The sequence below is a fragment of the Carettochelys insculpta genome, chromosome 7 (genome assembly GCF_033958435.1).
Source record: "Carettochelys insculpta isolate YL-2023 chromosome 7, ASM3395843v1, whole genome shotgun sequence".
Classification (NCBI taxonomy): Eukaryota; Metazoa; Chordata; order Testudines; family Carettochelyidae; genus Carettochelys; species Carettochelys insculpta.
In genome coordinates this window covers 57,811,899-57,935,123 of record NC_134143.1, presented here as the reverse complement: position 1 = coordinate 57,935,123, position 123,225 = coordinate 57,811,899, and the positions used below count along the sequence as shown (strand labels likewise).

Genomic DNA, 123,225 nt, shown 5'->3' with positions numbered 1-123,225 from the left:
CTGCATGAGGGAAGGTGAAGCTTTGAGCATAATATCAAGATGCAAGCCTAAGCTGGGCTGTGCATAGCCATAAGACAGGGTGGCTGGAAGCAAACTACTTAAGTTGACTCTACAGGGTCTATGGCTTGACCGTATTATGTCAAGTGTCTCAACACTTTGAAATGGGCACTGATTCCCCCTCCCCCCAGAAGCACTGGAGTCTATTATTGGTGTTTCTCACCCTTAAAGAACTTAGCATAGAGAGAGGAAAACCAAGAGCTTAGCTTATCTTGCTTCATCATACTTACCTCATGCTGCTTTGTTTTCTCAGTGACTACAGTGCAACACACATGTAAACAATGGAAGAAATAGCTTCAGATTTGGTCTATTCTGTTCAGTTTAAGTACAGCTGAAGGCTGGGTTTTTGTTCAGTCCATGTTAGGCAGCAGAGGGACAACTACTCAGCAACTGTTCTAATGCATGTAGTAGAAGAAAGCATTGCCACCCAGCTGAGACAGAATTAGCATGGGAAATTTTGGAGGGGCCAGTAAACTTTGAGTGCTTGTGTACAAAGAATGTATCTAGTGGGGGGAGGTTGGGAGAAGGAAAGACACAATAGATCTGTTGTCCATCCAGGCTTTCCCCTTGGATATTACTTTCCACTTTTCAAAGTGCTTTATCCTAACAGAAAATGGGAGATAGAAATTTACAGAATTACTGTTGGCTATACAGCAGGAATCCTCTCATGGTCCTGCAAGCCACTTTGAAGTGCAGCACTTCAGGTACAGGGCTCAAACAGCATTACTTAGACAGTACAGTATAGGCACTACACAAACTTGTCAGCACTGTCAACAGTACATTTCATTTTTAACTAAACTGCAAGACAATGTACTCAGGGTAATGTAGTGGGCTATATTTGCGGCCTGTCTTACTATACTCCAGAACCCTCTTATCCCTGTACATGAGGCTGCAATAAAGTCAATCAATCTTAGTCATTTACAAGAAGTACAGTTACTGTAGTATTTACACTTTGGGACAGTAAAACAGCTGAGTTGTATCTTAAATTAAAATTATTCAACTACATGAAATACAACATTTAGACATGGTTGAGTGGTGCTTAGAAGTTGAAGTGAAAAATCAACCCTTTCAATTAATGTTTCACATAAATGCTACAAGGACTTCATTTTGTAATGATCTGGCACATAAGACTTCACACTTGTAAGATTATTAATGGACATGTCCTGTGACATAGTTTTGCCAGGGTTTTAAATACTGGTTTTGGTTTTACTGGAATAAAAACTGCAGCTTACACCATCCTTTGGATGTCTCCCCTATGACATTTTCAATAATTAAAAATTTTACTACTTGACCCCCTGAGACTAAAGGATTATAGATTTTTCCAGCTACACCTGAATGTTACACCCTTTATGTTAAGCAGAAGAGATCAATGAATTATGTAGTCTGCATACTTTTTTTTTTTTAAAACAGCATATGCCTGGGCCTAGTTAGCTGTGTAAAAGCTGAAATACAAATATACTCAGTGTCTTCTGAGAGTTCTCAATCTCTTTTTTGAAGGTGTTTTGCACATATTCATAAGATAAGCATGTTAGTTCAGGAAACAACTGGGGGAGTTGCAATCAGGTTTTTTACCTCAGGGTACAGAAAATACTATCACTGCAAGAGCCAAAGGCTGAGAGTGAAAAAGCTAGCAGTTCGTAAGAATCTTATACATGAAAAGCCACATCCTGTTACCAGTATGGTGAAACAGTCAGTCCTTCTGTACAGTTCATCCACTGGCTCTAGGGAGCTTACACAATTTCAGTATTAAACCTTTAATATCAAACAATTTACTCATTGTTGTTAATTCTCAGTTACAAAACAAGCTCCAAAAAGTTTCATAAAATCAGTAAGGTTCAGCATATAGATTAAACCAGTTCAGGCTTCAAGGGTAAGTGTCCATAATTTTTTGGTATAAATTATCTACAAGAAACTGGTAGAAATAATATTCCATTCTTAGTGCTGGTTCCACATAGGATTAGATAAACTTCATTTTCACATAGTCACAAGCAAAGTACGAGGGAATCAAAGTTCATTTCCATTGACACACTTCTGTTGCTGGAGCCTGGCTTTACGTAGTGCTTCCAGTTGTTTGGCTCTTAGCCAACGCTCTCTTGACAGTGTTGTCTGCCCAGCACTGAGAGACAGAAACCTGGATAGGCAAAAGCAGTAGAATGTAAACAGAATTCATATGGCTACCTTCTTTCTCAGGCCAAAGTTTAAGAGCAAATAGCCCTAGTACAGCAAGAAGTTAGAGAACTTGCAAGCAGCTGCCTGTAGTCATCACTTTATTCCAGTGATGAATTAAAAATAGGAAGCATTTAATAGTTTCTTGCAGGCAACAAAGCCTTCCAAAGACTCACTTGAACCTTCCAGTGATATACTAGTAAGTAGGCAAAAGTCTGATATGAGATTGCAGAAGAATACTCTCTCTCTCACTAGCCCCAGAAGAGTTCTGGTTGTACAAGAAGTGGTTAACTAGCCCACCTGTAGGAACTGATTTATTTGTCCCTGCTCTTTGTACCTGTGCTCTTTTCTTCTACACTCACAGTGAAATAGTTTGAAGAGACATGCTAACAATTAAAGTCATACTGGAAGGAGATCATACTCAGCTATTACTGAAAAAGCAGATTCAGTAGTTTTAACGCTGCTCACCTTGCTACAAGCAGAGTTCTGTGAAGGTCATCAGCTGTTATGCTCTCAGAGTCATTCTTGCGCATTTCTACAAAGTCTTCCTCTACTGCCTGAATGAAGACAATATAGTACTGAGTAGCTTAGATTTAGCTTCTTCAAGTGAACTCAACACAATTCAATAGAGAAGCAATTTCAAAAAAAAAAAAAAAAAAAAAAAAGCCACGGTGTCAGGCCTGCATAAAGAATATTCCCCAGGCCTAAGATTAGAAAATTCCTGAAAGACAACTCCAGGCAAGGAGGCTAGGTTCAGCCTTACTTCCAGGGGAAGAATGAATACTGGTGCCTAAAAGGCAATAAAATAATTGCTCTCTGTATTTCAGAAGATGCCTTAGATTCAAAATGAAATGAAAGATTTGACGTTTACCAATTTTATAAACTGTAGTTGTGTCTCTTGCTGAGGTGCTCTGGGCATCAGCAACCTTTGTTAGGGACAGAAGCCCACTCCAACAAAATGCATCCCCCATCACTTGCAGAGAAGTCCAATACCACATTGAGTCAAGTATGCTTATTGATAGTAAAGCTGTACCAACTTCTACAGAATTACTTCTCCCTAATGGAAGACAAAGTTTAAAGCAGGTGATAGTATCTGAAGTTTTCCATACCTTGGTAACTTCATCAGATATGCTGTAATCCAACAGCCGCAGCAGACTTAAATAAACACGGAATTTGTTGAGCATGGATGGGAGCACTGCTGTGAGAAGGCTGTTCATGTACTCCTCCATGTTTGGTGGAATTATCTGGGGCTGTAAAGGGACCTGGCAGTCTGACTGAAAAAACAAGAGTTGCACACATGACCCCTTTCCCCCTTTTTTACAGCTAGCCCATTCCCATATGACAGTGGAAATCAGCATCATCCCCTGTTATCAAGGAAGACAGTATAAAATCAGTTCAATATCAAACATAAGCACTGAACTTCCACCGTGAAATCTCTTGGCTGTTTCAAGCAGGAATTTTGGAGGAATTTTTAAGAGGAAAGGTTAAGTGCATAAAAGAGGGGAGAAGTAGTTGTTCAAACAGCTGGAGCCATCCAAGTAATCCATCATACAGCTACAAAAGCCATTCATTCAGTCTCTTAAGTATGAGCATGAGATGAATCTCTTTCTTCACTATGAACAGGAAAAGGCTGTTATTGCACTGGAATGAGAGTTTGATATGATAAATCAGTGTCCACAACCTTTTTCCATTACCAGAACTAGCCCCCATCCTCTCACTACCACAGCTACAGCATGTTCCCCTAAGAGAGAAACGTTAGGGGTTTTTTTTGTGGCTTTCATTGAATTTCTTTTCCAGGCCATTGTCACTAAATACAGGTATTTGAGGTCCTGGGCTGGAATCTGTGTCAGCACCTGCCCATGCAGCTCAGCACAACAAGATTATCCTTACATGCTTCATTTCTGGAATAGCACACAGTTTTCATTAAGTAGCTATCAATTGTAATTTTCCCCCCCCACACTCAAGAAGATCTTGCCGTACCGGTAGGAGTGATCTGCCCTCTGACGTGATAAGTACATTAATATTGCATGGGAATTCCATCTGGTGGTAACTGAAGTCATAATCCACCTTCTGCCAAGTTATCAGGTTACCCAGAGCCGTCACATTATGTACACCTGGAAAAGCAAGAAAACCACTGCTGACAGCTGGATGCAAACAAGTGCCAGAGTTGAAACTGACTTTTCAGTCAGGGTTTAATTAGCAGTTGGCAGAAACAGACTTGTTCCCTATGGAAACAGCTTTGTTACTTAAACAACCCTGAGGTGCTACACAAAATCAAGAGCCTTTGAAGGATTTCACGCATAAAAGGTGACCCTGGTCTACTGATAGTGTAGTTTATGGGAAAGGTCAGATTATCAACATGTAGACATGTATATGCAAAGGTTACCAGCAGGATTAAGGCTGCGGTTATTAGCTCTAAGCATGAGACTAATGCACCTAATTCACATCCATCCTGAGTTAACTGAGGCTTTATTTCAAAATCTCACCATCATACATTCTGTCTATTTTAGAAATGTGCTTTAAAAGCTCTGACTTTTCAATATCCTTATGGCTATGAATCATGAATGGCCCAACTATGGGTCAGGAGCCCATAATGCTCTTTTTACAGTTAAAGTGCAGTTTTCAGACACCACATCCCCCAGACTTCGAGGTCTCTGCCCTGTGGTGGGGCTAGAAGCTTCTGCCCCAGGAGGCACTGGTTCTTGGAACAATTTTTTATAGTGGGGTTGAGAGCCATTGAACAAAACTGTAAATGTTGAAAACCGCTTCAAGTTGTCGGGGAGGAGGTAATTCCCCCCCTGGCTAGCTCCAGCCCCTATGCCAGCAGGAAGGGGTCTTGGGGCTTCAGCCCCATAGGAGGCTCCTGAAGACTCAAAACTTTAGGAGAAACAGGGCTGAAGCCCTGAGCCCCAAGCAAACCTCAAGCCCCCATGAACCTGAAGCCATTAGCCCTGCCCTCTATAGGCCAGGCACACCCCAGCTCTTGAACTTCTGAAGATGGTTGGTTGTATGTGCCTTAGCGGGTCAGTAAGTTTGGCACATCTCTGCTATAAAATCTAGATACCACAGTCACCATTGGCTCAGCTCTGCAATGCATTGACTTGAAGGGTGCAGGATCAGGGCACTAGAGTTTACACATACAAAGCTCAGAACATAACTGTTCTGTACCAACTTGCCCCTCCTCCCAAATAAACAAGCCAGAGAGCAAATACTGCAGTCCTATCCCAGGACTATGCAAGACCAGGAGTACTTATCCAGCATGCTGGCAATGACACAAAGCTTCTCTTTCTAGCCCAAGTAGAAGTGAGATACTCAACTTTAAAGCTAGCATTTTAATTACAGAAATAATTCAACTGACTGAGGAAGACACCCATTTTTCCTAGCTTCAATGCTGAGGCTCCCCTCTCTGACAAGTTTAAGTGCAATAAGTTCTTTCCAAAATTCATATTCATCAGCCAGGAGAAGCTTTTAGCATTAAAGGAGATGCAGTGTTTTGCTGGAGTGACATTCTGCAGCATCATAGATAACCAGCACTATTTTGGGATCCTGGTGCACATGCACTGGCCCTGAGCGGGTGAGTGAATTTAGCAGATCTTTTCATGATGATCAAGCCACAATTTGTTTACCACCGCTGGCTGGCTAGCTGCAGTAAGCTGTACTCAAAGTAGGCAGTTCTGATGTATTGCTGCTCCTCAACTAAGTGATCAAGTTACTTTTAAAATGCATTAGGAACAGCAGAACAACAAGGTTTTGCCAAATTAAAGAGAGAGAAACAGGCCACAATGTTACTCTATTACAAACCACTCTCTAAAATGAAAAAGTCAATTACAGAAGCCTAGCATGGTTGTTAGCCTAGCATGATGATGTTGTTATCCCTTGGGAAGTTTTCAAAGACCACATGGTTTAGGGGACTGGTGAGGCATGATACAGCTTTTTTATGGTCACTGGTTAGATGTTCACACCTGAAGGTTCATAGTAAACCATAAAGATCCTCAAATACCACGAGTAGTGCAATGTGAAAACACAACTCCAAGGGCTTATGTGAAAATAACTGGTGGTTTGGACCAGATCGTAGAGAACTGAAACCCCAAACACATTACAGCTCACCAGGAATAAACAGGTATGGAGACAACTATTCTTTCCCCTAAAGCGGAATCCTGTTGCATGTCCAAGCCTATTTGTAGATGGGTAACTTCCATTGGGGCTGACCCTATTTCTCCAATGTGGAAAAAGTACCTCACTATACAAAGCTGTCAAACCAGCTTGGCACATGTAAATTAACCTGAAACCAGCTTTAAGACAGATCCTCTATAACACTGATTTTCACTGTGACACACTGGTGGGTGTGAGAACTGCCCAAGTGTGACAAAATGTCACCACAATTTCCTCTTGCTGCTGCAGGGAAAAACTGATGACCTCATACCAGCTGGAGCTCAAGCAGTAAGGCTGCCTGAGTCCCAGCTAACCTAGGGTTGGTCAAACCCTCCCCTGGTGATTCTTTGCAGCACTGCCACAAAGGAAAATGTCGACTGTGCAGGAACCTGTTTGTGTTGGGAGGCAGTTAAAATCCTGTGTCCAAGCCCAAAAGGGCTGGCAGGGAGCCCACCCCCTCCTCCCTGCAGTGAGAAGAGAAGGCAAGAGCCCGTTGGAGCTGGAACATAGTGTAAATGGCATGTCCCACCTACAGTGGGATGGAGGAGAGAGGGGCCTGCTCTCTGGAGCTGCTTCCCCCCTCAACTTGCCCACCTTTTTGTACACCTGGTAAGCCGCTATTTACTTTGCATTTTGCTCTGAATTTCAATTATTAATCAGTTCATTTATTTAATAAAAATAACTTTAAACGTTAGCATGAAATTTGTAAGGCGAAATTCAGACGCCTGAACTGAATGGTGCATGTGGTACAGATCTAGAGTTGAGAAGTTAGAAATAGTTGAGTTGAGCAGATTTTGAAAACGTGGCTATGCTTGCTATCAAAGATGTATTCTGTGTGGATTTGAAACATTAATGCATTTGATCCTTATTTATCTTGTTGCACTACTATGTTGCAAACCTCCCTTGTAAGATTATAACCAGAGTAAATGTAAGTAAATGTGATATTTATGAGCAATCAATTCAGCTGAAAAAAAGCGTGCGTGCTATGGAACTGTCTCATTAAAGTGTGCCATGTTAGTGAAAAGGTTGGGGACCACTGCTTTACCACACTCCCCTCTATTTCTTTGTATGTTACTCTTAAGACCGCAAATCAGTGCTACTTTACTTTTTGGACAAGACAACAAATTGTCTTTTAAAATCCAAGCAGAGAAGAACGTGTCATTGTATAAGAGGTGCATTAGATTGGCCAACTAAAAGGAGGAAGATTAAATTGGAGACAGGAACTGATTACTATCTCTAGTTATCTCAAACTATTGTTAGTTTTGATTATAATCAAACACATTTATTTTAAATATTCTAGTGAGTTTCTTAAAAACCAATCCACAAAAAAAGGTCAAACTGCAGAATGTTGGAATAATGAAATCCAGCTGATAAAAATAAGAGTTCTCCCTAACAATAAAGCCTACTGTATAAAATGACAAATGCTTTGCATGTTTTAGTCCAGCAGTCATTAGCTACTCTTAAAAGGACGGCAAATTGTGCATAATTTCTTTTTGGGACTCTTTCCCTTCTCAGACCCTTAGATCTTAATTACAACAGCACAATATCCATCTAAAAACTAAACTTTGCTACTTCTGTGCAGTTTTGAAGTTGCCTACATTCTGTCTGGCCTTTGGGTCTCAACTGTTCCAGATACACAGATTAACAGGTACGGTACCCTATTGTTAACACTTGTAAAGAAGATGAAAAGGTCTATGTCAGTTATGGACTCACTACAGCATCTGTTAACAGTGGTAGATAAGACCATGCATCAGGACAGTTTTCGATGTGTCAAGCTCCAAGATGGATAAGGTCTGGCTGATTAGGATACTTCTTTTCAAATAATCACCTTTACTGGCTTCCTATTCACCTGTTTTCCAATTTAAAATTGGTCCCCTGGTTTTGTAGACACATTGTTTTGTGTCTCTCCCCTTATCTGACCTGCTGTCCCTACCTGAAGATGGAGCAGGGAGAAAAGTGAATAAGCACTTCAACTGTATGTTCCAGCTACCTGAATGTCTATCCCCTGCCTCATTCCCAGGTATTAAAATCCTTTTCTTCAAAGCTCACCTTAAGTCTTCTCTCTTACCAGAATTTAGGTTATGATATGTTGCTGCATATGGAGTGTTGTAAGCAAGACAGGAAATAATTCTTCCACTCTACTCCGCACTAATTAAGGTCTCAATTGGAATACTGCACCACACTTCAAAAAACATGTGGACAAACTGGAGAAAGTTCAAAGGAGAGCAACAGAAAGGATTAAAGGCTTAGAAAATATGACCTATGAGGAAAGATTTAAAAATTGGGTTTTAGTCTGGAGAAGAGAAGGCTGAAGAGGGACATGATCTGAGTCTTCAAATACATAAGTCTGTGCTAAAGAGGATCTGTCTACGGAGGACAGAACAAACAGCAATGGGCTTAAATTGTACTAAGGGAGATTTAAATTAGAGATTAGAATAAACTTCCTAACTGTTAGGGTTTTTACCTGAAACCTGGCATATATGAATATTGGTTTCATTTAAAATACTAAACACTGGCTGATAGTAAAACAATAATAGGAGAAATAAAATGCAACTGCCTTGTTGAACAGTGATCAGGCACCCACCTCCATATAACAGCAAGACAGTCTGAGACATAAATCGGTTGTGATATCCACAGACAAGGTGGTTCTTCCCACGTAGTTTAACAGTGGGAAACCTCTATTAAAAGGTTTAACCATTACCACAAAACTATAAAAATGTCTTGAAATGTAAAAGTTCAGTTTACTATAATGTATCATATCAAAGCTTTACAAGCAGGACAGGAGTACAACACATTGTCTACCTGTTGTGTCCAGCTGTCCTTGTTGAAGCAGGGTCTCATCTATCACAAGGGAAGTGTTACTGGCCAATTGCAATACTCCACTGACTAAGCGGTTAGCTGTGTAGTCCTTGTGTGGGATAAATCGTGAGTGATTCATATTTTCTATGGTCATCTGCAGACGATAGGACTGCAAGAGTAAGGAAAATTATTGGCTAAGGAGGCAAATTTCCACTCCTCCAACTGCCTCACAGGTAAAAGTATCCTGCTTTAATAGGATCAGAAAGTTTAGAATTCCATATGATATACAAAACCGTAAGGACAATTAAATGGACTACATGGTAGACGTATGTAATCACAAGTCCCAAAGCCTTAAACAGGAACCAGAATTCCAAGGGCAATTTAAGGTTGTTAAAATATATATAGCTAAGTGAACATTAACAACAATGCTCTGCAAGTTACCATCAATATGGTCCCTGTTCAAATTACTGTCTTTGCAGAATACCTTCCAGGGACTGGTGAGAGGGAGAGGAGAGAAATAAAGGCTTTCTGTAGGACGAAAGTCCTGCCTGCATTTCAGTTGTTGGCCTATCCTTTAACCAGGTAGTAAGAATCTGCCTCAAACTGAACTTTGGAATTGTCTGGGAAAAATACAGTAATGTTGCAGCCCAATTCACTGCATGATCTTAAATCCATTAAAGCACATTAAGGCCATTCTTACTGCTGGAACAAGCTGCTGGATAATGCGGTATAGGTGCTCAGTGAAGACGCTATTTCTTGGACAGCCACTCAAGTTGACTGTGAATTTTCCCAGAGGAAGTACATCTCTTCTCGCATAGCTAGACCAAAAAAAAAAAAAAAAAAAAAAATCAGATAAATATCTGATACAAGGACTGCACTCCCACAGTAGGTCCTAAAAGCTTTATACAGGCAAAACACATCCTTAAAAAGCCACAAGTTTTGTGTGAAAGCCCCACCGCTATCTTTTTTCTTACTAGAACACATGGGATGCTACTGCTAAATAGATGATGGCTTGCACATGTAAAAATTAATCTCACCTCAAGTTATCTAGGATCTTTAACACAATATGAATGACACAACCATAAGAGATTTAGAAGAGATTGGGACTAATGATGACTTATGTACAACCTCTCATTGCCAGGCAGGAAGGGGATAAGGAGCTTACAAAGGAATGCTGCTTAGTGATGGAGCAAATGTAGGATTCTGGCTGTTGAGAGGAATGACTAGTGCCAGGGACTTGGAAAGACTGTTAAAGTTTCCAGAGGAAAGGGAAGGGTTTTTGGTTATGTTGCTTCATACTTGTTAAGGACTGTGCGCGCCCAGGAAGAAGAACTGTATGTGACCTAGGTGGTGGATTGTTTCTGCAATTCAGAAGGCACTGCAGGCTGGAAAACTGAGGTTGAATTTTCCCTTGTCTAAAAAACGCCCCAAAGGGGCGGAATGGTAAAGGCTCAATCTGACAGCGAAAACAGATTTACAGTCAGACCACAAAATGTTCTACTAACATAAGCCTACTCTGTACTACCACGAAGTTTACTGGAGCTACTATATATTCAAGTTTTCCACATGCTGGGTACTAGGGTGAAATGCCCTATCTCCAAATAAGCTATTTGAAAAGCGGCCATATCGCTGGCTAAGTACGATATCCCCAACATTGTGCAATGTTCTGTGTAACATACAATCCCTAGCTAAGGGGATACCCACGCTGAGCAGGGCAAGACTCCCTATTTTTGCAGACAATATTCACAACAGGATGGAAGTGAGGGTAGGAATATGGCATGCCATTCTTCAAGTAAATTAACTGTATTAGTTTATGATTTGACTTATTTTGCTAACTTAAAATGCTCGTAAGTAGAGACTTGCCCATGTTGAGATCAAAGTGCTATATCAATCTGAATTTTACTGCTCTAATATAAAAAATCGTAACCCCCCTTTTTTTGGTCAATGTACAAGTAGTGGCTGGGTGTGGCCCACAAAACACAGAGCTGCACAGGCTGAGAACTATAGCTCTAAACTATTAATGGAAACGTAGCAATAGCATATCCTGCTCACACACAGAGAAGAGATTAGATAGGAAACATGACATCCTCACTGGTTCAATACGTAACACTTGAGAATTTTAGTCTGATCCAGGGAAGAATTTAAAAAAAGGGCAGAAAACAAAAATAGGAGGTATTCTGTCAACTCTTGCTAGCAGGGTATTAAGCTTTGAAGTTAGCTTTGTTTTAAAATCTATTTGAACTGAGGACAATCTCTGCACTTGCGCCTAATACACAACAGGGGTCCACAGTTGGAGCCCTACCTACAGCATCTCTACTGTAAAATTATTCATAGACTGGCAAAAAATAAACTGGTTATATTTTTAAACCAAACATATTAAGTGTTCTCAGCAGGCATCTACGTACTTACACTGTGGAGATGAGATGCAATATAAGGTACTCAGCAGCCAGGTTGTCTCCTAAGAGCGCATGAGTGAGGAATCCAAGCAGCTCTGCTCTAACAGGTGAAAGTTCCATCATAAAACTAGAAACAACTGACAAGAAAGCAGAAGAGGAGAGTCAGAAATGCTTTGCATCTGTTCCCCCTCTTCTCCAACACTGTGTCTAGATTGTTGGGACCTGTTGACAAAAGATACGTAAATTGTGCACCATATTTGCATATCTCTTGCAGACAGTTCTGTCGGGAGAGGCTTTCCCGACATTTAGCCCATTCATGTGGGGCCAAATGTTGGGCAAACTCCTTCTGCTCGGACATCCCTTCTTCCTCATGGAACAAGGAAGACAGGGATGTTGGCAGAATGCTCCCGACATGGCAGACTTCTGCTGAGAGACCGCTGGTCTCCTGTCAGAAGCCTGCGGTTTAGACATAGCCCAAAGGAGGCTTAGCTTTTGTTGCAATATCACACAGACTGAATGGTGCATGAAAAAAAAAACAAAAACAAAACAGCACTCCACTGTGAGAGTGAGGTTTCCTCATTTACCTAGACTGCGCCTACCTTTTTAGATTCAGGACATTGCTCCTTGCTCTGCAGACCTGAAACACAATGCCCTCTATTGAAAGTTACAGTGCATGTAATTGGTGTGACCTCACCCAAATGGGGGGTAAGCAAGAAGACAATAGTAGAGTAATTGAGACTAGCTATAAACAGAATTTACAAGTTTGGCCAAAAAGTTCCAAAACAAGTGGGTCCCGTTTGAGTCTTGGTCTCAATTTTTGTCATATCAATAAAACAACAGATCATTAATGTGTACCTTTCCTTGCCACAGAAATAGACACATCAGATCTATGTTGAACTAGACAGTTGTCTCACTGTACACATTTCCAGGGCACAGCTGAGTTACAAGTACTCTTCCATCACAATGAGGTATAAAGCTCACATACCACAGAAATTAGGCACCTGTTTACTAAAAATCAAGCTTCAAGGGATTATTCCTAATGCACGCACAAAGCCTAGTTTGCAACTCTTTTCCTTGAAGGCTTCTCAAAAGGTGTCTTGAATGATGCAGCAAGACTGTCAGTTTAATGTCCATCAATCATAAATTCTACAGCTAAGGGCCTTCTGTTGAGAATGTCCTCCTCATGTAAGTGTGAATCTGAGCACAAATTAATATTTGTCACAGAAAAGTTACATACAGCCTCCCAAATTAATGATTAGGTTTAAAACAATGTGTGTAGTGAAAAAAAACCACACCGCACCATTGCCTGAAGCACTTACAATCTAAGCAAGACAGACTCAGACAGGATATACTGGAGATCTCAGAAAAAAATGGGAGATAGAGAGGCACATTTCATATGGAGTCACAACACAGCAGAGCTCAATTTCACTCTCAACTCATTATATGTACACTCTGAGTTTCCTGGACTTGCTGCTTTTCAAATGGCTGTTCCCTCTGTCTCTCTGTTTATTCCTCTCATAAATGTTACATTTATTGGTAAATGATGTAGTTTCATTTAGACTGTTTCTGCATTACATTCCCCCAATTTTTGATATTGCTGGAGTATTTGATCACATGCTTTTCTCTAGACAATTTGTACTAAACAGATACTACCCTTTCAACAGTGCGGATTTTTTTAAAGCATTCCTATATGTCAACCAAAAAAAAAAAAAAAATCTAATTTTCCATAATACTACTTTTTTTTTTTTTTTGGGGGGGGGGGGGGGGGAGAGGGGAGAAGAAGAATCTCTCCGCTAAGACAAAAATGACGTGCTTCTGTTTCTACAACTTTGGTAGGCATAAAGTAACTGAGTTTGCAATCGAAACACTGCAACAAAACCTCGTTTGTCTAGAAAAATCAGTTTCCAGTGGAATTTCTAAGAAGCCTAAAATTGGAGCTAAATTTCACTGGACAGTGACAAAACATGAGTATATAATACTGAGGTTGTATAGTACTCCATGTGGATGGTCTCCCTCTGTTTACTGAAATCCCTAATACTTGGCTGGCATGCATCTCGTTTCTTTAAGTTTGTGACATTATTGCAGTGATCTCCAAACATTTCACCTCATCTACACATACCGTGCCCCTCCAACTATGCCCCACCTTCATCCAAGTTGGGATGTGCGGATGCAGACAGGCATAAGGGGGCTGATGCTGGCAATCCTTACATGACCCCATAGGGGTTGGTCCAGGCACCAGGAGTCCCCCCTCCCCCAAAACAGTTCTCCGAGTGGGCCCCAAAGTTTGTGCACCTCTTCACTACTGCTACTCCGTTCCCTTATTAAGTATCTCTAGCACAGTGGTTCCCATCCTTTTCAGACGAAGGAAGTGGGTTTTACCACGAAAGCTCATGACTTATACCGTGGTGTCCAATATGCTCCCCGTTCACCAAATGTGGTGAAATGAGGGTGGCAAACTGCAGCTCAGGAGAGTAGCATACATGGGGTGCAACTCTGACTGCTCTGCATACATGCCCCACCACGCTGACCCTGCTGTAGTTTCTCTAGTGCAGTGCCTTCAGCACCAGCTGTGAGCCACATGACTCCTTCAGCCCTGGTGCGGCTCCTGCTGCCCCAGAGCCTGCAGCCTGGCCCAGCATGGCACCTGTAATGCCCACAGCCCTGGATCTAGTGGAAGCAACTTAAGTGAGTTGAGTGGAATATGGGGGGGGGGAGGGGGAGGAGTGGCGGCATGGTGTGGGCTGAGGTGCCTGGCTCTGGTGGTGGGGGGCCCTGTGGGGAATGTGAAAGGATGATAGCCAAAAGTGTGGCCGTCCTTGATTTACTCCTCTGACCTAATACATTTGTTTGTCTCTCTCAGGTGCCACAAGACTGTTATCTGTGAAGCTACAGAAAAACATGGCTACCGCTTTCAGATGATTTACATTGGTATTGTCCTCGAAGCAAGTGTAACAGTCCCAGGGCTTGCCAAAAGATGTAACTAAAAGGTCCAGTTAACAACTGCGTAATAGGCATTGGAGTGGTATTATGTTCTTTGCTGTCTCAGTCTCCAAAAGTTTGCATCTGGTTCCGCTGGGAATTTTAAACTGCGTTACAAACATTACACCTCACAATCTCATTATTGAAGATAAATTGGTCCCATTTTCTTTTCCAGAGAGGTAAACTGAGGCACTTAAAAGGAACTTCAAGCAAGGAACACTTTTTTAAAAAAAATTCCTAAGCGCATCAAGAGTAGAAAAACAGTAACAATGCATTATTAACTCTCACAATATTTTGTTGTCGTGCACTAGCTCTAATCGTTACATTTCATTTCCAGAGCAGTGCTGACAGTGATGAAACTAAAACAAAAGAATTGAAAAAACAATGGTAACTTCTGTTGCCATTCAAAACACAGGGAAAAATCTATTTTACTCCATTTGCTACAAAGCAGGCAAACATTTTATTTTGAAGATCCCAAAGCAGGGACAGACAATTATTTTTGATGCAGGGCCACTCCAAGATTTTGGAAAGAGGTCAAGGGCTGCATTTTTTTATGGAGGATGTGCAGGCTCCAGGATGGAGGTTGGGAGCAGAAGGGAGCTCGGGGTATGCGACGGGGATGCAAGAGGGGGTGCATGGTGCCTGAGAGCGAGTTTTGGTGAAGGAGGGGGTTGGGCTCGGGGGCAAGGGATTTGGGTGCAAGAGAGGATTCTGGCATGCGGCGGGAGGGCTGTAGGAGAGGGTGCAAGGTCTGGGAGGGAGTTATGAGCTGAGGGCTGTCTGTTTTACATGCCGTTCTGCGCTCTGCGGGCTTCACGTGTTGCCCCCACCCTCAGCACAATCTCTCTGTTCCAGCCAATGCAAGCTGAGAGATTGTGCTGGAGGCAAGAGCAACGCATGAAGCTTCCCCACACAGCACGCAGCACAGAGGCACATGGAGTAGCTCCATGCCTGAGGGTCCCAATGGGGCAGGCTCTGGGCTGGAGTCAAAGGCTTGGATCTTGCTCTTCCCTCCTAAAGTAGGTTACACATATAGATACTGCATGAAGTTCCACCTGACACTGTCACCCTCTGCTATATGTATCCAATTACAACAGACTAATTTTGAATTACAGGGTATTACTGCATAACAATCCATGTTTGGTTGCTATTTTCCATTTGAAGTATTTAACGATACTGCCCTCCTTGATGTCTCACAAGTTTTATGAAAAAAGTAGCAGCATTTGCACGCCTAGGTTTATTACGTTTACCAATATGGAACAAGTTCGTTTCAACAAATGCAGAATCAAATATTGGGGAATACTCCATTGATTATTTCTCTCCCTTTGTTTTTTCAATCCACAATCCTCTCAATGTGGAGGCCACAGCGATGTTTTAAAATGTTAACAAAAACCCCCAATATGCTGATTTCCTTGGAGTCACGATTGCAGGACTCCCTGCGGCTGTGGCTCCAAGGCACTCACAACTATTCTGACTGATCCAGCATAGGGGACTCAAAGGCTTCCAGAATCCCAGGCCAGATGGTTTCCCTGAGCTCCCCAACACAGGGCAGATGGTCCTCCAGACCAACATGGGTGCTCTTAGGGCTTCCAGGCTCCATGCCACAGAGTCAAGACCCTGGGTACCTCAAGACTCTCAGGATCCTGGACCAGCTGGCTCTCCAACTCTCTTGTTTTTGTGTTAATTCATGAGTCTGCTTACATCCATATATTTTTTAAAACTCCATTAGAGCATCTCATAAAACAAAATATATTTGCCACTTGTGGCAAAATGGCAAGCTATTTCTGTAGCTTTCCCTTATGTTAACAGGGCTGGGGGGAAAAAAACAGACAAATCTCAAGCACTTCACAAAATTAGTAAATGAATCTACCAGCAGCATAGAATTGTAGCTCTTACAGGGTCTGCTCCATGTGTGTTCTGTTTATGTTTGGATTCCACTCTGTATGTATTTAATTTATTCTTTGGACCCTGCCATCTGTGAGCTTCCACAGCTCTTCAAATTGCTATCAAGTGGAGTTCTATATTGGTGCGGAACTAGCCACTCCACACTGGACAGGGAAAGACAGAAGGAAACGGTGAGAGAGGCATCATATATCAACAGGCGCTGAGCCCACAGTTGATGATGATGGAATTCTATATGGATGCACATGACATCTTAAAACACACAGGAACCCATACAAAGCTATAAGTTTTGAAGCCACACATCTAATGCGACTTCCAATTAAAAATGAAAGGTGTCCAAGACTATGATTAGCAGATTATACTGTGAGTCAGCAGTTACTCACTGAACAAACTGAGTCATATCTCTATGCTGCCGCTACATTAAGGTATTTAATTTGGTAAATGTGACTTGCAGAATTATGTATTTTTAATTCCAGCTTAGTTCACAAGTTGAGTGCCACTACCCCAATATCGTCAAAGAAAGCCCTCCTCCAATCACTGCCACAGACTCTTGGGAGAGAATATTATGAAAATAAGGTCGGGAGCTATATTCTGTCAAACGAAAACGAAAATGTTTTAAGTCAAAGGATGAGTAAATTTCACTCCACGCTGTTCTTTGCTTTAACCCTCAAACTGTTTCAGATAGAGTAAACCCTAGCTGTAATGGACTAATGTGGGTGAAGGCTGTCCGCTACACGTGAGGGTTTACTGTCTACCCACACCTGTCAGACTCCCTCAGCCCCAGGTTCCCACCCATCCCCAATGAAAGAGTAAAACTCTGCCACTCACCAGAGCCACAGCAGATGGAGGAGCTGCTAAATCCGCTATGCATGGCTGGAGCTGCCTCGCCACGCAGGGCACCACTGCATGGCCTGAAGTAGCTGCCGCCACATATGCACAGTAGCTCTGGTGGAAGAGGAGGTGGCTCCTCCAGACTGCACCAGCTGTAAGTCTTAACTTTCTTGGGGGGTGTGGGAGGGGGGAAGGGGATGATTTTACGGACCTCAGCAGACAACGGGGGGTGGGGAAGAGATGTCCGTTGTCCCTGAAGTCTGCTAAATCAAGGTCCGTAAAATCTAGGGTTTACTGTATAACGTTTGATTTTCAATGATGTTTAATAATGTTAAAAGTCACATTTATATAAATAAGTAACTTATTTTGCATGTTTATTCATGGCAAGTCATGATTTTTAATGATAAAAAGTTGTCTATGTAGAAGAAAAGGTGGTTCATAAAACTAGGCCTAAAAATTAGCTGTGACTACAAATGGCAGGTTACTCTCAAATATTATATTGGGAAATAAATAATTTAACTATGAATGATGTTCAAGAAGCTGCCCTCCATCTCAGATGGATGCAATGCAGCAGCTGCCAAAAAAGGATTTTTTAAAATTAAAGCAGGACCAGGAGCAGGAATTAAAAAATCTGCTCATCAATTTGCTGAATAATTGTTTACTTGCAGATATTATGATTTGCTCAACATCCTCTTGAAAACCCTTTCAAATTTTTAATTGAATGTTGTAGTACACATTTGGTTCCAAAACCCACAGCCTTCCATATGTTTAATATGAATGTCTATATAGGACTCAACTGTATTTTATGAGCTGCGGAAGTTGACAAAAACCAAGGAACCTTTATAAAGGGATAGGAAAAACACTAATGAGAGAAATAAAGCAGCATGTGCCAGTTTGTGGTGCATGTTTAAGAACAATCAAATGGGCAAGTAGCTGCATACATTTATTTTTAAAGTTAGCTGCCTTTAAAAAGCACCCTGATAACCCAGTCATTCATTACATATTTTATATCCACAAGGTAAATCTACATACTCCAGATTTTCTTGCAGGGCCAAACCTTAAGTTTATAAAAATTAAGCGACTGCTCATTTGAAAATGAATAACTGTTGTAATCTGTATAATAGTAAGTTGCATTTTCAAACTTACAGAACGAAGCTTCTGATTGTGACTAGTTCACATGTTAACTCTTCCCAAAATACATACTATCATCACCAAATTCTGTGGTAACTCAGTATAAAGTAATGCAACTGACCCATCTCTTCCAAATCTGCTGTAAACAGACTATACCATTGCTGCATTTTCTTGACAACAGTTACTGTATACAGTACAAGAGTCCAGTGGAGTCCAGAAAGAACTAATCTGTGATAATTCAAGGTTTCATTCAAGTTCAGATACTTACAGCTTTTACTCTCTTCTTCATTAAGGCAAGCAGGCAATAATGGATTTATGTGCTGTAATTTCTGTGCCAAAATCACGTGGATTCTGGGGACTAATGAGGCAGGAGGACTATGAACTCTCTGTTCTTCTACTGTGTCCATACACTCCATAGGATCAAATGGTGATGATGAGTTCTCCCTAGTAAATATCACAATTAAATTGAGCTTAAAGACATTCAGTGCAAATTCCTCTAATGCTGTCAATATGAACTTGGAATCTATGCCAATAATGTTACACAAGCACAAGTGACATTCATTCCATGTTTCAGTCTACTGTGGTATACATTCAAACGACTAAGTTACTGTACATTTTAATTATATAAGCTTAGTTGAAAGTTCTTATTTACTTATAAAAACAGAGAGAAAGCCATGCTAGTCTATGTGTTATCAAAACAAAAAAAGCAGTCGAGTATCACTTTAAAGACTAAAAATAATTTATTAGGTGGTGAGCTTTTGTGGGACAGACCCACTTCTTCAGACCATAGCCATACCAGAACAGACTCAATATTTAAGGCACAGAGAACCAAAAAAAGTAATCAAGATTGACGAATCAGAAAAAAAAATTATCAACCTTGATTCTTTTTTTCTGATTCGTCAACCTTCATTACTTTTTTTGGTTCTCTGTGCCTTAAATATTGAGCCTGTTCTGGTATGGCTATGGTCTGAAGAAGTGGGTCTGTCCCACGAAAGCTCACCATCTAATAAATTATTTTCTTAGTCTTTAAAGTGCTATTTGACGCATTTTTTTTTAGTTATAAAAAACAAAATACCAAATACATGAAAATCTTATATACTGACAACACAAAACTACTAAACTAGATTTATACAACGTGCTGTCTTCTGTATTTCTGAAAATACTTGGAGTATATAGATTTTAATTTTGTAAATGAAGCAAATCCTTAAGTCATTCCACCATTCAAATGAAAGCTGTTAGACTTTACTTGATAAAATTTCTGTATGCTAAACAGAAACCTGTTATAATGAAGAATATCTATCTTGTTCATCAAGGAAAGTTTACAGTGTTCTAAAAGCCTACCAGGTTGTCAATCTTGGACACTTAAATTTTCTACATAGCCACAGAACAGGTAATGCAGATGGAGTCAAAAATTCTCATCAGCATGTCCCAGCCTAACTATGAGAAACCATTCAATGAACTGAGAGAACAATTCAGACCTTGTGACTATATAATTCCGCCTGAGGTGTTCCAAAAGTAGTACCCATTTATTTTAGTCCTTATTTTAATGCAAACACTGGACCGAAGAGACAGACATCAGATAGCAACAAAATTCAGTCACTATTGTCTTGGAATGGATTTGCATCAGAGACAAGTAAAGTGCTCCACTAATCTTTAGTACACTACCAAATTCACAGTCCATTTTGATAAATTTCATGGCCATGAAAACTGGTGGCTTTAAAACTGGTCAATTTCATATTGCTGGTAGTGCCCCAGCTAGGGCCTGCCTGGGGAGGGACTGGACTTCTTCCACCCTGAACTCTTTTCTCTTCCCTCTAAAGGGCTTGAGAAGGACAGGGAGGAAAAAAAATTAGAGCCACCTCCAGGTATATCCCCCAGGTGAAGAAGATCCCTGGCTGTTCTGCCTTCAGCAGGAAAAAATGGGAGAGCCTAGGGATCAGTCAGCATCTACATGGGAGAAGCTCCCCAAGTCCCTAGCAATCCCCTGCACCCCACATAAACAAACAAGAAAACCCCATCTTGTTGCAAAGTGTTCTCACCCACATACAACACTACTCGAGGTTCAGCCCAGCAATTCCTTCCTTCATCTCAACACCTCCCTTACCTCTGACTTCCCTAAGCTTGGGGCTGCTACTGAGAGATGCACAAATGCATTTTTACTCATAATTCTGTATTGAAAAGCCTAGTACAGAACTGATTCATCAAAAAACATTTTCCTGGATCATATTTGCTGTCAATATCAGATACATTTGATAAGTTATTCTGAAATAAACTGCCAGCATAATAGAAAGGGGCATAATTGCTGCTTTGACAGATAAAATATGTAGAATTTTGCAGAATTTAAAATACTATGCACACAATATTAAAGTTCATGGTGCAGAATTCTCCCAAGAGTAATTTCTCTTCAAAAGTGGCTAATATGGTAGAAGTTGGAGAAAGGAGCAAAGACAATGACAATCATCAAACATGCCTTTTGGGGCCGTTTCCTCCCAAATATCACCAATTACATGATGTTACCAGAATTTCTATGCTTCTATTTAAAAAAAATTCACACACACACACACACACACACACACACACACCTTATTTTATATAAGTTTAGACACTGTCTAAATAGCTGTCCTGATCGTTTTTTTAGATTTTAGTAACCTCTTCATTTGTCTACCTAATCTATAGCAGTGAAATGTACAGATTAATGGCACACTGCATTAAAAAAATAATCCTCTATCATTTTAAAATCTGTTGTCCTAATTTAACTGGAGGTTCCCTTGTTCTTGTATTTTCAGAGTAAATAAGAATGTGTGACAACTTCTTCACACCATTCAATATTCTGTATACTTCTATTATGATCCTATTTATGTCCTCTTTAAGGTAAACTGTCTATTTCATATTGTTATCTCTCTATGTAATCCATCGTTTGAATTGCTTGTCTAAAGGACCCATCTCAGTTTTGGCTGTACTTTTATACATATTCTAGAAATTTTAACATTTTTTCAACAAATTTACTTTGTCTTGAAACAAGTTTCTCCAGAATTATTTCTCAAGAATTATCCAGCACTTAAAAAGAAAAAAAGGTTAAATTGCGATCCTTTGTTGGAGAAATTAATTGTAATATTTCACTAACCCTCTGAACACTTTGAAATTCCTTCAAATCTTAGGTGAATACTATCTTGACCTGTCTTCTTTATAACAACATTTTTCTAGCAGTAACACTAACTCAGTTTGACAGAATCTCATCTGCATTACCTGAGAACTACAGATACTTCCCCATTATCTTCTGTGATGAAGACTGATGCAAAGAAATAATTTAGCTTCTCTGAAATATTTGTATCCTCAGTTCTTCCCCTTTTGTACTGCTTCTCTTGAAAGCGTATTGAATATTTAATAAAATATTTAAAAGCAGGAAATTTCTTAATTGTTTTAAATTATTTTAGTCTTCTGACTATCCATCTTAATGTTATCCACCAGGATTATGCTATCACCACAAACATACAAATGTTCCAATATGAAAAAAAAAGAAATCGTTAACCATGACTCCTCTTCCTGGCAGAAGAAAACAGATTAGTTTAAGAAGAGTGTTTCCCAAGTCACGTTCCATGGAACATGGGGGTTCTGTGAGAAAATGATCAGTGGTCAAGAACCTGCAGTTCTGGTGCTGCATGTGGCTGGCTCTAAGGAGTTATTTGCGGCTCTGGACACTGCTGCCACCGACTCCTCTGTGGCTCCCCGCCTGCTGAAACAGCAGAACTAAACTTAATTAGTTTAACGGCCAGCAGGGCAGAGGGAAGGATCCAGTCATTAAACCAACTGAATTTAGTTCCATTATTTCAGCTGCAGCAGGGCTTGGAACCACAGAACGCCCCTCACTAGCAAAGCAGTTGGTGCACGTGCAATGGGGGAGGGGCAAGTGAAGACGATAGCTATCCAAAAGGGTAACCATTTGGGTCCTGTGGTTCCTGCGTCATCCTCGCCTTTCACTGGCTGCAAGACCGGTCTCTCGCATTGCCATAGGGCAGCCAATGAAATTGTGCCCTCGTGACCAGAGTTGGAGGAGCACCGATGGCTAAGGTAGGTTTGTATGCCATGTTGGGGAAGGTAAAGGGACGAGCTAACTCCGGTGGAGTTTGTTCAAGCAGGGTTAGGCTGGAGGCCTCTTTGGGTGAATGGGTTAGTCCTGGGGGCCAGTATGGGGCTGAGCGGGTTAATCCTGGGGATTGGGGAGGGCAGGGGGCATGTTTGGGGCTGAGAAGGGTTAAGCTATATATGAGACTATTATGAAGGGTTCCGCAAAATTCTGTTGAGTGTAGAAGGGTTCCATGGCCAAATAAAATTGGGAAACACTGGTTTAGAGATGAGAGCACTAAATGAACTCTTATGCAATGAGGAGCCTTTCACCATAGATTCAATAGATGTGAAAAATGAACAAACACTCCATGGTTTTGATGCACACTGAAACTGTTCAGGAAACATGTGAAGCCATGGCTTATGTAGTACTTGTATGGTGGACAGGGACTTCAATTTTCAGCACTGTCAATTCACAATCTCACAAGCATTACATTCAGTTTAGGTAAAAATCATGCTTAGAATAATTCTCAGACACATGCTTATACACTTTTATAATTTGTAGGCTGCAACAATTCAAGGGCACTTTGCTTTTTAACTTCATAAATCCCTGAAGATCACAATCAGAGCCTAAGTCTCACCTTTCTTCATTGTTTATTATGCTGAGTGCTGGATCCACAGACAAAATGCCATATACCTCAAGAGTATCGTTGACTTTGAAACTATCCCATCTCTCATAGACCTGCCACAGGGACAGAATGATAAAACAAAGATGCAGACAGAACAGAATGATGTACTGCAAGAACAAAGACAGCATGAACTGTCTGTCATCAGACAAGAGTAGACATCTCAGTAAACAATAGATTAAAGAGATTCTAGGTGGTGAGGCTGTATCTTCTGGTCCATAATTTTAATATTGGATTGGGGAAAAAAAACACTTTTTGTAGGATTTACATCAACCACCTTTTTCTGCCAAACAGTGGTAAACCACTATATTCTATGCTTGTTCAATAAAGGATGAAATGCTAACTGCAGAATAAGATTGTTGAAGAACAGCATGCTAAATATAGAAACAGCATAGATTAGGTTTACTGATGCAGTTTCATGGTCAACATTAGGTATTGATCAAAAAGAAACTATTTCAAATATGAAGTTAAAACAAACACTGCACTTTTGCTCTCTGGCTTTTTCACATCTTTTTCCACTAAAAGAGTGTATCTTCAACTAACTCAAGAGCCCAAGAGTCAATATCATTCTTATATTGGGTGTCCTGAACTGACAGACACATTCAAGGTAACAGACTTCTCACTGTTACTGTTCTGGGTTCTCCCTCCCACCCCCTAATCTATCCCTCTAAGAGGCAGTCATGCTTTGGTTATCCCCCCATGGTCTAGTTACCTTTACAAGACACGCAGGGCCCTTCTCTCCTGGCAGTGGAAAGTTTAGATCAAGTGGAGGGGAGCAGTTAGGGGAGATCAGCTGATGTCCTGCAGAAGCTTCAGTTTCTAATCGCTTTGGCTCTCCACACCCATGGATATCACCTATATTCCCTATAACATGAAGGAATGACAGGCTTGTACAGCTTATTTAAGCATAAAAGTAAATCTAACCAATTCTCCTTCATTCATAAACCAATATAGAAGCATGTTGCATTATAAAGAAATCATGGAAGAACAACAAAGCAGTAGTTTCAACTAGGTAGTATTTTATTCTCCCTCATAAATATAAAAGATTTTTATGGACATCCCCCAAAATTATTATTCTGATGAAAATGTAGGAGTTTAGGCTTGAAAATATGTTTGTTTTGGAGACTGAAATATCGTCAAGAGGTTTATATTACTGTCTACCTGTTACCATTACATTGTCATCTGCAAGGCAATTTATCATTTGTGTAGACCTGTAGAAATGTTGCATTTTGCACCTTGTATTTAAAAACAAGTTTAACTGAAATAACATACTTTGGGCTTGTCTACACTACCACCCTCCTTTGAAGGAAGGATGATAATTAGGGTGTTGGGAGTTTACTAATGAAGGGCTGTGCTGCATACACAGCACTTCATTAAGCAAATTCCTCCCCGCCCCACGATGAAATTTTGAGGAGTAAAGGGACTTCAAAGTTGCTCTGGCACTTCGAAGTACCGGCAGGTGAGCCATGGCTAGACACAAGCCACTACTTCCAAGTTTTCACTGGGGGTGGGGTGGGGGGGATTTGCTTAATGAAGTCCTGCGTATGCAGCACAGCACTTCATTAGTGAACTCCTAGCACCCTAATTACCATCCTTCCTTCTCTCTAGAATCTCTTTAGGTTTAATTTTCTAATACAAAAATAAAATACCATTCTGTAACTGCTTTCTTTACACTACAGGCTATTTTACGTTCATACAAAAAAAGAAAAATGTATAAGAAAAAGATGTACTTTAAACTGTAAACTCTTAAATACTTAAAACCTTAAAAATCTGACCTTTCATGTGATGAACACCAAGGAAAAAAAAGGCTTTAACTAACAGCTTTTGTCCAAGTTTGGATTTTAGGTATGGACAGTGAGTAATGTAATAAGGGTGGTCCTGCCCACACTTTGGCCACCAGTTAAGGCTAGAGCTGTGGCATGGCTGTCCATCTGCTCCAGAGGCCACATGGCTGCCCAGCACTTTGGGAGGATGCTGGGAACACATGCCAGTGGCCACAATGGGGGCTGGGTTTTAATGGGCACAGAAGTGGCAGGGCCTTGGGCCTCCCCAAGCCAGCCGTTCACCTATGCCCCATGATTTTAGGGCTTTTTAGCAGGCCTCAAATGCCTGGTATTCCTCATCTTCCCTTCCAACCTCTGGAGAGAACAAATCAGTTCCAGGTAATACAAATCAATTAGATTCCTTTAAAAAGGAAGGTAGCAGGGACTGTCATTGGACAGATAGAAGTAAAGTGGGGATAGCTCTTGAGACCTAAATCATTCTTCACAGTAAGGCACGCCTAACTGATATTTAGGTCTCATTTTGGTAAGTGTTTTCTATACATGTAATGAGACAATTCCTATCCCGAAGAGCTTACAATTGACAATTCCACCATTTTATTCCTCTTCTTGGGCAGGGAATAGACACACTAAGATAAAGTGATTTTCTGAAGGTCACACAGGAAGTTTGTGACAGAACTGAAAATTAAACTCAGTGCCTGAAGCCTTTCCTTTGTTCATACAGTAGCCACACTACTTCTAGTAGTTTTTGTAAAGCAACAGAAAACAAAGGGATACTCTGTAACATTTGTCCTGGGCTAGTTTACAAGTTCAGCTACTGGTTTTCACATTTGTTTCCATTCATGGTTCAACCATCACAGTGAACAAGACTGGACAGCACTGGTGATTTAACCTGGTACATAGTTCACGATGGTACTGGAACGAGCAATCATTAATATATCAAATGTTACCCATATGCTGCTCTTTCTGTTTAGATGGATGTAGCTCCACATCTTCATCTTCCTCATAACTCCTTTTGTGCCGACTTGGAGTGTAGGATGTTGAAGGGCTAACTCGAGCCTGACTCGCACTAATATATGCGTAAAATTAAGAATTAAGGACACTACCACACTAATTTGAAAAAAAGTCAGCCAGTACAAGCAGTATTATCCCAGTTACCTTCTTGGATAAGGAAATATTACAACAGTTGTGTAAATTGTACTGTGGTGCTGTCCCCCAATGAGGTATATCTACATTAAGTAGCTGTCCTCTCATTCCCTCAAAATATATGGGACTTTACATAAATTTGTCATAATTAAAACACCTCAGGCTTCAACAAAAGGATATTTCTTTCACCCACGCTGACTCCCCAGGCACTGGAACACAGTAGAAGGTCTGCCTTTCCAAAGTGACCATTTGCGAGGAGTTTAAATCAATTTCTTGTTGAGACTAGGATACCAATAATAGATCATGAGGTTTAGGTTTTTAACACTGAGTACATTTGTTTTAAATCATTACCTTAGTCTCAGTAGAATTACGTACTTAGCCATATGTTAAAATAAGTAGCTTCCTCATGATACAATTTGCTACCTAAAGCACAAAAATTCAGACTACAAAAAACTTAAGCAATCCAGTGGCAATTTTAGATTGCATTCCATACTTCTTTTCCATGTTTTGTTTCACCTTCCAGACAATATTTTTGGTACCATAAGAAAACAGACATTCTGCAATTTTTGCATGACTTATTCCATTGTTTCAATAACTTCTGGTACTTTCACCACTTTAACCCATTGGAGAAGCAATCATTATTTAAACGATTCCCCACTATGGGTCAACAATTCAGTAATGGATTTCTTAGTGTCAAATGCAATCTCAATGCAACTGCGTGAACGACAATGAAAAACTCACTTTTTAAACTTATTCAAGAATGTATGTAAAGAAAGCAATTACTGTTAATTACCCTCTGTCACATATTTGTGCCACAATAGTAAGAGCAGCTTAAGTCAGCAGAATGAGCTTATAATCACAAACTCAGATATATTTGTAAAGTAGAATGGAGGCCTCGATTTTTCCCCTCAAAGGTTTGTAATAGTGACTGCAATTCTAGTCCTAATTAAGTTGGTCTACTTTTTTAAAAAGTAAACTAATTTCACTAGTAAACTTCTAAGAGTAAATTCCTTTAAGGAACATACTTCGCCAGTAATCTAACTTCTTGATGCGATTTGGCTACAACTAACAACACCTATATGCAAAACTAATTTTAAGTGACATGGAGCAGGCTCAAGACCAACGAGCAATAAGGAATACTCCCCAAACCTGCAGGTTTGAATCCACAGAACTGTGTATTTCCAGGAACTGAGCTGAAGGATTGAAAAAGCTATTAACATGCACCTTTACAATATTTTTATATGAACTGCATTTTACAATATTTAAAACATTTTGGTTTCCACAATTTTAAGACACAAATCAAAAGAAACAGAGAAGGGAAAGACAAAGAGGTTGGCACAAATCTTGTCCATGTGGCTCTTTAAAAACCAACACTAAAAGTGGCAGAGATGGTATCTGGTAGACAAGGAAAGGGAAATCCACTGCATTTTAATTGATTTGAAGGCTCACTGCATATTTTCTTGGAGATCATATACGGAGAAAGAGGAATCAAGAATGAAAAGCTCAAATAATATACTAAATTAAGGGCTAGTTCTTACATTGTACAGCTCTTGTACAACTTACCCCACATTCTGCTACATCTCTGTATTTACCAAAACGCAAAACCTGCCAAAAAAAAGCAATATGATAAGTCTCTTTCAACATCTTTAATCAGATGATTTATTACTGCTACAGAAACAAAATCGTTAGGATAAAGTCCTTCCAAAATCATACTGTGCAAACTTTTAATGTGTGTAGAATTTAAACAGAGAAGGGATTCATTTCAGTTCATAAACATCCCACAATAAATGCAGCAATTTTATTTATTTCTGGCAGATCACAACCCAAAATGTAGTAAAATGTTATGTCCTGAATGCCACTTAAGTCTGTTGAAACCGAACTAATGTTGTATGGATTTTGAATACTCAAACAATTCAGGTCAGTAGATGCAGAAGGGTAAAGACAATGAAAAAAGTTAGTTCACACCAAACATGTACCTTAGCAGTGCACAAGTATTTTACTTACACGTGTTTTAGTATTTGGGTCAATTGTTTCATAGACTCCCATGTAGAATTCAGGATCAAACATATCTTGAACCATGCAGCGGAATTTCACTAAACTGTTGGGCTTCAGGTAATGTAGCGGAACATCATTCAATGAAGGCACCTTTAAAAAGTATGAACTAACTTAAAATTAATAGTTGACTTTATTTTAAATGAGATACATAAAACAGTCATAAGTACCATGAAGGAAGTTTGGGAATGTAGCAATAGAATCCTATATTTTAGTTACTATCTTCACGTCTTCCAGCTCTCCTTATTATTCACTTATTTTTCTCACTGACTTCACTATTGTGAGCAAGATTTATCACCCTGGTGTGCTTAATTTTGCTTTTCTCATCCAACAATGTAAATCACATTTCCATCTGAAATTGATTAGTACAATTAAAAGAGGAGAGAAAGTATATTCCTGTATCTTGTCTCAGTTTGTTTACTTTGGCCACTTGACAGATTTGTATACCATCTATTTCATAGACTTGGTGAGGGCCAGTTGCACTTATATCCTGCTGCTGTTACATCAAAGCCTGGGAAAGAGCAAAGTTGAAAGTGGTACTGAATAAGGAAGGAAGGAAGGGATGGAGGTGGCCCTATTTTTGGTAGTGCTACTCTTGGACCTTTAACACAAGCATAGGAAAAACACTGCGCAAACCTTTTACAGAATTTCAGAGACAGGCTGTTTAAAGGACGTTTTATCAGAAATCTTTTTTTTTTTTTAATTAAAAATAAATTCAAGTTGACAGTGTTTCTTGAACCAGCTTTCAATTTCTGCATGTCCCTTTTTTATATATTTGACACTAATTCCTTCCCTGCACTATATTAAATCACCTGTCCTTTGTAAAAGCTCCTCTGAAGCATACTTTATTAAAAATTAAAATTGTACAAGTCACCGTCATAGGGAGGCTGGCCCTTTAGAAAGAAATGTGTTTCAGCCCCACCTGTGACACAGCTAAATCTCCTCCCTAGGGTGGACAAATGAAGTTCATGGAACCCAATCAGGACTCTTGGGCAAGGGAGCAGCCTCAGTAATGAGACACCAAGAGGAGACACAAACTTATGCACAGGCTGAGTGACGCAGAGAATAGAAGAATTCTGCACAAGACCCTGAGACACCAAGGGAGAAAAGACTCCAATAAGGTAGGGCTTGGGAATGGCCTGAAAAAGCAGGAAAGGCTCCAGTAGAAAGACATGGGAGTAGACTGATGAATACATAAATGTTAATATATGAACTTTCAGTATATGGACTTAAACTTTTGAACTTTGAGAACTTTAGTTTGAACTTCTTTATGATAAGAAACCATCCTGGTAAGGACTTATTAGCTGCAAAAAAACCTTAGTAAAATTACCAAGAATCCCTGAAAAGAGGTAAGCCAATGAGGAAACAGGTCTGGCTGACTTTTTTCTGGGCAACACAAGAGTAAAGATTCACATGCTGCAGGATGCACCTATCCTGCAGAAGGTTTTTACAAAAATCTTGATTTTTATTAATTTTAACAGGGAAAAGCACAATACTGAATAATGGGAAACACGACAGCTGCATCTACATGTGCCACTTCTTCCGGAAGTGGCATAGTAACGAGAAGTCTGGAAGACACTAATTAGGCAAGGATGTAAACTTCCCATGCTTCATTAGCATATGGCCACGTGATTTGGCATCCGGAAGAAGCTTTACCGGACTCCAAAACACATGTGTGGACATGTGGCCTGTACTGATCTTCTGAAAGGAAACCCTCTTTCCATTCATACATGTATTTTGGAGTCCAGAAGAGCTTCTTCTGGACTCTGAATCACGTGGCCATATGCTAATGAGGTGTGGGAAACTTACATCCGTGCCTTATTAGCATCTTCCAGACTGCTCATTACCACGTTGCTGCTGGAAAAAGTGGCACATATAGACGTAGCTGAAGGGCACACAACCATGTCACTGCAAAAACAAGTAAAATACTGCATACAACTCTTCTGGCTATCAAACATCCACAGTTTCAAATGACCAAGTAAAGACAGCCAAAATGTAAAGTTTCTTTGGCCGTGTCTACACAAGCCCCAAACTTCGAAATGGCCATGCAAATGGCCATTTCGAAGTTTACTAATGAGGAGCTGAAATACATATTCAGTGCTTCATTAGCATGCAGGCGGCCGCAGCACTTCGAAATTGACGTGGCTCACAGCTGCGCAGCTCGTCCTGACGGGGCTCCTTTTCGAAAAGACCCCGCCTACTTCGAAGTCTCCTTATTCCCATCTGCTCATGGGAATAAGGGGACTTCGAAGTAGGCGGGGTCCTTTCGAAAAGGAGCCCCGTCAGGACGAGCTGCGCAGCTGTGAGCCACGTCAATTTCGAAGTGCTGCGGCCGCCTGCATGCTAATGAAGCACTGAATATGTATTTCAGCTCCTCATTAGTAAACTTCGAAATGGCCATCTGCATGGCCATTTCGAAGTTTGGGGCTAGTGTAGACACAGCCTTTAAGATCCAGGAGGCTTTTCCATATGGGACGATATGCCAATGGGAAAGAGAAAAACATGTTTTGTCTAGAAAAACCAAATTCTACATCACTTGAATGGCAGCAGCACAAGCTATACGAGAAGTGTATTTGGTTTTGAAAAAACTAGTCTTGATTGGATTTCAAGATTTTGAGGGGATGGGGGGAGGGGATATTCATCTTAAAATATGATCATCATTAGAAAAGTGACCATGTAAAACTGGAAACTTTTTACTAAACCTCAAACCAAGTGTTTATTTTTAATCAGATCCGCTTGCTTTCAAGTAAACAAATATGTAAGGTTTTACTACTTTTTACTCTATGGGACGAACATAAAGAAAGGGAGAAAATTCTATTCCATCTTGTGTATTATTCACAAAATGGATCAATGGGAGCTACGAGATTGTGCTGGGGGTGATCCTGCCTCTCAGTTTGGTGGGGGAGCACACGAAGCCTCTTCCCACCATGCAGGCTCACAGCAGTGCTCAGAGAGGCACATGGGCCTACAGCAGACTGCTCTGAGTAGTGTGCAGGAGCATGGCAGGAAGCCTTCCTGATTGATCTAGGTAGGTGCCTTCATGCTGGAACCTGGCTCTGCCTCCCCACACATCTCAACACCCTCCAACCCGCCCTAGGTCACAACCTAACTCTTTCAACTCCTGCTCTTGTATCCACACCCTTTCCTAGACCCTACACCCCAATCCCCTGCACCAGTCACAATCCAAACCCCTGCATCCTTTCCCAGGTCATAATGCCCTCCCAGACTCTGCACCCTCTCCTACACCCTTCCTCCAGGTCAGAACCCTCTCCTGTACACATCTCCCCACCACCACCCCAGGACTTTGAACCCCAATCCCCTCCTTCACTCAAACTGCCTCCCAATCCCCTACCCCAAGCTCCCTTCTGCACCCAACATCCATCCCAGACACCACACTCCTCCAATAATATCACGAAAGAGTACAGCCCTTGACCATTTACCAAATTCTTGAAGTACCCTCCCCCTTCACCCATCAAAAATTATTGGCCACACCTGCACTAAAGAATGCAGTTATTGTGGGAGGAGTGAAAAATTTTCCTCCCTTTCAGTTTGGTGGGGGAGTAGTCCTAACAGCTGGCTTTCCAATCAGATGAAGTGTCAAGTATTGCAATAACAGATCATGATGAGATACTATGTCACAGGAAACCACAAACATTTGGAGCAAAAATATGGATCCCCAATTTACAAGTAATCAGGACAGATTTTAAGACCTATACAAAAAACAACAGAAGATAACATTTGTCAGCTACTGCCATCTAATGGAGCACATTTAGGTGGCATTCAGCAGTTCAGAACCTGATGCAACGTGCACTGAAGTCACTCTGAATCAGACCTTTACATAATTTTACTGTGTGGGTTTTTAACATTTAAAAAGCTTTAACATAAAACAAATTTCGGGTCTGAAATCTCAACGGTGTCCCTTTTCAGATAAGTATGAGCAAGTTCCACATATGCATTTTTTAGGACAAACTTGCCAATAAAATAGTAAGTTGCTATAATAGAGAAGCAAGAAAGCAGGAGTTGGAAGGATGGAAAAAAATCAAAACAATTTAGCCAGGTTTACCCAGTTAGCTGCATTATTTTCTTTTAGCTTCTCTCTAAAGTATTCGGTCACTTTCTTCTCCCAGTCAGGACTTGGACCATTTTGAGCTACAAAACAAACTGCATTAGGAATAGCAATAATAGAGTACATTGGATTTTTATTCAGCACTATGAGTAATTCAACACTCACTTTCAATCTGCTGGTGTGAAATGGCTTTTAAGGGACTTTATTCCTATACACAAGTATTACAACAACCTTGATACCATTTGTATCCTCTCATTTGTTAGGACCCTAACAGAGAGATAAGGAAAATACAGCCACTTTGTAACTGGGGGAAAAACTCAAGACACCCTGGATTTCAAATATACTGAAGACCACAGAGAATATGTGGGATTACCTTTTACTCTTCCCACTTACTGTGCATGCATGATGTTAATTTTGGGAAGTGTTAGTTCTGCACAAGCTCCTATTCCAGTAATTAAGAAAATAGGAATTATGTTTTGGTTAAGACCAGAAGTATTTTTCAAAATGTAGTTTCTAATATTGATTAGCTAAAATTGGAGATTAGAAAAACATTTATAATCCTAGAGAAGAACATGTTTTAGAAACATCTAACTTGTTTTGACTGTCCACACTAGCCCTCCAAACTGTTATATACATTAACTTAGCTGGGACAGAATTAAAAGCATAGCTTCTTAAATTGTAACAGCAACGAAGGGTCCTGTGGCACCTTATAGACTAACAGAAAAGTTGTGAGCGTGAGCTTTCGTGAGCACAGACTCACTTCTTCAGATGCTGGTCTTGGAAATCTGCAGGGCCAGGTATAAATAAGCCAGAGCAAGGGTGAGGATAACAAGGTTAGCTCAGTCAGCAAGGGTGAGGCTTACTACCAGCAGTTGATCTGGAGGTGTGAACACCAAGGGAGGGGAAGCTGCTTCTGTATTTAGCCAGCCATTCGCAGTCTTTGTTTAAGCCAGAGCTGAGGGCGTCGAATTTGCAGATGAATTGTAGCTCAGAAATTTCTCTTTGGAGTCTGGTCCTGAAATTTCTTTGCTGTAGGATAGCTACTTTTAAGTCTGCTACTGTGTGGCCTGGGAGATTGAAGTGCTCTCCTACGGGTTTTTGTATCTTGCCATTTCTGATATCTGATTTGTGTGCATTTATTCTTTTACGTAGAGACTGTCCAGTTTGTGCCACAGGACCCTTCGTTGCTGTTACAGATCCAGACTAACACAGCTACCCCTCCGATACGTCTTAAATTGGAGTCCAGTGTTGAAGGGGCCCCAAATTATACATATGTATCCGCATCTTATTAGGAAGTCCTTGAAAATAGGTTCTTTCTAGTCCACCTCAGATGCCTTTTTTCTTTTAAACCTGAAGAAAAAGAGGGCAGCTAGCTACCTTTACTCCTCCACTTGCTTACACACTCAAAGGTCTCCCAATGCCAATGACTTCCTGAATTACTTCCTCAGCCAAGTGTTCTGCATAGTGAGCCCAATATTCCTCCAGGACAGGGTTTCCCAAACTTTATGTAGTTGGGACATGGGGTTTTTAGGTACCTTTTTTTGCAGCCCCAAAATATAAATGTATACTTAAAAAAAGAATGAAAAATTAATACATTTTAAGTTCATCTATTCACAATAATAATAGTACATAGTGATAATTTGCATATTTTCTAAGGACCGGTATTCTTTTTCCAAGGATCGTTACTGGAATGAGGACCACATTTTGGGAAATGCTGCTCTAGGATAAAGGGATCCTTTCTCCTTGCCTTCCATTTCAACCCACAGCAGAATTTGCAAAATATTACAACAGACTCAAATTCAGGAACTTCAGCCACCATCACTTCCTAACATCCCCTGGTCAACGACTGTGTTACTCTTGCAATACTTTTTTCAGCACTGTAAAGGTTTTTTTCCAAGACCTACAAATGGGAAGAAACTGCATTCCAAGTGCATCTTTTCAGAGGAAAACAGACTTTTTTGTGAATGGAAGAATTGTTGCAAAGTGGAATGGACTATTGTGCAAACGATGTGAACACACAGTGGCTTACAAGTGATTGTGCATGTTTTGCCCTGCCAGGCCTCTCATTGGGAAACGCCTGCACTAGCATTTTTAAAGACCTTTTTGCACGTGAATATTATTTGCTGTGTTACCACACTTTCTGGAAGTTTGTCTTATACCAGCTGTCCGGGCTGCCCCACAACCGGGTGAGTTACGGGCAGCAGCACTCTCACATATGTCCCGCACGGCAATTTTAACGCCCCTTTCCCCCGTGCTCTATTTCGGGGTGCTCTGAAAGCACAAAACAGTCCCCAGCCCGATTCCGCGCACCTCGCTGCTGGCATCGCTCCCAGCTCGCTCTTGCCCCAGGCACATCCCGCCCGGCCCGGCCCCTGCCCGTACCTGGACCTCCTGCTCTGCGCCGACCCAGCCGCCACAACCGCTCCTGCCCGTCCCCAGGGCCCAGTGTTCTCCCATTCACTCACCCCCCCTCATCCGCCCTGAGCGCCCTAGTATCCGCCGCCCGCCCCTAATCCGGGCCCGCTGTATCTACCCCCGGGGGCCCTGACCCGCCGCACCCGCGCTCACCGAAGATGCCCTGCACGATGCTGAGGGGGCTGTTCAGCCAGTCGGCCACACACGGCATCTTGCGGGCGAGGCGCACGGGCCGGGCCTGCTGCTCCTGAAGATGGAGCCCTGCGCCCCGCCGTAGCCACGCGCCCGCCGAATCCTGAACTTCCGGCCGAGGCGGCCGCCCTCCCGCGGCGGCAATGGCGGCGGTGGCCGAGCCGGCCCCTCCCCTCTCCCCCTGACGCTACGGGGGAAGGGTCCCGGCGCCGCCATCTTGGAGCCGGGCAGGGCTGAGGGCGGAAAGGGCCGAGCTGGGCGCTCCAGCTGCCTGGCCAGAAGACGTGGAAGAGCCGCAGTAATGGCCGCCACGAAAGCTCCGGGGCCCGGTTCTGCCGGCGGCACCAACCTGCTCTTCTCCTCTTCGGCCACCGAGTTCAGTTTCGCTGTGCCCTTCATCCCGGTCAGCCAGGCGCCCGCCGCGCCCCCGGGACCTGCTCTCCTCGGCGCAGGTACGCGAGCGGGGAGTGAGTTGGGGGCCCTCGTGTGGGGGACTCGGTGTTAGGGGTGTCTGGGGGCAGGGGGAGGAGAGGGGTCCAGGTGTGAGGACTTGGGGCTCATGGTAGCTGGGGAGAGGGGGGCTCGGAGGGGGGCCCTGGTGTGGGGGACTCGGTGTTGGGGGTTTCACGGCGGAGAGGAATGAAATGGGGGCCTTGGTGTGGGGGACTCAGTGTCTGGGGAGGGAGAGGCGATGGGTCCAGGTGGGAGGACTTGGTGCTCAGGGTAGCTGGAGGGAAGGGGGCTGAGGTGGGGGCCCTGGTGTGGGGGACTCGGTCTTGGGGATTTTGGAGGGGGAGGAGTGACCTGGGGGCCCGGTGCAGGGGTCTTGGTGTTGAGGGTGTCTGGGGGGAAAAGGGGAGAAGTGGTTTCTGGGGATTGTGGGGAGAAAGGAGATTGGGGAAGGCATCGCAGCGGGTGGAGTGGTGGGGAGATGAGGGAGGGGCCCTCGTGGCCCAGGTAGCTGGAGTGATACTGGGATGAGATGGGATGAGGCCTGGGAGTAAATGGTGTGGTAGTGGTGAGGAAACAGTGTCCGAGATCAGTGGAGGGGGGTGTAATATGGAGGGTAAGTGTGACACAGTGCAAGGGCAGCAGGGGGAGCAGAACAGAGAAGAGATGGGGATCCTGGCGGGCGAAACAAGGTTGTGGGGGTAGCCAGAAGGAAGAGGGGAAAGAAATGGAGCCCTTGTGTGAGAAATGGGGGAGAAGGAGATGGGACAAAGTGTTGAGTGGTGGTTAGTGGACTGAGTGTGCAGCAGGATGAGGTTTTGTTGCCTGATATTGGCTGCGTCGACACGTGCACGCTACTTCGAAGTAGCGGCGCCAACTTCGAAATCGTGTCCGTCACGGCTACATGTGTTGGGCGCTATTTCGAAGTTGAAATTGACGTTAGGCGGCGAGACGTGGAAGTCGCTAACCCTATGAGGGGATGGGAATAGCACCCTACTTCAAAGTTGAACGTCGAAGTAGGGCACATGTAGACGATCCGCGTCCCGCAACATCGAAATAGTGGGGTCCGCCATGGCGGCCATCAGCTGAGGGGTTGAGAGACGCTCTCTCTCCAGCCCCTGCAGGGCTCTATGGTCATCGTGTGCAGCAGCCCTTAGCCCAGGGCTTCTGGCTGCTGCTGCGGCAGCTGGGGATCCATGCTGCATGCACAGGGTCTGCAACCAGTTGTCGGCTCTGTGGATCTTGTGTTGTTTAGTGCAACTGTGTCTGGGAGGGGCCCTTTAAGGGAGCGGCTTGCTGTTGAGTCCACCCTGTGACCCTGTCTGCAGCTGTTCCTGGCACCCTTATTTCGATGTGTGCTACTTTGGCGTGTAGGCGTTCCCTCGCAGCGCTTATTTCGATGTGGTGCTGCCGAATGTCGACGTTGCCAGCCTTGGAGGACGTGTGTCGCTACATCGAAATAAGCTATTTCAATGTAGCGTGCACGTGTAGATGTAGCCATTGTGTTGGTGCTGTTGCTCTATTTTAACAGTGATGACCTGCCTTGAGCTGCCTCCTAAAAATAAGTTTTTTTTTTCTGTGGATCTTTCATTTTCATGAGCTTTTCTTTCAGTGATAAGTGCCCAGTCTCACTGTGTTTTCTAGGGTTAGCACCAGCATCAGGAATTAAATGGAGAGGCAGAGGGCATGTAGTGTTATGTCAGTTCTAATCTGGAAGTCTTCTTGGATGATCTTGAATTGAGGGTAAAGTGTACTGGTTCATATGTAATCAGAGGGGAGGCATCATTTCTCCTTTTATTTTCCATTTCAAGTCTATCTGTGGTAGTAGTTTTTGGAACTGTCCTGTTTTTTCTTCGGGGCAGCCAGAAGGCAGATTTCGGTCACTGCATTTCATACCTGCTGAAAGAAAACTTAGTGGTGCAAACTGAGTTGTAGTTTGGCTTTAACCTCCTTCTCATAGTGGAGTTTTACTGGCAGAGCTGCACTGCTAATTTTGGTTTCAAGCCCTCTTCTTTCAGTTTCTTAAAAATCTTTAAGGAAAATTTCTCTTTGTGCTGAAATGTCATCTAACTGCTCTCATCCTTAAAGTTTGTGTCATTTTCTTTTACCTATTCCAGAAATAATAGTGCTTGCTTTGACCAGTGTCCTGAGGATGGTGTCCTGAAGAGTCCCTGCTAGCCTTGGGGAGTGTGGTTGGGTCCCTCCCAAGTAGGGTGTCGAGCCGCTTGTACTAGCGACACGTCTTGGAAGATGACCCAGCTCACCCGTTGGCGTCTCATACTTTCTGATAATTCTGCCTGAGCTCCTTTACTTTGACCTGGCATTGCTGAGCATCCTAGGCATACCCTTTGTCAATCACACTCTGTGAAATCTTCTCATAAATGTCCGCATTTCATTTGCTGATTTGCGGTTTGCTCAGCATGGATTCCCTTCGCCCCATGCCGAGCTCTTTTGTGCCCCTGAAAACTTGGATCACAAGAACCCTGAGCAGTCATGATGGCTAGATGCGATGGATGGCTCCTGAGGTTTGTTCTCCACGCTGGTCAGAAGAAACAAATTCAAATTCCTGGGCTTCATGTTACCTACTTACTGTGCACTGGAGAGCAGTGGAGGTGAAAGCAGCCAGAGTGGACACCTGTGGGATACCTCTGGAGGCCAATAAAATTGATTTAAAGTAACACCATTTCCCCACTAGCATTAATTCAAACTTGGTGTTACCCCACAACAGAGGGTTGGCGTGAGGACATTAGTGTTCCTTAAAATAGACCTAATGGTATTTGCAGTGAAGAGAGTCACATTGTAAAATTGAGCTAAGTGCCTTAAAATCAGCTTTATGCTGTAGGGTAGACATAGCTTAAGGCCCTGATCCTCCAATCACATCCATGTGGACAGTCCCTTCCATCTATGCAATACTGACTTGAAACCCCAGAATTGTACGAGCAGTACGATTTACTGAACCGTTTTTTCCAAAAAGGTTAAGATTTTTGAAGTTAGCCGCTCAGGAATCTAACTGTTTATGGGTTTCCGGTCCTATATGCTTGATCAAAGATGTACTTCGTATTTTGCTCTAGAAGTTGGTCAGGCACAGTTGGAAAAATGTTTGAAATGTTCTTTCTCCAATGTCAGTTATTATAGTTCATAATAATCTAGAGTTTACTTGTGATAAACAAGTTAAAATATAACTGGGAGATCAAAAAGGTAGCAGTTATGAGAGTTTTCAAAAACAAAGTTACATGTCTGCAGGAAGCACATAAATAGTCCTTATCTTGGTAATTAATCGTAGCTGAGTTCCTGGTTCCTTTTGGCTGGATTGGAAAGTAATATATTGAAATGTGTCACCTCATTGGCAGAGCTTGTGAAGTGTTAGAGGAAAACAGGTAATCATAAGAAAACTTTTTAATTTTCACTAGTTATTGGAAAACTGATTGTGGGTTGAATTTTTAAGTTCTTTGGTAACAAACATGAGTAAAACTTCAAGGGTTCAGCATAATCATAAAAGAGAGAGAGACACACAAATCCAGGCATAAGAGATGAAAAACAGAGGAAAAAAGCATTAGAATAGAAATACATACCTGAAGGTGCTCTGCCATCACTTTTTCCATTGAAATTTAATAATGCTAATTGTAGCGGTTAGTCTTGGTAAATAATGGCCTGGATCTTTGGATAGATATTGTTTAGCATAAGTGGGTTTTCTCTTATGATTTAAGAGTAGTATATAAGCATAAGTTTGTGTCCTAGGCCTTAATTTAAAATCCAGTATGGCCTTTGCTGTATAGTGGTACAAATATTTAATTGGTTTTTAATTGCATTTTGGAAGTGAATAATATAATGGACAAAGGTGAGAGAATCTCACAAATTCAGAAGAAATAGTTTGGAACCACAATGCATAATGTCATTCTTTCATAAGGGGCAGAAAATTAACTTTAGTATGGCTTACCCTTGTGATGATAATTGTTTGTTGGTATGTTGTATTTTTTAAAAAAAAAATAAAATGAGGACAGCTGCTTTTCAGAACCAGTCGTCTTTCTTCTTGGGGTGTCAGTGGATTCTTCTCCATTCCCTCAGTGCACTAGCATTATGAGACGTGGCTTTCTTGGCTGCATATCTCTGTGTAGTTAAAGGTTGCAAACAGCTGTCAATGGTTGTTTTGTCCATGGTTAAATGAAGGGGGAGAAAAATGGTTTTATGGATTCTCTCTCATAGTCTAGGCGTCATTTTAGTTCCTAGTGTAACTTAGAAGAGTTTAATTGCGTCTCTGAATTATGTTGGCTGTTGACAGCTTTTGGGGAGCTATTCTACAAGTCAGGGATTGCTGAAATGCAGCAATGCTGAGACCAGGATGCTCCCCACAAACATGAGCTAGCTATGCTGGCTCTGAGGTATCTGGTAATTCCTCTGTTTTATGTTGCTGGAGCATTGGAAAGCAGGAGCTCTGGGAGGTTAAGGTGGCTCTTTCTTTAGTGTCTAAGTCAGGGTGGTCCAACTACAGGCCTACGGGCCATATTTGGTCCTTGGGCCAATTTTTTGTGGCCCATGAACACTTACCAAAAAGTCAGCTCTATAACAGAGATATTTTGGGTCAAGTTACAATATGTATGACAGGCTTTCCAGTGTCATGTATAAAAAAGCCCATAACATCAGCATGACCCCTCCATTAGTAAAGCCTACAAACGGTTGCTATGGTGAAAGACTATAATAGGTGGTATTATGAGACAATGCACAGAGCATGGTATGCCCAGTATGTGGGGAAATCACGAGCTGATATTTCGATGGACCTAAAAGGCCAACATCAGAAACAAAAGAATGTGCTATGTAAGTCTGGGAAGCCTCAAATTCAAGCTTTGCTCCCCAGCTTGGGAGCCCAGTGGGCAAACAAGAGGCTGGAGAGGTGGTTTCTCCCAGCTGGCAGAAACCGCGCTGCAAGCAGCTGTGTGCCTACCCGCTGGGAGAAGGTGGGGGCCACATGGCTGCCCCCCCCCAACTTTCCCCAGCCGGCAGAAGTGGGCCGCTGGAATGGCGGCAGGGTGCTGCTGCTCCCCAGCTTCACCCAGCTGAGGGAGTCCGGGGAGCAGCAGAACTCTGCAGAGTCTCCAACTGCCCAATCCTCCAGCCAGGGGAATTCCAGGGATCTCCCCACCCCCTCCAGTCCCCAATTTATGCAAAATTTGATTTATGTGAAGGTTGCGTAAATTTGATTTATGTGATTTACGTGGAGGTTGCCCAGGAAGCAACCACCATGTAAATTGAGGGATTACTTCGTAGGAAGGTTGCCCAGGAAGCAAATCAACACCATCAGTGATACGTTGAAAGCTGGTGGGATGGAGGACAAGCCAATCAGTTGTACAAGCTCTGCAAGGCAGCTTGTCTAATGTAAATGTTTTCACCTGGCTGCAGTAAGCAATTGGATATCTACAGGGCCTTGTGCAGTTAGCTGCAGCTTCCACTCATTGCGTAAAAACAATGTTGTGATGTGGATACTAAATATGATTAGAAACAATTAGTGGCATGTTGGCTCTAAGCTTGTCTCCAAGTTATATTGTTGATTTATGGGAGAGATAGAGGGCACTTTTGCCAAACTGCTCCAGTAATGTCCATGTACTCTGGAACTTGCTTTTCCTTTGAATACAACAGAATTGGAGTATATCATCCTTCAGTGAATGGTTTGTTGACTTTTTCACAGAATGTGTTCAAATGTTCCTCTTTTTGCAGGTGGAGGAAAGTAAAGGGGTGAATATCTTATAATGTCACTTTTTTACTATGTGACTAAAATGTTTGTTTGGTTAGTGTGATAAGCATACTGTAAGAGGAATTCAGATCTAAGGCTGAAAATGGAGGAATTTTAAATAACTCAAATTGTTTTATGTGTCTCTAAAATGAACTGTAAAGTCATTCAAATGTTTTTGGAGCTTACTACCTTCCAGTGCACATAGCATGTTTAATTTTCAAGAACGTGCTGCCTAAATTCTGCTAAAGCACTTGATAAGTAAAACATTGGAAATAGTTCATACTGTTATAGAACAGTTTCTGAGTACAGAGATAATGATAAAATTCCTTTAAACTACTCTGTTAACCGTTGCTGTATGTTTCAATGCAGATGATTCTACAGATGTTGGAGAAGAGGACAGCTTCTTGGGTCAGACTTCTGCTAGTCCTAACCCACCACAAACTTTTAGCTATTTCTCCCAGGTACCTAGTAGCAGTGATCCATTTGGAAGCATTGGGCAGACACCCTTAACAACAGTGACGCCACCTGTTGGGTCATCAGCCTTCTCCAAAACTCCTACTTGTCTCCCGCTCCTGCCTGGATCACAAGAGGGGCAGAATGTTTTTTCACCAAATGTTCCGAAGTCACAATCATCCTATAGTGCACCACCTACTTCCCTGGTGGGAATCAGTGCTTATCAGACTCCTCCAGAGAGTTGTCCTCCACCTGCAAACTTTACTACTCCTCCCCATGGAACAGCTCAACAAGGATATAACCCATATCGCCATACCAGCTTAAGCAGTAGAGCTAATCCTTACATAACTCCACCACAGCTGCAGCAGAGTCAGACGCCGAGCCAGTTTGTCCAACCACCACCCTCTGTGCCACCTATCCACATGTATCAGACACCCCCAGGATCACTGTCACCGGTATGCAAATGATCTTTGATTTCTTGGTGTTAATATAGAGTTCTTTCAGTTTTATTTTAATTACATTTTCCCTTACCATCATCTTAATTTTTTGTTTGTGTATGCTTCATGTTGCCCTTTAAAAGAGTAAGAGAATCTTAAGTCCTTTTCGCCTCTGATATCAACATTCTTCACTGACCTGGGACTTAGAACTGGACTTAGAACTGTAGCGCTTCTCACAATCCAATTTTAACTTTACTGAGTTGCTGGGGCTCTAAACTCAGGGCTGATTTTATTGGAGTTGTAAATCTGTCTCCAACTGCAAAAAGGGAGGTTTTTCCCCCAATAACATCAATGGGGCCAGAGACTTCAACTTCACATTAATGTGAGAAAAGCTAGTGAGATCATGTCATTTGAGGGTAAGGATCCACCTGTCCAGATTCATTTGTAGAATTGGGGCCATAGGTTGTGTGTTCTTAGAACCAAGCAAGTACACACCACTCACTGACATTAGCCGTGAACACTTGCATTGGTGAATCCATGTTTAAATGAGCAGCTAGTACAGCATAGATGAGTGTATGGTGCCTGTAGGAAAGAAAAATAAACATGCTGAGCCTGAATTTTCAAATTTCAAACATTTATTTTAAAACTGTTTTCCAAGCAAAGGAGAGAAATGAGGCCGTAACAAGTTTGAAGGTTCAGCAGTTTTAATGGATTATTTGAAGACTGAAAAATGTCAGCTCTTTACCTGGAAACAGTGTATAGTTATTTTTAAAACATAACCAGGTGAATTTCCTGTTTATAAAAGTTGTGTTCAAAACAAGTAAAATTTTGGAAAGAGAGAAGCGTGAGGTATTGAGTAGTGTTCTCTGAAAGCTGAGCACTTGGGTGGCCACCCAGCAGAGATTCAGGTGCCTCTCAGCTGATTAGCGGAGCACTTACAGTCATCCACTGTGGACAGCATGTGTTTCTGTTGGTAGAGCACATCTGTGCACACTGTGGTGCACATAACGAAATTAATTCTGCCCATAGATGGGAAAAATTAGAGGGAATGCTGGTGATTAGGAATGTGAATAATCTCCAAATGAGACACAAATTATACACGGTAGTCATAGTTTGAGCTATTTGGATCATATGTAATAAGGCTCATGTATTTTCAGTTTCCCCATTCACAGCCAGCAATACCTTCACCATCACAACCACTGCAAGCCTCCAGACCTGCAGGTCCACTGGTGCAGGCGCCACCTGTTTTGCTTCAGAACCAATATGAACCAATTCACCCCCACTGGTTTTACTGCAAGGAGGTAGAACACAAACAGATATGGATGCCATTCAGCATTCTGGATTCTGTAAAATTAGAGGAAGTTTATAATTCAGGTAAGTAATGAAATGGTCTTTACATTTCATTCTTAGACTATGGTTGACTGCCTTTGAATTTGAGGGTACTAGAGTCCTGTTGCTCATTTATGAAGAAATAAAAGAAGAAATTATGTGAGAATGTTGGGTGTTGATTTACTATTGAAATGATAAAATTGAACTAATCTTTTTTGCTAATCCAGAGGTTTACTAAGCTGGATGTCCGCTGCTTGGCATCATTACTATTGAGTTGTACATGTCTAGTAAGTAAATAACAAACCTGCTGTGCTGCATTTCTTTCATTGTATGCCCAATATTTATTCTTAGTTCTGCCTTAAATCTCCATTTTTGTGATTGAGTAAATTGTCAGTTTTTGGGGTTGAAGATGATAGAGCAGAGGTACTGGTCTTTCACAAAAGAAATGGTTGGCCTCACTATTAACTCTGTCTGCCTTGACAAGCATTTCTCTTTGTTTTTGTCGGTAACTGAAGGTAAGAAGTAGTTCAAGTTTGTAAGAACTTAATTTCAGGCATCTGATTAAAAACAAATTTATAATGGGAAATGTGGCAAAACATTCTGTTGGCACTAAGTGCCTTTTAATTATTAAGTAACAGTGCTAGGAAGGGTGTGATTTAAAATGGGTTTACTTATCCTCTAAAAGCTAAGATATCAACATCTTTGCTAATGGAAGAATGGACATTTAGATGTTTCTATGCTATTTATGTGGAGATATAAATTAAGATGGAGTAGCAGCGTTGAAGTCAGAAAGGTCATTTAGTCTGAGAAGTGGATACAGAATTAGTTTTGTTATACAGCAAACAACATATAGAGAAAGTCTTAGCAACTACTTAACTGTTGATTAAAGAACTTTTCTGTTCATCGTTGTTTTGATGTCTTCAACTTTTCATATTATTCCTTCTTCTGTTTTCCCTCCTTCCTTTTGTGGCATGTTTTCATTTTCCTGTTCTGTCCACCTGGTTTTTGTGGTGCTGTCCTTTTTTTACAAACTCTACTCACTTCATGCAGATACTAGCAGGCATCTGAGACTGACTAGGGACCTTGTGTTTGAGGCACTTCACTTCATGGATCAGAATAGCAGCATGTTTTACTCTGCTCTTAGCCTATTGAATTTCATAATGGAACAAAGTAGAGTAGCTGGGAAGAGTGCTATACCACAGTAATGTCCGAACAAGTCTTCCCCCACAAGTGTTTTCATTAACATCCTTTGTTCAACAAAAAAAAAATTAACTATCTCCAAGTTGTCACTCGTAGATGAAGGAGTGAGAACATTTTCAAAAGTGTGGAAAAAGAACATAAATTGTCAGCAGAGAAATAAAGGCAGAGGTTTTAAACAGAGTTTAAAACAGCATAGATTTACTTTTTTTAAACCTTAATGTCTGTCAGGATGCTAATCAGTAGCACAGTTTTAAAAGGAAAGCAGACAATACTGTTGTGACAAAGCATGAATTTTGTATTCTAGTCCAACCAGATCCTGAGAGCGTGGTTTTGAGTACTGATGGAGGGCGCTATGATGTTTACCTGTATGACAGACTACGAAAGGCTGTTTATTGGGAAGAAGAGCCATCTGAAGTCAGACGCTGTACGTGGTTTTATAAGGGAGACAAAGACAGCAGATTTATTCCATACACTGAGGATTTCAGTGAGAAGCTAGAGGTCAGTATTACTTTTGAGCAAACATAGCTAAGAACTTACCTTAACAATTCTGAGCTATTACCTCTCTTCTAGTAGAGCTTTTACATTCCTAGTTGAACTTGTATTTAAGAAAGAGGCTAAATCTGAAGCACAAAGTAAAGTTTTTTAAGATGCTTTTAGATTCACTTTTTCCCCTTGTGCTTTTAGTTTAAAATGTATTTTTGCAGTTTCATGTTATATGTTGAGTCACATTAGAGTGTTGAATATCCCTATGATTTTTGCCTGCTGTAAATAAAATAATGCAAGTTGTGTCCTAACATACTCCGCAAGATTGTGACTCTGGTGCATTGTGTTTCTGAATCTTTCTGATATCGGAGGCAGGCTTTCTGCTGCCTTCAGATGTGTCGGGGGTCTCAGGGACCGGGACCATTCCATAAACCAATAATAGAGAAATTCTGTGTAAGTGGAAATCAGCTGGGTTGTAAATTCTGGTAGTGTTCATGCACTGAATGTTTCATAGTGCACATTGATATAGAGCTGTTCAAATCACAGTTGCATCACCTTGCAATAGAGAGCTTTAAAAATTGCCATTAGGGTTTATGTAGAACTATTCTTGTGTGACACTTGTGCATATGAGAATATACACCCTAGCTGGAGTGCCCTTAATGTGCATCATGTAGACAAGCTCTAACTTTTAATTTGGCATGTTGCATGTAGTGAGTTTAAAAAGACGTACTGGTTTTATGTAACTTGTCTGTTGCAGGCAGAGTATAAAAAAGCTGTAACTACAAATCAGTGGCACCGGCGTCTTGAATTTCCAAATGGAGAAACAATTGTTATGCATAATCCTAAGGTAAGGCCTAACTGTCTGGTTTGTAGTTCTTTTTCAACATAGCATGAAGGTGAGTGTATTTTTTTTCTACAAATCTAAAGCATAACTTGAATGCAAACTTAGCCTTATGTGGGTTTTAAAAATGCAGTCATCCATTGCTTTGGTTACACATGCATTAAAAATGTTGATAAGCTTTTCTTACTCAAACAGCCTGTCAGAAATAAAAATCATCCTCTCTTCTTCAACCTGAGAGATTTTGCAATGTAACCACAAAGCCAATACACTTGGATGTTAGGTCCCTGGGGACGTGGGACAGCTTTTAAAGACAAAGGCCTTTTGCTGTGAATACCTGCCAGCATATCCCTATTGGCTAAATGAGTTGTCAGCTCCTGACGTTGGCTATTGTGGTATCATGCTAAGTAATGTGTAATAGATTTTTAGGGCTAGACCACTATGGTTATTTACTTTGGACTCCTGCATAATATGAGGTAGAATAAAAATCTTGTGTGAACTTGAAAGCTTTTCTCTCACCAGCAAGAGTTGGTCCAGTAAAAGATATTATCTCACCTATCTTGTCTCTCTAATATCCTGGGGCATATCTTTTATAACAATAAGATACATGTTTCACTGGTAAACACTCCTGGTAGGCAGAACTCAAATCATTTATAGGCTGTCTGGTTTAAAACATATACCTTAAATTGCATCAACCCTGCACAGGTTGTGGAGTGCAGATGTAACATGCTTTTTGCTGAAAATTCAGGTGAGCGGGGAGATAGATGGCTGTGGTCTGTACTATCTGAAGTTTCTGAACTGACTGAAGGTTGTTTGCCCCATGTGAAAAAGTGCATCATAATATTACTTTGAGACAGATCTACTGTAATTGTAGTGAGTGATCTGTCTCCTGAAAATAAAATATTTGACCTATGAATAAAGTGTGGGCACGAAGAAGTATGAAAGGCCTCTAGGGAATTGTTGCTAGGTGGGGGAATCAATCAGATTGTGAATCTGAAATGGACAGGCCAACTTCTCCCAGTTAACAATGACAGCTTAGTTATTTTGCCTAGTTACTTTCCTCAGACCAATAACAATAACAATTACATAAGGCTTGTTTTAGCTTAGTTTAGTTTAGTTGGCTAGTTGCTCACCCAGTAAAGCATAGGAATAGCTAAGAGCAGAAAATGTTTTGGAGTCTGTCACAAGAGATACAGCTAGTGAATAAGAAGGTGTATTAAAAAACAGGAGCTTCATAGATTCCAAGGTCAAAATTTTCAGGTAAACAGACTAGATGATGACTTTTCCTTGTCAAAGTTAGACAATATATTTCTTTTCAGGTTATAGTTCAGTTCCAGCCTTCTGCAATACCAGATGAATGGGGCACCACTCAAGATGGTCAGACAAGGCCCAGGGTGGTAAAGCGTGGTGTTGATGATGATCACGATGATATTCCTGATGGTAAGTGACTTAGGGCACTTGCTGATTGCAGTAGGAGAATCCCACTAAGTCCGTCTTTTCTGCCTGTTGTTTGTAAATCAGATGATCAAACCTTTGCACAACAGTTTTTCACTTCCCCCAATGTATTTGTCAAGCAGGCAGTGTCCCCTGGAAAGTGTCATTCCTACAACCAAGAGGAAAGTGTTACCAGTGCAACCATCATTGTATGCTTTTGGAGAACACTGTTTGATTTTGAAAGAGTCAGTTAGTTGCTCCATGCCCACAATTTTTTTTTCCATTTTCACAGTTAAATCAGCTTCCTAAATCTGTCTCAGAGATTTTTAGGTTACTGCATCCTATTTTAAAAAGTTAACAGTACTTACTTGTCTGCTGATATATGTCGACAGTGTGAGGGTATAATAATCTAACTGATGGTAGTGTTGTGCTAATTTTATAAATCTTAGATTGCTTTGGTTGGAACAATGGCTTTTCCTTCACATGTGAACAAAAGACCAAACAGGGTCATCAGTTTGAGGAGCTTGAATCGCTTTCAAGACTGCACTTCTTTGAACTTGCATTACACTTACGTAGATGGGCATGGTCTGAGGAATGCATGTATTTATAATATTATTTGCGATAATGCCTGTGTCATTCCACATGCAAGAGTGTGTGGAATTACAGTGTGTGTATGTGTACACGTACACACACTATAATTCCACACACTCTTGCATGTGGAATGACACAGGCATTATCGCAAATAACAAAGACAGGAAAATTCACTTAAAGGAAAAGTAAAGTAAAATTGTAAGTAAAGTAAAATTGGGTGGCAAGAAAAGGATTTTCTCATTTAAAAAAAAAAACTAGGTGTAATTGTACCCTGAACCACATTATTACTAAACCTCTCTACACGCTTGTTATATATGACCAAACTGAATTACTGTGAGAATAATCAGGTACAAATACTACTTGTCCTTTTGCTTTTTATAGGAGAGATGTCCCAGATAGACCACTTAGTGTTCATGGTTCATGGCATTGGTCCTGTGTGTGACTTACGGTTTAGAAGCATTGTTGAATGTGGTAAGTCTTCAATCATAGCTTTATGTTTAAAACAAAAAAGCAGTAAAGTAGCACTTTAAAGGCGAACAAAATAATTTATTAGGTGAGCTTTCATGGGACAGCCCCACTTCTTCAGACTATAGCCATACCAAAACAGACTCAATATTTAAGTGTTTCAGTTTAAAAAATTAACAACTTGAGGTTTGAGGATGATATAGTTATCATTGAGGAAGATGCGAAGCTAGTGAAAACGGTGCAGGTGTTAAAGAAAGAAGGGAAGCAGTACCGACTGATTATGAACATCGATTAAAAAAAAACAATAGTATTTAGAGATAAGGAAATAGGAAGGAGGATCAGTGTCTGGTATTGAACTAGAATATGTAGAGAAGTTCACGTATCTGGGGAGCAACATAACATGATCTATACTGTAAGAAGGAAATAATGACTAGAATAATGAAAGCAAGAGTGAGTTTGAAGGCGATGGATAAGATCTGGAAAAGCAAAGCAATTAGCTTAAGAACGAAGCTGAGCGTCTTGAAACTGTGTGTATTCAGCAGCATTTTGTATGGATGTGAGACATGGGTGATAACGAAAGATTCGAAGAGAAGAATGTTGGAGTTCAAAAAGAGTTGTTATAGACAGATTCTGAGAATAGGATGGATGCAGAAGGTCACCAATGAGGAATTATAAAGAAAGATGCAGCCAAAAGAGAACCTGCTGCAGAAGGTCATAAAACGGAAACTACAACTATTTGAGCATGTTTGGAGAATGAACAACAAACGAAAAATCAAGACCCTGGTATTTGGCATAATGGACGGTTCAAATAGGAGGGGCAGACCCCACAGACAATGGATAGATGATATAGTAGATTGGTGCAGAGCTAGTCTACAGAAACTAAGCCACTCCGCACTGGACAGGGAAAGATGGAAGGAAATAGTGAGAGGTACATCGGACACCAACGGGCGCTGAGCCCACAGTTGATGATGATGATTTCAGATGGGGTTATCGTTTTCAATAATCGAATCTTTAATGTGGTATAGACAGTGTTTGAAATATCATTTGAGCAATATGCTAATTTAAGAACAACAAATATGTTCTTATTTTGAGAGAGAAACCAAAATGAGAAAAGTCTTGTTTTTCCACTAAAAATGGTAATTGATTATTTTTGTTATTGCCATTAATCCCTCAATACTAAATTCAAATTTGATTTCCTCTGTAATGATTGAAACAACTTAAACATTTAAGGTAAAATTTTTGCCTAATTTGTATTTCATATATATTCTTATCAGATATATTCTTGTGGAGGTTTTTTTGGTTTGATCATGAAACTAAATAAGGCTTTATTTGGGGATACACCAAATAGAACTTTGAAGTAGATATTTAACTGTTTCCTGAGTGTTACTTAAAGTATTTTTTGCAAAATGTTCTAAGGAATATTTTTTAATTGTTTAACTGGGCAAAGATGACTTTAAATATGTTTGGTGTATAGTTCAGTAACACATCTGAAATCATGCTGATAGACAGATGTTCATTGGGTTCACATTAATATCCAATTTCTGTTTCTTTCCCTCTTCCTTTGCCAAGTTGATGATTTTAGGAGTGTGTCTCTGAAACTGTTGCAGACTCATTTTAAGAGGACTTCAGATGAACGTAAAGTGAGCAGAGTCGAATTCCTACCAGTTCACTGGCATAGCTCTCTACATGGAGATGCAACGGGTGTAGACAGGTCTGTATACCTTACATTACCACTGTGAGCAGTTTCTGTCACACAAATTCCATAATACAATACTTCATAAATTTAAGGAAAATGAATGAAAAAGGAAAGGTAGATAAACATGTTCTGATAACAATAGAATGATTCTTCTGTCGTGATTTAGTTAAGTTTTTTAACACTGGGTATTAGAAGCTGGAGGATCACATGGTGCTCATTTCCCTCATATTCACATGCTAAACTTCTTCAAAAGATCATTAAAAATAGATTAAATATTTTCCTGACATTTTCCTTGTTACATCTCTTATGACAACTAACAGATTGCCTATGTGATCATTAATAGGAGGAAAGATAATGCATAAATATGGTAATTTACCTGGTGGGTATGTCACTCATCTTTTGTACAGCTACGTCCAATATATGAGAGGGAGGGAGGGAGAGAGAGAGAGAGTGTGTGTGTGTTATCTATTCACATAATAACCTGCCCTCTTGTCACTGCTTGTATCTCTTTTGTAGCTGCCCTCTTTGTAATCCTATTCTTATCATCTCTTCTCTCCTTGTTTGCTGTATTCACTCTCCTTTCTTTCAGGTGTGGGCTGTCAAAGGGGTATACTGCATTTAATCTTTTTTTGTACACAGGCTATGTCTATACTACCCACTGAATTGACAGACAGCGATTGATCCAATGAGGGGTCGATTTATTGCCTCTACCATAAATACAATAAATCGACCACCAAGTGCTCATCCGTCACTTCTGATTCTCAATGTTCCTTGTTGGCTGAGTGCTTTGGGACCCAGGAGGGATTTAAATGCTGCCCAGCTGATTAGCAGAGCACCCATAGTGCTTACAGTGAACAACCTATGTTTGTACTGGTGATGCATATCTACATGTTTGTTAGTTAACGCAGCAAAATTTCTTCTGCTCATGGATGAAAAAAATTAGGGGAAACATTGCTGATACTCCACCAGAATGAAAAGGTGGAATCGACTAGGCCACAGTCTTTTCTGAGATCCCCATGCCCTTGGCAACAGGGCAAAGCAAATATAAGTTCCCCTAAAACCTTAACAGAACAAAGATTGAGACACTTTTTAGTTCTTAACACAAAAATAAGTACACTGGTAATTAAAGAGACTGTGTTAACACTAATATATGAGACCAGAAAGATTCATATTGGTTTGAGGATTGTAGAGAACGTGACTGCAGTGGTTATGGCACTTGAATTGATTGCCAGATGATTAAAGCTTCACAATTGTGGAAGAATGAAATTGCAAAACTCTTCTAAAATAATTGTTCTCCATCTACCAGGAATATTAAAAAAATCACTTTGCCAAGCATCGGACGTCTGCGCCACTTCACCAATGAGACCTTGCTTGATATACTGTTTTACAACAGCCCAACCTACTGTCAGACCATTGTACATAAAGTAGGCATGGAGATGAACCGCTTACATGCACTTTTCATGAGTCGCAACCCAGACTTCAAAGGAGGAGTCTCTGTTGCTGGGCACAGTTTAGGTAATCTACTAATATCTGTTTACTTTCTGTGACAAAATAGCATTCCTAGATAGAGGAAAATGTAACCTGTAGTTAAGCGAGGGGAAGGCTAACGTGTTAGGATGCAGTGGTTTTCTAGAGTGTTACTGGCTCCTAATGCAATATGTCAGTATAGTCAGTTCATAATACTGCAGTCTTAAGAGGCATAATACTTCGGACCCTACCAAATTCAAATTCTATTTTGGTCAGTTTTGTGGACATAAAATTTTAAAAATCATAGATTTCATGAGTTCAGCTATTTAAATCTGGAGCTGGTCAGTTTCTTGGCTCCACAAGTGGAAGGGAGCCAGCAGCCAGGCTGCTACCTGGTTCCCGGCTGCCTACCACTCCCGAGAGCCAGGAAACTGACCAGTGCTCCCCGCCACTCACAATTTTGAATCAAGTTAATTCAAATAGCACGTAGATCGAAATTGTGTTTGTTTGGCGCGCTACTGTAATTGCTGTTGAAGTGAAGGTGATGTTAGCTATTGTAATTGCTGTTCAAGTAAACCAGCTTTATGCAATTTCTCTACATTAAGAATTCTCACATCCTTGTGAGATCATATTTTTTTAAATTTTTTTGTAAAATTACTTAAGTGAACCTTCTACCATCCTGCTTTCAGCCTCTGCCATCACTAAAAAGTCCTATTTGTTAAGATTCTGGGTCAAGAAAACCAAAATATATTCTCAGAACAATTTACTTTATATCTGCAGGTGCCTTAATTTTATTTGACATATTATCCAACCAGAAAGACTTGACTTCATCAGGGAACTCTGGACATCCCACTGCTGCTAATGGGCTTGTGAATGATGTGGGTGTTCATGACAAGCAGGTATTACTTGTGTATCTGAATTTTGAAATGGATTTGCTCCGGTGATTTTTTTTTTTTTGAGATGTTTCTCAAACTGTCAGAACTGTTATCAGTTTAGTGCAGCACCATAGCTAGAAAAATGAAATGTAAAAATAGTCAGTTTGTGGTTTTGTAGTCTGTACTGTATGCTTGAGGTTTCTTGCACCTATAAACTTAAAGATCTGTGGATACATTTCTGTCTTGTGGATTTGAATATGGGAGGGGACCCAGAAACAAGGCTCATTCTAGACATTGGCTGTGTCCCAAATTCCATAGCATTGAGCAAGTAGGAAAAGTGAGGTAAAGCACAATGCTGCTGATATTTTAAAAATTTGGTGTAGCATATATTTGTTCTTTGGCATTTACTGGTAACTTGTCATTCTGCCTGTCAGTTTCATTGTGCTTCTTCAATCTTCTCTCAAGATAACAGAGGATACTAACTCCTTGGCACCTGTGATTACTCCTTCTGTGGATGTGCCCTCTGGCTCTGATGAAGAGGATGAAGTTCCAACTTTACAGAAGGCTCTGGAAATGCTTAGCGTCTCAGAATATATCGACACGTTTGAAAAGGAGAGAATCGATATGGAATCTCTGGTATAACTAACAATTCAAGCTGCAGTTGGGAACATGACAATCATTTTTTGTTGTAGAGCTTAACCTAAATGGCTTTTTAAAAATGGAAACTTTATACATGATATTAAGATTAAATATTATGTGAGTCCATAACACTTTCACTGGAGGAGTTTGGTCTCCTGGTTATGCACATTTATTGTTACCCTATACTCTTCTTGATCTTCATTTAATTCTATTTAACTCTGAATCTGCACAATTTGAGTTTAACTAATTTTTAAATCATATTTTCTGTACGTCACATAAGTAAGAAATCCTATATTTATATTTTGTTCTGATTTCCTCAGCTGATGTGTACAGTCGATGATTTGAAAGAAATGGGTATACCTCTTGGACCAAGAAAGAAAATTGCCAACTTTGTAAAAGAGAGGGCAGCTAAACAGGTAAATGCTCATTGTTTTATTATGCATTTATATTAGCATTATTTAACATTATTTATTTTCCTACTAATGCATAATATTCTCTACTGTTATATAATGGCCCAAATAATTTCAGTACTTCTGTTCAGAAGCTGTCTGCACTTAGGAGGAGTAGGCAGGATGTCGTTAAAGTGTCCTTCTGGTTCAGCTAGTTTAAAAAAAAGCAAAATGTAGAAAACGTACAAATATTTAAATAGCATTCTAGTAGCTATTGTTTGATGCTGTGGTTAATTGAGATTAATTCTGTTGATTGCTTGACAGCCATGTATTTCATATACTTGTGTGACAATATAAAATATGTTAGTCATTGACTTGACTAAAACTTTGGTACTCCAAAACAAAAAGCAGTCAAGTAGCACTTTAAAGACTAGCAAAATAGTTTACTAGGTGAGCTTTCGTGGGACAGACCCACTTCTAAAATCTTGATAGGGAACAGTTTAGGCAAAATATGGTGTCCCCTCAATGAAGTAGCATCCACCGCTTGTGTCAGCTCTTGAAAGTGTTTTCGTCTCCCTGCTATCATCAATTGTATGGTTTGATCTTAAGCCATCTAGCTTTCATGCAGAATCCTAACTCCTTCAGGAGTGAGAAAAAACAAGGAAATTCAAAACATAAGTTTGCTGTTACTAAGAAATAAAAATGTGAACCACAAGCTTGTTGCTATACTGCTCAAAATGTCTCTATTATGTATGTGTGGGTGCTAAGCAGGAGGCCTGACAGGATAGAACCCTACAGGATTTTCCTTTTGGCAAGATAAATCCTAAATGTAAATGAAACTGACAAATTTAATTTTTAAATACAGTTCTACCTGTTTCAGCAAACCAGACACACTTATGCTTCATTTGTCCAAGTAAAGATCTAATATATAGAACAATGAATTAAAAGCCTTTGGGGGAAAATATGTTTTTGCTTTTTCTTTTTAGTCAGCTTCTGTGAGAATCTTTTGATTTTTTTTTTCCTTTGCTTCCTTCTGTCTCCACAATAACGATGAGTAAAAGAATGGTGCAAGAAATCACTGCAGAATTTCCAGTAAATGACAAATGATCTTTTTTTAATGATAGCAGATTTATAAATCTGTCACATGTTGGGAATGTGCTAATTTTTTAGTAAGGAGAAGAGTTAATGTCATCAGATATTTTTAAAGAAGATTTTTGAATATTAGCCATAAAAATCTAATTGTAAATCCCACAATTTATATCTGGCATGCATCTGTAGACTACATACCAGGATAGTGTGTAAGGCATTTTGAATAAAGAAGCAAAACTGAATTTTATAGAAAAAAGCTTTTGCTAACTTATTGTACTATGGTAAAATGTGGTACTCTGGAAAAAAAGAGAGAATGAAGCACAGTATTTGCAATGCAAAACTTCTTCACAGCATCTCTGCAATGTCTCGCATCAGACTTGGAGAGTGAAAGAGTATTTTAGTTTTCACAGTTTTATCCTTGCTCAAATTGGTGCCAGCTGTGATGATGCACCAATGCTCTTAAACTAGGAGCTGGACTGAACGACAATTAATATATGCCATGGAAACGCAGTCAGCATCTTCTGATCTTTATTGGTTTAGCTAGATTTGTGACTGTTACTATAAGCTGGAATTGTCATAGTTTCAACTTTCTATGCCTTCTGCAAAAGAGAATGTACAAAGCTGCCTCACGTGTTCATATATTGAACTAATTTCACCTTATAAACAAAACCTGTTTTGAATAGTGATTGGGTGGAAGAATTCTTTCATCTGTCTTGTCGCTGTTCTTAACATAAAATAACCATTTGTCAAGTCATTAAAGGTGTTAACTTTTATCAGCTAGAAGAATCAAAGAATATGGTGTTTGCTTCATTGGGTAACATGGTACATATTCTCAGTTTTCATGCTGTGATACTTGGTTTAACTACCTGCAAGTGTTCATGATAGCTGTGCCTGAGAATTCTGTGTGCAGGTTCCCACAGTATTGCTTAAGGAAGGTTGATTAAAAAATATGCCAGAAAAAAAAGGTGGTTGGGGAGGGGGTGCTTCTGGCGGTCATGCAGGTGCTTCTGGCATCTGAATTGTCAATGTATGAGGTGTGTCTGAAAACCCAAGATCAAGACTGAGGGAAGTTGCCATAGCAATAAACTGTTTTTCTGATTCTGGTAACTTTGTTTCAATAGGAAAAGAAAAAAGCATTAGCAGAAAAAAAAGCAATGGTGGCGGCCTTGGCGCAAACCCAGGAAGCTGCACAGAAAGCGAAAGAAGCAGTGACTTCTGGTGCCATTTCAAAATCTGGAAGCTCGCACGAACGATCAAAGAGAAAACTTCCTGTTGGTGCCTTGGTTTCTTCTGTGAACATTGATTATGAGTATTTTGAAGTTGGTACTGGCCAGGTAAGATTGTTAATTTTAAACATCATATTTGAGAATAGTGCTGTGTTTTCATACAAAACAAAATATCCCATTTCATTTTAGCCATGTATTTCTCGTTTTTCCTGAGAGGGAGGGCCTGATGAAGTTAACGTTAGGTTTTGCTTTTAGTGGAGAAGCCACCACAAAAAATTTCACCCTTTTGAGAGTGGCTGGGGAGCTCCATTCCCAAATCAAAGTCTCCAATGTTAAAACCCAGCACATGGACTGCTAGGTAGTTTAATGGTCATTTGGGGTTTTTCCTGTATGGCTACAGGTTATCTTTGTTTTGTCATTGTAGACTCAAAATTTGAATGCTTATGCTAATCTAAAGTTTTGGTTTTTAAAAAAATACACCGAGATATTGCCTGTCATTTTGACTTAGCCTCATATACCCTATTTGTTTTTATGGCGCTTTTGTAAGGATTCTCCAAGTAAACTATATGGGCAGAATAATCCAGCATATACCTTCCACAGTGCAACATAAACAAGCAAATTAGGTCTGTGCTGAGTTAGCCTTTTCTTTTTAGTCAGTCTTAATGTGAATTCTCTGACTCTTGAGGTTGCATTTATTTTGTTTGATTAATCTGTGCTGCTAGGTTTCTGTGGCTTACAGTGTGCTGGACTTTGAACCAGAGAATTTCTTTGCCCTGGGTTCTCCAATTGGTGTGTTCCTCTCGGTACGAGGAGTGGAGAAGATTGATGAAAACTATAGACTTCCTACCTGCAAGGGATTCTTCAATATTTACCATCCAGTGAGTGAGAAGCAACTGTGAAATTGGATTTCAAGTAATTTAGGTGAAAGGAAGGTGGGAAAACCTGAATTTACACTTCTGAACACACCAAAGTAATTTTAAAAGCTATCGTCCCCTGAAGGTTGCAATCACCCTCTGTTATTTCTGAACCTCTACAGAAAATAAGTATCTGGTTGCGGTTCATGTACTTAATACCTATCCCAATTACTGTGCCACCTGCCTTCTTCGCTTTCCAGAGCCAAAATAATAATCCACTCTTGATGTTCACATTGAGATTCGAAATCTCTTCACAGTTACTGTAAAATACAATAGACCTCTTCATCCCCATCTTGTCATGATACAAACCAATACACTAGCTACTGCATATGAATTACTAGAAACAGCATTAAATGAGTTTTATCTTGAGTTAATTGCCTTCAACATGGTTGACGAGTGGATTGCATGAATTTGTGGTGTTTTGAATGTTTACTGATATTTGCTAGCTCTGTGACGAGCGATCCTTTGTGCATTTTGGGTTTGTGATGTAAAAGAGCTGGGGCAAAATAATGCTCACCTCTGCTATCATGTCCTCTCTCTCTTTTGAAAGATCACGTCTACACACAAAAAAGTGGAGCAAAGGAGTGATTTGCTCTTTCGAAAGAGAGCGTCCACACAGCCCCTGCTCTTTCGAAAGAATGGGCCAGGGATGAAAACATCAGGTGCCCTGAGGACTGCTCTTTCGAAAGATGGGCCATGATGAGCTGCCCCCCCCCCGCCCCCCCAAAAGAAGCTGTTGAAAGAAGGCACTCTTCCTAGAACGGGAGTGGAAGAGTGCTTTCGAAAGGAGCTCCACATTCTTTCCGTTTACTTTCGAAAGAATGTTTTTTGTGTATAGATGCTCCATGGGATCTTTTGGAAGAGCCCTCTTCTTTCAAAAAACCTTTTGAAAGGAATTGCTAGTGTAGTAGCAGCCAAAGAGAATGAAAATGCTCATTGTGTTAATGAACCAGCAGTGATTTGAAATTAAACTGAACGTTAGTTCATTTGTTTTAACTGAAAATGACAATCTGCAAGGTATTTTTACTAATTGTCAATAGATTTCTTTAACTGAAATGTCGCTAAGATTTTGGATATTAAATGTCAAATAAATCGAGTTATTCTGGCTTTCTCTTTATTTGCAGCTTGATCCAGTGGCTTATAGGTTAGAACCTATGATTGTTCCAGACTTGGACATAAAACCAGTTCTTATTCCACACCACAAAGGCAGAAAAAGACTGCATCTTGGTAAATGATTTTTGAGGTGTAGATTTTATTATATGTATATTCAGTGATTTTTTTCTAATGCATGATATATTGTAGGTCCAGATGTTCAAAAGCAAATAATGATTTTGGCTGTCTCTTTGGAGGCCCTGCTTTAGAAGCTTTGAGGGGCAGATTCTTAGCACTTTTTCTGAAATCAGGCTGTTTTAAAACATCTAGGCTACGTCTACACTAGCCAAAAACTTCGAAATGGCCATGCAAATAGCCATTTCAAAGTTTACTAATGAAGTGCTGAAATACATATTCAGCGTCTCATTAGCATGCGGGCAGCTGCGGCACTTTGAAATTGATGTGGCCCGCCGCCACGCAGCTCATCCAGATGGGGCTCCTTTTCAAAAGGACCCCGGCTACTTTGAAGTCCCCTTATTCCTGTCAGCCCATAGGAATAAGGGGACTTCAAAGTAGCCGGGGTCCTTTCGAAAAGGAGCCCAGTCTGGATGAGCCACGCCAATTTTGAAGTGCTGCGGCCACCCGCATGCTAATGAGGTGCTGAATATGTATTTCAGCATTTCATTAGTAAACTTCGAAATGGCCATTTCGAAGTTTTTTGCTAGTGTAGACAGGACCCTAAAGTGGAGCACGCACCATCTTTGTTCAGTTTTGAAAATATTTCTTTCTTAATTGAGCCTATCTTTGTGTCAGCAGTTAGTAACGTCACTAATTGGAGTTATATTTTTAATAGTTGCAGGTAATTGTCCTGTTCAGAGGATAAGAAGGATAAGAGGTTATGGCCAAGTTAACTGGATCCCCCAGTACCTGTGACATTGCCACTCCCACATATCGTTGAAAAACTATGTCCATGTTTGAGGAGTATAAGGATCTTTTCCCAAGCTAGGTTTGTCAGGGATCTGGAAGAAGTTGTGACTTCCTTTGGCACTCAAGGAACACATCATCTTGTTAGGATGAAGTGGCCATTTCCAACAGCATAAGCACAAGGGCACTGATCCACAAGGGTTGTCTTCATAATTCTGTGTTTTTTCAGTGTACATCTACACTATGTGGTAGATCAACCTGGTCGTGTTTGATCCTCTGGGGTTTGATTTCACGCACCATCAAATTCAAATTTTTTGGAAGTAAGCACACTTCGAAGTTGCGCGGGTACTTCACGTGCCTGTGGTTACATGGCATGCTGGTGCTACAAAGTTTGCAACTTTGAAGTTGCTGCGGGGAGAATTAGCCTAATAAGGTGCTGCATATTCATCGCAGCACTTCATTAGTATTCTCTGTTCAGGCTGATTACCATGCCCCTGTTAGCCAATGGTCAGGTGAGATGCCACTATGCCCTTGTATTAATATGAGATTTCAACTGCCAGGGCAGAGCTCACTAGTGACCAAGCTGAGAGCCGCTGAAAAGCAGCTAGGTTCTTTGTTTTGTGTTCAGTTTTGCACAGTAACAGGAGGAGTCAGGTTACCACTTAATCAATTACTTTGTTTATTTATCTAACAGGTTAATCTCTTACTGTTACAAAGTTGCTTTGTTTGTTTACCTAGCGAGTTAAGCGCTTGTGGTTACAATTGTTACAAGGTTTATACTTTGATTACAAATAGCTAGCATGCAGTCTTATATACAGGTCTTATTCTTACCCCTGCATTACCAACGTGGCTTGGCCAGTTTTCCTCTCAATCCCTTGGGAAGAAGTCCTTTGTCCTTTTTTTCCAGGAGTTGAGCATCCCTGGGGACCTGGGGAGACCCCCCACCCTCCTGTCCAGCAGAAAAGATGATTGGAGCTCAAATAGGGGGTCTGCCAGACCCCTCTTTTATACCCATTGGGTCACATAGGCTTCTTCCTTGGTTTAATTGAATTAAACTGTCTGATACTGGTTCTCACAGGGAGTTCAAGGGTGTAGTTCACACCTGTGAGGTAGACAATAGAGGGCGTGTGTCTTAATGGGCCGGAGATTTTCCTCCTGTCTGAGACAAGTGTCCTGGCAAATCAACTGATGGTAATTAGCCAAGGGCAGTCTGAGGCCCGGCTGTTAATTAGCCCATTGTCCTTAGCTTTGCTCCAGAGCTTCAAAGACCTGGCTAAGATAAGCCCATCTGCGCTCTCGGGCATTCCAGGGCTGGGCTATCCTTTTAACCCTTTCGTGCTCTGAAGCACGTAGGGAAGGCAAGATGGAGTAGAGCAAAAGGGGGGGTTCTGTCTGGCTACAGCCCCCTTTGAAGAAGAGGGCTACTGTAGACAAAGTCATAGATACCTCAGTTCCAGCTCTCAGTTGTTGTAGCTGAAATTGCTAATCTTTGATCGACTTTAAGATATAGTATAGACCTGGCCTCAGTGTTCAAAAATGGCTTTTACAATCAGCTTAGGCTAAAATTGTGTCCACAGAGGTGCTGCCTTTTGTATTATCAATCTCTCACACACCAGTCACTAGACAGATAGCACACTTAAATTTCACATACTAAAATAAGGGAATCGCAGTCACTGTTCAAATGATAAAACTATTGTTGCAGAAGTTCTCAAAATGCAACTAGACATCTACAAAAGGGAGTTATGCAGAATCAGGAGCTTGGAAGTGAAATGTTACTAACTATAATTTCTTAAGATAAATGAGTTCATAGACAAGTCTGTTACTGGGATTTTTTTTTTTTTTAAACAATGACCAGAGTAAATGGATATTAGAGAAAATATGGTAAAACACTCATTCTTGAAGAAGCTGGTTTGTCTGTCATGCACTTGATGAATAATGGATAAATGTTCCACAGAGTAGTTGTAGATTCCTTGTCAATTTGACTGTTGAGTTTGTTTAGGGTATTGCCTGTGAACACACTGGTTGTTTTTTAAAATAGTTTTGGTTTTCAGATGCAACTTTTTCACATTATGAATCCAAATATTAAAAGCAGACAGGTGATACTCCTGCTTGTGGGGAAGAAGGCTTTCATTTTTTGTTACCCATTATTTATTTTTGAAAATAATAATGGATATCAAAGTACTGGCTTCATTGTGGAGACACTATGTTCTATGTCCTTTTTTAAACAAGGGGAAAAGAGAGGCCTGGGCATGTATGCATCAATAATTGGTATCTTTGGCTAGTACTTACTTTTTATTGTGTTTGTGTTCACTTAACATTTTCACTAATAATCCTTCTCAATCTTTTTAGAATTGAAAGATTCTCTCTCTCGTATGGGATCAGATCTAAAACAGGGTTTTATCAGTTCTTTGAAGAGTGCTTGGCAGACTCTTAACGAATTTGCACGTGCTCATACCTCTTCAACTCAGCTCCAAGCAGAATTGGAGAAGGTAGCTAATCAAATTAAAGAGGAAGAAGAAAAACAAGTGGTAGAAGGTATGTTGATGTTTCATAGATATTTTCTTAGTATGCTAATTACAGATTTGTGGAAACAGCAAAGCTTGAATGATTATTATAAAGGTTAGCATTTAGTTAATTACAGTTTGATCTTGTCTGGGAAAACTTGCTTTTTCGGATTCATAATGTTACTCTTTGTAATTGATATTGTATCAACATCATCTACTTCAAAGGAGGCTTTGATTCGGGTGATCTTACAATTGAGTTTGATGTCAAGAGCAAATGTCTTGCCTTCACTCTTCTGTAAGAAAAATGAGTAAACGATTATGTAACATCTGCAGGATTTCTGCTTTTTAATTAAGCCCCGCTTCCTTAGAAAGGCCAAGCTGAGTAATAAGACAAGAGTCAGAGTGGATGTGGAGAAACTGAAATGAGCACTGGTTTAAGTAATACATCTTGCCTTCTGCAAACGATAATCTCTTGGAGGCTTGATTCCTGTCTTCTATCACTTTTCTGACAGGTATTATTTACCATTGTGTGCTTTATTACTTTTAGATAGAATGAGTAAACACTTCCTTAGTCTCACATGATCCATTATGGATGGTGATCACTGCTGCAGAATCAATGACACAATTCACTTTTATGGTTATTAACCACTCTGCTTCATGATGGTGAAATCCTGAGAATGGCTAGTGAGACATGGTTACTAGTGTTTTTTTTCCCCCAATATCTTGTAGTGACTGCTTCATGGTTGCACTATTATTTAAATTTGTCATACAAATGTGGGTCTCAGTTTCATTTTAAGCCACACAGAGAATAGTGGAGGACTTTTTTTATTTCAGTGTAACACAGCTGAATCGAGGCTACTACTGTCTTCCAAAAACTAATGTAGAAAATGGTGACATCTGTTGAGTCATCAACTAAAGCCGTATGAATTGTAGAGCTTATGACTGAGTTAAATGTTCAAACTATCAATTTTAGCTGAAAAGATTGCTGAAAGTCCAGATCTTTCAAAGGATGAGGATTTCTTAATAAAGGTTGGGATGCTAAATGGAGGACGTCGTATTGACTACGTTCTACAGGAAAAGCCAATAGAAAGTTTCAATGAGTACCTTTTTGCTCTACAGAGTCACTTGTGTTATTGGTAAGAATTCTGCATTTTTTTCCCTGTAATTCCATAAAGATTGCTTTTCCAATGTAGTTGTATATATTTAATTCAGTTCATTTACTTACAAGTCCTCTTATTTTGTACAGTTGCTATGACTAATCTGACAATAATAAGAATGTTGTTGCTTGTTTCTAGCATATGAAAATTAAGAGGATTACTCTGACAAATACAATGCTATAAGGCTTACGTTTTCTAGGTCTCCCCCTCCCCACGCACCTTTTTTTTCACCAAAATAGCTGTATTCTACAGTAGGTTAGAAACCAAATAGGCTGTGCTGGGCTTTTATTAATGAGTACGCACCTTCAATTTTAGCACAGGTTTGCTGATACACAATGGTAAAAGAAAGGTTGCCTTTAATACAAAGAGGAATGGTGTAGGAGTTAAATATGTACTCTGGCACGTGTGAAACCTGGGTTTAGTGATTTTTATACAGGATTCTGTGAGTGGAGCCATTTTCAAAACAAAACTCGGAGGGATTCTTACAAATTGCTTCAGAGCCTAAGTGCTTTTAAAAAATTTTGCCCGTAGTGTCTGCCTCAGTTCCTTGTTTGTCAAATTGGGATAATAGCATTTCCTTGCCTTCTAGAGAGGTGTTAGAGAGAAGATTAAAGATTGTAGAGTGCTCAAGACAGTACAGTAATATCATAGAATCATACAAATGTAGCACTGGAAGGGACATCTAATCGAATCCCCTGCATTCCAAAGCAGAACTAAGTAGTGAAAGTGATGAAGACTCCACAACAGCCCTTGTTAGTTTGTTCCAATGCTTAACTCCCCTGACTGGAAGCTTTTCTTAATGTCCACCTTACATCTTCCTGGCTGCAGATTAAACTCATTTTCCCTTCCCCTTCCTTATTACCTTGTCAGAGAAGGTGATTAGCTTGGTTTGACATGATTTATTCTTGACAAATCCGTGCTGTTACTTACTTATCACTTTACAGTAGAATCTCAGCGTTATGAACACCAGAGGTAGGAACTGACCAAAGATGGAACTTGAAATATGTTACCATGCAACAATAGAGACCAAAATATGTAGAATACAGTACTCTCTAAAAAGTGGAAAGCAGCTTTTTGCTTCTGAATAGTAAAATTCCAAAGCTTTATTTAGTCATTGATCAGTTATAAACTTTTAGGAGAGCATCTGTAACGTTTTGTTCAGAATTACAAACTCACTCCATTCCTGAGGTGTTGATAACTTTGAGGTTCTACTTTATTTTCTTCAAGATGTTTGCTTATTTGCTATGTTATCTGTCCAGGTACTGAAGTTAAACTGTGTGATCTGTGATACTGCTTTGTTATATTGACATTATATTTGCCCATTTCTACTGAGGCCATTTAAGTAGCTAAGGTAACAGCAAGCAGCAGTGATTAATGTAGATCAGCTTGCCTTTTGGGAAGAAATATTCTTCTAATGCTCAAGTAGTAACAGAGAGGGAGCCGTGTTAGTCTATATTCTATCAAAACAAAAAAGCAGTCCAGTAGCACTTTAAAGACTAACAAAATAATTTATTAGGTGGTGAGCTTTCAGGTCTATCCCATGAAAGCTCACCACCTAATAAATGTTTTTGTTTGTCTTTAAAGTGCTACTGGACTGCCTTTTTGTTCTAATGCTCCAAGTTTTTCAGCCTTGTGGAAACACAAACCATTACAGTGAGCCTGATATGTAAACAGGCAGGGTTTAGCATGTATGTGGGCAACTAACATTGAGACATTATGTTCCTGAGGAGCACAGGTTCTCACTGAGTAGGATTCTGAACAACATCCCTGTTAGTCTTTCTCTTGCAAGTGCAGGACCTTCTGCCAGTGTCTCTTCTTATGATTAACAAGATCTTTTGTACCAAACTCAGTATTAAAAGGTCCTCTTTGGCCTTTAGCTAAAGCTGACTAAACTTCAGTTCAGTTTTTTCTTTTGACTCTGGTATGTTAGATCAGACTGCATATGCAGCGCAGCACTTCGTTAATAATCTCCTGACACCTTTCTTACCATTCTCCCTTTGAAGTAGGGAGCTAATGTAGACACAGCCTTAGAGTTCTGTACACATTTTTCATAGATGTTCTGCTGAGGTTATTCAGCCGGATCATCTATCTCAGGGCGTTTCAACGTTTTTCTTTCTAAGTCCTCCCAACATGCTATGAAAAATCCACCACTACCCTGTGCCACAACAGTATTTTTTTTCACCCCAGCAAGTTTAACACTAGTCCCACTTGGTGGATGCCCTGAAAACTGCTCAAAGTGCCCCTAGGAACCAGGGATGCCTAGTTGAGGACTACTGATCTAAGTGATCTCTGAAGGCATTGTTACTTCAATTGACCCTCATTGCATGAATTTAGCTTCAACCTTTTATAACAGCAATCTCATCTCTATGGCTCCCATTCACCTCTACTTCTGCACAAGTTGGTTTTCATTGCTGTTTAAATGGCCACCACTACTTCAATGTTGTGTTTGGCTGAATAGTACTATTTCTAGTAAGACTTATTTTTCAGGAGATGCATTTTGCATTGACTACCCCTATTCTACTGTGATGTTTTAGAAGGTATGTGACATCCTGGGTATTCTGAAATCCTTCAGTTCTTTAAAAGCCAGTCTTTATCTGGGCATACCAGAAAGGAGGGCAGGAGAGACTTGAGATGGGTTTTAATCAGGCACAACTTTATTATATAGATGTCTGCGACTACCTGGCAGATCAAGTATACAGTACAGGCAAAATCTGTGCTTATTCAGATCAGGACCCAGAGCTTCCACCCAGGACCCCCCAGCCAGTTCTTGGGTTGGACCGTACCATTCTCCCTCCTTGTAGGAATGTTAAGGTGGGCTGTGAGCCCAGGGTGGGAGCGGGGCAGGTTCCTCCTTGTCATACCAATCATAGGAGTCCCCAACCCCACTCCCCTGTTCTGTTCCTTTGCCAGGCCATTTATCTGATCACTGGATGGCTTCTCTAGGAGTAACTGCATTGGACATCTGCAGTTCACTTACAAAACAAGTTTTCAACATAGAGCCTACTGCTTTTTCTTATTTCCAGAAAAAAGTCATCCCTGCCAGTTACAGTTACTGTCGGTTAAAGAAAAAAAAAAAGCTCTCTCCACTAAAGCCAATCTGGTGGTACGGGGAAAATTCCATGAAAAGGAGTGACTGGCCCAATGCCCGTGGCAGGTCCTAACCCATTCTGATACCTGCAAAAGGAGGAGGGTGGGTTCTGCCTATGGTCTTCAGCTCTCACATTCCTGGGCTCAGTCAGTGCCAGAAAGCTGACATTTCCCCATTTGCAGCAATCGCTGACCTCATTTTCCTCTCCCTCCCCTCCCCACTCCATTCCTCTACAAGTGCAAGCCAACATTTTCCCTACTTTAAGTGTGGGGCAGTCATTTTCTCTGGAGTTACCTTGAAATGTCACTCTCAAAACTGTAGGTAGCGCACTCATTTTGTTCTCAAACAAAAGCTGCTCTTTTTTCTGCAGAGAAATTTATATTCTTATCTCATGGATGAGGCTTTGCCTTGACTTTATTGCTATTCTGAACTTGGTGTTCAAAACAGATAAACGTAGCAAAGATCATTTTCGAGGCTAGGCAAGGACACCATGTTTGCTTTGACAGCTAGTTTTCAAATGAAGCCATTCGAGAAGGGAGATTAGAGCACAGTACGTAGCAACACTTTATGGCTACTTTGTGTGGGAGTCAAACTGAACAATATTGCTGCCCTGTTGCCAGAGTATTTTTTTTGTTTTTTGTTTTGTTTTGTTTTTTTAAAGCCACAAATGGATTTTTCTCTCAAAACTTTGGTATGTTGTTTTCATCACTGGTGTAAATGATGGTTTCAGTGTTGGGTTTTAGGCCATAAAATGGGAGGTTTTAATTCCATTGTGGAAAACACCATTTTTCAATGTACAGGTTGCACCTCCCTGGTCCAGCACTCTGGGACTTCAGTGGGCCAAAATTAGGGATTTTCCTGGAGCAGTCCCTGGCCCCTCCTGCTGGCTCTCTGGCTGCAGCTCCCCACTCTCTGGCCATGGCTTGCCACTGCAGCCAGACCCGAGCCCCACTGCTTCAGCCCCCTGAGGGGATGCCAGTGCTCTGGCCCTGGCTCTCTGGTCCAGGAATATCACTGGTCCTGCCAGATCAGAGATGTTGCTGGCCCAGAGAGTGCTGGCTTTAGGAGGAGCAATCCTGTACTTGATCTGGATTTTTAATTTAATACAAATGATTAATCAACTGTATCTATTTCTCTTGTTTCAAAGACCAGTTAATATTTGGAAAAACAAAAGGAAATGAAAGTTCTTCCTTCAAAACAATTTTTTCTTTTTTTGTCTGAGTGGACATTACTGTGTGGTTTTATTGCAATTTCCATAGCAATAGATGCACAAGTAGCTTATTGCAGTAGTTATCAAGTGCCACTGAAATGTCCTCTATCTATTGGAAAATAGGTAAATAATATAAATTATATTTAGAAATAGGCAATGTTGTCTTGTGGTTAAATCATCCAACATGAAGTCATGTCTCCAGGATCTTTTTAATGTTGATTAATGATGGTAGATTGTATAGTGGATGTTCTTTTTGAGGCTCCAGTCCTGAAGTATGCCAGTTATATCAACCGTTTGCTCTTGTGATCAGGTCTAATCAGTAGATCCCAGTGGTGGTGATTTCTTCTCCAGAAGCCTTCATTATTTGGATTTTTTTCTTTATGATGATCAGTATTTGTGTAGTTGTGTTCTCCACAAGATGGCAGTGTGTAGTTATTTTCATTCTAGGTAAAGATTTGTTACTTTAATAGACAAAATGATATTAAAGTAGCTTCTGCCTAATCAGAGTAAGAAAGAGCAGCACAACAGGTAATGACCCAAGAATTCAAATTTTCCTTTTAGGGGAAATGAGTGATAATGGTACGTACAAGCTGTTGTCATGGTTCTTATCACCGTTAGTAGTTAATAGTTTAATAGCAACTTTGCCATTCACAGTGTAAGATTGTGTGATGAGCATCAAACATTTAAAAGGTTTCTCAGGAAGAAATAAGTGAAGTGAACCAAGCCTTCAGGAGGAGAAAACACTGGCATAGATTCCTTTGCCTGAAAGTTTGTTGCTTACTTTAACATGTAATGTATGGTCCCAGTATACAGAGGGATATCCAAGTGTCATGTGTTTATTACCTGTCTGCTGAATTTCATTGTAAACATCTGTGCAGTCACATAATTTCTTCTGCATTTTTTAACTGTATATTGGCAATCTATAAACAGCCCTGCTTAGGGGGTAATAGCCTTTACTATAGCTCATAATCATAGTCATAAATCCACCTCTGTCCCACTCAGCTATCTTCTGGTATGTTTGGAAAGATATGAAAGGGGCTTGTGCAGTATTTGAACAACTCTTAGGACTTGCCTTAAGCAATAGAATGTTGGTTATAAAAACACTAACAGCCTTTTTATTCATAGGGAATCTGAAGATACAGCTTTGCTTCTTCTGAAAGAAATATATAGAACTATGAATATCAGTCCAGAACAGCCGCAGCACTGAGGTGTGGATATCTGACTGTAAGTTTTGCCTTTGTATAATCTACGTGCACTTAAATCTCAGCATATTTAGGTGGACGTGATTTTGGTGGCAATATTCTTTTTCTTTTTCCATGATAGCTTGGAGTACAAAACAAGCAGTTAAAGGTATGTAATGTTGTTGTAAAGTATCAAGTTGTTTCTGGCTGTAATGATCCTCCATTGATTAATGAAAGTTGTGCATGTGTGTCGTATGGAGACATTAGTGAGAGTAGAAAAGTTTATCTTCTAAACAAGGCAAATACATAATACAGAAATACAAGTAATATAACTTGAGAACTGCAACATACATAATGCCTCCAAATTCACTAGTTCATTTTAAAAAGGTACCAAAATAATTAATATACTGCATATTGGACATCTCAGAATAAATATATCTTTAGTACATGGCAGAGTTCTAAAGTATAGGTTGAATCTGTCATCTGGCAACATCCCTTGTTCAGCACGACCACAGATGTTGCTGGACCAGAGAACACCTGGACCAGAGAGCTACAGCTGCAACAGCTGCAGCAGAGGCCCTGCTGTTGTCAGGGAGCTTTGCTGGCAGCTGCGCTGGGGAGCTGGGTCTGAGAGCCCATCTGGGACCAGGGAGCCAGGCCATGAAGCCCTGCGGTGGTGGGGAGCCCTGCCAGGCAGCTCTGCTGCAGCAGGGAGCCTGGCGAGGGCAGTGAAACCCTGTTGGGGCACGAAGCCCTGCTGGCATCCCAGTGGCAGGGAGTCCCAGCAGTAATGTAGCCCCACAGGTAGCTTGGGTGACAGGGCTGGTGGCAGCCAGGATGAAAGCCAGGACAACAGGCTGGCAGCCATCTCCAGGGTAGCCAAGAGTCCTGACCTCCCCTTGGTCTGGCACATCCCCTTGTTCGGGACCACTCAGATCCTGAGGCTGCAGATGAGGAAGGTACAATCTGTACTAAGTATCCTGACTAGGGGTCCTCTCTGTGCAAGATTCTTCTACTGAGCACTAGGAGCCAGAGTCTGAATTCAAGGTGATAATGAAAATACCATTTTGGTTCTCATTCTGCTGGTTTTCCTGGGTTTGGGGTTCATTGTTACAGTCAAAGCAACCAAGACAGTAACAAAGCTGTAGAAATCAAACAAATAGTTTCTTTCTCTTTGCCAGTTCCTCAGGCTGTGGCTGTACTAGCATGTTTGTTGATAAACCTTTGGTCAGTTGGGGGGGGGTGTGTGGAAAAACCCACTCCCCTTAGTGACATAAATTTCACCAATTAAGGCAGCAGTGTGAACAGTGCTACGTTGGCACATTTCCTGCTGACATAGCTACTGCTGGTCATTGGGGGCGGTTTAATTATGCTGATGGAAGAAGTCCATCCCATCAGCATGAAGTGGCTACCCAGGAAATTTTACAGCAGTGCATCTGCAGCTGTACAGCTGCTGTGTCGCTGTCAGCTCTGTAGGATAGACCCAACTTAAGTGAATGTAACTGTTGATGTTTGTATCTATGTACATTCTGCATTAATGTTTTGAGAAGTACCCACCTTTGGACACAGCTTTTGATGTTTTCCTCATTCTTGGAAGTACCAGCAATGAAATCAAGAGAAGACGGCACCCTTTCGTATTAAAAGCACAGCAAGGGTTTAAAATTCTGAGTCTGTGAAAGAATGCATGAACTGTCGAGGCCTATACTGCTGCGATGCAATCTGAATAGATTTTTGTGACAGACTGTTCCAGCAGCCGGTGTATTAAATAACCAGTTTAACTGATTGGCAATGGGAATAAAGTACCAGCATCAGGTCAATTCTCCTCTGCTTGAAGTACAGTAAAGTCTCATAGTATGTGAACCCAGAGTACATGAACCCACTTTTACACAGCTGACCCCCGATTCCTACAGCAAGCCATGGAAGTGCGTGATTTCCAGTTGCGCTTAACTCGCTCTCCCTCCCGGCTCTGCACAGCCCCAGTTCAGCCCTTCCCCCACCAGCTCCGCTCACCACTCATGCATAGCTCCTGCTCACCCCCACCACTGGCTCTAGCTCACCAACCCTCAGGCACGACTCTGCCTCAACTTCCCCAGCCCCAATTCAACCCCCCTGCCAGCTTACCACCTGCGTGCAGCTCTGGCTCACACCCTCCCTGCACCTTGCTCCGGTTCCAACTTACCATCCTTTACGCCTGGCTCTGGCTCCAGTTCAGCCCCCCCACAGCCACGCTTCAAACCACCCGAGCAGGGCTGTGGCTCATCTCCACCCCTCACCCACTTACAGCCTTAACCCTCCCCAACTGGCCCCAGCCCAGGACGTACCTTTCTTCTGCTTCCTCAACTACAGAACATGTGTTCTTCCAGGGAAAAAGCCAGATCCCCACTTATGCGAAATCTGGGTTACATGAGGGTGCGCGAAACATAACTTGAGGGTCTACTGTATGTCATGGTTTCTTGACTACAAAAGTAGCAAAGTTGAAAGGAAACACACATTTGAAACTACTGCCTAGCAACACAACTGTTTATATCTGTTGTTAAGAGGACCTCTGCAGTATCTCAGCATCACAATTATAATGTTGCACTCTTGGCTTCTGTCTCTTATATTATGTCCTTCGTAGGTTAAAACCCTGCTGACCTATTCTCACTACGGAATGGTCATTTTTTTAAACCATACATAGTTTTTTTTATTTAGTGGCAAATCATTTTATAACAAACCCATTCCTGGAAGAGCAAATTCGAAAGGAGCACTGCATTCCTTTGATTTAATTTTTAGAGAGAGCTTTTTGTGTGTAGACGCTCTGCTGGATATTTTGAAAACGCCTCTTTCGAAAAATATTTCAAAATAATGTGCTTGTGTAGACGTGGCTGAACTGATGATAGCAACTGAAGAGTTCCGTTTACTTTGCCCCCGTTTAGAAACAGACTGGGTGGAGGAGAGCAGCGTATAGGTTCCTGGACTCATGAACAAGAAAAACAAAGATTATCAGTAACCCTGGGCTCCACTTCTTTCCTTCCACTTTGGGATGGAGGCCCACATATCTGTACTGTTTTGCTATCCTGAGCTGTATCATACCTCAAGCGAGTGGGAAGCAATATACATGGCTCCTTATTCCTCGCCTGGGACGGGGACAGTCATATTGTGGCTCTAGTGGTGGGAGTAGAATAGGACCCCCAGCTTCTCCATGAAAGTTGTGATCATTTCACTACCAGGAGAACAGACATGCTTTCCACCAGGAAAAGACTGGAAGCCCAATTAAGAAATGTGCTGAGGCAGGTGTGAGAAGCCTGGGAGGGGAAAATAGATCTTAGGATGTTTCATTTTTATAAAATAAGTGTGTGGGTTTTTAATGTTTTTTCTCTTTGAAAATGAATATTTAATTTTACTGCAAGATGAGTCAGTTCACTGTTTCACCTTTCCTGGTTTTGTTTTTCTCTGCGCAGCATATCTAATGTTCCAACTGGCTTGCTGGCAAATCATTTTGAGGAACCTCCAGTATTTCTCTCGTCACACAAGACAAGAAGCAGAATTACAACGGCATTCTTTTCTTCAGTCCAGAACTCCTTGTTTTAGATACTGCCTTCTTGTTTCACTCAACAGAACTTTAAAAGTGTGAAACAATCAGCACCTGAATTTGGGAAGCATAATTGGAATGAGACAATTTAAACTTCTTATTGAAATTTAGTTGTACAGTTGCCAAACTTAAATGACCAATGAAGAAATATTTGTGGCATGAAAATTATTTTTCTTCTCTAGCTACCTTGTCTCAGTTAGGTGTCAAATATGTATTTTCTGTGAAGGCAGTATGTTCTTATTAAAGAAAGGACATGTTGAGACACAGCAATAATCTGCTCTTTTTTTTTTAAAAAAAGCGTTTCCACCTTTAACAACAAAAATGTGAATTTTATTTATAAGCTGCTTTACATCAAACTGTTTGTATTTGCTAAAACCAGCCACCAGAATGATTTTCTTACTACTGTGAGCCTACTGCTGAGATTTTATAAAAGCTTTTTAACCCTCTGACTTCTTTGCAATGGAGGTGAAATGATGTTTTATTATAGAAAATGTGGAGAGTTCCTACAGCTAGTTCAGCATTCACATCTCTTGGCAAGTAACTGATATAGATAGAGAACAAAGGAATGAGTCAAATAACGATTTCATTTTGGTAATTAACTGTTTGTGTGGTCTGGTGACTGTTCCACCTGAGAACTAAAATCATTACATTGACCCCAGAAAATTAATTTCTCTCAATAAAGCATATGTCTGTAAGCCTCTTTCAAGCTTATGAGAGCTAAATCTAACAGCCAGGGCCAGGATCTGGTGATTCATATTCTATTTTCCTTTAGTGAAATCAGAGGAGTTGGATGGGGGTAAGGTCTTCTGGATTAGTGTCTCTGTGAACACTAGGTTTCTTTCTGTAGTTTTCTTCTGACTGCATCATTAATGCCAATTAACTAACCTATAGTGCTGACAATACTTGCTTCTGTTACTGCAGTAAGGATATTTTTGCTAATGTTTATGAAAAGAGTTCTTGTGGAACATAGTAGCTTTTTGAGTATATGTAAAATACACATTTTTGTGTGTATATTTTGGTTAGTATAATTAACACACAGAAAAACCAATGAGTCTTTACAACCTTTTGTACTTTTCTCCACAGTGACTGATTTGTTCTTTCACTTCATAAGGACCTTGGATGCTTTTAGTGTCATTTGTCCCATTCTGAATATTCAGTATTACATTTAGTACAGTGGTTTTCCTTCAACTGTTTTTTAAACTACAGTAAATTTTGCCAGAGATATGTAGGATGTACTTGTCTCTTGGCTGTTTGCACCATGAGCGGAAAAGCCCAAGACCTTCAGTAAACCCTTCATTAAAGATAAGTTTTGCAACAAAATTCAGACCAATATAATTGATATTCAAATCATGTGGCCTACAGTACCGGATAAAATACCAAAGAATGAAAGATGTAATGGTTTTCAAGAACCTACAGCAATGTTGAATGTGTACAATGTGCTGAAGTGAATACATAAAGGCAAACCCAATAAATGTGGTGAATTTTTTTTTCCAGAGACTATTTGATACGACATATAATTTTTCATCTAAGGGAGAATGTTTTCGGGAATTCAGCTTGCTTTTTCTTGTATATTATTCATTCATTACTGTGAAAGAACTTACTGTTGCAAATGGCTTAAGCAGTTAGTCACAACATAGATGCATTATTTTTAACTTGAATATTTGAAATCCATTAACAATTTTTAATCCCAAGGAATTTAACCTTTTTAACACTTCTTTTGTCTTTAGATAAGCAGTTATTTCAGGAGGAAAAATTCTGACTGGGATCTTAAATTTATGGGGATTCTCCACCATTTGAGCCATCTAAAATGTGAATTATATTCTGAGAAGTGACTGTTCTAAAAGTTGCACATTAATCATCTCGTATGCTGTCTTTTGTGGTATTCAGTCATTTCTGCTTACTGCAGTGATGGAAGTTTCTGCTTTTAAATCCCTTTGGCTCTGCTGAACTAGCAAGCTGGATTCTGTTTTACCTTATAAACAGTTCTGTTGGTGAAGCACAGCAGTACAGCCCTTTGGAGGGTGTGGACTATAATCAGCTGAAATTTTAATCCAGTAGAAGCGGGGAATCCAGCTTGACTTTTCCAGTCCAATTTTGGGAGTTATCCTCTAGAGACAAAAATATCTTTTCTAATACTCTAAGGACAGACATGATAAACACAGAACAAAGTAGAACAGCCATTTAAATCTAGGAACTGAGCACTGGAAAGTGCACTATGGGAAACAAAGGTCACTGGCAAGAGAGTGCATTATATTGCAGGTTGAACCTCTCTAGTTCGGCACTCTCTGTTGGCAACTTCCATAATCTGGCATGATTTTAGTTATTTGGACAACTGCTTATTACGGGTATGGCCAAGTTTCCCATGGTCCAATTAAGTTTGTTTAGAGCTACCAGACCTGGCTCTCACTGTCCTGTGCCATTATTTAGCTCTAATTTACCCCTAAATGTCTTCTGGGAACTCAGTGAGCAGTAGAAGTGTTGGTAATGTGCTAGACAATATTGACCTCCCGTGGTCGGTCTGTCTTTAGCACCGATCCGGTCCCAACGGTGCTGGACTAGAGAATTTCAACCTGTACCTTATAACTGACTCCTGTGATGCTTTGTTTTTCTGTTCAGAGCTCTGGATTTTTAGCTACTTAGGCTGTAAGATTTTTAGGGGTATTTTTTTGTGGGGACTGTGTTGCATGCGTTTCTACTGACTGGGACTTTTAGGAGTTGCTGAAAGAAAAATTCTCCATCAGAATAATAAAAAAAACACTTGTGAGACAGACCCACTTCTTATCCCATGAAAGCTTACCTGATAAATTATTTTGTTAGTCTTTAAAGTGCTACTTTACTGCTTTTTTGTTTTGATAGTATATAGACTAGCACAGTTTTCTCTCTTATTAAAAAAACACTTGATGTTTTATATAAATATTAGAAAAATGTTATCCACCAAGCAGTATATTTGGTGCATCTTGTGCTATGGGCCTCATCTTGTTCTGATGCACATCAAGAGCAAAACTCCACAGATTTAAATGGAGATAGGGATGGGGTTCCTTATACTTACTTTTTCTAAGTACAAATCTGTTTGCTTTCCCATGATTACTGTTCCACACTATTTTACATAGTGGCATTAAATTGATTTTCATCGCCTAATATTGAATTTTTTCATGCACCCTAGTGCAGTGTTGTTATACCACCTCACTGCTTCTTTATAGCTATGTAGTGGGCTCTCTCGCATCTGGCAACTCATAATCCCTTTTTGGTATTCTCTAGTTCAGCATATTACATTACTTGTCTTGTAAACATGATCTAGATTCCTAGTCTCACTTTCTCACCTCCCATTATCAATTGTGAACTGAACTACCCAGGTAATGTTTCTATGGTTTTCATTGTAATCTGTATTAATTATTTCATCTAATTACCTATTTCAATAATGTTCTTCTGATGAAGACACCATTTGCATCTGATGGACAGAGAAATCACACGTGCTTCTCACTTGGTCATCACCGAAGTATCTGGGCACCATTACTTTAAATCTACTGTATATTTTTGAAAGTGTGTGGCTGGGTGGCTGTTTACTTGTGTGTTTCTGTTTTGTTCAAGAACTCTTTCTAAATGGTAAGAGCTACAACCACCAAATTCAGTGTGCAGCTTCCTCTTACCAGAACCAAAGCAAGGTAATGCTTTGTAGTGTCAGGAAAATGGGATGTGCCCGGAAGGGGGGTTGCTTCTCGTAAAACCACACAGAAAAGAGAGAGACTCACCAGGCAGGTGGAGGGGGCTGGCATGCTCCCTCCAACCCCATCCAGGAGTGCCTAAGTCTCCCACCTCCTGATTTCCTTTTCCCTGGGTGCCATTTAGGGAGGGTGGAAGAAGCTTAAGCTCCCTTCCGCTCCCCCCCACCCTCCCTCGATTTCTATGGGAACATGGCTGGCTGTGCACATTCATTAGGGAGCAGGGGGAAGAGTACAGGGTTTGCTGCATTCCTCACTCTGGAGCTGCAACAGCCATGGTGAGGCACTTTTCACCTGGCTCCAAACTGCTGCAGAGAGTAGGCTGGGGTAGCCCCCCGTTCCCCCAAGCGAAGCCTGCATACTGAACCCTTCATCCCCACCCCCACCCCAGAGAAATGATTTAGATGAAGGATGTACCTTTCCATTTTATTTAAAAAAAAAAAAAAAGACTAAACACTGGGTAAATATTATAGTTTAGAAATAATTTAGCGACTCCAAGGAAGGGCTTAAAAGCATGAAGTACTGAAACTAATATTTGAATACTTGATAGTTATCTTTCAGCCTTTTTAATTTTTTCACTGGTCTTTTGTTTCATAGCATTTAATTCCAAAAAGCCCTTTCATGTGGTGGTACTGTGTCAGAATTTTACTGAGACATTATAACCCTTCTAAATTATGGGGAGGGGGGCTACCCCCTCGCCCTGCCTCTGGGCTTGTTTACTGCATTTGATTATAAGAAACTGAAAGTTGAAGACGTTAACTAGTTTGGCTTCCACTTCTTGACAGTCCTCTGGGGTCACATGAAACCTGGTGGTCTGTGTAAAATTTTCAGCTATCTCATCTGACCTCTGTCAATTTTCCTGTTGCAATTTTCCTTACAAATAATTTTAATGCTGGGTAGAGACTTGTGGTCTGGTTTTGGTGACATGCTGACTTTTGAAGCTTTTCTGACCACGAGATCAGATAGAAATCTTTTTGTTAGTTTCATTTGGAAGCAGGAATTTTAAAGTTTCATTTATTTTCTTTACTCTATATCCCTGCTTTATTTTCTTAAAATTGGCCCTGAAAGCTGAATTGTGTTGGCTAGGGGACACTGAAAATAGAAAGTGTATTTAAAAAATCACTGAGGCACTTGTTTATAAAGACAAAAATATCCATGGATTTTTGCAATGAGATCAGGGAGGAAAAATTACTTAAATTTAAATTATTAAAGCTATCAAGGATATGAGCCCCAATATAGTAAACGCTTTCATATCTGGCATTTTATCATCCAGAACTTTTAAATAAGTGGCATTTTAACCACAAGTAAATTGTAGTTAGTTTTCATAAGTGGATTGTAATGAAAGTAAATACAGCAAATACAGTATATGTTTACAGTGTACAGTATTGCTGTTATTGGTAAATAAAGTACTCTGCATCCATTTTTGTTTGTTTCTTAATATCTAACCTTGTTTTTCTTCCTTACGCATTGCTAAGTATACCTCTTTATTATCCAGAATATTTGAATATCAGGCAACCTCCCAGTCCCGGGGCTTAGAATCGTAGGGGACCTCAGGAGGTCACCTATTCCAGCCCCCTGCTTCAAGCAGGATCAACCCCAACTAAGTCAGCCAGGACCGTGTCAAGCTGGGACTTAAAAACCTCTAGGGATGGAGAATCCACCACCTCTCTAGGCAACTCATTCCAGTGCTTCATCACCCTCCTGGTGAAGTAGTTTTTCCTAATATCCAACCTACTCCTCTCCTTCTGTAACTTCAGACCCTTGCTGCTTGTTCTGCTATCTGTCACCACTGAGAACAATTTTTCTCCATCCTCTTTAAAGCACCCCTTCAGAAAGTTGAAGGCTGCTATTAAATCGCTCCTCAGTCTTCTCTTCCGTAAACTAAATCAGCCCAAATCCCTCAGCCTCTCCTCATAGGTCATGTGCTCCAGCCCTTTTATCATTTTTGTTGCCCTCTGCTGAACCTGCTCCTGCACATCCACGTCCTATTCATACTGGGGGGCCCAAAATTGGACACAGTATTCCAGACGTGGCCACCCCAGAGCTGAATAGAGGGGAATAACCAAGTCTCTCGATTTGCTTGCAGTGCTCCTCCTAATGCACCCTAATATGCCATTAACTGCCTTGGCTACAAGGGTGCACTGTTTACTTCCATCCACCATAACCCCTAGGTCCATTTCCGCTGTCCTGCTGCTTAGCCAGTCAGTCCCCAACCTATAACAGTGCTTGGGATTCTTCTGTCCCAAGTTCAGGACTCTACATTTCTTTTGGCCCAGTCCTCCGATTTATGGAGGTCACTCTGCATCCTGTCTCTACCCTCCATCATATCTATCTTTCCCCCTAGCTTAGTGTCATCTGCAAACTTGCTGAGGGTGCAATCCAGTCCCTCATCCAGGTCATTAATAAAGATGTTGAACAACACTGGCCCCCAGAACCGAGCCTTGCAGCACTCCTCTTGAAACCAACCGCCATCCAGATTTTGACCACTACTACCCATTGGGCCCAACCATCAAGCCAGCGTTCTATCCATTTTATAGTCCATCTATCCAATCCATGCTTCCTCAACTCATGGGCAAGAATGTTATGGGAGACTGTATCAAAAGCTTTGCTGAAGTCAAGGTATCTCACATTCACTGGCTTCCCCATGTCCACAGAGCCTGTTACCTCGTCATAGAAGCTAATCAGATTGGTCAGGCATGACTTGTCCTTGGTGAATTCATATTGGTTACTCTTGATCACTTTCTCCTCTTACGAGTACTCCAAAATGGATTCTTTGAGGATCCCCTCCATTGTTTTCCCAGGGATTGAGGTAAGGCTGACCGGTCTATAGTTACCTGAATTGTCCTTTCCTTTTTTAAGGATGGGCACTACATTTGCCTTTTTCCACTAATCCGAGATCTCTCCTGAACTTCAAGAGTCTTCAAAGATAATGGCCAAAGGCTCAGCAATGATATCTGCCAATTCCCTCAGTTCCTGTGGCTTCTGGGTATGAAGGAGTTTACTGTATTGAAATGATATAATTCTATGCTTTTTATTCTTTGAAGATATTAAAAAAAAATGGAGCAAAAAGGTAAAAAATTACTTAAACCACTTCTGTATTAACCCCTTTCTCATTATACACAGATGTTCAGCTTTCTAGGGATGACATTCTTGTTTACTTGTCTATTACCAGAGAGCTCCACTTCATTTCTCTTCTGTTACAAAGAGCATATGGTGCATTTATACAGTTGTAATACTTTTCCTCCTATCATCTGACCCTTTAATAACTATCAACATAATTGATTAAACATGTTAAGCTCTATAACTGTAAGTTCTAAATCACAGGGGTTTACAGTGCTGAAGTCTTGCCTGCTACAGCAGCTGCCTTGCTTTTTCTAAACTTAGTTGGAAAATCTAGAATAAGAATTGCAACAAATTGGGCTCTCAATTTTGCACGAAAATCTTCCAGGGCTCACATTGGCACTTTTCAGTCATGGTAACTTGTCCATGCAAATATGACAAAATTACACACCTGATTTATTTGACTATCTGGCCCTTACATCCCTGGATTTTTATTTTAAATTGGTCCATTACCAATGTAATGTAAGAAATGTAATATCTAGCATTTATAACATGCTTTTCATCTGAAGATTTCAAATTGCTTTACCAACAAGGTCATTGTCTGTATTCCCATAGTTACAAATGGAGAAACTGAGACAATGTGGTGCTGTGCCTTGCCCAAGATCCCCCAGCAGGCCATTGGCTGAGCTAGGAATAGAGCTAAGCTCTCCTGAGTCAAAATTAATGTTCTATCCAGTACTCAGCACTCTTACAGTTTTTTTTTTATCCTGTCAAAATGCTGGATGAATTGAATTCTGTGGGCTAGTGTCCTCCACAATAAATGGTCACCAACCTTCAGCTTAAGTATTTCATCTGCCCTTCATAATCCTGGCATTACAAAGGCTTGCTGGTCTATAGAGACTTCCTGGCTGATAGACAACAAGTTAAAACCTTTTGCACCTAAAAGTAAACCAATGAACTGCTGTGCTATGCTTCCAGTGACTTATACCACCATACAGCCATTGAGGTAGCAAATTAATAGTAAAGATTGCAACAAGCTTTCTAATAAAAGCCCAAAATGACACACATGCCCCAGCCCGTCTTAATATCATGTGCTGTGCTGCCAGGCTAGATTTTGGGTATGGGGCTGAAATAAGAGAATAAGGCAAGTCAGATTAATTCATTAAAACAAATTTATGAATGTATCCTAAAGTGCTTTGAGGAAGTCCTTTGTTCTGCACCAAACATTTTTACACTATATGCATGTGTCCAAGCCTATTCATTAATTGGGAAGATTGAGAGGGGGAGTGTCACCCAAATTAGGGTGGTGCTGGCTTTGTGGTGAGTACTTACTGTAAAATAACCAGATGTTTTTGTTGTTAAAAATGTTGGGAACAGATAGAAAAAACTAATTGTATGGTACTTTTGAGACAAATATTAATGCTTCTAAAGTCTTAAAAATTAAGGGGAAAAAATAAACTCTGTTAGAACAGGTTTTATTGCCACTCATTACCATGGTAACCAAGAGTGTATCTAAGAATATTGCAGTTGACTTTTAAAATAAACATTTGAATGCTAGGAAATGCATAGGTAAGGTTCCGTAGGCAACTTCAACTTTTGCAATAGTGGATAGTCTCTTTTGCCACCAATTTTACTCTGTCAAACTACATGTGGTTTCCAGTCCAAAATCACAAACTGGATTCACACGTGCCACCCAAATGCACACTTCGTGGATTCAGCCAGCAGCACATTGATTGGTCTGTGCTTCCTCAGAAAAAACACACAGAAATCTGAAGAATTAGAAGACCTTTTAAAATATGTACAAAAGAAAAAGGGCAGATTGTTAAGAGTATTGGCTAAGAAATTTATTGAACTGCTACAGATATTCTCAGGGGGCAAGTCTCTGACCACCGGACAAGAAGCCAGAAGACTGGGTTGAAACAATTGCAATCCTAATTTTCAAAAATGAAAATGGACTGGCTCTGTCAATAACCATGAAAACAGCATTGCTTTTTCTGATTGATTTGTTGGGATGAATGCAGTGGATGTACTATATGCAGGTTTAACTGTGGCTCACTATCCTAACTGAAGAAAATTTAGAATTAATTGAGTAACAGTAGTCTGGGCCAAAATGCATCTTATGACACTAATAAAGGATACTGGTAAATAGCAATGTGTGTGGTGCTTTGTTTTGTTTCCCCCAAGGGGATTGGACAGAAGGATGCTTTGAGAAGTGGGATGAAGCCTTTGTTAACCATTGATCTTGTATTTTTATTCAGGCATTTGAGGAAGGATGAGTGTTTTTAAGGAAAAGTGAATAGTAAGAGATGTCTAGGTTTTAGGGTTATCAGAATTCAGTGCAGTTGCACCTGTTTTTCGCTCTGTGGTCCAGCAAGGGCACCTATTCTTGGGCTTCCAGCTCCCTAGTTATTTGTCAACTGAAGACCTGTGTCTTGCTCCCTTCTGACTGAGGTACTTCCAGACTGTACAGTTCGATGCCTTCACTGTGGTGTTCCCAGCAGAGAGGTTGCCCAATCACACCTGGTTGCTGTCCCTTCTCCTGATTGTCACCAGTTTATAAGTCAGTGCACAGCTCTTTCTAGGCAAGTTGATTTTATTCTTAAGCTAAAAACACTACAAAAAAAAAACACATTAAAAATAAAATAACCTACACGCATGCTGCTTAACCTTGCCTGAGATTACCCCACATCCAACATGAGTTCTGACTGATTAGTCCTTGAACACGCTGCCCATTGTGTTTCCTTTGTAGTTACCAGTTTGTCACCACTTCAGCTCACAACAAGCAAGTAGTATTATGGGCCCTCAGTGTGGATGTTTCCTCACATTATTACCTTGATTTTTTTTTATATATATTCATTTTAATTCATGTCAAATCACCCACTGAAATGGTTATGTACTTTAAAATAAGACCCATATGCTGTTACTTTTTATCAACGTACTATATTTTGAAATGCTCACTTTGAAATGCAGGTGTTATTTCAGTAAATTTGGGAGGTGGGACTCACAACATTGCTCACAAATATTCAGAAAGGGTTGTGTCTTATAGTGAAGGGATACGTCTACACTAGCACACTATGTTGACGTAGCCTATTTCGAAGTAAGAACATAAAAATAAGCTATTTTGACGATTATTGTCTACACATCCTCCAGGGCTAGCAACGTTGATGTTCAGCGTCAAAGTAGCGACAGGGAACGTCGAAAGGAGCTGCCCTGGAAGGAAATGCAGAGCGTCCACACACACAATCACCCTCTTTCCAAATAAGGGGCCAGGAAAGACCGTGGACCAGGTCACAGAGCACACTAGCCCTTCCGGGGCAGCTGCAAAGCAGCTCCTTTAAAGGGCCACTCCCAGACACACCCGCCCGGCACTGCACAAGGTCTGCAGAGCAGTAGCCACTCTCTTGCAGACCAAGTCACAGCAGATATGGATACCCAGCAGCAGCAGGAAGCACAGGCCCTCCAGGTAGTCATCCAGGGGTCAAGCACCCTGCTAGGTGCTGCCCGGGAGGCCGCCCAGTGGCTTCTGCCAGAGGAGCCCACCCCGGAGGCAGATGGGGATGCCCCTGACCCCCGGGCTCCCCTCTTCTTCCCTCACCGGCTGCTCCCCCGCCTCTGGAGCTACCCCACCAGCTCCGAGTGGTGGGAGCAGCTCGTCATGCGGGACTGGGACGACGATATGTGGCTCCGGAACTTCCGCATGCACCGGCAGACCTTTCTCGAGCTCTGCCAGTGGCTCACCCCAGCACTGAGGCACCATGACACCTGGATGCGGCGCGCCCTCCCCGTCAAGATGAGGGTCGCAATAGCCGTCTGGAAGCTGGCCACACCAGACAGCTACCGCTCCGTGGGACACCAGTTTGGAGTGGGAAAGGCCACGGTCAGGGTCGTCGTCGTGGAGGTAAGGAGGCCCAGGCATGTACCCACTGGGGTAGGGGGACCAGGTGTGGGCTTGGGAAGGGAAGGAGGGAGGGGCATGGGCTGGAAAGGGATGGGTACCGGGGATGGACGGGCTGGGCAAGTGGGGTACCCGGGGAGGTGTCTGGGAGGGGGGCCTGGGGGAAGGGCCCTGGGGCACCCTGCACAGCCTCACGGGCACCTGTGTTCCATCCCAACAGGTGGTCCGTGCGCTTAATGCCATGTTGCTCCAGAGGGTCATCCGACTTGGGGACCTGGACACAGCTGTCGCCGGATTCGCCTCCATGGGGTTCCCGAACTGCTTCGGGGCCCTGGATGGGACCCACATCCCCATCAGCACCCTGGACCACAGCGGAGGAAGATACATAAACCACAGGGGCTACTACTCCGTGGTCCTGCAGGCCATGGTGGACAGTCGGGGCTGCTTCCAGGACGTGTACGTGGGCTGGCCTGGCTGCACACATGATGCCCGTGCTTTTAGGAACTCGGGCCTGTGCCGCCAGCTGGAGGTGGGGACCTACATCCCCCAGAGGGAGATCCCTCTGGGGGACACCATCGTGCCCCTCTGCCTCGTGGCGGACGCACCCTACCCCCTCCAGCCCTGGCTTATGCGCCCGTACACCGGCCACCTCAACGCCAGCCAGGAGCAGTTCAATGCCTGCCTGAACCATGCCCGTCAGGTGGTAGAGAGAACATTTGGCTGTCTGAAGGGCCGCTGGAGGTGCATCCTTGCCTGACTGGATGTCAGCCTCCAGAACATCCCCCAGGTTGTGGGTGCGTGCTGCATGCTCCACAACATCGTTGAGAGCAAGAGGGAGGCTTTCGTCTAGGGGTGGGCGGTCGACACCGGCACGGGCTTCCCCCAGCCTTCCGCCGCCCCCAGCTGCCAGGCCCACCATGAGGGGGTACAGGTCTGTGGGGCCGTGCAGGCCCACTTCGATCAGGGAGACACCTGAGCACCTCCCTGGCCTTCCCCAGAAGACCCCCCCCACAGCCCGCAGTGCCCACACACCACCCCCCCAACAAGCACATGCCTCCAGCTTTTTGGAAATAAAACCTTTTTTTTTTTTTTTTTTTTAATTGGATAACTTGTGTGATTCAACAAAGAAAGTGCAACTAATCTACAAAAAGGGGGACAACTATGTACATGGGCCAACAGCCGAGCCGTCTGCCGGGCCCCCATCAGTCCGGGGTGGGGGTAGAGGGGCACGAGCCCCGGTGGGTATGGCTCACAAACCCCCCCGCCCCATGTCTGTGGTCCCCAGTATGGCCGGCTGGGGGCTGGGAGGACCGGCAGGTAGGGCCGGGATGACTCCGCTGGCCGGTCTTCAGCCCCAGTGGGCTCTGTGGAGCTTGGTGGTGGTGAGGCGGGTAGGGCAGCAGACAGGGCAGCAGGCGGCGAGGCAGGTGGAGCGGTAGGTGCACAGCAGGCAGCGAGGTGGGTGGAGTGGCAGGGAGGGCGGCCCGGGGGGCCGCAGGGGGGTGGGAGCTGGGCGACAGCCTCCCGGATCGACCCGGCTATGTCCCTGAAAACCCCCATAAAATCCTCCCATGCCGCCCACTGCTGGGTGAACTCTTCCCGCTCAAAACGGAGCCTTTCCTCTGCCACCTCCATCTGCCGCCGGAGAGCTTCCAGGAGCTGAGGGTCCACCGGGGCCATCCCCAGAGTGCGGCGGTGGCGGGACCATCCCGCTGGCCTTGGGGGTGTCTCCGGGCACTGGCGGTGGCTGGCCTCCAGCGGGCTGTCGGGGACAACAGAGGGTGCTTGGCTGCCTGGGGTGTCGGATGCTGCAGCTGGAGAGAGGGAGAGAAGGAGGGGAAGGCTGTTAGTACAGTGCCCTGGCCCGTGGCTCATTCTCCCCGCCCCCTCTTGGGTGCTGGGTCTCCGTCCCCGTCGGTGGGTTTGATGTCCCTGTTGGCTGTCGCCATGGCATTGTCCCCCCACCCCCGGGGTCAGGACTGAGTTCTGTCAATGGGTACGGGTGCTGACGGGCACTGATGGCCATGCCGCCGTCCTGGGACTGTAGCGTGGCTGGGCATTCGCGGGTTGGGGTCTGCTGGGGTTGTGTGAGGCTCCCGGTCATGGCTGGTGCCCCTGCCCTGTGGCCCATGGGTGTGTTCTCTGTGGGGTACGTACCTGACCGTCCATTGCCGTAGTCGGGGGAAGCCCAGTGGGTGGATGCCCAGCTGGTGCTCCGGCAGGGGAGGTTGATGTGGAGCCTCCCCTCCTCACTGCTGGATCCCTCCTCCGCTGGCCCAAGGGGGGCCTCCTTAGGTGGGCCCCGGGGTGCAGGGCTGGCCTCCGGGCTGGCCTCCGGCTCCGAGGCCTGCTGGGGCTCGTCGGCTGTGGTTTCAAGAGTGGCCGGGGGGGAGGAGGTGTCCTGGGGGCCCAGGATGGTCCTGAGCTCCCTGTAATAGGGGCAAGTGGCAGGGGCAGCCCCAGACCAGCTGGCCAAGTCCCGGGCCTGGGCGTACCCCTGCCGCAGCTCCTTCACTTTACTCCTGACGTGATCCAGAGTGCGGGCAGGGTGACCCCAGGCGGCCAGGCCCTCGGCCTCTCGGTTGAACACTTCTGCGTTCTGCTGCTTGCTCCCCATTACGTGGAGCACCTCCTCCTTGCCCCAGAGCCCCAGCAGGTCTCAGAGCTCAGCCTTCGACCAGGAGGGGCCCCGCGTCCTTTTGGTCCCCTGCTTGGCTGCTGGGGGTGCCTGGGTCCCCTCAGGAGGGGAGCCCTGGGGGCACTCGGGGTGTTGCCTTGAGGCCATAGATGAAGACAGCAGGGATCGGGGCCTTTGAGAAGCGTGCAGGGCTAGCACGTGCCTGTGCTGCTGCCTGCATGCGCTCAGCTTCCTGCCACAGGAAATCCAGGTCAGTGGTGCCTTTAAGGCTGCTGCGCGGCGACTATAGAGCCCCGCAGGAGCTGGAGAGAGCGTCTCTCAACCCCTCAGCTGATGGCCGCCATGGAGGACCCCACAATTTCGAAGTAGTGGGATGCGGATCGTCTACACACACCCTACATCAACGTTGAACGTCGATGTAGGGTGCTAATCCCATCCTCAGATGGGAATAGCGACTTTGACATCTCGCCGCCTAACGTCAATTTCAATGTCGAAATAGCACCCGGCACGTGTAGATGCGACGGGAGCTATTTCGATGTTGTGCCAGCTACTTCGAAGTAGCCGGCTAGTGTAGGCGCACCCAAGGTGTGATGTGATTAATTTGAAAGTGACACTTAATTTCCTTTGCAACTATTTCTGATTTTTTTTTTTTTCCCCAGCAGCTGAAAAATTCTTAGGGTAGCACTTTGTGCATCTTACTGTTTCGAATACTGATTATTTTTATGAGCTCTTGTTTTAAAAAAAATCCGGCTGAATGTTAATGGCTGTGATGGGATAGAGGCTAAATAAATGTGGGAAGTGTGCAGCAACCCCGGGGCTAACTGCATTCATATGTACATCTGCATAGCTCATTTGGCATTAAGAGCAAATTTACAGCAACTGAGGATCTGGCAATTAGTGTTAAAAGGTGCTTTCTGCAGACTGCATATAAAGTTGGGTGAAATAGTCTTCCCTTTATAAGGACAACCTAGGGTTAACAGAGAAAAGAAAAAAGCTAATGAGATGGGAATATATTAGGCAGAGGAAATGGAGAGAAAGTGAAGATGTTTTAATGGCACAAGATCTATCATGCAGAGTTCAAAGTCAGATGGTAAAAATCCAATTAGTGAATTCAATGTAAAAAAAAAATAAAGGGATGATTATCAAAGACAGCTGGCATATGGGTGGTATTGGCATTCATCACTAAAGGAATTTAAATGGGGAAAGTCAGAATATTTTTAAAAAGGAATGAAATACAGAAGGCTAACCAATAAGAATTGTGCTCTACTCTAATGCAGAAATGGCTGGAAATGTTCACTGGAGTTGTGTATAACCAACCTTATTTTCAATTCCAGGAAAGACGTAACTGTGACAACATAACTGGGAAATGATTGTGGTGAGTGGAAGATAAGAAAACAAAAATAAAACATCCCTGGAACAGCTGGCAGCCTGTCGTACCAGTATTGTAGTAGTAGTGAAGCATGTGAGTGATGCTTTACAAAGAAATATGTGCTAAGAATGTCCCTGAACCAAGAAGTTTACTATCTGAACACTTGTAATGACAGTAAAATTCCATCAGTTTTTCTTGGCATGCAAGGTTGGAATTTAACGGTTTTTGCAGTCTAACTTTATCTCTTCCAGTTCTTGGAATGTTTATGAACAGTATTGTGAAATTGTGGATCTAGTCATTAAAATAATTTTCTAACTTTTTGATGATTTTTTCCTCTCCTCTCTACCCCATCCCCAACAAAATATAGTTTGAAAATAGTACATTGTCTGAAGATTTGTGCATTCCTGTAGTTTATTTAATTAGCTTAAAAATAGGTATTCAGAAGCGTGATGCAAAGGAGAGGGGTCTCAAAAATGCAAATGGACACTTCCGTAATTTGCATACTCGCGCAAAATTCCCCTTATGGCAGAAAACAAGCTGCGTAGACGTTCTGCCAGCGAAAACCCCCTTTGTTGGCAGCCCCTTATCCCTGATTTTTTTCCAGGCATAAACGGCTGCTGACAAAGGTTTTTTTTGCCAGTGGAACCACATTTCCATAGTTTATTTTCTACCGGCAGGGTCCTCTGCCGGCAGGGTGATTGTACATGACTATGCAAGTTAGCTGCATGTATATGCAAATGAGTGGTTATTTGCATTTTTGAGACCCCTCTTTTGCATCACACCACTGGCAGTATGGCTCAGTGTAGATGCAACCTTTGTGTGTAGCAACATTATTTTGAAATAAGCTCTTCCGGAATAGCTTATTTCAAATAAAGTTCCTGTGTAGACGTACCCTTAATCTGCACAGTTTACATTTCAAGTATCACAACTGAATACACAGTTCAACTTTTATTTTTATGGGCCCGGACCTAATTCATCCGAAGGTTCTGAGGGAGTTGGCGTATCTCATTGATGAGCCCTTGGCCATTATCTTTGAAAAGTCGTGGAGATCAGGAGAGATCCCGGATGATTGGAAAAAGGCAAATGTAGTGCCCATCTTTAAAAAAGGGAAGAAAGATGATCCAGGGAACTATAGGCCGGTCAGTCTTACATCAGTCCCTGGAAAAATCATGGAGGGGCTCCTCAAAGAAGTCATTTTGAGGCACTTGGAGGAGGGGAAAGTGATCAAGAATAGTCAGCATGGATTCGTGAAGGGCAAGTCATGCCTGACCAATCTGATTAGCGTCTACGATGAGATAACTAGCTCTGTGGCTAGGGGAAAATCAATGGATGTGATTTATCTTGACTTTAGCAAAGCTTTTGATACAGTTTCCATCACTATTCTTGTCAGCAAGTTAAAGGAATGTGGATTGGATAAATGGATGGTAAGATGGATAGAAAGCTGGCTAGAAGGTTGGGCCCAGTGGATAGTGATCACCGGCTCTATGTTGGGATGGCAGTCGGTTTCTAGTGGAGTGCCCCAAGGTTCAGTTCTGGGTCCTGTCCTGTTCAACATATTGATGAATGACCTGGATGAGGGACTGGATTGCACCCTCAGCAAGTTTGTGGATGACACTAAGCTAGGGGGACAAGTAGCTACGCTGGAGGGTAGGGATAGGGTCCAGAGTGACTTAGATAAATTGGAAGACCGGGTTGCAAGAAATCTGATGAGGTTCAATAAGGACAAGTGCAGAGTCCTGCAGTTGGGCTGGAAGAATCCCCAGCATTGTTACAGTGTGGGGTCTGACTGGCTCAGTAGTAGTTCTGCAGAAAAGGACCTGGGAGTTGTAGTGGACGAGAAGCTGGACATGGGTCAACAGTGTGCCATTGTAGCCAAGAAGGCTAATGGCATATTAGGTTGCATCAAGAGGAGCATTGCCAGTAGATCCGGAGAAGTGATTATTCCTCTTTATTCGGCTTTGGTGAGGCCGCATCTGGAGTACTGTGTCCAGTTCTGGGCCCCCATTTATAGGAAGAATGTGGATACACTGGAGAGGGTCCAGCAGAGGGCAACCAAAATAATTAGGGGGCTGGAGCATATGACCTGTGAAGAAAGGTTGAGGGAATTGGGACTGTTTAGTCTGCAGAAGAGAAGACTGAGGGGGGACTTGATAACAGCCTTCAACTTACTGAAGGGAGGTTGCAGAGAGGCTGTTCACAGTGTTCACGGATGGCAGAACACGGAACAATAGTCTCAAGTTGCAGTTTGGGAAGGTCCAGGTTGAACATTAGGAAAAACTTTTTCACTAGGAGGGTGGTGAAGCATTGGAATGGTCTCTCCAGGGAAGTAGTGGAGTCTCCATCCCTGCAGGTGTTTAAGTCTCGCCTTGACAAAGCCCTGGCTGGGCTGATCTGATGGGTTTGGTCCTGCCTAGGGCAAGGGGCTGGACTTGATGTCTTTTTTAGATCTCTTCCAGCTCTATTATTCTATGATTTTGACTATTTGAATCACTAGAATTAAATCTGCATTTCATGACCGTTCATGCTAGTAAAACTTGGCTATTCACTCTAGAAAGGTACTAATAAGTGTTGTGCGCACAGTCAAATTGAAATTGGTTGAAAGTCTTGGAATAGCTTCTCCCCTATGGGATGTGCTGTTGTACTACTTCAGCAACAGCTAGTAATATTGTTTCACTTGAATTAGGAATATGGTTTTAATCCCCTCAATGAGTGGAACATATTAATGGCTGGTATCTTGTCTCTGAACTTACTGATGCCATAGCCTTTTGGAAAACTATCATGAAAATCCAATCTCAGTTTACAGTAGATGCCAAAATACAATCCATCAATTTATAATTTGTCTGTTGCTCTCTCTGATGAGATCTTGGCTACATAATAGAATCGTCAAAATAATCAGACTACGGTAGTTGGTAGAAAGTAACCCATAGACACCCTTTCTTTAGTATTTGTTTCATAGTTCAGAGGTTTAAAATAACAGGATTTCCTATGAGAACTAACTTGTCCAGCCTCTGGTAAATTATTTGTGTTTTGCATAGTTAACAGCTGCAGTTGCAACTGGCCTGTTTGAATATTAAGATGTGTAAGTAACTGAAAAAATGGGAATTGCATTGAAGATGTATGATCCATTCTTATTCAAGATGACTTCAGCCCTACATATTTTTACATCCTAAGGAAGAAGTTTGCTTATTTTGCTTGTTTTATTTAGTAATCAATACGACAAGCCAATGTTATTTAAGTATCCATGAGCATCTGAGTAGGAAACAAAGCTTAGGTTTATGTATGAGCTTGGCTATTTTGTTAGAAACCTCTACAGTGCAAATGAAGCGTGATTTTTGTCCCCTTTAGACCATATTTTTTTCTCCTGAATAACTTTCCTGGAGTTGGAGGCCAACTTTGGAAACTTTATTCAGAGCACCACAAAAGTATCTGATAGACAAGATCCTGTAGATTAAGTCTACTATCACGCACGTTTTGCCAAACAGGGTGTGATGGTGTAAATCTTTGGCATCAAATGTCCTGCTGAAACTCTAGTTTTAATTTTTTTTTCCCACCAAATAAAGCCAGTGCATGTTTGCACGAGTTCTTAAACTGAGATTAACCATTGGAGCTAAAACATGATAATATGCTTACTTCTTGCCATAGTGGCAAATACTGCAGCAAGTTAATTCACAGTATCCTGGTTCATTTATGCTCCATATTTTATGTCCTAGAATGCTTTTTGGGAAGACAGGCTGACCCCCACATGCCAGAGTCAAAACAAACGTTATCAGATGAACCTCCATAAAAGTACAGTGAGATTTTAGAAATGCTTATTGATATATGCAAATAATTAGAGAACCAACTGCAGAAACTTTCAGCCATGTCAATTCTCCAAAGCTGCTTTATCTTCAGCAACATTAATAGCTTCTGTTGCAGAGGAAGGTGCCAGAAATTTTCTATGCTACTAGATAACATTTACAACTCAGTGTAAGAACAAAGGAATCCTTAAACCACTTAATGGCCGTGTCTACACTAGCCCCAAACTTCGAAATGGCCACACAAATGGCCATTTTGAAGTTTACTAATGAAGCTCTGAAATGCATATTCAGCGCTGCATTAGCATGCGGGCGGCTGTGGCACTTCGAAATTGATGTGCCTTGCCGCTGTGCGGCTCGTCCCAACGGGCTCCTTTTCGAAAGGACCCCGCCTACTTCGAAGTTCCCTTATTCCCATCAGCTATCGGGAATAAGGGGACTTTGAAGTAGGCAGGGTCCTTTCGAAAAGGAGCCCCGTCGGGACGAGCCGTGCGGTGGCGAAGCGCATCAATTTCGAAGTGCCACGGCCACCCGTATGCTAATGAAGCGCTGAATATGCATTTCAGCACTTCATTAGTAAACTTCGAAATGGCCATTTGCGTGGCCATTTCGAAGTTTGGGGCTAGTTTAGATGTAGCCAAATGTGGAACAAAGCAAGCAATGCTGTAGAACCTGTAAGCAGTGGTGCACAACCCAGGGGTCACGACCCTCTTGGGGATCATGGATGTCTTCCTGGGGGGTCACACTTCTGGAGCTGCATGTGGCTCTTTAAAGAGTAACTTGTGGCTCTAAGCTTTGCTGCTGCTGACTCCACCTGTGGCTCTGTGCACAGCCTCTGCTTAAACAAAGCCCACAGTTAAAACTGGATTTAGTTTTTTTGTTTAAACAGGGGCAGCAGCTTCCAGAGTCAGGGTCAGCAGGTGCCCCAGAAGAGGAAGCCAGCAGGGCAAGGAGCAGCCCACGTGCTGCATTCAGGGGAGTTCTAAGGCTGCAAGAGAGCTGGGGGGAGGGGCGGCTGAGCCTGCCCTGCTGGAGCCACACTGAGGAGCAGGGAGAGCTCATTGTTTCAGGTAAAACTTGGGGATGGGGAGGTGGGTGTGAAGCTGATAGGGTTTAGTGAGTTTGCGAGATGGGGGCTAAAGCTTGGGGATGGGGGTGTGGGTTTGTGGGCTGAGATGGGTAAAGCCTGGAGATGGGGATAACAACTTTCAAACTGGTACAAATCATTGTGTGCGCGCTGTTCTTGAACGGGGGTGGCAAAGTACGGTTTGATGTTGTTTATTAAGGACTGTCCTGTATTCACATGAATTGTGGGTCTTTAAGTATTGTTATTGTAACTGAATTGGGAAAAATGGCTCTTCTCGCGAGTTCAGGGGTCTCCAAGAAGTGCAATAAAATATGAGGGTCGTGGCTGAAAAAGGTTGTGCACCACTGCCTTAAAGACTAACAATGTTATTTACTAGGTAATGAGCTTTCGTGGGTAAGACCCACTTCAGATTATGAAGCAGAGTTGAGAAATCAGGGGAAATATAAAGCAAGGAATGGGGGTGTGGGGGGGGGGACAGAAAGGAGGAGAGGAGGAAAAAAGTAAAAAAGGAGGGAAAAATGGGTGGGAAGAAGGAATCACTTATTGAGGACCTCTGGGAAGAGAAAGTTGAGTTAAGTGAGAGGTCTGCTATCCTGTGAATGTCAAAGGTGGGGAAATCCAGCTTAATTTCATTTATTCTTCCCAGAGGTCCCCTTATAAGTGACACTCCCCCTTCCTTCTCCTACACACTATTTTGGAATAAGGTTTGCTTTTGAGTCTTCCCAGTAGTGTAGATGCATTATTCTGGAATAGCTGACAAACAGAGGCTGGAGATGCCATTCCTACCCATCCTGGCTAATAAGTATTAATGGACCTAACCTCCATGAATTTTTGTCTGGTTGTTTTTGAACCCTGTTAAAGTCCTGCTTTTCACAATATCCTCTGACAAGGAGTTCCACAGGTTAACTGTGCACTGTGTGGTGAAAAACTTCCTTTTGCTTGTTTTAGACCTGCTACCTATTAATTTTGTTTTTTAATTTAATTTTTTATGGGATCAAGTAACTATTTTTAACTTATTCACTTTCTCTGTACCTGTCATGATTTTGTGGAAATTGAGAATGAACTTCTTGTCTGTTAATGGGAGTTTAATGCTTCCTTGCCCCATTTACCAGGCAAGTATAGTGAAAATGAAGATTGTTTTACACAGCCACACTGTTTTCAATTTACAGATTAGGTATTGGCTCAACTATGAGCCAATTATTCCAAAGCCTCTCCCATTAATAAAAATGCAGAGTCTATGCGACAAACTTTTAATGAAAGCATGTCCCAGAGCTATGGCTTTGTATAAAGAAGAAAACAAATATGAGTTGCCATTGTAGGGATACAGGTACATGCTCTTCAAGAAGAGATTTCCCGCCCATCCCTCTGTGTCCTTTTATTCAGTTCTGAGAAGTCCAAGAAGGTGTGTCCCAGCCTTTTCCATGACCATCCCTATCAAGACAAGCTAAAGCTGTCTTGGTGAGGATGGGAGTAGTACAGCAGGTCAAGAGTGATAAGAAAACAACCTTGCTCAGAGCCAAAGTCATCAGATTGTTACTGCAAAGACTTGCACCTGCAGGTTTCACCTGACATACAAGATAACAAACTTCCTAGAGGAAAGAGTAACAGAGAGATAGCTGTGCTATTCTATATAGGAAAAGAAAGAAATTTGCTTTCCCAGCTGGATTTGCAGACAATGCAACCTTTAGAGATCCACTATTAAATTAGCTCTAATTTACAAAACAAATAAAATTTCTGCCATCAAAACAAAAAAGCAGTAAAGTAGCACTTTAAAGACTAACAAAATAATTTATTAGGTGAGCTTCCATGGGACAGACCCACTGCTTCAGACCATAGCCATACCAGAACAGACTCAATATTTAAGGCATAGAGAACCAAAAATAGTAATCAAGGTTGACAAATCAGAAAAAAAATTATCAAGGTGAGCAAATCAGAGGGTAGAGGGGCTGGGGTGTGTGTGTCAAGAATTAGATTAAGCCAGGTAATTCTTGACTCTCCCCCGTGCTGCCCCTCTACTCTCTGATTTGCTCACCTTGATAGTTCTTTCGAATTTGTCAACCTTGATTACTATTTTTGGTTCTCTGTGCCTTAAATATTGAGTCTGTTCTGGTATGGCAGTGGTCTGAAGAAGTGGGTTTGTCCCATGAAAGCTCACCATTATTTTGTTAGTCTTTAAAGTGCTACTTTACTGCTTTTTTGTTTTGATAGTATATAGACTAGCACGGCTTTCTCTCTGTTACTAATCAAATTTCTACCAGTTGACCTGCCAGTGACAGTCATGCACTCTCCTTACTCTTCCCTCTCCATATCCCCCAGACTGGAAATGTCAGGAGAGTTGGCATTGCTCATGCACTTCGCCACTGCAGTGTTTTTGGTGAGCGAATGATTCCTTCAGCTACTGCAACTCACTCTGCCTCCATTCAGTGTAGATTCCTTATCCTTTGCCTCTCCTCTGAGGAAACAAAATGTAAATTTTAAATATACACAGTCAAGAGAGAGCTGTGCTTGGTAATTTAATACTTTCAACACATGATAAAGTTGTACAGAAAAATGTCATGCTAATAAAAATTATGCTTGTCCTTTAAAATATGCTTTTAATGTACATACCAGGTTTGTTGGCACTACATTTTGCGAGCTGTCTTAATAAAGTTCCGTCTCATCTGCTCTACAGAAGTAAGTTCTCCACTTCATAAAATAGATGAAGGGCCAGCTGTAAGCAATGTCACTGACTTCATCCAATTTTTCATAAAACAAGGATGAATGAACCAGAACACCTGCCCCTTCATTTTGAATTTTCTTTTTTCCCCTTTCCATTGTTTTGCAGATTACACCAACGAAGTAGAATAAACAATTCCGACACAGTAAACTTTCATATCCAGCAGCCCTGGGACCTGGAGGTTGCCAGATATGAAATATTCTGGACAATAGAGAGGTATACCTAGCCATGTGGAACATGAAAGAAAAGCAAGATTAGATGAAGAAACAAACAAATGTATGCAGAGTACTTTATTTAGCAACAACAGTAGTATTGTACACTGTACACTTACACTGTATTGCTGTATTTATTTTGTATTTACTTTCACAATACTGCACTTATGGGAAATGTAAATAAAATGTACTTATGGTTAAAATACCAGTGATTTGAGAGTTCTGGATGATAGAAAGCCAGATAGGAAAAAGTTTCATGTATATTAGAAAGTTCTCAGCATTTTCTTTACAGCAACTCATCAGATTCTTTCCAGATGGATTCACCACTCCCAATGTCTGCTAATATTGCTTCCTGCTCGTATAGTCTTGTCTGGCCAGCACCTCAGTAAGCAGACTGGTGTCCAATTCTGAGGCACAAGCTTTCTGCAGCAGGCTTTTTTCCTTTTATCTGTGTGGATATATACACATTACACTCAATTTATTTCCCATTTTGGAAGTTGCCACTGCACATGCACCCTAAATTGAATGTTGGGGCTATGAGTAGTTTTGCATACAGCATCTCTGAGTTATGTATATGCATATTTATAAGCCAATTTTCATAAAAAGTAGGTGGGACCATGACAAGAGCTACTTTTCCCAGACACCCACAAACCTAACAAGGTTCCTAAAGAGTTTTGAAATTCTGTAAGTGGTGTAATGTGACCATTGTGTTAATGATTTGTACTGCTATTTCCTCTTTGAAAAGAGGAGCTCAAAACCTGCTTAAGTTTGTTTAATATTTGTTTGCATTTTAACAGTACCAAAGGGCATAGCGAAGATCATGACTCTGGGATACTAGGCACTGCACAAACTCAGAGCCAGACAAAGCCCCTGCCCTAAAGAGCTTGGAGTTTGAATAAACAAGACAGAGAAGGGGGGGAGAGGAAATGGGCATAGAGAAGGAAAGTGAATTGCCCAAGGCTAGTGAAAAAGTCAATGGCAGAACTGAGAATAGAAGCTAGTGATCATGGCTCTACGACTCTATTTTTGATCATGCTGCTTCTTGAAACCTTAATTCAGTAAATGCACTGGGGTTGCTGTTCTGCCTATCCCTTTGGTGCTATAAAAGCAAATTAATTCCCTCTCTCCCTCACTGCTTTGTTCGTTAGTTCTGTGTCAAGACGGCATCGTTCTCAACCCACTCTGGCTTTTCTGGAGGTTGTTCTCAGAATCAGCAACACTAACCACTTTTGATTGGCAGATAAATCATAGTGGGGAAATGAGTTGATTAGTGCATTTTATTCCCAATTCTTCCTATGGCTTCTGCACAGCCGCTGTGTAATTGCTTATTTGGGTCAGACAACAGGTGTGTAGCTACTCTCTAGTGATTAGGGAGCCAGTTTTAAACTCTCTAAGTTGTGTGCCTTTTGAAATTGAAAAGGCAGCTGAATGAGAAGTTCTTTAGTTTTTTAATGTACTTTTTTCATTTCTCCTATTTAATTGCAGTAGGGCTAAGCATCCCTCAACTGGACAGTAGCCACAATAGTGCTGTCAGCACTTTGTTTAGGTGAAGAGGGCAAGACAGAGTATACGTGGCTCAGTTTTACTCAGACCTCAATGGTTCAAGAGCCAAATTAGCCATCAACATCACCCCAAAGAGCCACAGTAATGTAAACACTTGAACAATAGGATGGGGGAAATATTTAGTGCGTAGTAGCAAACCACAGCCTGAAAACTGTAAGAGCCTGATAGAAGGTATTTATAGGGGGAGCTGGGTAAATGCCTTTTTATTCCCCAACTAAGCTTGCCAAGAGTGCAGCCCAGCACCTGAGGCCTAGTAGGAGTCAGCCTGCAACAAGGGCTAATAAAGCACTTGTTGCCAGTTAAGGCTTCCTGTTCCCTATAAAAGGCTTCCCCCAGACAAAAGGGGGGAGGGATTTGAGTGGTAGACAAGGAAGAGAGGCTGGATGCATGAGAGCCAGAAAAGCAAGGCAGTGCAGTGAGGTAATATATACATATTTGACATGCACATATCATACATTAGCACAATTGGAGGGGGACTTGGGAAGCTCTAGCCCCAGGCAGCCACTGAGGTGCTGGGGGGAAGAGATCCCCCTGTCGAAGGGGTACAGGCCTGGCATCAGCTAGTTCTTCCTGAGTGCTGCTATGGAGGGGTGGCTCTAGTTACTGCTGCATGCCCCCAGCTCTAGCCCCCATGAACCCAGTTCAGCTCCACCCCCTTGCAGCCCTAACCCACCCCAGGATTCCTTCCCTTGCCTCCCTCATACTGCCCAAGCCCCCCTGAATTATGCAAATTTTGAGGTATGTGAGGGTTGTGTGGATCGCAACCCTCGCATCTCTTAGGGGACTACTGTACTGGGAGAAGTGGCCCATGTAATAGGCTGCTGTGTTTGGGGCAGGGGTAAAGCTCCATAAGCTGCCTCTTGGTTAGGATCCCTGGGCTGGAACCCAGAGCAGTGGGTGGGATTGGGCTCCACCTACCTTCTCCTGCAGCATTGACCTTCTGCAAGGTCAAGGGCATCCAAACCTGCTGAAGAGGGCTTGCTTTCCCCCACTTGGAACTCCTCATTGAGGAGAATGGCTTGGTAAGCGGAGACCTAGATCATTCGAAAGGCCAGAGTGCAGCAAAAGTGCCTCTGTGAGTCTCGGGCACACTAGAATCTGAGGCACACTAGAAGCGCAGGACTCCAAGGAGCGGACTGTTAAGGTGCTTATCAAAATAGATATTATTCTTATTGCAAAATGGCTGCCAAAGCGTTATTTTATCAACTCTTTGATAATTGGTTAATAACATAGTAAATGTTTTCTGATTCATTAATAACTTACATTGATTAATTAAATCTCACAACATTTTAATATTGTGATACAAAGAGCCAGAGGAGCCACATTTAATGATGGGGGAGGCAATGGGGGCTAAATGTAACTATTTTGCTCTCTTCAAATTGCAACTTTCAGGTTAAGGGAACATTGTTCCTTTCACTATAGTCTAAAACTTAAGTTTCTTACAAAACCATAGATCAATGGAGAGGTGTTGTTACATTTAAATTCTGAGCACTTGTGCAGCTACTCAGGTGAGATTAGCAACCAAACTGATTGCCTGCATCTAGGTTTTGGTTTCTACTGGTGATGTACATTCCTCAATGCCTTGGTGCACATAAAAATTTATTCCACACTTGGATGGAAAAGATTAGAGGAAACATTGCGTGGGTGTCATCATTTTTTTTTTTTTTTTTTTTTTTTTTTTTTTTTTAAACCATGCAAAACTAGTTGAGTGTATAGTAAGGAACCCCAACATCCATTAAGGTCAGTGGAAGGACACCCATTGATTTCAACAGGCTAAAAAAAAAAACAAAAAAAAAAACAGGCCCCCAGGTGGCATGTGGGCTAAGGGTTTCAAATGTGTCTATTTGTTACTTTTGTATCAAAAGGATTTTTTTTCACACATCCTAAGGTATCTATGGTAGTCCTCCCAGTTGCATTTAGTTATAGCTACTGAAGAAACCAATTAAATCCAACCCAGGGAGAGTAGCTCAGAGAAAGGTCTGGCCTTTTGTATTTGGAAGGTCACAAAATTGCATGTGAATCTAGTCCACTCAAGTTGGAAAGGTCCCAAGTAACTACCTGACACAATGTTACTGAAATCTGACAAGGGGTATGGAACAATTCCTTGTAGAGACCAGACATATTCATGTTTGATTATTTATGATGAAAACCAAAGCACAATGAGATGAATATGAAGGCAGTGTTTCAAAAAGTGGCAGGGAGATAAGCTTTAATATTGTAAGCTTATTCATGCAATAAATAGTGAAATGGAACCTCTAACCCATAACAGGAGGTCAGCTCAAGGCTAGCACAGCAAGAAGGGAAAATGGGTTGAAGCAAATGCCCAAGGTGGTGATAGTGCCCTTTGAAAGCCTAAGGGGATTCTAAGAGCCTTTTGGAAACCAGATGAATTCAGCAGAACTATCCGTCAGCTCAGATTCGGGATAAGTACCTTTTCCATCTTACACTGTCAGGCAGGCTGTTAGGGCTGCTTATCTCTGTGAAGTGAGTTGTACTCGATTGCTTGGTAAAGCAGGACTGAGAGCTTCCAGGTGAAGAGAAACTAAACATTTCCATGGTCACAGAAGAAACTGTTTATGCAGGTGTCACTTACACATAATTTTGCACTAGCTTCCTCCTGGTACAGACGCGCAAGATGTTATGTGAGGATGAAGCTTTCCTAGAGTTCTGCCTTCTCTACCAGGTTTGCGTGGTTGCTTTCTCAGTGTGGCTCTGCTGTGGGATTAGTGTTGCAAGGTGGATTTCACTGGCAATGAGGACTGATTGCTTTTGTATCAGAAGCCCATAGGGTATTGTGATTTTTGACTTTGTGTTTCTCCTTGGTACTCTTGCATCTTGGAGAAAAAAGGGAATCCTTCAACATAAATCTAGCTCCTAACCTTCTGTGAAGGGGCTGTAGTGTTTAGTGGAGACACTATATATGCTGAAGGGGGAGCTGCATCTATTGTACTCTGAGAGGCAGTAGCTCTTGTAACCATTCACAGGCAGACTTGGACCTAGGACCCCTGGAGCTTAGTGCAGGTGCTTCTACAGTCTGAACTAAAAGCTTACTGGCTGTCAGCTAAGGTTGTAGAGAAGACTCATTCTTTCTCTGTGTAGTAACGGAGAAAGCCATGCTAGTCGAGATACTATCAAAACAAAAAAGCAGTCAAGTAGCACTTTAAAGACTAACAATAATTTATTAGGTGAGCTTTTGTGGGACAGAACCACTTCTTCAGACCATATCCAGACCAAAACAGGCTCAATATTTAAGGCACAGAGAACCAAAAACAGTAATAAAGGTTGACAAATCAGAAAAAAACATTATCAAGGTGAGCAAATTAGAGAGGAGAGGGGTGGGGGGAGGGGAGTCAAGAATTAGCTTAGGCAAAGTATGCAAAGAGCCCCTGTAATGACCCAGAAAATTCGCATCCCGGTTCAAACCACGTGTTAATGTGTCAAATTTGAATATAAAAGAGAGTTCAGCAGCCTCTCTTTCAAGATTGTTGTGAAAATTCCTCTTCAGTAGGACACAGACTTTTAAGTCATTAACAGAATGGCCCACTCTATTAAAATGTTGGCTGGCTGGTTTGTGGATCAGGAGTGTTTTTATGTGTTTTGTGCCCATTAACTCTTTGTCTGAGAGAGTTTGAAGTCTGTCCAATATACAGAGCATCTGGGCATTGTTGGCACATGATGGCATATATGATGTTAGTTGAGGAACATGAGAATGTGCCCATGATTTTGTGGATAATCTGGTTAGGTCCAGTGATGGTATCTCCAGAATAGATATGTGGACAAAGCTGGCAGTGGACTTTGTTGCAAGGAAAAGTTCCAGGACTGGTGTTCCTGTGGTATATAGACTGTGGCTATTGGTGAGAATCCTCATAAGGTTGGGAGGTTGTCTGTAGGAGAGAACAGGCCTGTCACTTAGGGCCTTCTGGAGTATGACATCCTGATTAAGGATAGGTTGTAGGTCTTTACTAATGTGTTGCAGTGGTTTGAGTTGGGGGGCTGTAGGTGATTACCAGTGGTGTTCTGTTGTTGGCTTTTTTGGACTCTTCTTGGAGTAGCTGGTCTCTGGGTATTCACCTGGCCCTGTCAACCTTTTTTTAGTTTCTCCTGGTGGGTAATTCAGGTTTATGAATATTATAGTTTTGGGTCTCTGTCAGTAGGATCAGAGCAAATGCGATTGTACCTAAGGGCTTGACTGTAAACAATGGATCTAGTTATGTGTGCAGGATGGAAGCTAGGAGTGTGTAGGTAAATATAGTGATCAGTGGGTTTCCGGTAGAGTGTGGTACCAATCAAGCCATCCTTGATTTGTACTGCAGCATCCAGGAAATTTCTCTCTCACGTGGCGTAATCGAGGAATAAGTTGATGGTGGGGTGCAGATTGTTAGTCTCTGTGGTCTAAGTGCCATTACGTGCGACAGTGAACCACATCCCTACGCATATGGGTTACACTAAGTCGATCCGAGAACTCCTCCTAAGAGTGCTGTCTATGCTGGGAGTTCATTCAGTATAACTGCATCGCTCAGTGGATGGATTTTCCAGACAACAAAGTTATATGAACGTAAGTTTGTAGAGCAAGGCCAGGACTATGTTGGTGGTGCTTGCAACTCATTCTGCTAATTGCTGTGTCGTGTGACCACTATGTTCACCTCAGGTTTCATGTAAATTGCTGAGTTTCTCCTTCACCTCTTTGATAATGGGTAGTGAAATTATCTATCAGGTGTGTCCAGTGGGGGCGGTGGGCACCATGGATGCTATGCTAAGACAAATAGAGCACCCCTGTTTAGAAGGGGTAGGGAAACAAGAAAGCTATCTCTGTGGAGAAAGGCGATGTTGCTGATATGTATTTGAGGCATGCCACTATGGTTATATAAGGGCAGAAGGAGCAGCTACGGAGGCCGAAGATCACTCTTCATTTTGCAAGCCTGGAGAGAATGGCACTGCCGTCTGTGTAAGACCCTGGTTGCTATTGCGTTAGAATTATGTAAACATTATATAAAAATAGCTTAGTCGCTAAACACCACCTTCCTCTGCTATAATCAGGACAATAACGCACACCCTTCATCTCTTGTTTCTTTTCAGTCAGGCTCCAGGATCTGCAGTAGTTATTTTCCTGTCACCTTTGAGTGGTTTTCTGTTTTCCTGTTCTATGAATGTTTCCTCTCTACTCCCCGTTGGCTCCTCTTCCTCTCCTGACCCAGTAGCCAGGGCAAACTCACATACTAGTTTGTGACAAAGAAAATAATGAAAAAAGCATGCACCATGGTTTCCTCCAGTTGGATGTGGGAGTGAAGCTTTGGTATCCAAGATCCCATCTGACTTTGTTGGTGAGACCTTTGGACTCCATTAGGGTAACTCTAAAACAGAGGGATTTAAAAAGAAAATTGTTACAACAGATATTTTCTTTAAGTTCTTGAGGGGGAAAAAAAAAAGAAGCACAGAATATACCTGATTCTGATCCCACTAATGCTAATGATGTAAATCAGGAATAAGCTCCTCTGATAATGGAGTAAAACTGGTCAGGATCATGCCCTTTCAATGATGCTACAAAACTCTGGCCCTGTGAGATACTGAGCACTTTCAGTGGGGACTGGAGAGTCACAGGAAGTCACTAGCATCTGGAAGAAGACATTCAGTGGTGCTTTACAGGAGCTGCCAAAAGAGCTGCTGGTGAGTAGGCCCACAGGAGAAACAGAGGAGGACTATGTAGTATTTGACACAAAGTTAACAATTTTTTTAATGAGTGAAAAATATGTGGAGACAATCTCCTCCAAAGATCTCCATCAGCTAGATGTGTACAATAAATGTATTTTCAGTCAAAACATTCCAGAGATGAAGGGCCCAGACCACCACCCTACACCTGAAGATCATCAGCACTTGTTCTAGATCTGAGCTTGGCAACTTGGGCCCATCCCTAACAAACAGAGCTAGCAACACAGTGAAAATGACCAACATTTTTATTCACCTTGGATAAAGTAGGGAATGTTAAAATGGTGTCCTATAAAGATTCCTTCTATCCTACAAGCAAAGTTGCCATTGTCAAATAAAACTCAGGTGTGCAATGTTGTCAAAAATGTTGCTAGACCTTTAAAAATATCAAACAAAATGGATTTACTCCGCCAGCCAAAACCAAAATAAAATAAATCAATACAGCAGTTGCCAAAGACCACACTCAAAGGGCTTTTTAAAGTAGATGGAAATTGACTATAGCCAATACTGTCTGCTACACAATGTTCAATTAGTGCTCCATTTGAAGTGCATGAAAGAGCAAACACTTGGAATACTTATAGTTGCTGTCTTTCAGGGCTAATAAATAAAGCCATGCTGGCAGCAATTCCCCCAGCTCTCCTGAGAGCTACCATAGAGGGCACACTGTAGGGCTAGCCCAATGGCACAGAAAAGACACATCCTCTCATATTTGTTTTAAGCTATGGAAATGGAATTCTAGACATTGAAAGAGACCCCACGATACTGGTTTGTTATATGTTTGCATCTTTAAACTAGGAGAGGTGTACATGTATGCCTCTGAATGTGAATAACTTCCATATAAGAACTAGAATTTGCTTAAGAAAGAGACAACTCATTTTTTAAGGGAAAAATAAACATGGGACCTCAGCACAAACTCTGCAAGAATAACAAACCTTTCTTCCAAGGATCAGGCAGTTCACTCCAGCTCCCCTGAAGTCACGGAAAAGCAGTTAATTGAAACAAAAAGCAGTCAAGTAGCACTTTAAAGACTAGCAAAATAGTTTATTAGGTGAGGGTCTGTCCCATGAAATCTCACCTAATAAACTATTCTGCTAGTCTTTAAAGTGCTACTTGACTGCTTTTTGTTTTGATAGTGTATAGACTAGCATGGCTTCCTCTCTGTTACTATTCAACAGTTAATTGAAGTTCATGGCTTTTGGATCAGGCACTCTGAACTTGAAGGCAGGAAGAACCAGATGAGTCCTCCCTGCTGCTTTTAAGAATAAACAACTGCATTTCCCCATTTTCTCCATTAAATCTGTGTAGCTAACTCTGTGGCTATATGTAACAGCTTCCCCTGTGGGCTTATTCCCTGTATTAGTTAATAACTGAGCAGAGACAGTTCTGTCTAGATTTCATTAGTGTTTGTGCTGCCCCAGGTGAAATTTGGCTCCTGGTCTCTTACTAGATGCTAACAAGTGATTTTTGTGGCAACTGTGCTCTCTCTTCTCCTCAACTGTATTTACCTCAGTGAAGCTCGTGCTCCTCCTCAACCAATGCCAGGGAGAAAAGTCTTTGGCAGAGTGAGAGCTGGGTTTTGTGAGATTACAAGCAGCTCGTGACTTCAGGAGCATTTGAGTGCACCTTGTAAGGTGAAACGTCTGGGAATGATGAAGACTCCTTGTAAAATGGCACCAGTCAGTATGCAGACCTGCTTGTATAACAGGGCACATGATGGCCCCTGTTCGTGTATGCCACTAGTTCTGAAACTACAGTCCGTGGACCATTAGTGGTCCACAAGCACCTTGCAGGTGGGCTGGGAGGCTCAGGGGCTGGCTTCCCCACATCAGGAAGCCTGTGCTGGAGCTCCAGCCCCACAGCGCTCTCCCATGGGCAAGGTCATTGTGTGAACAACAGCTTACCACTGAGAGTGGGGAGGGGCGGTCCTGAGCTCTGCAGGGGAAACAAATGTGACTCCACAAGCTGCTGCTCTCTATCTCCCCAGCTGGGGGAATGCAGGTCTGGAACCAACTTACAGGAGGGTTTTGCTGCTGCTCTCATTGGCCAGAATTGCAGCCAATGGGAGCAGTGGAGGATAGTACTTGGGTGTGTTGTGGAGCATGGAGCCAGGCAAGTACCCCTCAGCCACTGCCCTCATGGCCAGCCCATGCAACTCGATCCCACTCACTCACCTCTCCTAGCTCTCCCAACCCTATTCTGCTCCTGCACCCTTCACCTGCTGTGCTCTTGTTCTTATATTACTGCAGTGCATAAGAGCCCCACCTATGGTCTGAGACCCCCTCACTGTGCTAGATGCTGTACAAAGACACAACAAACTTAGTTCCTGCCCCAGTGAGATTCACTCTAAATCTCAGGAGACAACCAATGGATGCAGACAGAATGATGGGTGGCAGGGGACTGAGGAAACATTGAGATGGTATCGGTTAGAATGACAGGCGATAGTTTCAGGGCTCTGGTGACATCATCCTTGTCAAGTGTTTGTAAGAATAAAGGTAAAGGAGTGGTCGTTTTTTTTTTTTTTTAAGGTGGGTTTTGAAGGAGGCTATTGAGGTAGCTCTGCAGAGGTTTAAGGTTTGCTCCTCCAAGTACCAGCAGCACTCATTCCCTTTTCAACTTCATTTCTTTTGGTCTCTTCTGTTCTGCTTGTTCTAGAATCTTGGCACTTCTCTGATCTCAAAATTCTTCAGTGAGATGGAGGCTCCCAGAGCTGAGGGGTGATTGACGCAGTGCAGGGTGGCCGCTAACATCCCAACATAGCAGCAACAACAAACACATTTTTGATACTGATGCCTGAGCACAAGGAGCTCAGGTGCCCTGAATACAGCCAGGACAGATTAGTCTCATTTGAGGTTGGGAGCTTTATGCTTTGTGGCTAGAAAGATTAATAGCTTAGTCCCACATCTGAGGGAAGACAGAGTTTATCTACCTGGAGGCCAGTGCTCTTCCATCCACTGTACTGTCATTTGCCGTCTGGCAATTAGAAACTCACAAAGTCAATTCCTCTTTTTTAGCGTCTGCAGCAGTGGTCACTTAAATGCAAGGTTGCCAGAAGGAGGAACATAATGGAAAGGAAATTGGAAATTAATAAGAAAAATGTGAAAATGCATAGAGGTGTGTGTGTGTATTGAAGGGGAGGGTGAAAGCATATAGCAGTATCTTGCCCTGGGATTTAGGCTACAGAAATGACTTTTTTTTGTTCTCAAATATTGGACACAAGTGCATAATTATTTTTGTAATTGGGTTCAGCTTCAGAAGTAACATTTTTAACTTTTGCTATATTCACTTTAATGATGGGATAAATTACTGATCTTTGGATATAATACGACTAGGTTGCTTGTGAATTTTGGTTCAAGGATCTTGATAAAGTAATTTTGAGGAAGAGTTCTGTAAATTACAAAAATGTAAGTAAGAGCAAGGATCTGATCTCACTTATACGAAAGTAAATTCAGAGTAATTCCAATGACTAAAAAGCAAATGTTCTTCATTTACATCAACATATCCTATCAGGTACTGGCATTGAAGTAACAGCATAGCCTGGAAGGGGCAAAAGCAGGTATAGGTAGTTATTTATACGCAATTTACAAATTTGGGCTTTTCCCAGCTAAAATCCCAGTGATTGGGTAAATACAGCATGCAGCTTATAGTCCATGGGTCTATATGACTATACTAAGGGATATTATTTCTGCTTTATGGAAAAACAGGGTACAAAGGCATTTTGGTACATAGAGAAGCTCATTAAAGACAAAATTCAGGACTGGGCTTCTCAGCTATTTCATTGATGGAGTTAGTGTTAGGTGTAAACATTTTTTTGTTTGTTCCATTTATACTTGACTTTTTTTGGTACTTCTGCAAACCACAAAGATTATAGCTTCACACTAAGCTGTTTCTGCTGCATGTTTCCTATGTACAAAGTCCTTTTTTCATATCCATACTTAATATTTACTTTTGTAGTCCTGAGTCCTTGGTCATGTTGAACCAAATGCCCAATGAGCAGTCTTTTTAGAAACAAATATGTATCTTATTTTTAAAATGAACGACATTCATAGTGGTTGCTATAGATATTATTTATTTACCAACTGTGGCAGGTAAACTTACCAAGAATATATTTGTGGTATTCTAATTATAAAGAATAAAGACTATCACAAATACAGTCAAGTATGGTACATACTGGCATTTTAATGAGGCCCACTGTATTTTCCATCAAGATATCAGAAATCCAGAACTAATTGGACCAACACTGAGGCTATTTACCTGGTCTCAGAACAGGCAGCCACGTTAATCTGTAGCTTCACAAATAACAAGCAATCTTCTAGCACCTTAGAGACTAACCCATTTATTAAGTCATGAGCTTTTGTGGGTAAGACCCACTTCTTCAGGTGTAAAATCTGAAGAAGCTGGTCTTACCTATGAAAGCTCAAACCTAATAAATGTGTTTAGTCTCTAAGGTGCTACAGGACTGCTTGTAATTACTGAGACCATGAGAAATCATCTTGAGTTGTGACCTCTCATCTTTCCAAAGTTCTGGGGATCATGGATTTGATGCTAAACTCCATGCCCTGTAAGTGGGTATGGGCTCTGTTTACCCCAGGAATGGCCTGGGTGCTTCTGTAGCAGTTGAAATCATTCTAAATGGTCTTTATGTAATCCCTTTAACTCTACACCAGTTTAATCATGAGACTGATGGAGTCGTAGAATTTGCTTCTTCCGGAGTCCACATCTGCCTAGGCTGAAAGACTTCTGTTGTCTCCCAGGCTTTTCCTGAGAGTGAAGGAGGATTTGGTGCTGCGTATCTGTGGTTGATTTCAGGAGCTTATTGTTGTGGAGTATGTTTGAGCAGACACTAATGCGGCACTAGGAGGGGAATCTGATCAATAGGTATCATCTCTCATAATGTCCCATTTTTTTTTTTCTGTGTTTGTACAATCTCTAGTATGATAGATCATGGTCCATGGCTGGGCTCCTACACACTACAAAAATACAGATAATGACACTGTTGTTTGTTACCTAGAAGGAAAATCATGTTTTAGAACAAAACAAAAACAATGAAGAAACAGCTGATGAGCCTTGGGTGTCTGCCATTCAAATCCCAAACCACCATTGGTTTTCCTGGATGTACAGATAAGAATCTTTCATTTTTGGAAACTAACAGGGCTCTCTTCAGCTCCAAGTCAAAATGCCAGGACAACCTGAAACAGAGTCAGTAAGGGGTACACTGATTTTATATCTACTAGGAACCATATGGAGGGCCCTGATTCTCATCTCATTTACTTGGTGTCAGTCAGGAGAAACCCAACAGAAATCAGCAAGCTCTTTAGAGTTCTGGGCCCACACATACAATAGATAGTGATGTCAATGATGCAAGCAGCCTGCTAAGCATTCCAGAGATGTTAACACAACAAATTGGGACCCTTGAAAATATCATTTTGGGCCTGTGAAAAGGAATCAGTTGTGTAGAAGTTTCTGTAGGACAAATTTGCTGAGAGAATATATGCTGATCAAACATCATCAAGGACAAGTGACAAGAATACCTGAATGGATCCTAATCTTATGTGTCTGACAACTAAAGAAATACATATACCTAGAAATAAAATAAATTCTTTGGTTTCCATGGCAGGAAATGAAAGTACGGGAATTTAGCATTTGGAAGCCTTTTTATTTGATCAAGGAAAGTTTGAGCAATGATGCTAAGATTTTGTTTTTTTAGTAACACAAGTAAACCGACAATATAAAATTAATTAGCCAGGACTTCACCTATGTGCCACTTGTTTTAAACCATATTATTCACAAAGTAGCTCTTATGTAGGTGTTGAACCCCAGTGCAAGGTAAGAAATGACTGCAGTGAGAACATTCTCCACCTGCCTCCTCACAGCAATAACAAATCCAGGAAGATGTGCTCAGAGGCTTTTGCAAAGCTGTGGGGTGAACATGTGTTGAGTAAACAGTGGTTATTACTTGCAAAGATTTCTTCCCACTAATTTCATTGTGGGAGGGATGCTCGGGGGTAGCACTTACTCTTACATGCTGCATTCAAGGGACTATTGGAATTTGCCTTGGAGTGAAGGGATTGCTCCCTTTATGTGGCCCAGCAGGTGCACCTCTGATCCCAAATGGATGGTGAAAAAGAATGTATCATGCTGTGACAGAGTATGCTACACCTCCTTGAGCAATTTCTGTGGTGGTGCAGCTCTAAGCACACGCCTCCCCTGTTAGCCGATGGCCAAGGATGTTTGGTGAGGTGCCAGCTATGCCCGTTTTATACCATCCGTGACTTTAACTGCTAGGACTCACTGTCCCTTCGCGGTGGGCAGCCCGGTCCAGGCTGACAGATGCCCCAAGGTCCTAAACACCCGTGACTTTAACTGCTAGAGCTCAGAGCCCCTTCGCAGTGGGCAGTCAGGATTGACTGACAGGCGCCCCAAGAGTTTGCCCTGTGGAGGCAGCACAACTCAATGCTAGGCTCTTAGTACTCTCACCTAATGGCTAGGCTTTATAGCCAAAACGGCTGAGGTTCTTTAATTGTGTTGGCTGCTTTACAGTAACCCAGGGAAACAAGTCAGGCTTATGCACAAACGGTTACCAAAACTTATTAAACTAGATTCTAATCATGTGGTTACAAAATTGCTAGTGCCTACTTATTTAAATGTGTAGATGTTACACACACAAACAAGTTACAAAACTGAAGCCACGATCCCAAAGAAAGAAAACAAAGTATAGAGCTCTATTTCAAAATATGTGTACACTAAAGATAGGAGATCAGGTGTGGGTGCTTCTTACCCTCCTTGCATCTCTTGATTCCAGCGGTGCCAAGCCAGGATCGGTCACTCAGTTCTGCGGAAAGACAAATAAGGGACAAGGCTTAGGGACCCTTTTTAGCTGCAGAAGCCTTGGGAGGCTGTCACTTATCTGACCAGCAGATAGATAGTGAAAAGCACTCAAAAATCATGGTGCTGTAGGTCCCATACTTATACCTCTGTACTCCTTTATTCTCTTTCTCCTTTCTTATGCCAAATTGGGGCTGGTCTGTCTGGGTGACGCCATCTCTCGCAAGAGTAGTTTACACTTGCAAGGGAGAGAAACAATAAGTTTAGACTACTGGACATTCCTTTTATTAGGGTAAATATTTTCCCACCTAGGATGTTGGTGTGTGTGCATCACGTTATTTAGTAGGGGCTAAGAGCCATGTCTGTCACAGCTTCTCTGTCTGCTGTGAGCCTAATCGTTGTATATGTTCCTAGAGGCACATTGTAGCAGCACACCTGTGCTTTCTCACAGCTTCAAAGGCTGTGCTGGAATTTATGTTAAGTGCCCTGTTGTTTTGGCTCCCTTGTTTTCCCAGCAATGCTGGTCTGAGAGGGGGCTGGCTGTCTGGCTACATCCCCCGACAAACTTTTGGGTTGGCCCTGGATGGCACTACAGAGACCCTTTTATATATCCTGTGTAAGCAGCGGGTAGCTTGTACCAGACCCTGTATTAGATTCAACAATTCAGGAGTGTTAGATTAGTTTTAGGTGGTTAATTGTTCAAATGAGACCTTATATTTCAGGACTTGGAGGCTCAGAAACCACCTGATCATGGAATTACACACGCATGGGGAGAGCACACAGAATTTTATGTGGAACTTCCAATAAATAAGGTGAATCGACTAACTGGAGATTCTGCATCCAAACCTCAGCTGACATAAATTAGAGTTGCTGCTTTAACTTCACTGGAGTTATGCTGGCTGAGCATCTGGCCCCATCTGTCTTCACCAGGTACTATTTGCCTCCCAGTCAATTTTGTTAAAGGAAGCGACAGAAGAAAAACACAAAATGATTTTGGAACTGAGCCACCACACACTGTTGTCTCTCAGACTCAGTGCCAGTAATCAGATTTCTAGATTCTTCTGCGGTGAAGCAGCTGGCTACTAAATCGGTGTTGTTTCTCTTGGTCAATGTACAGACATTGCAAAGCTGGTACGGAAAACATGTGTCTTTTCCTGGACTTATTAGTATGCTGCTGTGATTAAGATGTCAGCAGCAGAGCATACAGCATATTTTGGAGTTTAGAAGGAATCTTAAAGACTGAACTTAAAGTGAGCCCTCGCTGTGCGTTGCAACGAATATGACAAACATGCATTTTAGCAATTTCCTAGCTTCCAATGTTGTTTTTTTCAGTTTTATTGATGCATCATGCATGCATCAGCATATTTACACAGGCTGCTTTGCTCTGACTCCTGCCTGGTTTTAATCTCTTCTATATTCACCCAGCCACTGGAGTTGCTTCATGTTTTTTTGACACTTTTGTGCTTTTTCTAGTGCTCAACATTTTTCTGACCTGTGGGACTTGTGCCTAAAGTAGCTTCATTCTTTTCATGCAAGAGCAGATGCTGCAGCGTAGTAGAACTCTTGGAAAGGAAATGTGGAAAGAGTTTCTAACACTCGGGCTAGTGCTACCCTCGCCAGAGTTCATGGGAACTTTCAAGCCTTTCTTGGGACAGGAACTACATAGATTGAAGAAAAGGTTGGCGTGCAGTTGCTTATGCATCTTAATGCACAAAGCCCATTACCCGATAGTTCACTGATGGGATATTTTTGGATGCTTCCTTTCCAGGGTGCCAGGCTTATTGAAGGGAAGGGAGCATAGAAAAAAAAACTTCTTTAAAAGACAGACATTTTGTAATAAACTAGAAATGTAAGATTGAGCTGTTCTTTTGATACACATGTAGAGACCACCTGTTGTAAATACGATTACTATACTGTATGATCCTAAATTGACCCCCTTTGGATTCTCAGTTTAATTTCTGGTACTCACTGCCACTAGATAAGACTGATCTTAGAGCTTACTAGGACTCAGAAAAGGGTTAAATATTTACATGGATCATATTACAAATCGTGTGTGTGTGTGTGTGTGTGCTGTTCTTAAAATAAGGGTTGCAAAAAGTAATCTTTCGAGGTTACTTATTAAGGACTGTCTTGTATTTACGTGCATTGCAGCTCTTGAAGCACTGATTTTTGTAACTAAATTTGAAAAAAAGTCTCTTCTCTCTATTTTAGTTGCGGACCACTGCACTAGGCCATACTGCCTCCCTGGGTGGGCTTTGTGTAAATACACTCAAGGGGATCAGTTGTGCTAAAATGTTCAGTCTATGCAGTGAGAATTTTTTGCTTTTCCCCCACATCATCTGAATGAACAGTGCATTCTGGAAGAATAGTGTATTACTGGCTACAAGACCTTAATGTGCACTTTCTAACCTAAATGAAACAGAAACTTGCTGTAAGAATCCAGGTGAGGTAGAAGGTTAGAACCCTCTATCTGGTGTAACTCAGCATAGTTCTGTGAGCTACCATGACTTACACCAGCTGAGGATTTTGTCATTATATTAATTTGCCTCTTCCAGGCAAATGTGGCTATAAATAAAGTAGAACTGTAGTATATTTCAGCCACATTCAAAGGCAGGGGCACAGAGAGGAATGAGTCAGATTCCAATAGGCCTGTACCTGTTTCAGCTCTTTTCTACCTGGGATTTTGTACATTCTGGGGAGGTGATGGTAAGAGATTTTAACTTCTCTTAATTCTAGCAAGGACATGAGCGATCAGAGAAGAGACACAAAGATGACTTTGTTACATTAATTGGGAGCAAAAGGACAAAAACAAATGCATTCCAGCTGTAGCTCTAAACATAGTCGCAGAATACACAATTACTCTGAAAGCACCATATCGGCCCTGCCAACCATTGGCATCACTGCAGAAAGCTAAGGTAGAGGCAGAGTTAAGGTTCTCTTTATTCCAATTCAATGGAGATCTTTTCCTATCTTAAGGTTTTGCAAGACAATTCCTGCCAGTCCTCATAATTTAAGAGCGTAATGAACTTTAGGTCGGGCCTTGATAACGTTCATGATTCTGAAAAAATCAGAGACAAAATAAAAGGAGCAGGTTATTTATATTAAGGGGGATGGTAGTGTTGTTCCCCCTCCCAAAGACCAGCCTGATGGCTGTCTGAAATGTTCAGCTATCTTGCTGGCCGTTTGGCTTTCAAGACAAAGATGCTCCTATCTTAAATACCTGACACTTTTAACCATCTGGCCAGTTCTAGTTAAGACCATAACAATAGCCATACTGCATCAGAGCAAAGATCCATCTAGCTCTGTTGAAAAGAATCTTTACCCACAAAGGGTTATGCTCCAAAATATCCCTTTAGTCTATGAGGTGCCATAGGATTTCTTGTTTTTTTTGCAGATACAGACTAACACAGCTACTCTTGTGATACTTGTAATCTAGCTCAGTATCCTGTCTTCTGACAGTGGTCAAGGATGGGTGCCATACAGGCACTGTCCCCTCTAATTTTTCCATCTCTGGGCAGAATAAATTTTGTTAAGCACACCAAGGCAGGTGCAGCTGTGCACTACCAATAGAAAAACATGAAGTAGGTGTCTGTGGGCAGTCTGCTAATCAGCTGGATGCACCTGAACCTTTCCTGGATGGTCACCTAAGCGCTTAGCTTACAGGGAATCAACAGAACAGGTAATCTTCAAGTGATTCATCCCATCACCTATTCCCAGCTCCTGGCAAACAGAGGCTTGGGACACCATTCACCGGTTAGAAAAGAACATTTACATAGACTTCATCAATTGCTGTCTTTGGCTCTAATCCACATTCATACTATTCTGCTTTCAAAGGAAGATTCTATGGTGGATCAGACCACTGGTCCATCTAGTCCAGCATCCCTCCCATAGCACATCTAGTTAGTTTTTCAGTATGCAACATGACATGGGAAATAATTCCTGCCTGGTCTGTTGCCTAATAGAGGCAATTGATTTAACTGAAGAATGCATTTTGGTGAGCCTTATTATTGGAGCTTGATGTACTCCATCTCTTGCTACTAGTAATAAAATTACCTTGCCGTTTTCTATGTCCAGTTACAGCATTTGGATAGTTTAGACAGTAAATTTTGTCAGTAACTTGGCACAGACAAGTTCATAGGTATGAGCCAACCAGTTATAGAGCAAAAATATACTGACCTGCTTGGTACTAGTAGAATCTATGGATGTCCCACTACAGCAAATGAAGATTGGTGACTAGTTTGGGTGGTTTGAGAGTTTTGCTCAAGCTTTCATAATTAAAATACAACAAATGAGACAAAATACATTCAAAGATCTAATTTTAAGATTAATTCATCTTATCTTAATTAAATTAGCTACATATTTTTTCCATCTAAGTGTCTGGATGGAAACTGGGTTTAGTTGTAGTGTTCCTGCAAGAATACATAGCAAGTACTGTAAGTCTTACAAGATAATAGAAATTTCACATTTTTACATTACACATCAAATATAAATGGAACTGTCATACAATATTCCACATCCAGTAAGAAACCAATAACCCTGGAAGAGGAGGAGGGGGAGATATCGAGAACAAAAAGAAGCAGTGATTGATGGCCACATAACTGCTGGGTGTGTGTTTTTTCTCCCCCCCCCCCCCCCCCCCCCCCTCAGTGAATAACTGCAGTTCCATGAAAGTGAGGTTCTTTTGTCGTGTTATGTAAGAGAAATGTTTTATGGTTAACATATAAATTTTAATCAAGACAAGATGCTATTTTGATTAAGCATTACTAAAGAGGAGTCTAAAGAATGAAATGTGTTAGCATTTCAACCAGGTAGTGTAAGATAAGTTAGTCTTATTTGTAAATTATGTTTTTAATTATCAGGTGAAAAATCTCATTAAAACAAAATCCCTACCTACTAATATCCTGTGTTAAATCTGAAAGCATTTTAAAAAATCTCATTTACTGTTCACCTACCACTTTTATATTACGCTGTCAGTTTACTGTTTGCACATTCTTTGTCTCACACAATAAGAATAACCATAATCCTTTTCAGTTTCTGGTTGTCATGCATTTGCAGAATATTACAATATTTGGGTTGGGTAAGTTGAAGGGTAATGGCATTTAACCTTCAATCAGAAAAGAGTTTTCAGTGAAATAAAATGGAAGATGTAAATCTGTTTGATTTTTGTAAAATGCTATTTTTCACACCATTTAAATGAACTGCTAGAGTTGCAGTAGGGACAACTTACAAGGTCAGTAGAGTCAGCTGGAAAAGTTTGAGAGGCAAACATTTTGGAAAATTCCTCTTTTATAGGAAGTTCTGCAACATTGTGATATTATAAGCATGACATAAAATATTATCACACACTGGTAGAACTTAGATGAGTCTGAAAGAAAATGTTTGTGCCAATGTGTAGGCAAACCCCTGTACACATGCATCTCTGAACCAGTCAGTCAGTTATTTCTTACTTCTTAAAACTTCTCAGATGGGTAGTCGTAACTTTAACATTTAAAAACAACAAGCCGTCCTGTGGGACCTTAGAGACTAACTATTTGCTTTTGCTCTGATTGAGTACTCATCTGCTGAAGTGGGGTTTACCCATGAAAGCTCTTAAAACTTGACACTTATCCAGTGCATCGTTGTAAGAAACTCACCGCAGAGTGATGCCCACAACAAGCACATACTATTGACATCTGCAGCCTTTATTTTATGGTCCAGAGCAATCTAAATGATCTCTAACAAAACTAAAACAATCAAGAAACCGACAGCATAGAGTAAGGGATTGTCAACAAAGAAGCATACTGGAAAAATTATACTACTGTAATTAGATGGGGTATAACACTCCATAATGGCACCCTTATTCTGGAGAAAAAGTATGCAAATGGGGAAGTTTATGGCACTAAATTTCTCTGTGTAGACAACTGTCAGTAAGCCCGAGTAGGAAATCAGTTATTTTCCCATATGTGTTATATCATTACAGGCCTCCTATACATTTATATACAAGTTTTAAAAAATAAACCAATGCACACTTTTAGTATTGATTGTTTTTAGTTAGAAAAGTAATGCTCCTAAATAAATAAAACTTGTGAATTGTAGGCAAAGAAATCTTTTAAAATCATGATTTCGATAGCAGGATTTTAATCAAATGACCCCAGTACTAGGCAGATGATCACAATTTAACATTTGCAATTATGCCCATTAATTTACATGTGCCTGTACGCTATGTGAAAATATGCAGTCTTCATGGTCATAAATATTTGTGGCACACATGGTAAGATAGATCTTGGACAGATTTTGGAATCAGATCTACCTGGGTAGACCCCAAACTTGAATCCCTGGCCAACAGGTGTCCACCCAAGTGAATTGAGTCACCAAGCCACCAAATAGCCACATGAAGTGGTTTGGACTGTCTGAGCACATCTGGTATTTGGATGCATCTGACGAGGACGCACACAACACTGAAAACATGGACTATTATGGCTACACAATTGAGGATGGGTTTTCCAGTGGAGGTGATAAGTATGAGGTACTCAACACTTATTAAATTTCCATGGGTGCCTCACTCTTTTGAAAAAAGCAGGCTAAATTATTATTGCTAATCATATTTAATACAGTGGTGCCTAGTGAATGACCAAGAAGGGAGTCCCATTACACTAAGCACTGTGTAAACAGAGCAGGAGACACTCCACAATAGACAAGCCAGGCTCCAGGTAGGAAAAGGGGTTTATTAGCATGAACAGTGAGATGGCAGAAAAAGTCCCATTAGTACCACAATTTTTCTTTTAAACTCAACCTGGAAAATCCCATTTAATTTTCTTAATGTTAATTCATGCCTATTTCCTTGCAAAATTGTTAATCACAACATGGTAATTGGAAAGCTACCCCTAAACAGGCCATATTTTTTTCCCATTTTCAATCCCTTTTGAACTAGTAGCTCTTTCCTTTTTGGAATTAAAAGTGATGAGGGAAAAATATCAACCAAAAAGTTTGACATTTTCCTCATCACGCGCACACACAGTCAGACTTCAAGAGATGCATCACATATACTGTTCTTCTATGGATTGTCTGCACTTGCTTATGATTCTTCCATTTTCTGGCTCATCACCTTCTTCTGTCAAGGGATTAAATGGCTCTTGTGCCTCCTAAAGAAATATGAGTGATCCTGATTGCATGGAGTTGATTAGAGGGATGAATGAATTGCATTTTGACATAGCTCTTGCTTTTTTCCTTCTCATGTTTCTGAGAGTCTTGATGGGAACAGAAGAGTGGTGTGATGTCCATTTAAGTGTGTGCATGGACAGGCCCAAGGGAACATTTTGCTCTCCAAAATGAACACTGAGCATTCAGAGAGATATTGCACTGCAAAATGGATGCTTGTAGGCGAAAGGTTTCTGTGAACAAATCTTTCTCTTTACAGGACTAGGTTGCTCTAGGGCTGCAGGACTTCTCAGAAGTGTTCTTGACATGACAGCTCACAAATCCCTTAAGCTCCATATCCTGGAAAAAGGCCTCTGCTCAGTCTTGTCCACCCACATTCAGTGAAGCTAATATATTCTGTTTCTTCAGTGTGCTTATGGCAGTGTCACTCATTCACCCTAAATTAAAGCACATGTAAGACATCAACAAAATCAATTTCAACAATGATACCACACACTGGGCCCGAAACACCACAGATGACTGCATTCTCCATTCAACCGACCCCAACAGGAAAAGTCAGAATGAGCATGTAGGCCTTATACTTATCCTGTAAATCAAATCCCAGCTTCATCAGCTCCAGAGGCTGCACAGACAGCATCAGGAAGTGGTGTTGTGGCTAAAACCATCATGTTTTTGGAACAGCCACTAGAAAAAGAAGCCAAAGCTAGCCAAGACCTTATTGGACTCTTCTTGGCAACTCTGCTCCTTAGAGTAATTGGACCAGATTATTTCCTGGCTTGCTGCACATGGAAAAGACCTTTCGTATGGTGACCTTGCCCTTCCTTGCAGATGTGTGGGTGGGAGAAGAGTGGGAGAGGGTGGGGGGCTGTCAGCTACTTCTTTAGAATCCTTCTTGGATTGCACTCTTAGAGTCCATCTGTCGGGAAGAGGCAGGATGTGGGCAGGCGTGTATCATCCAAAGGCCAACCCAGATGGGAAATGGAAGGGGCAGGGTCACAGCCTCTTCTGTTGCTAGAATATCACCTGGTACAGCACAGCAGCTGCCTAGGAGAGCACCTGGCTGCAGCAGTCCCAGGCTGCCTGACCCTTTCCCAAGAAGCTGAGCCTGCAGAGGAACCAAGCTGCCACCTCTCCCCAGCCAAGTTCTCTCGCAGACAGCTGGCTATGCTGCACAGAGCAGCCACCAGGAGAAGCTCTGTCATGCTCCCTGCCAAGGCCTGGTTGCTAGGGAGAGGCATGGTGGGAGGGCAGAGAACCTTCCCACTAACTATAGGTAACATAGTATGGGGCTCCTGGGTTCTACCCCCCGGCGGTATGGCAGGAAGGAGGCAAATGGGGAAATCATTCATCCCTCCCTGTAGCTTGTGCCCACCACTCCAGGAAGAAGCCAGTTGCACATCTGCCTCCTGTCCCCATCCTGTGGGGAATCCACTGAGAAGTTAAGGCACTCTGTGCTTTGCTTGGTCTATAGCCTCCCCAGTGGCCTGTGGATACTTTTCCCTGCATCAGTGTCAGGGAGGAGAGGTTCTACAGGTTTCATTAGGGCCTTGCTGCCAAAAAGCTAGAAGCTGTCAAAAGTTGCATGGTCCTGGGCTTCTCATGGGTGCCCTGAGGAAAGAGCTCTGCATGGTGTTACGGTATCTGCTAATTCTTGGCTGAGGAGGAAGAGGTAGAGAAGGAAGAAACAGCTTCCCCATTCCATTGGCATGATCTCCACTAGGGGAAGCCTCACAGATTTTTTTCTCCCCTGCTGTGGCTCTTTTGGGTGGAGACCAGCCCAACATGATTAAAAGTTTAAGGGTTTAAGAGACCTTTGCTCCCTTGTGATCCTGAGTTCTCCAGGACTCCCACATTATTTAGTAAACCTTAGGGGTTCTGTTTAAGTAGAATCATAGAATACTAGAACTGGAAGGGACCCAAGAGGTCGTCACAGCGGGACCAAGAATCATCTACATCATGCCTGAAGAATAGCAACAGAGAGAGAGCTGTGTTAGTCTGTATTCTATCAAAACACAACAACATTGTGTCCCAGGGGCTGACAGTGAAAAACCCATTACAATCTAATTTGTATACTGACTACAGGAAGAATCTATGCCACACACTTTCTAAGAAACTGAGGAACCACTTGATCAAAATCCTTTACAATAAACAAAAGAAGATTAAGAATGAACTCTCTGAACTTGAAACCCTCATCAATAATCAGGCATCTACACACGATCCCACAGAATGAGACTTTACCTATGCTAGATAAGCTGCACTTATTCCCTTCTCATTATTTCCTTATGACTATTCTGCATCAAATTACTTCCCCTCTCATTTTGCAGTAAAGTAGATGCCTACTATATAACACAGAACAGAGGGAAATGCTAAACAGCCAGTCCTGTAGCACCATAAAGACTAACAAATTTATTAGGTTGTGAGCTTTCATGATAAGACCCACTTCTTCAGATTATTAGCTATAATTGTCCAGTAGTCTGAAGAAGTGGGTCTTAGCCACAAAGGCTCATTTGTTAGTCTTTTAGGTGTTATAAGAGAGCTTGTTGTTTGTGAAGCTACAGACCCTCATGGCTACTCCTCTGAGACTATTTAAGTTTTAGAGTAACATGCAGTAATATAAACATTAAATCTCTCTGTTTAACAGGGTGTAAAATAGTAATAATAGTGACTGAGCTTCACAAACTTTCTGACATGTAAATACTTCGTTTTTGATAAGGCCTTATCATTTGATACAATTATTGTTCATAAAAAATTATTCTATAGGTTACAGAATATGACTTGGTTTTGAGATGCTTTGGGTGCAATCCAGCAATCTTATCTTTGTTCCTGCATATAGTCCTACTGATCTCAGTGAGTCAGCAGATTCCCAGGTATTGTCAGTGTCAGGGCCTTTTTGCGGAAACAGCTGCAATGAATACAAGTATGTGCTTGAATGACAAGCAATGTTGTCCTTATTCAGGAGTGTGCTGTCAGCAATGATTGCCAGTCAATCCTTTGTGCATATTAACAATGATGGGTTAAGTGAATCAATAATACCACTGCATCTCAAATGTCAAAGTACAATACAGTAAACCCTTGAGTTATATGGGGGTTGCATTCTTGCAATGTCCACACACAAAATGAGTTTTGTCAACAGTATATTGACAAAAGTCGGCACTTCTGCTGATAGCCTTCTGCCTCTCCCAGGTGAGGGACAGCACCCTTTGTCAACAGGTTCTGTAGACAAAAAAGCTGTGTGGATGGTCTTGGGCGGGTGGGCAGGGGGCAGTTTCTCTTGACAGACAGGGCATCCAGGTCAATGGGCAGCCCTGTCTGTTGTGTTTCCTTGTTCTTGTTTAGTCAAGGGAGCCCCCACTCTGTCAAACAGAATAGAGTGCTCTTCCAATTGGCTTTTCTGAGTGGCTGCACTCTGTTGACTGTTAGCTGTAGTTTAACCATAGACATGGTGTTTTTGGGAGACCCTGACTAAAATACAGGCAATATGTTTTTGAACCCTTCCTGTTCTTAGGGCACAAACAAGGCTCTTCCATCCCTAGTTATCCTGTTTGCATGTCACCTATGTCAAGTTCCATAGTTTTCCCTTTCTATGTTAGGAACAGGTTGTTTTGGTTAGTCCTTTGTACGTACTTCTCCAGCTGCTGAGTGGCATTATTGCCATGAGAAATGCTCTGGCTTCGTTCTTAGCACAAATTCCAAACCGTTGCAACCAGTGCTTTTTTTTTTTGTCAGTACAGGCCAGTAGGCTGTACTGGTGCCTCTGCAGTCCTAGCTGGGATCCCCAGCTGGGTGGTGGTGGGACCTTAGCTGACAGCCAGCTGGGGCGTGAAGCCCCACTGGCAGTTCCAGGGGACCTCTCCAGGCTCGGGGAACCCTGGCAGCCCTGGAGCTAGGAACTGGCTGGGGCACAGAGCTCCACTGGCAGCCCCAGCCAGAGGAACCCATGGGAGATGGAGAGGGCAGGGAGCCAGCTGCATAGCACTAGTTTCAACGTATTGTGAACTTTTGAGATACCAAGTTGTGAACTCTCTGATGGAGCTCAGCATAAATGTAGTCAGTTTAATACCTCATTATTTTTATAAAGCATTTGCTTTCAAAGGGGTCAATAGCTGTCTACCCCTCTTATCCATTCCCAGTTTTTACAGCTACACTATAATGGAAATAACTAATGGCTGGGTCTACATTTGCCCCCAGCTTGGAAGGGAGCTTGTGCTGGGTGGTAACTTTTATCCACTGTGTCCTAGGAGAACATTGTGCTGAACATGAACTGCATCAGTTTGAAAAGTAACTTTTCATTTTCTCCGACTCCCCCCCGTGAAAGCAGAGAATGCTGACACTGCCTGTGGTGACCCCCACCCCCCCACAGTTTTGCCAGTGAATGTTCTCCTGGGCTTGAGGCATCCAAAGCCACATCTGAAATAAGTTCTTTGAATACAGCAGTGCTGTCTGTCACCTAGCCTTGCATTATCTCTCAGTAAATGGCCTTGGTGACACCTGATGATACAGTACACCACATGCAGCGGATGTGTGGGTTGCACTTGCCCAGCCATTGCTTGTGCCCCGCTCCATTCTGTGAATGTGTTAAAGACCTCACTGTTCAATGCCTTCCCCCCACAAAACCTGCTAGCCTTGGGCCCTCAGAAGAGTCAATCCATCCCTGAGCCTTGGCACCCTCCCATGGAGCTGGAGTGTGAAGGGAACCCTGGTGCCTGAGTCGCATGCTTATCAGGCGGTAGCCATGTTAGTGAGGTGCTTGTTGCTTCTCACTTTCATGTGGTCTCTGACTGATTTTTCTGGAGGCTAGTGGCCCCCGACCCATAAAGGGTTCCTGACCCCTGGTCTAAGTAGTGACTGAAGTAAGCACAGGTTGTTTTGGCTCTTAAGAGCCCCTGAGCTCAGTCAGCTATACAAAATTGTTATAATCATCACAGTGTTTTAATACCCAAACTCTGAATGATAAAATATGAGCAGCACAATTTATATGCAGAACTTATTTTGTTTCCCCAGCTTTGCTTCCTTTATTTATACAATAAGTTCCAAGTCTAACCTTTCCTCCTGGTGAAAAATTCCAATTACTTCTATAAAAAAACTCCATAATCCTTTTAAGTTTAATTGAATTGAAATAAACTGAATCATTTTAACGTGTCCTCTGAAATAATTTTACTGTGACCTTGGTATGACCTCCTCGCCTTAAATTGCATTAATTTAAACTGCCAGCTGTAGCAGAGCTCTTATCTCAGACAGGTAATGCAAGGCTGAGTGGCAAACAGCACTGCTGTGTTCAAAGAATTTATTTCAGTTCTGGCTTTGCACCAGGGTGAATTTCACTTAGCTCTACGGATTCAGTTCCTTAATGAACACTGCATGAACTGCATGAATGTAGACTAGCACGGCTTCCTCTCTGTTACTGCATGAACTGTGAGGTGTCTTTCCCCAAAACAGAAGTCAAATACTGACAGGGTCAAATTTGTTCTCAGTTACATCAGTGTTAATCTGGATTAAGGTTCTACAACCTTAGCTACTTGCCAGCTGGCTTTTAGTTTATGGGGTAAAGGCTCATACACTAAGTTCCAGAGGGCCTATGTTAAATTCCACCTGTTGATTAATGAGATCTGTCATCATTACGCAAGCTATTCCATTGCTGTCATAATGACCTTTTACCCGAAGACCTGGTATTCAAGTCAATAGAAAGATGACTATCGATTTGAATGGAAGTCAAGTATCAGAGGGGTAGCCGTGTTAGTCTGGATCTTCAAAAGCAATGAGGGGTCCTGTGGCACCTTATAGACTAACAGAAATGTACGAGCATAAGCTTTTATCTTTGCCCATGAAAGCTTATGCTCATACATTTCTGTTAGTCTATAAGGTGCCACAGGACTCCTCGTTGGATTTGAATGGAAGTTGAACCTAATTTAGAGGAGCCCTGTGGAGGAGAAGCAATGATCATCTAACCATGGGCTCACAGCTAAGCCACTTGCCTTAAATCCCAGCTGCGCTTACGGCCACTCCTACTTGGATTGTCTCACAGAGGCCACCTAACAGTCATGAGAGGATGATGACTTTTCCAGCCACTACTAAACTGAGCTAGGTTTGAACTGGTTCTGTGACAGAGGTGTGGCCACAGAAGTCCCCTTTGGATTGTTCCCCAATGTGCTGATCATGCCACCGAAGCCTGCCTTCTTGTTCTCCGGCTTCACTCTCCCAGATGTCACTGGCAGGAAAGGAACAAGAGGAGGCAGGACCTGGGGGTCTGTGGCATATATTTTAAAAGGTGTATTTTGGGTGGATGCTGCATGGTTGTGTGGGAGGCTCTTTCTGTCTGCTATTGCCATGGTGGGAGGTGGTTGAACTCAGTCCTAGGAAGCTCATTCTTCTTCCAGGTGAACAGCTCCAGTGAGACACTACCTCTGGTTCCCATGGTCTTCTATGTCAATTAGCCAAGCAGTACCCTACTTCTCTGCTCAGCTTGACACCATTTGCCAGCATCCTCATAGCCACGCATCACATGTGGAAGTGAGGGTGTGTGCACAGAAAGCGTTCATGCCACAGAGGTTTCTCCCCTCCCAAGGACTTCAAACAGGTGGTGCAGTGGCAAACTCTGACTAAAACAACAAGTCCTGTGGTGCCTTATCGGTTAACAGATCTTTTGGAGCATAAGGAAAGCCCACAAAAGTTTATGCTCCAAAATATGTTAGTCTGTAAGGTACCACAGGACATCTTGTTGTTTTTGAACATACAAGCTAGCTAGGCTACCCCTCTGAATGTCTGATTGAGTTGCCTGGTTCTAACTGACAATCTTGCAGAGACGGGTGGGCTGGGTCATTGGAAAAGCTAGTGTTACATTCACAAGCCTCTCTGCCATCTCACACACATCTGACTTTAGATCATAATTTAACACTTCCATGCCATGTGTAAGGAGTTTTGGCATTTGCATTTTTTATCTAGCTGTATTTAGTTATTTGTATTAGGGTCACTTTTTTCTTGACCTACACGTTACATGCTATGATTCTTCAGTTACCACTGGATCAATATTATGTTTATTAGGATCACTGTAGAAATCCCACTGTTTCTTATTACCGAGGAAATACACATTAGAAGATACTCTAGTCCAGGGGTCTACAACCTATGTCTCCAGAGCCACATGCAGCTCTTTAAGGACTTCTTTGTGGCTCCCAACTCTATAATTGCAAAGTAAAAAGAAAAATCCCCTCTTGATTACTTTGGACAAATGGTGAAGGTCTAAAAGCCCAAAAATGAACAACTCATATTTAAATGGCAAAGCGTATGTGAGCCTGAAATGGTGGAATACTGCCACCTGTATTTGCTGCCACCTGTATTTGATAGGCGGAAGCAGATGACTTCTAGCATCCTCTAGAGAGAGAAGGTTCAGGAGTGAAAGTCAGGAAGACAGTGGTACAAATACACATACATGGAAAGTGTGAGGAAATAGAATATGCAAGAAGTTGTGAACATGACAAATCATTGTGTGCACACAGTTCTGAAAATAGGAGTTACAAAAAATAGGGTGTGACATTATTTATTAAGGACCGTCTCATAGTCACATATGCATTGTAGCTTTTGAATTTTTGAGTTTACTGAATTTGAAAAAAATGGCTCTTCTTGCTATTTTGGTTGCTGACCCCTGCTCTAGTGCCTCAGTGCTTTAACTCTTTGAGCTGGGATGCAGTAGAAAGAATAGCAGCTTAATATTTACGTTCTTCTTCTCTACCTAATGTACTACATTTCCCTTCCTTTTCCTTCTCTTTTCTTCATGTTCTTGCATGTGTCATCCCCCTCGCTGACAGCTCATCTCTGCCTATCCTCTTTTTTCTTGGCTGAACCTTTTTCACTGAAGTTGGTCTATATTTTACAGACGTAACTGAGAACAAAATGTCTCAAACCTACAGAGCTTGCAGCTGGAGGTCCCATCTTACACAAGCATCAGTTTCAATAGGGTGCTTATTGAAGATCTCACTGCAGGATTGCAGAGTAGATTGGGCAGATAAGTGGTTAAAGTAGAATGATACAGGAGCTGGACTGGCCAAGAAGGATGAGGAGCAGCTGGGGATTTGTATTCATCAGGCAAGGGAATGGATCCTCTCTCCTGCTTTTAGCAGGGGAAAGGGAGCTGTGTACCCATCTCACCCTTATTTAAATATTCCCAGTAGATGATCCTAACTTGATATGGGTCCACCTTTAAAGTTCAGACCTGGATTCAGACTTCCCAAACATTTGGCTGCACACATTTGCAGGTTTTTCGTTCATATTCATCCGCA

At 41.8% G+C, this 123,225-nt stretch overlaps 2 protein-coding genes across 3 annotated transcripts; one reads left to right on the top strand and one right to left on the bottom strand.

The window, feature by feature from the left end:
* Positions 1-1,795: 1,795 nt before the first annotated feature.
* On the bottom strand, positions 1,796-34,973 carry MCMBP (minichromosome maintenance complex binding protein). Of its 2 annotated transcripts, none has more exons than XM_075000533.1 (16): positions 34,775-34,970; positions 32,204-32,289; positions 28,093-28,233; positions 27,652-27,693; positions 26,269-26,370; positions 25,893-26,022; positions 23,874-24,025; positions 23,117-23,217; positions 18,682-18,857; positions 11,584-11,707; positions 9,875-9,992; positions 9,178-9,343; positions 4,204-4,337; positions 3,333-3,497; positions 2,692-2,780; positions 1,796-2,188 (listed from the first exon to the last, which is right to left on the bottom strand). In XM_075000533.1, the coding sequence occupies exons 1-16, from the start codon at positions 34,830-34,832 to the stop codon at positions 2,062-2,064; spliced, it is 1,911 nt and encodes a 636-aa protein (XP_074856634.1). In that variant the 5' UTR covers positions 34,833-34,970; the 3' UTR covers positions 1,796-2,061. The 2 variants fall into 2 exon arrangements, 1 of the variants encoding a protein (XP_074856634.1); XR_012646320.1 differs by lacking the exon at positions 3,333-3,497 and adding an exon at positions 3,095-3,280 and having other exon boundaries at positions 2,151-2,188; positions 34,775-34,973.
* A 66-nt stretch (positions 34,974-35,039) lies between these two features.
* On the top strand, positions 35,040-76,368 carry SEC23IP (SEC23 interacting protein). Its single transcript, XM_075000532.1, has 19 exons — positions 35,040-35,265; positions 41,358-41,896; positions 43,036-43,252; positions 44,712-44,905; positions 45,648-45,737; positions 47,048-47,168; positions 48,135-48,224; positions 49,788-49,929; positions 51,221-51,429; positions 52,162-52,280; positions 52,722-52,892; positions 53,216-53,311; positions 55,495-55,707; positions 56,322-56,477; positions 57,638-57,740; positions 60,879-61,064; positions 62,007-62,169; positions 67,614-67,712; positions 71,110-76,368. The coding sequence occupies exons 1-18, from the start codon at positions 35,115-35,117 to the stop codon at positions 67,693-67,695; spliced, it is 3,042 nt and encodes a 1,013-aa protein (XP_074856633.1). The 5' UTR covers positions 35,040-35,114; the 3' UTR covers positions 67,696-67,712; positions 71,110-76,368.
* The last annotated feature ends 46,857 nt before the right edge of the window (positions 76,369-123,225 follow it).

Bases quoted from the DNA above. Each gene is read 5' to 3' on its own strand.
- SEC23IP (XM_075000532.1), top strand. From the start codon at position 35,115: ATGGCCGCCACGAAAGCTCCGGGGCCCGGTTCTGCCGGCGGCACCAAC. The intron at 43,253-44,711 runs GTAAGTAATGAA...TTTGTATTCTAG, and splicing joins AGAGGAAGTTTATAATTCAG to TCCAACCAGATCCTGAGAGC. The intron at 48,225-49,787 runs GTAAGTCTTCAA...TCCTTTGCCAAG, and splicing joins TAGAAGCATTGTTGAATGTG to TTGATGATTTTAGGAGTGTG.
- MCMBP (XM_075000533.1), bottom strand. From the start codon at position 34,832: ATGCCGTGTGTGGCCGACTGGCTGAACAGCCCCCTCAGCATCGTGCAG. The intron at 23,218-23,873 runs GTAACTAGACCA...TCCCTGTGGCAG, and splicing joins GCCCTGCGTGTCTTGTAAAG to GTCTATGAGAGATGGGATAG. The intron at 4,338-9,177 runs GTAGACAATGTG...TTGCTTTTCCAG, and splicing joins AGGACAGCTGGACACAACAG to GTGTACATAATGTGACGGCT.